Raw genomic sequence first — 140076 nt, forward strand, 5'->3', positions numbered from 1 at the left:
GGATAGTAATATCATAAATCAAAAGCAAGTAATTATTTTAATGAAATTAAAAAAATGAAAATAACTATATTAAAAGATAAAATATCTTCCACTATAAGTTAATTTGTTTTATCGCCTGGCCCAACTCGTCCAATAACTCATTGATAGTTGACATTGAAAAATGGTCTTTGATAGTGATGACGTTGAGAGCACGGTAGTCAACACAGCAATGCCAACTCCCATCATTTTTATCGACTACCAAGACAAGAGATGAAAAAGGGCTATGACTCTGTTGGATAAGGCCAACGTCGAGCATGGTGGAAACCTATTTCTCTAGCTTCGCCTTCTGGTAATAAGGATACCAATAAGGCTTAACGTTCATCGGGAAAGTGTTTGGAAGAATGTGCATGTGATGGGTAATGGTGCGAATGGGTGGTAATTGATGTGGTTTTGCAAATATGTTAGCAAAATTATCAATGATGGCGGTGATGAAAGGTGGTGTAGTTAGAGGTGGTGCGGGTGATGGTGTATGGAAAGGCTGGGTTGGGTTTGGCACTGGGATTAGTTGGTATAAGGCTAAAATGTTATTGGTATGAGCAAAATGCCTAAGCTGCTGGGCTGAAGCCTAAGCTGGGAATAAGGAGGCAACAGTGTGAAGGATAATGAGCTGACCCAAGTGGGTAAATGACATATGCAGTGTGGTATAGTCTATAGTTATGGGCCCTAGTAATTTTAGCCATTGGACCCCGAGGACGATATCGGCACCACATAGGGGTAAGTGGTAAGGTCAAGGTCGAATGAGTGGCCTTGGATGTTGAGGGTAACACCGAGAGAAATGGTGTCGCACACCAAAGTGTTATCATTACTAATCATTCTACTTATTTGATCCTTATAATTTCATCATTTGTACCTTTTAATTCTTATAGTTTTAAATTGGTTTTTTTAAGTCTCTTAATTTATATTTTATTTATCTTTTAGTTCTTGTAATTTGAAAGTAGGTTTTTAGTCCTTATAATTTGCCTTTTAAATATCATTTAGTCCTTTTAGTTTAAAAGTGATCTTTTTAATTCCTATACTTTATATTTTAATTCATTTTTAGTCATTATTATCAAAATATGAGTAATACTATCAATTATAATTAACTACAAAAATTAGCAAGTAATTCATAGCTAATTTATCGCAAGATAATTTGTAATAAAAAATAGTTGATAATTTATAACTAATTTGTAGTTAATTATTTTTATATATTTTTTTATAATAAGAACTAAAAGGTAATTAAAATATAAATTATAGGACTAAAAAAAAATTAAAATCTAAATTATAAGAACTAAAAAAATCAATTCCAAACTCTAAAAACTAAAAGATATAAATCATGAAACTATAAACATCAAATCTCTCGTTTAACCAAATATTAATTACTCCTTTTAATAATATCCATAAGAAATAGTAATTACATTGGTAAATATATAGTCATAACTGTTTAATGCAGTGGAGTGGATGAAGGTATTTTAGTCAAATAAAATTATTCTGTTATGAAAACAATATATTTAATAAATAATATTACTTTTTTTATAAATATTTAAATATTTTATAAAAATAAAAATAAAAAACTAGTAAAAAAACACTTTTCATTCTAGAAATATTGTAAAAGTTTAAAAACTATTAATCATAATGAATTAGGTGTGTGGATTATTTAAAAGAAAGATATGAAATGAGATTGGGAGAGAGGGAGTAATTAGGCATTTGTGAGGGGGAAGGTGGCGTGGATGAAGTAGTAGAAGAAAGGAGGGTGGAGGGGCCATTGAGCTCCACGTAGATAGTGGCCACGCGTCCCGTAAGCATATTGGCGCAAGCGACAATCACCTTTGACATGCCATCCTACACGTCTTCTAATCCCCACTCTTACGTACGTCCTTTTCATTGGACAATCGGAACCAGCAGGTAGCCAGCACTAGTAGACCCAACAGCGCTCTTTCTCTCTCTCTCACCCCTTCAAACTTTCAAACCCAACCCTCTACACACCACACACATTCACCACTTTTGTCCCTTCTTCTCACGCTCTTCAATGAGTTTCATGAAAAGAATAAATTCAAATAATGTCATAGAAACAAAATTATCAGATTCATATTATCTTCTGAAATTTTATCTCTAAATAGTAATATCTTCTTTACAACCAAACCAAGACTTAACTCATCTTTTTGTTACAATTGTAACTCCTTAATTTATCAAGGGTATTATTTATCAAGATATTATTAATTAGTGGTGTATAAATACTGGTTAAAGAATTAAAAGAGAGAAGTTTATATTATAAATTATTTGGGAGTATATTTAAACAAGATAGGAGAGTGTATTAAAAAATTACCAATATTAACTTGTTTTAAGTTTTTAAGTTTTAAGAGTTTTATTATGATTTTTTTTATTAAAAATTATGCATACTATTGAGTTAAAGCTCTAATTCTAATCAAATAACAACACATAAACTTGTAAAATATTTTGTCATATTATATCCATATGAAAGGAAATGAGGTTAAATATTTTAAGAAAGATTTTGAATTTAAATTTTGTATCATTGATTGTCATGGTAGTAAGAATTTTCAAGTTTAATCAAAAGTTTTGAATTAATTTTTAGATACATAACTATGTCAAATATTTGATGAGAAAATTTTATCACTTATTTTGCTCCTACATGCTAGAGTGAGATTATTTTTAATGAAAATACCTATAGTCTATATTAGAAAAAATAATTTAGATTTTATGATTGAAAAAATATGATTAAAAGAATTTTTTTTGTTAAGATTTATTTGGTAGAATAGAAAAAGTAAATAAAAGATGAGATGGTAAAAATAGAAAATGTATTAGTTTAAGAGATATTTATTTTCATCTTCTAGAAATAAAAGACAAAGAAAGTAGTGAAATATTTTTTTTATAATAATTTTCTCTTTCAATTTATATTCAATGAAAAGTAAAACTTACTCAAATTAATAATTTTTAATTAACGATAAATAAAATATTAAAAAAAAGTGTCAGATAAATAAAGTGTCGCTAACCTTCCTAATAATATCATTGAATGCGGTAGACATGTTTCATAATAAAAATTCCAAATAAAAAGGATTTGAAAAGAAAATCCACGTATTGCCTTTTGGCTTAAAAACGAGATTGATATTTGAGTCTTTTTGTTTGCGAGCCGTCAACGATGGGAGATCAGAATCAGACAAGAATCTCGTATTCTACGATGTCGCCACGTGCTAGAATCCTCCGGTTGGTGTCAGAGTGAAAAGATAAAAAAATAAAATAAAAACGCGAAGGAAAAAATATTGAGCGGGTGAGAGAGAGAGAGTGTTGGTAAAGGACCACATGCGTGTCAGAAAAGGAACAAGTTTCGACCTACCGTGCGTCCTTCCGATTGGTCCACGTGTTGGATCAGAAAAGAAGGTACCCACGTGCCAGAATCATAGGTTGGGAGCGGTACGATGAAGGGCTGGGATTGCATCTGGGTATTAAATGGTTCGACGTCATTCCAACTGTATATGTCGGGTGGTGCCCGTGACGGTGACGGGCAGGTTGTGTGGCCCCCAGGTGACTGCCCCGTTGCCCCTCTTCAAAAGCTTCTCCTCCAACGCCATTTCAACCGATCCTGCGTTTCATCTCATATACTACTAACACCCTCAGAACCGTTCCCCACTTGCTTTTCAATTTTCTTTTTTTGCCCTTTTCGCCGCCCTCAAAGAGTTCAAGGATTTATACAATTAATAGTTTTTTAATTTGGAATGGCTGGAATTTGCTGTGGAGTTGTTGGAGAATCCGGAGAGACTTCTTCCTCTTCAATCGAACCCACCTCGCGCCCCTCCGCTCGCCGGAGTTTGGACCTTTTGCCTTTGAGATACATAGCTGCTGACGTGTCAGTCCCGGCGCCGGAGAACAGCCGGAAGCGCCAGAAGCTGGATCGGTGCGTTTCTTCCGCAAGGGAGTGCGAAAACGCGGTTCAGAGTTCCAAATCGAAGGTAGCTAAGGCTGTTCGGAATCGTTCTTCCAAGATTCTTACGTTGGACTCGACAAGTCCAACAGTTTACGAGGGGTGTCTGAGGTATGGGGTAACGTCCGTTTGTGGAAGGCGGAGAGACATGGAAGACGCCGTTTCGGTCCGTCCATCGTTTTGCCAGGAAAATTTATCTCAAGATGATAAGAAAGAGTTTCATTTCTTCGCTGTCTTCGACGGCCACGGATGCTCACATGTAAATAAATTGAATTATAAATTCAAATTACTAATCCTTTTATTTTACTCCGATCTGGTTTTTTAATTAGTTTTTTTTTTCTTCTTTCTATAGGTGGCGACTATGTGTAAGGAGAGGTTACACGAAATAGTGAAGGAAGAGATTCACAAAGCGAAGGAGAATTTGGAATGGGAATCAACGATGAAGAAGTGTTTCGCGCGCATGGACGAAGAGGTTCTCAGGTGGAGCCAGAACAACGAGACTCCAAATTGCAGGTGCGAGCTTCAAACCCCGCACTGCGACGCCGTAGGCTCCACCGCTGTCGTCGCCGTCGTCACGCCAGAGAAAATCATCGTCGCCAACTGCGGCGATTCACGCGCCGTGCTTTGTCGCAACAAGGTAGCCGTCCCACTCTCCGACGATCACAAGGTAATAATAATAATTAAGAGTTTTCTTATTTCTTTTGTTTATAGGTTTGGGATCTGAATTGATATGGTTGGCGCGTTCTTGACACGCGCGAATGATTTGGGTTGATTGTGGTGGCTCCACTAACGGGTAGTGGAGGATAAAAAGTTGGTTCGTTTGTGTGGTCATGTGCACTAACTTTTTTGGTTCGGTTTTTGGTTTTGAGCAGCCGGACCGGCCCGACGAGTTGCTTCGGATCCAAGCCGCGGGAGGGCGCGTGATATATTGGGACCGGCCTAGAGTGCTTGGAGTGTTGGCTATGTCCAGAGCCATAGGTGAGTAATCCACAAACTTTTTTTTTTCTTTTAAAATACACGCGCGGCGTATTATAGCAGAGTGGACGGTTCTGGATTATTAATGTTGTGGTCGTGTTGTGCAGGGGACAATTATCTGAAACCGTATGTAATTTCGGAACCGGAGGTAACGGTAACGGAGCGGAGTGACAAGGATGAGTGTTTGATACTAGGGAGCGATGGGCTTTGGGACACGGTGCAGAACGACACCGCATGTAAGGTGGTGCGGATGTGTCTGAACGCGCAGAAGCCGGCGTCTCCGGTGAAGGAGATGGCGGTGGACTGCTCCGACAAGTCGTGCTCCGACGCCTCCATTCTTCTGACCAAATTGGCGTTGGTGAGGCAAAGCTCCGACAATGTTAGCGTGGTGGTGGTTGATTTGTGGAGAGACCAATCAATGGCAACAACAAAAGGAATTAATTAATTAAATTTTTAAAAAATGCTAATCAACCGCCCCAAACCTAAAATGGGAACTGTGCGTGGACACCCTTTGATTTTGTGGAATTTTGTTATTGACAAAAAAAGGGAAGAAAAATGAAGGGTGTTTACGTAGTGCTGATTCCATGTGATTGTAATTAAAATAGTAGGGTGAAATTTGTAATTTTCAGGATATTATCAACGAACCTTGGGAAATTTTAAGAGTAGTGTGTGAACCAAGAGGTAAATCAGGCTCTTGAGGCATCGTTGTTTTGGTTGTAATTAGATATATAATTGAAATTGAAATCAGCTTGGATCTATAATGTCGCCAATTTTGTTGTTTGGTTTCCATTTAAGAGGGAGGGGATGGACGTTTTTACTGTGGGGGGATCATTCAAGGGGATGAGAAAATATGAAATATGGGGCTTTACCCGAATGTTAAGAACCTAACACTTCTATTACGGTTTGTCTGTCATCCATGGTTATAAAAAATACGTCTATTGATACTTATAAAAGTAATTACATATAACATAGTGATGGGTTCAATTTGCGTTTTTATTTGGCAAGATTTATATAAAATTTCAGTTACTTTTAATTTAACAAAGAAAAATTAACGTTGTTTGGTATATAAAAAAGGCATTTTACTCTTATACTACTACCAGAATAGTTTAATAATATTACGTTTTGACACTCAACATCAATCAATTGATATTTTGAAAATAACAATTTCAGTACTCATAAAGCTGTTGGCAATGGTTGTGCTTTGTAGAATGTTGAAAAATCAAGCCATACATACGAAATTACGATTTACGAATGATTGACATGGAATAAAAAACATTCATCTCTCATCGTTCTGCACAAATATAACTAACTGTGATGCTTCTATAATCTGAACTTGCCTCTGCATTTATTATCTGCTTACAAGTAGAGATGTAGATTTTAATAGCAGTCTTGTTGATCCAGTTACATTTTGTATTTTGACTGACTTTGGTACCTCGTCAGTTCTAACCACAAGACTATCACTTGGATTAAGAAAGAAGTTGAGATCTTCAAACTATGATTATAGTTGGTCTTTTGGTTCTTTTTTTAGAGTTATGCATTGAGAATCACCACTTGCAGTTCATAAAAATTGTGAGCAATTGGGCTAGAGCACAACGAGTAGGATGAAAACGATTGTATTAATATGATGGCTTTTTTTTTTATAACAGATTTCAAGTAGTAGACCAATTTCAATGTGGTACCTTTGAAATCCATGTGAAGGACCTAGCGATTTTATAGTACTGTGACTCTGAGCATATTTAACATAGAAACCAAACTATTCAAACGGGCAGTTACAGATATTGATGCTGAACTTGTCCATGTTTATATAAATCATCTTCCTGCTATTATATTCTATTGCTGGAATTTATACGGTTGCTCAAAATGCCCCGTGCATAGCGAAGATGTTATAACAATTAAACAGAAACGTTTGAGGAAAACTGAATGAAAGGAGTACATGAGAAAGATCTTTAAAAGAAAATTGGAAAATGCTTCAAGAAAGTCACATGGCATTTCGTTTGGATCAGATGAAATTGCTAAACGACTCAGTTAAGGGACAAGTTAGCCTTCAAGTCACAACTTGGGAATGTTGGTGCCCATCTAACCGTGCCAGTCTGAAGTGTTTTCTGCGCTTTCATTGTACTTATGCATTGAAAATTGAGGTTAACCTAAACACAAGTACAAATAAATAGAAATAGTTTTTCAAGTAATCCAAAATTGATGTTGTATACTTCATTCTTTTCAGCAACTAGGTAAGCATAAAGAAAAGTCACTGAAAATATTTCAGTCTACTCTATTTTCTCAACTTTAACAACATGATGGGAATTGAATAATGCTGAACCATCTAAAGACTTGTCAAAATCACTCATACAAAAGTACACAATACTATGGCCTCAACGGAAAAGGAAGATGTCTCAAACTCATGCACCAATTTCACCATCCAAAATTGCATGCCTAGTTAAAACAATCTCTTTAACAAGATTTCTGTAAGTGAATGGTCTAACAACCGCTCGCAAAAATAGCTCTGGAGGAATTTTGCTCTTCTTATTCCTTTTTCTCCATGGACCAACCCCAATATACTTCCACTCTTCTTGACTGACCTTTGCTTGCTTGCCTCTCAAGTCAGTTTCATCTCCATCTACTGAGTGCGCTGTTTCTTCCTCTTCTTTGTTCATCATAAATTGCTTCTTACTCAACTTCTTATTGAACTCAAGAGTCTTCTTTGCCAGATTTTCCATTGCTTCTCCACTACTTAATGCCTTTTGAAACTCCTCGTTCCAGTTAAAGTCCTTCTCATCCTCATCTGAAAGTGTATCCTCTTCCATGGCATGAAATTTTCCGTCTTTGCTTTCTTCCATGTCCATGACTAGATCTTGGTCTTCGTCACCATAATCATCAATCAAATCCTCTTCATCCTCATCCTCATCAGTAATGTTAGCATCACCATCACTGCCTTCATCCTCAATCCAATCTAGAATCTCAGTTTCGTCGGGATCATCAAAAGTAGCATCATCTTCTTCATCAGGAGCATCACAACCCAGCTCCATCTCATCCAACTTAGCCTTCCACTCTTTAGTATATGGATGTAACAATTCCACTGGATGATTCAACAGAAACTCCAAGCATTTTGACATTTTCTCATCACTCAATTTCTGATATGCATTCACCACATCATTGACAAGTGCCTTTTGATTTACCTTCACAATCTTACACAATCCACCAAAATAAGTACACAACTCAACACTACCATCATCATTCTCTAACTCAAAAAGAAAATCCTGTTCTGTTTTAGGATTAAGAAATGGAATTATTGGCTTGAAAAAGTCATCCTGTGGCTCAAACCTACACTGGAAGACTGGCTTCTTCACATATACAATATCAGGTCTCATCCATGCAGCACATTGCCCTATCGATGACCTAGCCTTGTTCCCAAGTCTGCCCATCAAATTCCACTAATCTAATCTCTGCTTGCCAGCTTCAAGTACTACTTCGCTAACTAACGTCCATTGCTGCCAAGGAAGCTCTGAAATTTTCCATCTTGGGTGCCTTACAAATACACAAAAATACTTTAATTTACTTTGATCCGGCCGCTTCAATTTTTCCCCATACTCTTCAGCCATTTCACCTTGTTCAATCTGCTCCCACTCCTCATGGTCCTTCACTTCACTGATTATTGTCACACACTCATCGGAGAACCGACCCCGAACTGGCTCGCCAACAACAACTCCACGCCAAGAGTAGGTCCATATTGACCATACTTGTACCAATCATACGGATGACGTAAATTTGGATCATCCTTCTCCATGAACCGGACCATTCGATCATAGCCAAGGCCAATTTGTTGGAGCTCATCCTCAGTGAAGTTATCGGGATAGTTTCCACCTCCCTTCGGGTTTTTCAGCATACTTCTTGCTTCTTGCCCTGTCATTGCGCTTCAACCGTCTCCAGAACTCGGCATTGCCTTCAATTCGACCGCTGGGTGAGCCATCACCACCGGACTTCTTGCTACGAGCAGCGTAAGACCTGAGGTCCCTTGTGCACCGTGAATTCCGCCCCAAAATTGAGAATTCACTAATTGGTTTATGGCTTTGGGAGAATGAAACAACTGCAAAGCGTTTCTGTGATCGGAATTTTAGGTTTAGGGTTTTTTGAAAAGGTTTAAGAGGAGAAAATTGAAGGTAAGTTGAAGATGGATTGAGTGTTGTTGGCAAGAATTCACTTCTAAAATGCATGAGGTCCATCTCAAAAAGCATTCGCTACCATCAACTAAACACCTAAACAATATCAACACAAATTAGTGTTTCACACTTGAAAAAGCGATAAATGTTACTCATCCAAACAATATCAGCACAAATTCAGTGTTTCAAGCTTAAAAAACTAAAATCATTACTCCTGGGTTGGCACATAAAGTATGAAAAATTGGCAAATTTAATCAACAAACTTAAATTAAAAAGAAGAAGGAAGAAATGTAATCAGAAAAAGGATCGTCTCCCCCAGCCGTTCAATTCTACTGCTATATGTAAACAAATGGATAAAACTCAGAAAATTCAACCCGTACCGTACTACACAGTGAAATTAAGTAAAAAGAGATTTTTTTTTTTGCAAAAACAAAAATGAAAAGTGGGGGTCAGCGGCGTAGAAGAAGTAGTACAGAGAGTGTACCATAATGTATAAGATTAAACTCACTGAGCGAGAGAAAGATAGTGAAAAACGAAGAAGGCGGCGTCGAAGTGTTTTGTTGCTACTAAACTAGAATGCTGAACAGGGCATCGGAACATGAAAAATTTTAAAAGATAAATAATAATAATAATTGTAAAAAATGATTTTTTTTATCAATTATAACATAATTTATTTTAAAGAATTGTTGTAGTTAAAATAAATAATTTATTATCTAAAACAGTTCTAATCAAAACAAACTTATACTAAATAAATTGTAGTTCTGCCACAACAGTTTGCTTTTGGTATTCCAGTCTTAAATAAATGCCTTTTATTCTTTTATTAAGTAAATAGTCAAAATTCTCAAATTATTCTAAAAAATACAGACGAGATTGTATTATATAAAACACATGATTATTTTAAACTAAAAATGTGATAAATAAATAAATAAATATGATAAATAGTTTTTGGTTCATGTCAAATATAAAACATAATACAATAATATCATCTAATTTGTTGTCTGAGATGTACTTAAAATTGAATAGAATTAAAATATATATTACTCTTATCTTACTAATACATCTTATCTTAGTCTAACATCTTAGTCACCAGAAGAGTCTTACCATATGAGTAATTATTCAAATCATTTATTTATAACTTCAACTAATGTTTAGCCGATCCTTTAAAAAAATAAAAAACTATTGTCCAACACACGTTTGTCTATAATTTATTAAATACAATAACGACACTTAGTTAGGTGCATGTAAATAGTAAGGGAAAACATAATGATCCAAAATCACTTGATAATTTCTTCTTAATTGTATTAAGCCTTTTCATGTACCTTTAATTTTTTCTCTATTGTATAAGTCATAATTGTAAAATATTCACGATGATTAATCTTCATAAAAAAAAATATAATTGATCATTTTTAATGAAATCTTTCTTCTTAATCATTTTTTTTCCATTTCCATTCACAAGAAATAGTCAATTTAAATACAAAAATGTTTATATTACACTGAACAATATTTTTTTCTTTTAAATTCTATTTAAATTTATTAAATTATACCTCTTTCATGATTTTAAATATTTCTAGTATTTTTTTTTACTTTCTAGTATACTCCTTATTTTTAAAAAACTTAAAAGCAACCCGCCCACCTTTGGTAATAAATGAAAATCGTGAAGCCTTGCCACACTTACTCTGTAAATAGCGTATTTTTCAACAAAAAGGAATAAATGCCCATCTTTTTGGTGTTACATTAGGATATTTAAAAAAAAAAAAAAAAACTTTTTCAGAAGATTTTAAATTAGGCCTTAAAATTCTTTTTTAGAACATGAAATAAAATCTTTTGTTGTCTAGAAAAAGAAAAAACATATCATGAAGTTGCATCACTTGCATGTCTGAGTTTAGCCAACGCAACTAGTTGCTTTGACGTCTGGAAGCATCGGAACTAGTACTAACAGAAAATCAAACATGTACATAGTATGCAATTCGATGAGGATGTGAGTAATGCATGAAACAAATTACGATTGGTTACAACAAACTAGTAAATAAGAAGCCATGGATTTATGATTATCCACGCTTATTTTCATAGCAAGTTTTCATAAAGTTAAAAAAACACTCAACAGATCTAGGAGTGAAATGGAGAAATCCCCAGTCACGAGAGATGGTGAGAAACAGAGTAGTTACCCGTTTTGATAATAATATCAAAATCCAGAGAAAGCCCGTTTAACTTAAATATGCCAGATGTTCGGCCTAAAAACTTTGTGATATGCAAATAAATTGATTTTATAAACAAGTTAAATGATGCACCCTCTATACCTACCCCATCTGCTCTGGCGATCTGATGTCAAGAACCAGCAGACAAAAACAAGAAAGTGTGATATTTACACTTGCATCGTCCTCCTATTCTTCTCTTCTAAAATGAGTGTGACCCTATTCTGTTGATTTCCCCATTGAAGAGATAAAAAACAAGTGAGCGAGTTTGCATTAACGAAGGCGCTTATCACAAACCAAGACCCTATAACTTGCACGAGGACCCTCAGCTGTATCTTGCAGTGACATTTGCCAGCCCATAGCCTTGCCAATCTCCATAAGCTCATCCATGATGGCAAGAGTATCACGGATGTATGCCCGTCCACCAGGCCTTAGTATTCGATCCATCTCAAGCATAATTGATGACAAATTGCATCTGACAAGAAAAAAAAATGCAACAATAGTATAATTTTCCGCAAAAGCACCAACAAGTTACAACATACAAAACCAAACACACAGTAAGCTTGAACAAGTTAGTTATGTGCAATAAGCATAGATGGAGTCATAATACATGGTCTAAACGAACAATGAAGTATGAAAATACAAATATAACTTATTTGTAGATGGACAAATTTTAGATGTATATTACTAAGGCATAACTGCATAAGTGTCTGAATTTAATGGCATCAGTATCTGCTTAATAGATTACTATGGCAAGGAAGGATGAGTAACAGATCGGATATTCAATCCATTTTACTCTGCTTAAGAGAAATAATATGTAGAGTAGAGGTATGCTTCCTATTCCTATGGACAACAGATCAAAAACAAAAATGAACGAACAGAAAAAGAGGTAAAAATCTGTCGAGCCATCTCACAGGTCAACCTGACATATTTTAAATATACCACTCATTTTTCATTTTTATCAATGCAAACACAAAATTACCCAGAAAAAGATAGAAGAGAGACAAGTGGAGAAAGTGTACCTTTTCTTCTCAACAGAAAGCAGATTTGCAGCATGCAGTAAATCATAGGTTCTCGGGTAGGTGTCAAATGGTTCACACCTGAATTAGAAATCATAGAGAAATATTACAACATTCTGACACGTTCACAAAATATTGGTACAGGTCATTTAGTATGTGTTTAATAAAATAAGCTCAATAAAATACCAGTCATGCATAACTCCAATCAGCCCACGGTCATATATGACAGGCAAGGTATTTGGACCACTAACAGGAACCACATTCATAACCCAACTGTCCATACTCTGATCAATCAATGCAGCTGCAAATCTGCAAAGCACTCAAATATATTAAAAATACTAATCAGAAAATCCCAAATTCATATTATAACAAGAAAGGGAATAGGATAAAGACAATACCCTCCAAAACCAGCTCTCATGTCCATAACATTTCTTAATCTCATCTTCTTCCAGCGTAAAACACGTACATAGCCTCCTATTATCTCACCCCAATATTTTGATTCTGCCCTAAAAAGCTCATTTCTGGATATGAAAGCATCAAATTTTATGCTTTGAAGCCTATCAGGTGGTGTATGCAAGCGTGCCGGCCATCGAGCAACATTTGCTCCATATCCATTCTCAGGCAATTGAGAGATGCATGATTTTAGATTAACATACCTAAATCAATCAAGCAAATAATGAAATCACCAATATTGGGGCTTGTAATTTTTTGATAAAACACTGATGCATGATAAGCTATCATGATTCCTGAAGCTTGACCCAAATTGTTCAATTATTAAAAATGATATAACTTATCATTAGGTTTTATTTTTCAATGGTGGGCAAAATGTTAAGGGTCCCTAATTTCAGTGCATGCTTTGGTAATTCACCTAAAAGGTAAACATTTTAAAGGAAATATATATTGAAAATAAATAAAAAATATTCATATAAATGCCTCAGTGAATTGTTGATCATGAACTTCTAGCTAGTGCAAAGTCTTCTCTATATTTAGTTTACCATCAAAACAAAATTTCAATTTATTTCCCTATAACCCAAAATAAAAATTGTAGTTCCTAATCTGAGAAGCTTTACCGCATAAGATGATGATAGTATGGAAATTTACATATGATCAATCTGTCATGGCATTAATCATATAATCATCTGTAAATCAGGAAGGCCAGAACACAATACCAAACATTGTCGAGGTCATCACTTGGGTCACACAGTGGTGGTTGAGTTCCTGCCTCACGGTTTAGATAGCAGCTATTGTCAGAAGGTTTCTGCCATATTGCGACATACCCATCTTTTTTCAATAACTTCCAGCATAGACGATTAGTAAGATTAAGCATCTCTGAAGATAACAAACAATTTGAAGGGTACACCATGTTAGAAAATGTTAACATTAATACCAAGGTACAAAACTAAGCGCAATCCTATTAACTACAGCTGAAAACTTAAATTAATTTATGAATGGAAATCAAGTTGAATGATACCTTTCCATTGTTCTTCTAAAACTTCCTCGTGTTTATAAACCGGTTGGGCAGCCCAAACAAAGTACCCTCCCGCCCTCAGCATCCTATTAACTTCAAGCAGCAAAATACCATCTGCACCACAAGTAAAAAACATACACAATAACTAGCTATTATTTTTCTCAGTAGGGAGAAAACTTATAACTAAATTCAACATGCACTCCCACTGGTCAATTAGCTGCTAGAGATCATACCATCTCGAGTCCAATTAATTCTACAGCGTGAACAATGTATCAAGTCAAAAGCTTGACTTGGATATAATAAACACCTAGTTGAAAATGCAGCCACCATTGCCGGCACACCACGCTCAAGAGCAAACTGGATCTGATTCTCATGAACATCCTTGGGAGCAACAGACATGGTTATGACATTTCGAGACAACAAGTATGCGCCAAAACTAGCTACACCACAGCCAACATCAAGAGCAACTCTTATATTTTGCCCAAACTTAATATCAGGAACCATCTACAAAACCATGACATAAAAACACCAGAATCATCAAAGAAGATGCACCTACACTTTCCTTAAAAGCAAAACCAAAGCATATAATATATACCAACCTCAGAAATATGGTCCAAGTATTGATCTGCTCCATGTATAAATTGCGTACCACCCCCAGGAAACCTAAACTTATCCTTGCCTCTGGTAATCCAGTTTTGACCCCCTTTATCTTCAACAAGACGAGGGTGAGGAACATTATTGTACCAAACCTACAAGAGCAAAACATAACAATAATAACATTACATTGAGAAACCAATGTACTAGCATCCCCACCCCACCAAAACAGAAAATCGAGTAAATTCTAAAATTTAGTCATAAAAATGTTACTTATTTAAGTGCATGCCTAGGAACCACTCTTTTTTTTTTTTTTAATAGAAAATAATCCTTTTAGTTTTTTCAAAAACTTTCTCAAAAAATCGAATATAAAATAAGAGTTTAATTTATATAGTGCCAATAAAAAATATTTGTATGGAGAGTGCCCTTGATACATTATTTAAGGAACTAAGAAAAGAAAGTGTTAATTGTGCAGATCATTGGAGAGCATTAAAAAAGTAATGGAAAGTGCAATCCCAATAAAAAGCTTTCTGATTGATTGACATTAGAATCCAATTAAAATAAGATAAGTGGTGATTTAAATGATGGTTTAAAGTTTATAGGATGACAATGCATGGAAATTAAACACGTAAAATTAAAAACAGTAAAGCATTGGCAGTAGTAGCAGTAGTTAATACATAAAGTGATTCAAACAAAGACGCACTAAATTAGTAGTAGTAGTTAGTTCCCAATGGATGAAATTGGTACCTCATCGCGGCTTCTGGGCCACGGAATAGGGGGACGGTATCCTTTAGGCCGCGGAACCAAGCAATTGAGTCGTTTCCCCTGTTCCGGACAATGCCTCTCGAAATTCTCCCCTCTCTGCGTCGACTTGAGTTTCCGAATGGCGTCGGCGTTGTCCAAACACGGTATATGCTCGCTCATGCTCCGCGGACAGATCCCGAACTTACTCACAGCGATTCTGGGAGAAGAGACGGAATCCTCGACGACGGTGTCGTTTCCCCAGTCTTCCGGTACTCCTTCCTCGAAGTGCCCGATCTCGAAGTCGTCGGACATGGTGCCGTTGTCGTTGAGGATCCCGAAGCGCTTGATCGTGTCGAGAAGCTCCGGCGGAGGGGGAGGTTGTTGGGAGGGGTTTGTTTTGGGGGTCTGGGCTTCGATTAGGGCGTTGACGTTGAAGAATTGGTTGAAGTTGGGGGATATGGTGACCTCGGCGGACGTGGTGGTGGTGGCGGCGGTGGTGGCGGAGAAGAAGATGAGCTGCTGGGAGGAGCTGTCGGAGAAGTGTTTGCCCACGAAAAAGAAAGTGACGAAGAGGAAGAAGAGTCCCATCTTGAGGAAATCGGCATTGCTGGAGACGGAGGCCTTCATGGTGGTTCGATTCGAATAAACTGAAACGCTATGGTTTCGAAGAAGAAAGTGATGAAATTGTGTGGTAGACTGATAGTGATGATAAACAATAAGAGTACCAATAATAAATGGGCGGCTGGGAACGAAAAAAGGTGAAATTTGTTTATGGTGAAAGAGTTGTAGTCAATTTAAATATAGATTCTCACTATGAAAATATCATTTATTCAACTATCACATTATTTATAATTTTTTTATTATACAGTTTATAGTGTTTTATACTCATATTTTTTTTAATTTATCATTTTTAATCTTTATCTTTAAAATAATTTTTAAAAATTTTATCTTTAAATTATCAATAATTTAATTTATTATCTTTTATCCTTATCTTTAAATTAAATTTCAATAATTTTATCCTTAAATTACCAATAACTAAAAATTATGATATATCATAATTTAAATTATTTATTATAAATTTAATATATAATTTATATATTCAAAAATATTATCATCAATTTTAATTATATAAAATTAAATACTTATCATATATCATGATTCATACATAGACTTAAAATCCTAATATGAATATGTTATTATCTTCAAAATCAAAGTATATTCTATTTTATTTTAAGATCAAATTTTATTATTTTAGAGTATTATTTTTATAACATCATTGTAATCTTTAAATTCAAATCAAATTCAATATTAATTTTAAATTTTTAAATGATTTTGATTTAATTTAAGTCCAATTTATTTTTATAATATTTTTGTACAATAAAGTGATTTTAATTTATATAATTAAATAATTGTGTATAAAAATATTTTTTTACAGTACATTTGTCAAAATTAAAATACTTAGTTATGAAATTGCTTTAATAAAATAACATTTACATGACAATATTTATTACATCACTTTTATTTCTTTTGACACATTTTCTTTTGTGTTTGTTTCCTAATAATTTTTTATTTGTGATTTGTTGGAACTAAAATAAAATTTTTTAATTTATTAAAAAACAAACACAAAATTTATTAATTTATTAGAGAGTAAAATAAAATATCAAGGACCAAAGATAAAATTATTATTTTACTAGAGACTCAAAATAAAGTAAAAATTTATTAGGGAGCAAAAACATAAATTGAGTATTTATTGATAATAAAAAATATATTTAAGCCTTGTTCTTTTATCAATTATATCCTTACTTGTTCTCTTATCTTCAATTAATTTATACATATATTGTGGAGTGGAAAGAGAAAGAAGTGAAATAGGAAACTTCACCACTATTTTATTATATGAAGAAAAAAAATAAATTGTATTTATTGGTTTCATGCACGCAGAAACACATATGAATGCACATCTATAATTTTCATAGTTGCCTGGTGATTTTAAATTCAACATAACCTTATGCCATCATTTAAATTATGTATCATAAATATAAATAGGCTCTCATCAATGTGGTACTTAGGTTCTTCTTAAATTTTTTAGACATTCAAAATAAAGAATCAACTTTTTGATAAATTTAGGAGGTTAAAATCCATCAAGTTTTAATCAACCAAGTAGCATCTCTAGCCTGGTATCTATCCAAATGAAAAGGAAGTTAGATAAGTGGGAAAATCTTTCACATTATTCGTCCAATTATGATATCATAAAAGGTTTTAATTAGGCATCGTTGCTCAATGTTTTTTCCATCTCTAATTAACTTGACTTCGTACAACATAAATTCAAGTATGATTATAAATCTCATCTAAAGAATACCCAAGATGACTTGGATTGACATAACAATGTTCTTTTGTCTCCAAATTATAGACATCATAATGTGTTCGAAATTCAACAGTCATCCTACACAATCCCTTGTGAAAAAAACAAGAGATGTTCAATAACAATATTTGTTTGTTTATGGCATTAGTATTGACATTGGTGGTGGATGCTTAGCTTTTGGCATCAGTATGGCAACAAGTATCAACATGGGGTGTAATGATGAACAACAACATCAATTGAAAAAACATTGTAAGGGCACGAAAGCGAAACTCCATATAAATAAAAGATATCTCTCAATTCATCTTAAACCAATTATTATTCATCTATCATTATACTTGCAGGCACTCGCACACACATGCACATCTATAACTTTATTAGTTGTCTTACGTCATACAACATGAACAACTATAAGTGGGTTCTTGAATTTTATGTCATTTTAAAAAAATGTATTATTTATTGATTTCCTCAGAGAGCGGCATCATTTATTCATACTTGATTTTAAAGAACATTTTTTCTTTATGAATAAATTCATCAATAATAAATGTTAAAAATTATAGAATTTGATCGAAATTATCACATTTTTTCTATTTTCATTTCTATTTAAATTTAATTTTCTATAATCAATTAATTCCTTCTCTCATTTTTTTTAGTTTTTCACAAGTACTCTCTTTAAAAGAAATTAGGTTGAGAAAAACAATCAAACACTAAATATAAACATCTTTTTTGTGATATAATCCTCTGTTTGATAAAAGTGTTACACATTTAATTATTATGAAGATGTGGATTCTGATATAAAATTGATGAAGGGAAAAAAGATTTAGACTAGAGTATATATTTTAGTAAAGGAGTTGGTGTGGACACAAATAGATCCCCTCACACAAAATAAATCAAAATTGAAATGTTTGGTTATTATAATGAAAATTGATAAGGACAAAGAAAAAACAACTGATATAGAATTCCAATCTATAAACACTATAATTTAAATGTAAAAGTAACATCTGATAAAAGGACCAAAGGTTAATACAACTTGAAGTAGAGGAGGAAGGAAAACCTTTCAAAATGCATGTTTTCTTATAAGACTGCAAAGTTAAACTAACAAAGGTTATGACAGTTATATCTGGAGTCGGCTTACAAAAAAACTAGGCCTAACCTTGATGCTTTAATGACATCACTTAATTTCTACTATTTTTTCTTTGGTTAAGTAGGAAAAAAATAACAAATGAATTACTTTTTACTTTGTTTATATATTTTGTTAAATAGGAAAAGATTGGTGTTTATTAGTGTTTAAAAGTCATTTGGCAAGGAATTACACAATAAAAAAATTTAAATGTTACCTTTTCTATTTAATATTTTTTATAATATGAAGTTATTATAATTTAAAAACATTCAATATAGAATTTAATCAAAAGATGAAAAAAGACAATGTAGCTCTTTATTTGTAATAACTCGTTCATATTTAATTTTGGTATTCGGTATTTAAAAGAGCTACAAAGGGAAAAAAGTGACGGAGACACTATCAACTATCAGCATAAGGTAAGATGATTTTATAAGAGACATGCATGAGTTTTGATTGGTGCATTGGATAGATCCACCCGTGTTTAATATTGAATTGAAAGTGAAAAGACAAAATACAATAAATAAAAAGATGAGTAACTTGTGAGTGTCCAACAAAACATCTCTTATTCTTTATTGTGTTTTCCTTGTGTGAGGGCCACATATCCCTTCTTGTATACCCCACTAGAATTTGTCTCACTGAATTAAATAAAATGTTTTTTGTTAATAAACTTATCATGTACACGTCAAAGTCATTGATTAAGTCAAACCTTAACGTTTGATTCTTCACAAAAAAATATGAATCAAATTCCTAACAATACCTCGGTGTGATTCTTGTTGAAGCATATGCTCGGGAGGGTGCAGGGCGGATGATTTCAAAATAGATTACCCATTCATTCGATAGAGTAGATCACCAAGATTTCGTAATTCATTATCGAACTTATTCCAATTCAATAAGAGATGTTAATATTATGTCTTGAATAGGACTTGAACCTCCACGCTCTCTAGCACGGGATTTTGAGTCTCGCATGTCTATCATTTCACCACCAAGACATCTTGAAAGTCAATTGTATTCTCTGAATATGATATCTATAGTGTGATGTATGGAATATATGACAAAGGTAGAATGTTAAAGTATTTTTGTTGATTGATAATGTCATATAGGCCCGAGGTTATTTCTACAAGAGAGAGATAACATCTATGAAAAGTCAATCCCGACCCCTTTTAGTTATATATACATTTTATTACAAGCTTTATAACTAAATAAGAACAAAATTTACTATCTTTCGAATTTTGATTTTTTTGAAACCCATTTAGATGAAAGAAGTAAATAATAAATTAATAAAATTATTTCTATCATATTATATTAAATACAATATTGATTATTTAAGTAATATATACTCATCAAGGTGAAACATTTGATGAATTTAAAGTTGAATATGTCTTTATTAGGTTCAATTTTTCTCATACTAAATATAGATCAAGAAAAAAAAAGTTAACATCATCAAATATAGATAATTGATGAAATAAATTTATTTCCAAAATAAATTAAAATAATATATATATATATATATATATATATATATATATATATATATATTATTTGAGTTCTTAACAAAATAAATTCATATGATCCTTTTTATAATAAGCAAATAACTAATTCATTAAAACCAATAAAAATAATTAAATGTTAATTTTAATTAATGATGTCTTAAATTTTATTTTTATGTTAGGATTATTATGGACCAAATACTCTTTTCAGACTCAATCATTAGCTACAAAATAAATAAATGAATTAGTAGAATCAAATATAAGTAAATTAAAATCACTTTATTATACAAAAATATTATAAAAATAAAGTAGACTTAAATTAAATCAAAGTTATTTAAAAATGTAAATTAATATTAATTTGATTTAAATTTAAAGATTACAGTGATGTTATAAAAATAATATTCTAAAAATAATAAAATTTGATAGAACTTAAAATAAAATAGAATATACTGAGTTTGAAGATAATAACATATTCATAATTAGTATTTTAAGCCTATGCATGAATCATGATACATGATAAGTATTTAATTTTATATAATTAAAATTGATGATAATATTTTTGAATATATAAATTATTTTAAACTTATAATCAATAATTTAAAGTAGGACATATCATATTTTTTAGTTATTGGTAATTTAAGGGGAAAATTATTGAAATTTAGTTGAAAGATAAAAGATGATAAACTAAAGTATTGATAATTTAAGGATAAAATTTTTAAAATTTATTTTAAAAATAAAGATTAAAAAGATAAAAAAATATATAATATATGAAATATGAAGATAAAATACTATAAGCGACATAATAAAAAAACTATGAATAATATGATAGTTCAAACATTGTAGTTGGATAGGGATAATTTATATTTACATTCACTACTACAGTGTCTTCAAATTGTAGACATCATAATATACACAAACTTCAAAGTTCATCCTACACAATCACTTTATTATATCACATTGGTTCATAGATAAATTCATTGTGAATCAAAGTAAAACCTTCACCATCCTTTGATGAAAGTTTGCTTGAGAAGTTTTTATGGAGACTAGATCTTTGAGCTTCAATAAGGTCTTTCAATGGTGATTTTCAGTCATGGAGTTACAGTGGAAGATAAAGGAGAAGAGGTGAGAGGAGGCGTCATCCACTAGAGAATAAGTCATGGAAAGAGAAGCTTCACCACCAAGAGAGTGTATTGGATAAGAAGCTTGGAGAGGAAACTTCAATGAAAGAAGAGAATGAGAGAGAAAAAAGAAAGTGGTGTGAGAATGAAGGAAAGAGAGGGAGAGAAGTTAACTTTGAAGTGAAAAAATTAAGAGATGCTCAATAACAATATTTGTTTTTGGCATCAGTATTGACCACGGTGGTGGATGCTTCACTTTTGGCATCAGTCTGACAACATGTAGCAACGATATATAAATAAAAGATATCTCTCAATTCATCTTAAACCAATCACTATTCATTTATCATTGTAGGTGCACACACTCGCACACACATGTACATTTATAATTTTATTAGTTGTCTTATGTCATACAACATCATTCATAAACCGTCTTCGTTTAGGCATGACATACAACATCGTTCATTTTAAGCATGCTGATTTAGTAAAATTTCTTAGTGAGAAATGTCAGGAATATTACTTTTATGGATATACTTATTTTAATTGAGTGTAATTAAAAAAAAAAGGAATTCTAATTAACCAATAAAAAATATCCACAAGATTGAGTGTTTTTAACACTTTTTTTTCCTATTATGAAGGCAATGCTTCCCTTCATTTTCATGGATAAACTTCATGTAGGCCAATGTACCAAAAAGGCTCAAAAAAGTACTTGTTGAAAATCAACTTATGTGCAAAAGGTGGAGTAGTGAGGAAATAATTTATTGAATTAACCAATTTAGACCTCACAAGTAATAATATACCTTACTAGTTGAATAAAGTAGTATTTATAAACTACATTGAAATTTCTTGTTTATAGATAAGCCTTCAAACACCTTATTGCATTATATGCAGCAAGCTGGCTCAATACTTAGGCCAAAGAAAAGCACCCATAGCAAACTCTCTTTTGTAGGCCAAATCACCATGTGTAGGCAAGCCATATTCCTTGAGGAGTCGATCAAGCTTCCACTCGGGCATGTCCTGATAATCTTTTTGTGTGTATCTTGGGTAGTGTAGAGGCATCTGAAAGAATCCAACACTATTATTCTTTTGTGGGGTTTCCATATTCCTCTGTGCTTTCTCAATAGTTTTTCAAGTAGTTACTTATTGTTAACTACAATTTTTTTTATATATGTACTCAATGCTTTGAGGGAGTGTTAATAAATTAATGTCAGGTTCTATTGGCATGAGGGGTATCACATGAATGGGTTGGTGTACCTTCTCTCATGCATTAAGTTAGCAGCTTTAGTGTTTCATGACAAGTGTGCCCGTGTGCATGGGAGTGAATGAAAAGTTAACAGAAATAATAGAATAAAAGTTGTGTGTAACACTAAACAATTAAGCATTGCATTACAAATGCAACCAAAGGTCTTAACGAATGTTCATAATACAAATAGTGAATATTGGATCATCAATTAGAAGAAGTATGTATTGAGACTAACAATCTATTCTAGTGTGTAGTTGCTGAATTGCATAAAGATTGATGTAGAAATTAAAATGATTTTTATGTATTTCTAAGTAAATTTAATGATTAAAAATAATTATAATTTATGTATATAAAATTATATTGGTGTTTTTTTTCCGGAGTATTGTGCAATATTATATGTACATAAAATTATATAATTATAGAGAAAGATGAAATTAATCAATATTATTAGAATAATAACAAAGTTAATTATTGAACTTTTTTTCTAATTTTATAGTATATTCCAACCATTCACATATGAACAATTAAGATTTGAGAAGAAAAAAAAAAATTTAGTCAATAATAATAAGTGATACAATAAGAAGAAGAAAAATAATAATAATATTATAGTATTTAATATACAAAGATGTCTATATTTCATGATTGAATAAGTAATTTATCACTAATTTTCAAGGCTTTGTGCCTTCCCGTTTGGTCATTCTCACTAGAATTTAAGGCCCATGTCAAGTACATTATATCAATGGATGCTGCTATTTCCACACATTCTTTTGCTCTTCATATCACCTACTATTTTTTTGAGTAATTGCTATTTGGAAAAAAAATATCATTTCTGAAAATTATTTTTTGTTGCATATTCTCTCCGGTCTTAAATATAAACAACAAAAGACTCTTGTATTTTTGTATCAAATATAAATAATTCTTAATTATCAATGTCTTATTCAGTGAGACTATTTTTAAAATATCTTTCATTCATTTTTTTATACTTAATATTAAGTTCTAACGAATAATAATTCTAAAAAATATTTAATTTTTAATTGGAACTCACACTTTTAACGAAGGTAATTAATTTCTTAATAAATGAAATATGTTTTCTTCTTATAATTAACACGGCTGGGAACATGTGAAATTGCGAACAAATACTGTATTATTATAAAATATTTTTTAATTAAGGCTTAAACTTTATAAAAACTATTTTAATACATTATCATCCCCACTCCTTTAACAATGGAATTAAAACATTGAAAATTGAAGGATTGTGTGGCTTTCTGTGGGAATAGTATCTAAAAAAATGTGTGTCAATGGAATTTATTTCTTGTTGAAAAGAGAGAGCTAATGCAATGATCAGGATTGACCATTTCATATATTGACGCCTCCTTATCAATAATGATTGTAACTTTTCGTTGCAGTTCAATTTCTTTTTTATCCAAAAAAAAATATATTAATGAAGCTGTAGCCCAACTCATTTACATATTGACCTGTCATGTCCCAGCCATCTCTTATGTATCCAGTTCTACTGTTATATCATATATGACCTAATATTATCATACAAATAAAATTTAATTCAGTTGATTAAATATAAAGTATAATTTATTGTAAATGTTTTGATATTTATCTTTATAGGAGAAAAAATATGACCCAGAACTTACAAAGACTATATGAAAACCTGTCAGTCACTTTTTTACCATACATCTAGCTAGTGACCTAAAAACATAGTAATTGACATCAAATATACATATTTGCAGCCCGTGCTTCGTAGCCCTTTGGACACTCAAAAGGGAGTAAAGACCAATCATAGAAAGATTAATGTTTAATTATAATTTGTTATTTTAAATGATTAAGTTATGTCTGATTTGGGATTAATTATGCACTTCATCTCTAACAAGGTACACAATCGTCTCTTCTATCTCATCCCCAACATATATTATATATATACTTGATAAAACTAAAAATTGTCAAAAATATTACACGGTTCCATGCATGAACATAAGCAGGGCTTGGCAAGGGATTGTGGCCCCCTCCAGAAACTTCAGCAGCAAAATCATAAGGTAGAAATATATATGTGTAAAAAAACGAAGAAGAAAAAAATTCTATTCACTTTCTATTGAAAGGTATAGAGGAATATCTTTGGGGTTTCAGATATGTTGTAACATGATTAATTGTGGGCTATCTTTGGTGAATATGTATTCGTTTTATGCATTTCTTGTTCATTAATGAAATTGCAATTTCTGATAAAAAAAACTTTATATTAAAACTTAAAAGGCATGAGAAGATATAAAATCGAATAAGTTCCAAATACGGATTGACAGACCACTAATTCTGTGGAACAAATAATCATTGACTTTGAAAATTATAAATTGATTGCACATTGCTTATCAATCAAATCAAATTTATATGCGTCAATTATTCTTGATTAAGGACATGTACTCCAAATATTTATTAAGTCCAAACTTCTTATAATAGTGTCATTAGTGTGTGTGTGTTCGTGCTCCATGCCTTCTATATATTATCCGGTCATCACTGATTAGCAGCTTTATTTATTAATTTATTCTAAAAAGTTTTCTACGGTAAAGTTTATTAAATTAATTAAGTGTTTATAAACTATTATGAAATATGTCCTTCGTTATTATGGACAATTTATAGGTCCTTAAGTCACGTGGATGTGTTGATTTTGTTGGCATTCTTGTGTGTTGAGTTTTTCGCGAGTAAGATAATATATTGTTATCACAAGGAAATAAATATATTCTATTTTTTTTATTTGACGAAACCATTGTTAAAGAATCATATATTACAAAATACCTTTTCAATCATTGTCTTATGATTGTTCCACTGAGATTATGAGCTCTTCTATACATTTAGGAAAACAATAAATATTGCTCTCTAAATCAGTGGTAAACATGGATGCTTCTTCAACAACTCTATACCCCTAAATCTAAGTATTATTTTATTGATATACATTTCATATATAGATTAAAGTTCTTCTAGAAAAAAATATAGATTTAAGTTAGAGATGGATCATTGGATCAATGAATCTTACTGCCCTGACTTATGAAATATTCTAGCACATGAGAGAGGATATAGATAAATTAAAAAAAATACTAACGTGTTTGGAAACACGTTACAACTGCATTCAACAGAAAAATTTGGCATTCCGATGAAAAAAAGCCAAAGCAACGGGGTGTTGCTTCTGTTTTGCATTTACATCTACGCAATGACAAACACACATTAAGCATTTATGACTTTCATACAGCAAGCAATTACTAATAGTAGTATAGTTTTTCTATTAATTCTGAAACCAGTATAAGCAGTTAGTTATATCATCCTTTACCTTTCTTGATGTTGTTTATCATAAAGAATATATATGTCCTCCAAAAGAAAAGAAGGGTTTATAGAACTTTACAAAGAGAAGAAGAGAGATAAATGTAGCCAAGAACAACTCGTCGAAATCATACAATACACCTTGGTACCTAATAAATGCATGCATTCCGGCAAGTCATTCTTGGCTACCAATCGCTCCCTGCCTCTTCTTGCAAACACTCTAAAACCAAATGGGGGGAGGTGGTTAAGGCATGGAAATCCATATTTCTGTATGAACAATAGTTAGTGTCCAAATTTTTATGGTTCAAAATGAAGCCTTACTTGCGACCTTATATAGAGGGGAATGGTTAATGCAGGGAAATGGGAGCAATCATTCCAATTCAGTGGCATTGTATTTTATTATTCTCTTGTGTTTAGTCCTATCTAGCTAGATAACTTTCCATTAGAAAGTGTTTGCATGCAACCAAGAGAAACTTGACACATAAAGAATAATGCCTTTATTTAAGGGCGGTTGATACGACTTTGATAGCTCACAATATATAGAATAAAGCTGTCTGCAAATTGATTTGTTTTCATATGTATTCAAATTTAAAATGGAATAGAATCTTTGTGTCTCAAGGAGAGAGATATTGAGCAAAGGGGTATGGTATGGTGGAATTGCTGATGAAAAAAAAATGATATGGTGGAATTAAAATATATGTATTTAACTTCATTTATTTTACGTGTTATTAGACTATCTTATGAGATATTTTCATCTCATTTAAAATATTATAAAATAATAATAATAAAATTAAATAAGAGTTAATGATTAGTTATGCACTGTTAATATAAAATAATTTTATATATTGTCATTTAATTATAAATAATTATTTATATAACTTTTAAAATATAATTATAATAAAAATTAACAATTTATCATATATGTTAGTTTATGATTAGATAATTGTGTATAACTATTTTATTATTAGTGTATGATTTTTTTTTTATAAAATTATATTAATAAAGAAAAAAAAAGAAAAAATTGCATTTTTCATTACAGCCCTTTCACCTCACCAGAGAAGCTATTGATGCTCCAAGAAAATTATTATTCCCTACTCATCTATTCGGCAGCATACTCAGGACTTGAGTAAGTGGAAATAACTTATAAAAACTAAAGTAAATGGATTTAAATATATAAAATAGAAAATACAAAAATATAAGATTTTTTTTTATAATTTTTTGTCAAAAAAATTAATCATCATTTTTTAAATGATAGGGTATACTTGCACCCCTCACTAATGTAAGATTGTGTTTGATTTAAAGTTGAATTACGTTTGGCACCAAAGTTTTCTCTCACAAAAATCACATTCAAAATGTTTTGGAACGTGTGATTCATGTAAACAAACACACTCTAAGTCAATTAATGCATCCATTGTTCATTTTGTCTCGGTTCATGAAGAGATGAAAGCATTACAATGACTAGTATAATTAAATGATAATAAATATAATCTTTTGGTCTTTGATTCAATATAATGACATTTTAATTTAATATCAACTGGGATTTTTGAACACATTTATTTCTATCTCTCTTTTACTATCATATTATACTAACACTTATAATACCTATTTTTTTTTCTCTTTCACTAAATTTCACTTTGCATTTTAGGTGTCTAATTATTAATTTCCTTTTAATATTGTTATTATTTAATGGTATGGCAATATCTCATGGTCTAATAGCTAATTTTTATAGGATAAAAAATTTAGTTCAACTGATTAAACGAATACATGAATTATTATAAAGTTTCTGATATTTTATTTGATTCGTATAAATAAAAATAAAAAACAAAATTATATTGTGCTTCCGAGTCTTGGTCATTGAAAAAGTGTAGTACTACAAAGACATCGTAACTAACATAAGAAAGTAACAGAGGGAGTGAGTGAGGTAGCTGATGATGGTTGTCCGGCGGCACCTGGCGTTTGAAAATGTAGCAGTTGGCGGCAAGTGCAAGTACTACCACACAGCGGAATGTCTAGTTTTCTTAGCGAAGCAATGTTCATCAACGAAGACGCTCCAACAAGTTCACACCCAAATGGTGGTGAACTCCTCCATCCACACCCCCAACAACCACCTTCTCTCCAAAGCCATACACCTCAAGAACTTCCCCTACTCCTCCCTTCTCTTCTCCCACATCGCTCCCCACCCCAACGACTACGCCTTCAACATCATGATCCGCGCCCTCACCACCACGTGGCACAACTACCCTCTCGCCCTCTCCCTCTTCCATCGCATGATGTCCCTCTCCCTCACACCAGACAACTTCACCTTCCCCTTCTTCTTCCTCTCCTGCGCCAACCTCGCTTCCCTCTCCCACGCCTGCGCCGCCCACTCCCTCCTCTTCAAGCTCGCCCTCCACTCCGACCCCCACACCGCCCACTCCCTCATCACCGCGTACGCGCGATGCGGCCTCGTCGCGTCCGCGCGCAAGGTGTTCGATGAAATTCCCCACCGGGACTCGGTGTCGTGGAACTCCATGATCGCCGGGTACGCCAAGGCGGGTTGTGCCAGGGAGGCTGTGGAGGTGTTTCGGGAGATGGGGAGGCGGGACGGGTTTGAGCCGGACGAGATGAGTCTGGTGAGTTTGCTCGGGGCTTGCGGGGAGTTGGGGGACTTGGAGTTGGGGAGGTGGGTGGAGGGGTTTGTTGTGGAACGTGGCATGACTCTTAACTCCTATATAGGTTCTGCTTTGATTAGTATGTATGCTAAATGTGGGGAATTGGAGTCTGCTAGAAGGATCTTTGATGGCATGGCTGCAAGAGATGTTATCACGTGGAATGCTGTTATATCAGGGTGAGTCAGTATGTTGTTAAAATTTAACTCTTACCAAAGATTAATCTGTTTAGTTAAAACTTCTTCGTAAGCACTTGGGAAAAGAAAATAAGAAAGAAAAATGAAGTAAGCTTCTCCCGTGAACTAAACTTAGCTTATGCATAAGCTAATTTGTAAAAGTTCTCCCATTTAATTTGTGCTTATGAGAGAAATTTATTTAATTTTTCTTTCTTATTTTCTTCTCTTAAGTTTTTATAGATAAATTTATCCAAACAAGCCCCAATTTAATTGATTCTATTATATGACTTGTATGAGCATCATCATATGTTTGGATGTTCATGTTGTGTTAGATTGTAGTGTTGAGTTAGATAGTAGGTTTGTGTATGCTTTGTTCGTGTCAAAGTAGTGCAGACACTTCAAAATAGTACCTGCGTCTTGTCAAATACTTCATGGAGATATGGGCAATTTGAATTGTCCTAGTTGCATTTTACTTGTTTTTAAAAAAATTAAAGTTTAATACCAAAATTGACTTGAATAATACAATAACTAGATAAATTCTATCCATGTCCATGTTATGCTTTTTCCATGTCACGGATCTATCTATACTTTATAGATTCATGTTCCAATCACTTTTGCAATTATGGGTCTATCTTGATTTTCCTACAAACTCAATTTATTTTTATTTTTAATATATCCTGTGATTTTCACATCTTGACAGATATGCTCAGAACGGGATGGCGGATGAAGCAATCTTGTTATTCCATGGTATGAAGGAGGACTGTGTTACTGCAAATAAAATTACCTTGACTGCAGTGCTCTCTGCATGTGCCACCATTGGCGCTCTGGATTTGGGGAAACAGATTGATGAATATGCATCACAAAGAGGATTTCAGCATGATATTTTTGTGGCTACTGCATTAATTGATATGTATGCTAAGTCTGGGAGTTTGGACAATGCACAGAGAGTTTTCAAAGATATGCCCCAAAAAAATGAAGCTTCTTGGAATGCAATGATATCAGCACTTGCTGCTCATGGAAAAGCCAAGGAGGCACTATCACTATTTCAGCACATGTCAGATGAGGGTGGAGGTGCCCGCCCTAATGATATAACATTTGTAGGGTTGCTTTCTGCTTGTGTGCATGCAGGCCTCGTTGATGAAGGATATAGATTGTTCGATATGATGAGCACATTGTTCGGATTGGTACCTAAAATTGAGCACTACTCTTGTATGGTTGATCTTTTGGCTCGTGCTGGTCATTTATACGAGGCATGGGATCTAATTCGGAAAATGCCCGAAAAACCAGACAAGGTTACATTAGGTGCTTTGCTTGGTGCCTGTCGAAGTAAAAAAAATGTAGATATAGGTGAGCGGGTTATGCGGATGATTCTGGAGGTGGATCCTTCAAATTCTGGTAACTATATTATCTCATCAAAAATATATGCTAATCTGAACATGTGGGAAGATTCAGCAAGGATGAGATTGTTGATGAGACAAAAGGGTATTACTAAAACTCCTGGTTGTAGCTGGATTGAGGTTGAGAATCACTTGCATGAATTTCATGCTGGTGATGGTTTATGCCTTGACTCTATAGATCTAAGTAACATAATTGATTTGCTCTATGAGGAACTCAAAAGGGAAGGGTATGTCCCAAAAGTTGTTGAATAGCTTTGTCAGTTGTGTGGAGCTAAAGATTGTTTAATTGGAAGTTTCCGAAGTGAGGAAAATCGGATCAAGGGGAACTCAGTTGTCTCAGCTCAACTATTTCATATTAATGTTAATAGGATTGGTTTTATCGGGTAAGTGTGCTCAGACAGCACAATTAATGTACCGTGGGAACCATATTTGTTTTTCTACTGATGTTTGTATTCTTTTGTGCATGAAGCTCGGATATGGATCATTTTTTGAGGATGAGTCTCTGGCGTTTACACCAGCTTAAATGTCATATAGAAATGAAATGGGGTATTATGAAAACATGTGCCGCACTGCAACTGTCTTTTGGAGTATCCATAGGCATATCTGCTCCAAGTTTTGACACTCTAAGAAATTTTTCACTTAGTTGATTTGGAGAAAATATGAGATCATATTTTACTTCAGAAGAACTAGATTTTGCATTTATAAGCAACATTTGTGGCCAGTGGGGTCCAGCAGTTGATCTTGCTTTTATGGAAGCAACAGTAGCTCTTCTGTATATCATATTAGCAAGAACATAAAAGAGTAATTGAAAATTTCGATACTCCATATTTATATTTGATATTCACCAGTGGAGGTTTAGCTAGGTAATTATATTATAGCAACAAAAATTATTTTACATATAAGATGGAATGATGAATTTTCTTTGGCCATCAATACAGATTCAGTGGAGAATGCTGATAAAGAGTTGATGAGGTACTGGGAGGTGATACAAGTGTAAGCTAACAATTTGTCACTTTCATTTCTTTTCTACTTTCATTTTCTTGTTCTATAATGAGATAAAATTATTCAAAATCATGAGATTTTCATAATGAACTTCCATTCTACTTTTATGAGATTATTGGGCTTTCATTTTATGACCAAGTTGTTAACAAATAGAAATGCTAAATGTTATGAAAGCAAATTGTAAAATTTACACTAAATAGACTGTTTTTCTTTCAATATGGAGTTTTTCACTTATTCCTACCATGATTTTGTTTTCATTCTGTTCTATTATTGTCACGTATATTCGGTATGTATGACTTTGGTGAAATAGTTTAGGTTTAATGTTCATGCATCTTTGATTTAAAAACTTTTACACTATTGAACCAATAAAAAAATACTATAAAAATTAATTAACTTACTATTTACAGTGGTTTATAATTAGATGGAAATACACGACCGCTCATCCTAAAATTGACCCTGTCCAATGATTGACGTGGGAAACATCCAATGGTTCAAACTTAATGGGCCCAAATATGATACTTCACTGTTACCATGCTTTTTCTAATGGTACCAAATACGCCGTTGTTGTCAAGAGGCACAAAATTCAAACGTGGAATCACGTGTAAAGGGGCCATGTTGAATGCGATTTCACGAGATTGTTCTTGATAAACGACGTTGAAGCAATTACCCACCGCCTTGTCATGGGTCCAACTGCAGCTAATTATTAGCAAACCCATCTTAACCACAGGATTCCTTATCTAAATTGTAACGCCCGATCTTTTTTTATTTATTTATTGTTAGTGAGACTTGTCGAGACACGATCATGGTAACCCCACGAAAATAACAGAAATTAGAAAAGTTTAAATATATTTTTATTCCTTACAAATATGTGTTTTTTAATTTTTCATTTTATTAATTTTATTTTTTACTTTTACTTCTTATAAATTATGTTTATTTTGATTTTAATTCTTAAAACACTTTAGATAATACTTTGAATAATGAAAAAATATTATTTAAAACATTATAAAGACAAAAAATAAGCAAACATAATTTATCAAGACTAAAAATGTAAAAAATATTTTACAAAGACGAAAAGTAATAGAAAAACACTAAATTAAAAAGAGTAGAAAGGTATTTAAGTCAATTAAAAATGATAACTTTTTGTTAAAAAAAATAGAGGAAAATGTTTAATTTTCTTGCTAAAATATATGTATCATCACCTAACTTATTTTTTAATTTTAAATTGGTGTTTATATTTTAAAAGTTCTAAAATATTCCCTAAAAAATTATTTTAGTAACACATTTGTTCTACTGTTAGTTTTAATTCAAACACCATTAATGTATATATTGATAAAAAGAACTAATGTATAATTCTCTTATTTAAAAGAATAAATTTCTTAAAATTTATTTTAGATCTCATTGTTAGATAGACATTGAGTGAGACACGTGTCCATGTTAAATATAATCAGGTGGTTCGGTGATATGGTATAACAAACCAATTTTGCATTGGAAGCAAGCGAAAAGAATAGGCGAAAAGTTAGAAATGAATTCTATGAAGATATGGACAGTCATTTGAGAAATAAATGATTGAAAGTAATGAAAGATACATATTAATGGCAAAATAGAATTTAGAAAGTGACAACACTTGAAGAGCAAATGAAAAATAGCATATTCACACATTCATGTACCTGGTTGAAATGAGTAGTTAAAGCACAAGTTTGAGAATTAGGAAGTATTTAAAAGAGTTTATTTGATCAAATTTATGAAAGTGGCTTATGAGTATGGAGGTGGAAACGAAGAAGCTTTTATGAAGATAAGTTTTTAAAAATAAAACGCATACCTACTAAACCAGGAGCTATGTTATCGTCGACCAACGATTCATTAGCTTGATATCTTGATTAAGTGAATGGCTCGTTCGATTTTAAGAACATTATCAATTACATTTTGCAACCAATAGAATATGAACATTAACCAAAATGTTGACATAACAACGTGTCAATATTTGAGATGGACAACAGAGCAAGAAGTGTCAATCGCTAGCATACCAATGCAGGCACATTTCCCTGTTTGGGATTCTTTTAGAAAGAATTTCCCAAACTAGGGTTCTTCTGAAAGTATTTCCCAGGGGGTGTCCTTTTTCACGTAACTGGCCATGCATGGCGCCAATTCTGATGGCGCCTTCAAGCTGGACGAGGCACGTGGCCACGGAAACGCCATTGTCAGCAGCGTTTTCGCTTTTGCTGAGCTGTCTATGGAAGCGCCAGCAGCAGTGGCGACTAGGCCCTAGGTCCTTTGGAAGCGCCAGCAGCAGTGGCGACTGCTGTGCAGACCCTAGGTCCTTGTTGCAGTTGCAGTTGCAGAGGCTTGCAGGGAAGCGCCAGTCCTTGTTGCGTTTTCACTTTTGATGCTTGGAAGCGCCATTGGTACCTGCGATTTGCATGGAAACGTCAATGGTGATGGCGTTTGAAGGTGTTTAAATACCTTCGTTTCTCAGAGGCTTCTACATTTGTTCTGAGCTTTCCTTTTTTAATATCCTACTTTCGTTTTCGTAGCTTAAGCATTTTGAAGATCTTGTGGTATGAAGCACTTTCGTTTAAACATTTTGGTTTCGTTGCGGCAGCTGTAGCATTTTAGTTGGTTTGAAAATTGCTATGGGATGAAGCAATTTTTTTTAAAAAAAAATTATATTAGCTTTTATATTTTTTCTTCAGCGCTTTCCCTTTGAATTTTGTTTTCGTTTTTGTAGCTTTGGTATTTTGGTGACTTTAGAAATTTATGTTGTATGAAGCATTTTATTTTTAAAAAATTATATTAGGTTTTATGTTTAAAAGGCTTGTTAGTGTGTGTTTAAATTTCAAAAATAAACAGAAAAATTGTGTAACGATGTTTATTTGAAGAAAATATTTGGAATATGAAATTTGTATTATTTTTTTAATTAAATTAGGTTGGTGTTGATGGACGTATGAAGTTTGAATAAAAAAAAAATTATAGATGATATTTATTTGAAGTAAGTATTTGTAGTATATTTTTAAATAAATTAGGTTGGTAACGTTGAATTTGAAAGTGTTATTTGATGCTTTATTTTTCCTCGTACTACAAGTATTTTATTATATTTGTAGTAATTTTGTAATTACCTTTTTTCATTTTAAAGTTATTAATGGTTAAAATTAATTATTTATACTACTAACTTTGTTAATGAATTATTAAATTTTCTGTTAAAAATGACTATGTTGAAATTGTTCATTTTTTATAAGTTTGTCCCATAAAATTAATTTGAAGTTAATTAAATATTTTTAAAAGAAAAATTGAATGTGAAGTTCCAATAAAGAGATCTTTTGTGATTAAATTTTTTTAGTTTTGGTTAAAAAATTAAGTTTTATAAAATCGTTTGTGTTATTTAAGTGTGTTGATGTGAAATTTATTTAAAGTTAATAATTTTAATTACATCTTGATTAGTTTAAAATTACTACATTGAAATTGTTAATTTTTTTAAAGTGTCTTAATGTGAAATTGATTTTAAGTTAATTTATTTTTAAAATTGTTTTTTTTTTTAAGTTTCAGTAATGATTTTTTGTGATACCCATTTTGTAATTTATTTGATGTGTTCAAATATTATTTTTGTAGGTACACGATGAATTCGGTTATAACACTGTTGTATTTCAATGGAAGGGTATATGAAGACAATGATGGTGTAATATTTGAAGGCAGTAAAAAAGCGATTCAGATTAAACGTGGAATTAGTTTCAATGTTTTGAAGAAAAAAATTGGAGATAAGGTAAAGTTATAAAATAATGAAATTATTTCTGCTATTAGCTGTAGATTTTTAGTGTCAGGAAAATATATTGCCTTGCAAATTTGTGACGACGAAGACATTGAAACAATGTTGGAAAGTTTTAAACAACAAGACCAAATGTCAGTTCTGAAATTGTACATAGAAAAGGATGTGGCTGGTGGTTCAATGTTTCATTCTGCCAATTCGCTTACATCATGTGGAAATTACTTATCTAATGATGAGACACAATCGGCAACAAATATGAGTAATTTACATATTGACGAAGACGATGATGATGATGATGATTATCTTGTGTCTAACTCATACGTTGAAGAGTCTTTAGACGAAGATGACAGTGTTGACGGTATATCTGACACAGACGATGAAGTCACCAACATTCCTCAATCAGTAAGAATTGTTCACCCAGCAGAAGGTATAATGTGTTGTATAAAAAAATTAGACAATACATTTATTATTTGATGACAATTGTATTCAATGCTAAATAAGTATTATTTGGTTTTTTATTTTGAACTGTTAGGTGCACAACGAATTGAAAATCCATTTTGGAATGATGCCTCACATTATAACAATATCAACTGGACTTATCCTGATGAGGAGGACATTTGCGGTTTGGAGATGCCGTCAACCTTTAATGTTGGCCAAGAATTATATGTTGGCATGGAATTTGATAGTAAAGATGCGGTAAAAAATGCAGTCAAACAATATGTTATGAAGGTGCATCAAAGCTTCAAAGTTGTTGAAAGCAAAACGAACAAGTATGTGGTTTGTTGTGTGAATAAAAATGCAGAGTATCCTTGCCCTTTCTATATGAGGGCAATTATATCTAAAAAAACAGATACGTGGAAAGTCACACAATGGGGTGGACCACACACATGTCTGAATATGACCATGACACAAGATCACGAGAAACTTGATTCAGATTTAATTGCCACTTGTGTAGTAGGTACGTATTTTATGTTCATATTATGTTCATTTTTTAAATTATCATTTAAATTTTGTTATGTTATTGACAGGCATGATCAGAGAAGATCCATCAATAAAAATTTCTTTGATTCAAGAGAGGATTAACAGTGAATTTGCGTACAAGGTGTCGTACAAAAAAGCTTGGTTGGCGAAACAGAAAGCCATTGCAATTGAATATGGCGATTGGGATGAGTCATATGCGAAACTTTCGTCGTGGCTAACACACATGCAAAATCATTCTCCTGGATCATATTTTCAAGTACTACATGACGATTTTATCGTTGGGAATACGGTTAGTCGCGAACACCGTCAGTTTCATAGAGTTTTTTGGACTTTTGGGCAATGTAAAGAAGCTTTCAAGTACTGTAAGCCAATCATACAAGTTGACGGCACACATTTGTACGGCAAATACCGGGGGACCCTCTTAATGGCCACATCACAAGATGGAAATGGTGGCGTCCTTCCTCTAGCATTCGCGGTGGTTGAAGGTGAGACGTTGACAGCGTGGTCATGGTTTTTGGCACACTTGCGTGAACACGTCACTGATAAGAATGATATTTGTCTCATATCTGATCGACACGCGAGTATCAAGTCCGCTGTCGCTAACGAAGCACTTGGTTGGCAACCTCCCCACGGTTATCATGTCTATTGCGTGCGACACATAGCAAGCAACTTCAATCGAAAATTCAATAACGTCAAACAAAAAGAAATGTTGAAGAAGTTGGGTAAGATTTCATATTTGATGGTCACGTTTATTTAACTTCCCTATATACTTAAAATTGTTATTGATAACAAATTTTATGCAGCTTACACTCCTTGCAAACACATTTTTGATCAAAATTTAGAAAAATTTCGTGAACTAAGTCCAGCCATAGCTACATGGATTGATCGCATTTCAAAGGAAAAATGGACGATGGCTTATGATAGAGAAGGACGTCGATATGGCCACATGACAACCAACCTCTCAGAATGTATCAATAAGGTTTTGAAGGATTGTCGCAACATTCCCATAACAGCCTTGGTCAAATCAACGTACAGTAGGTGTCGAAAGTACTTTGTTGAGCGTGGCCGCCAAGCCCAGAGACAGTTAAATGAAGGCCAAGTATATTGTTCAAAGCTTGTTAAAGAACTTAGAAAAAATCAAGAACAAGCTTGTTCGCACATCGTTCGCGTGTATGACATCCACTCCACAAGGTTTGAAGTAGAGGAGACCTTCAATCCTATTACGCAACGTGGCGGACAAAAGTGGGCAGTTAACTTGAACGGTCATTATTGTCAATGCGGAAGGTATTCTGTGCTTCACTATCCATGTTCACATATTATTGCAGCTTGTGGTTACGTGAGCCTGAACTACTACCAATATATAGATGTTGTTTATACAAATGAGCACATCTTAAAAGCTTACTCCGCACAATGGTGGCCTATTGGGAATGAAGCGGCTATTCCTCCTTCTAATGATGCATGGACACTTATCCCTGACCCAACCACAATTCGTGCGAAAGGTCGGCCAAAATCAACAAGGATAAGGAATGAGATGGATTGGGTCGAACCGTCTGAGCACCGAATAAAATGCAGTAGATGTGGAGCTGAAGGGCATAACAGGCGTCGCTGTCCAATGCAATCTGAGCGTGGGAGTTGTTCAAATCATTGATTTATGTATGTTAGCCGAGTGACTTGTATTTGTTTAAGTTCTCTTCAATGTATTGAATTTGTGGAGTTGAATACATTTGTTAGTTAAAAACATTACTTATTTTGGTTTGTGTGCAGTAGCTATTTGTGGGTTTCAATGAATTCGTTACTTAAAAACACATCCATACACCCTAACACTAAACCCTAATCCTCAAACCTAACCCTAAGCCCAACACACTAAGCTCCAACCGCAACCCACCTAAACCCTAAGCCCAATTCACTAAACCCCTAATCCAAACCCTAAACCCTTAAACCACTAAACTCTAAACATAACCCATAAACCCTTAAACCACTAACCTCTAAACCTAACCCATCCTCCAAACCCTAAACCCATAAACCACTAACCTCTAACCCTTACCGTAACCCTAACCCTAATCCAATTTATTTTTCCTTTGTCTACTTTAGTTTTAGTTGTAAACTTGGTTAATTATTATAGTTTGATGCGCCACATAAACTCTATACATTAGTAAGGCATTAGTAAGGCATAATAAATGAGATGCGATAGATTAATTGTCAAAATCAAATGTGTAACAAACAACAACCAAATTACACAGATACATCAAAATCAGTCATTATGGTGTCCGTGATGTCGTGAAGATGTGTCACATGGTCGATCCCATCTTCGCGCTTGACGATCAGGATTTCTTCTGCCGCCGCGTTGTCTCCCCGCTTCTGCTTGCTCAGCCTCTGCAGAAAACTCCTGACGCAAATCAACACCTAATAAGTCGCCCATATCAGGTATTGCTCCGGGTACATTCCATTGTGGACCAAATGGGGCGTTGGGTGTTGCAATGGGGGCATCGTGTTGCTGTGAAGGAGTAATAGTGGGCCATGAAAAATGAGGCTGTGTTTCCGCAACACCACCGAACGAATGTGAGGTCTCAGAAGTATCAGTATGATGACCTGCAAAAGGATACTGATACATCTGTGAAGGATATTCGGAAAATGTTGCAGGCGTGTAATACATTCCGTGTTGACGCTCCATCATTTGTTGGGAATATTGTTCCGCTTGAACAGGCTCCCTTCGTCTGCCTATGCCCTGAGTTTCAACACTTGACTGAAGAATGGGAAACTCTTGGGCTGGGAATTCATGCTCTGATGCTGGACCATGTGACACTGGTTCAGTGATTCTCTCTTGCTCTTCAGATATAATTGCTAACTTATCCACGTAAGGCACAAGATCATCGACCGTCCACGTGTTCCTCCCTTGTGGTGACACCATATATTGTAAAGTCTCCACAACTTCACCCTGCAATTAGTAGCGTCAACAAATTAATGCTCATGCTTAAGAAATTAATTAGAAGTTAAACATTGAAAAACAGATACATACCAATGCAGCTGTGTTTGCATTGTTTGGGTCGACAAACATCTTTGTTTTACGCCTATACCACACCATGTAGTCCGAGTTATAACCCAGTAGGCCCTCCTGTCGAGGATAAACGTCGACCCTAAACTCTGCTCGATTGTTCCACTGACCAATGATTGGGGCCAACAGGTGGAACCAATTCTCATCTTGTTTGCCTTTGAGCGTTATGCCATGGAGATTTTGCGGTTGCGAAGGACACCCGGGAATGGGTTGTTGCAATCCAAATTGTCGTAAAACTCTATCGGGTTGGTGCCACTCAACAACATGGAAACAAATCAGTGGCACCACCGCAAACCAGGCTACTCCTCCAACCACACAAATTGGAGGCAACGCTGCCATCACAGTTGCTGTGTATGGCTCCCAGACAAACTGCATATAACAATACACTTGTCAATTTTCAGTCAAACATAACATATTAAAATTCCATTTAAGCATTACATTACGATGTTCTTACCTCATGTCGTTTCATCAAATCCAATTTGCGACGGAAAAGTCTAAGATCATCATTGCCAATATGCTGATTTCCACGTCGCAACCACCTACAATAAAAATGAAATCATCATTGTCAACACGTTCCATCATTAAATATTTTATCATTCAAACCTAATTTTTTAAACAACAAACCTGTGTCCGAGTGGTTTATTTTCTATGATGGGAGGCGTCCTCTTTGGAGCTAAGGTCGTGCATCGTTCCCATGCCCACATTTGGATTAAGATGCACATACCTCCGATTGATTTAACTTTGTAATCGGTGGCGCTGCACATCTCTCTATATAAATACGCAAGCACGGCAGGTCCCCACGCATACGTGCTGCACTGTTCAAAGTCACGTAGAAATTTTAGGTACCTTAAGGAAACTCTGCTACTACTTTTGTTAACAAAGAGGACACCTCCTATGAATCGAAGGATCCACGCACGGGTAAACATTTGTAATTGCTCAACGTTACCCTCATCAATATTTATGTGAGAAAAATGGTGAGCCAACCAACTTAATTTGACGACACTGCCTTCAATTTCCCCTTCCTGTGGTCTGACTCCTAATAATTCTTCACACAAGTCGGCCCAAACAAGATTAGTTGAACCAATTAATGGTGCTCCGTCACTACGCAGACCTAGTAAAACTGACACATCTTGGAGAGTAATGGTAGCCTCTCCGCATCTCAGGTGAAACGTGTGGGTTTCGGGCCTCCATCTTTCAATGAACGCACTAATTAAGGCCGCATTTATCTTTAGGTATCCCATCCTCATGATCCAATAAAACCCACATTGCCGAAGCAAAGGAACAATTTCCTCCGGTATTTGTTCTTCACCTTGATACGTCGGGACTGCTCGCCTGATGTGTAGTTTTCTGTCTGGTTCCCCATTCCAAACATGTTCTGAAACATGCTTGGGTTGCATCCACAACACGTCACTATCAATTGGACCAGACCTAGTTTGTATACTTGATGAGCATGACGACGAAGAAGCCATTGAGCCTACAAAATAAAATATAATACAATTAATTGACAATAAAATTTATACATTAATTATACATACACAAATTAAGTATATTTACACAAAATTAATTAAAATAAATAAGAAATTATATGTTTTAAATTTCAATAACAAAATATATTATACAAATAACCTAATTCATATATATTCTATAAATAAATTAAATTACAAACAAATATAAATTTAAATATATAAATTAATGACTACAAATAATTACGCGTTAAATAATTTAACATACAAAATCAATAATTTAAAATACGTAAAACTATTTTAATTTAAACATAACATATGAAACTGATAATAATAACTAAAAGTAACGTAATATAAAAAATTTAATTCTAACCTAATTTAAAATTACTAATTTACACTACATAAAATTATTCTTAATCTATCATAACAAATATATACAAAATTAATGACTTCAAATAATTATGAGAAAAATAATTTAACATACAACATCACTAATTTAAAATACCTAAAATTATTCTAATTTAAACATAACAAATGAAACTAATAATAATTAAAATTAAAATTAACATAATATAAAAAATTTAATTCAAACCTATTTTTTAATTAATAATTTAGAATACATAAAATTATTTCTAATCTATCATTAAATATTTAAACTAAATGTAATCTACCATATAAAAAATTTAAACTAAAGCTAATCTAAACTTAATACGTTATGGTACCTAAAATTATTCCTAATCTAAAATTATTAAATTATGATACCTAAACCTATATAAAAAATTTCAACTAAACTTAATCTAGCATAAAAAATTATTCCTAATTTATCATATAAAAAATTATTCCTAATTTATCATATAAAAAATTTAAACTAAATCTATTATATCCTATAACATTAAGAATTCAAACTAAATTATACAAAATTATTATCTTACACTACCTAAACTATACAAAATTATTATTATTATCTTACACTGCCTACCTAAATTATACAAAATTATTATCATCTTACACTATTTAAACTATACAAAATTATTATCTTATACTACCTAAACAATACAAAATTATTATTATTATCTTACACTACCTACCTAAATTATATAAAATTATTATCATCTTACACTATCTACCTAAATTATACAAAATTATTATCTTACACTACCTAAATTATACAACCATTATATTATCAGAATATAAACATCAATATAAATAAAAATATACAAAAGATTCCATATATAACTTACAATTTTTTTAGAAAAATGGAAGAACACAAGCAAATAGCACCAACCAAGCAAGAAAAACACCAACCAAGGACTCTCTCTTCACACAATATCACTCTGCAAACTCAACAAAAACGCAGCTACAATGAAGGCCAAACGAATTTTATAGAAGAAGAACGACGCGCCAATGGAAGCAGCGCCTTCAGGAGGCAGGAAACGCCAATGGCAATGGCGTTTTCCTGCACCTATGGCTAGGCCCTGCACTGCTGCTGCTGCTGCTGCCTGACGGTGCTGCTGTTGCCTGACCCTGCTGCAGTCAACGCGCTAACGGGAATTGCGATTTGCAATTCAAACATGAAATCGCCAACCATGTTTGCGCTTTCGTCCAGAGCTTGCCACTTGTCGCACATGCATCAAGTCGCCAGTTCAACTGGCGCTTCCCATGTAGGGTACGTGCAAAAAAAGCACCCCCTGGGAAATATCTCCATAACAGCCCTATTTTGAGAATTTGTTTCTAAAAAGACCCTAAACAGGGAAAATTGCCTACCAATGCATGAAGATAGGAAACCAACTAGATATAGAGAATAATTAGGGATATAACTATTTGTTACCAATTATGTTAGGAAATACAATGTACAAAACTCTGTTGGGATATGGAGTGTAAAAACTAAATAGTATAATAAGTACGAAGACTTGAAGGAAGAGTTATTGGAATTAAACAATAAATTTTCATATATACTACCTACTATTCTATTTCTTCTCGTTCTTTATCATATGAAATCTCAATACAACATTAATAATTGATAAAAGTCAATTTAGTGATCGATGTTCTTTATACTAGTGATCGATGTTTTTGGTTGCTAAAATATCAAATGTAGTAACTAATTTATAAATTTAGTTGCAAAATCAGTTATTAATGGTAACTTTAGTGACCTATGTTTGTAGGTTGCTATCATATTTGATAACAGAATTTTTTTTATAACTTTTATTTATTATGTAAATATACACATTTTTTTTAACTCTTAAGTAGGTACTTAAGTTTGTAGAAAACTTATGGTGGTCATTAAAAAAAAAAAACTTACGATACCGTATAGAGTAGTCAAATGTGCAATTTTGTTTTAGAGAGTAATTTTTATTGTAAAAGGCTTGTGTGGACATTGACAGGGGAGATATTGAATTACCTAAATTCTAGATAGTGTGTGTTTTCACGCTCAATTCTTATCAGTTGCCCATTTATTTTATTTTATTTTTTCTCCAGCATATACTCCCAACAACAAAGAAAAGCGATAACATTATTTCACGTGATAAGATTGTATACTATTCATGGATTGAAGAAATGACACAAAATCACACAAAACAGTAGCTTAATCGTTATGTAACAAAATCTTCTTTATGGCTGTGGTTGGTGATTGAAACCTTTAACAGGACACAAACTGTCGGTCAAACAATTATTATTATATGTAACCGAATCTTATTTGTGGCCATAGACAGATAGAGCATGGCTGTAACGAAATTCAAATACATACACAAAATTAATGCATATATGTTTTGTACTCGTGTGCACATATATGGCATATCAGTGATTCTTAACTGTGGTGTGCTACAAAAATCTTATTGTATCTCTCACAAAATCTTGGTAACAGAGAGTTTTGGAGGATACCCTCCAACAAATAAAATCAGATTTCTGAATTGTGGTCACTATTTGTACTGTGTACACACAGGAGCACAGTGAAAAAGGGAAATTGGGAGAGAAAAGAGAAAGCTCATGAAGGCACAGGCTGAAAGTAGCTTAACATGCAAAAGGAAGGAGAAAAGGACAAGAAGAAAAGGAAATCTGGCTCTATAGAAAGTGCATGTTTTCTGTTTTTTCTTTAAATTTTTTCTTGAAGAAAACCATGCGGCATAATATTTGTATGACAATGTTTCCTATATATACCAAAAACACATTGGAATCGTTTGTTTTGGTACATGAGAATCAAATGAGAATTTTTTTTGCCCGCAACTAAATACTAATTCAATAAAATGAGAAAAAAAAACTAGCAATTAAGATATAGAATATTATTTATAAGTTTTTCATTTTACCAAATTGTTACTATTCGTTTTTTTTTACAAATGTTATTATTCATTTTTATAAACTAAAATAAATATACAGAACAATATCTTTGAATCTAAGTAAATAAATGATATCCAACCTTGGTAATTAGTCTCACATATATGACTGAGAAGATAATCAAAGACACACACCAAATTGCTGCTTTTTTTTTTTTTTATAAAAAAAAGACACACCAAAACCAACAAAAACTAGTCTTGAGAAAAACTTTAAAATAGGCTTTTTTTTAAGAAGCAAATAGAATTTGCCTTAATAATAGAAATAATTCAGACAAGCACACTAAAAAAATAAAAATTACTTATTTTATTAAAATAAGTGTTTATTTCAACAAATAATTTTAAATGAACTGATCCAATATAAGTTCACGATTAAATGCACCAACTTGTGGAATAGCCTGCATTTTTTTTCTTTTTTAATTTGAAAAAATGGGTTAGTCTAATAATTGGCTTATGAACCAATTTAAAATGGATTTTTTTGTAAACTTTAAAATCAGTATTTTTTTTCCTTAGAAAAAAGGGAATTAATGCAGTAAACAAGTACAAATTTGTATACAAAAATAAGTTTTTATTATATAAATTTTATCATGTTTTAAGGAAATAAATAAATTGTAATAATTGTATATACCAAATTAAGTTAGTTTCGCATATTAACCTATGTAAACTTAAAATTGAACGAGACAACTTTTATCTAATATAAACCTACACGAATTGCAGATTTCATAATCGGCAGCTAGAATACCCTATTTAGGCATAGAGTTTTATAATCTAGAGAACCAAAAAATAGAAGATATTTTTTTTTTAATTTAACAGAGTTATATAATGTTTATAAAATACTGTAAATAAAACACTAGGTTCTTATATTAATATCTCATTTATTTCTTAAAATTATTAAATTAGGAATAATTATTAGAATGGAATTAAAACATTATTTTCCCTTCTCCTTTTCTCTAAAACTCTATTTCCCAATCCTTCATGAAATAGTCACATGCATTAGATGATGAGAATAAAGTTTTTCAGGTTTAGTATAAATAAACCAAAATAATTTCCAGAAAAAATATATTCTTGAAATATTGGTTTCTAAATAAGTAGAAATGAAATTTTCTTATGATAATTGACCGTTAAAATACTAAAAAATTTTATGGTCATTGTCAATAAACATTGTTCTTTAAAAATAAAACAATAAAGAGATACATTTTTTTATAATTTTAAAAAATATTTCTAAAAACTTATTTTGATGAAAATAATTTAATGAAAAATAAACAAATTCAATCATACATCACTTGAAGTTGAAGAAAATATACTATTTCTTTCCGACATATTTGGTCGATGCTGACCTTAGACTGCACGGTCTAATTTCACTTTCGGTGCATGCATGCTTTCACTTTTACAGTTGATATCGGACTAATTTATTTAAACTTTTATATATATATATATATATATATATATATATATATATATATATATATATATATCATAAATAGAATAAATTTGTTAATTAAAAAACAAAAAAATTTAGAGTAAAAATAATTTAAACAAGTGCATTAGAAAATCATAATTTGTTTATTTTGTTTTTTAAAAAATAGTTATTTTAAATAATATGCTTAAACAAACTAACTCAATTATGTCCCTCTCCCCGTAAGCTGGACAGATCTACTTGTTGGAAGAAGGCAGTTGTGTTTACTAAATTTTTTTTCTTAATATAACATATATGTAGTTATAAATTATTTTTATAATTTAATTTTAATTAAAAAAATAATTTATAATATAAATCTTGTTCCACTAATTTATATATGTGACCTTTGTCCCCACAACTAAAATATTCTAGATCTGTCTCTGCTGTAAATCGCAATTGTGTCTGATTTCATCTTTTATTATATAGTTTTTGTTTAACCCTTCAATATTTAATCCTTTAAAATTAATAAATCAATTCAAAACTATAGTGAATTAAAAATCTATTTAAAAGTGAATTGGCTAAAAATATTTTTTATTTTAAAAATTATATAATATTTCCTTTTACATTTATTAACTAATTCTACAATTAATTTTAGCCAACACTTCTCACTTAATAAATTAACTTTAAAAATAACATAAAAGTGTTTAACTAACGGTTTATAACTTTTAAGTGTTTACTTTTTTACTACTTTTGCTAAACATTAACGTATAAGATCAAATAAATTACAAGCTACTTGTAGTAAATTTGCCACACCCTCCTCGGCAGTGTTTTGAACTTATAAATGTAAACGTTTAACTTTTTCTTTTCTTTTCTTTTTTTACCCCCATTTTATCCTTAACAGTATCTTATTAGAATTTATTCTTTGCCTTTGTTATGTTTAAAATTCTTTTTAGTCTCCCCTCCCTCTCCCTCTTTCTTAATAAGAGTGGTAATCAAGATGAAACTTAAATTTTCCATGTATTTATTGCAATTCTTAACTTTTATCATTAAGTTAATCTTATTGGTCCAATCTTTCCCTCATCATATGTTATTTTTTTATGATATGGAATTAACAAAAGTATAAAATACGTCTTTTTATGTTATTTCATTTCATTAATAAATACACTTATAAATTATGAGAATGAAATTAAAAAAGTTATAATTCTTATTTTTAAAGTGAATTAAGACAAATTAAAAAATGAAATTTCAAAGTCATTATTCTTCCTTTTAAAAATGTTAAAATCAACCTTTTGTAATTATTTCATAAACTTATATGGTTATTATAATTTATGTTTATTTATTTTTGACCCGATTGTTATTATAACTTCAAAACATATACCTTTTAATTAATTTTTTTCTTGAAAAAATAGTCAAATAAACTCGTCGTATAGTTCTTTCAAAATTTGCAATGGTCCAAGAAAAAGGTCACACGAAGCAACCATTCATTTATTGCTATATTTCTACGTCAAGCTTTTAATGTTTTTTTTTTTTCAATAAAATGTTACCGATCAATTTACTTGCCTATAGTATAAATTCTATTCCAATTATTTTAATGTATTTATACATGACATTCTTACAAACCTCATTTATAAAGTTCAGTAAATAAAAACTCATCGATTTTTTTTTTTTAAATATAATTCATTCAAGTTCAACTACAACCTTTTTTTTTAAGTTCAACTATAACTTTAAACCTACTCTTCCCATCAAATAAAAAATTTATTTACCTCAAGTACAAAAGACTCATGAGAACATATAACTTAATTAATAATACATGTTAAATTTGTGAGAATTTTTTTTTTAATTTGATATAATATATTCTTAAAAGTGATAAATTTAAGTATAATTAAATTAAACAAAAATTAATTTCATATTTCTGAAGTTTGTGACAATACCTTAAAATGTTACCAGAGAACTTAAGTATTAACTAAGGTGGTATCAAATAAAAGATAAAAGGGTTCAAGAGTTAAGAGTTTCACTAGGGTAAATGATGATGTGTTTTCCGTTTGGGTCTGCAAAATGCCACGTGGCGACACAATGATTGGACTTTTTATGCATATCAAACACGTGGCGACGAATGGAGTGAACAGGTATCACAGAACGCGCGTGACCTTCCAGAAACTTCGGCGGGAACTGGTGGCTAGAAATGGCGGAGGCATCTAGCGGCCAGCATGAGGCCACATGGAAGCGCAACCACGTGGGCGTCCGACGTGGCACCCTCGTTCCGCTGAAAATGATTCGTTCATTTTATGCGTTGGCCACTCCAAAGTCCAAAGTAACAAACAGACGCACTTTCTCTCTCTTCAGCGAGAAGAAACCGCCAGAAAATAAAGTGTGTGTGTGTAAGTGTTTGTGTGGTGTTGTTGACCTTTGGAATTGAATGTGGGAATGGCCATGAATAATGGCGATGGAACCGACGGAGGGGCATTGCAGAGGGTGCTTTACATGTGGGGTTACCTTCCCGGAGCTCTGCCGCAAAGGACGCCGCTCTTGACGCCGGTTGCCGTTAGGGTTCCGCCGTGTGATTATTCTTGGAATGATGTTTGCGGCGGTGGCTGTGGATTCGCTATTGCTATATCAGGTGCCTTACCTTTTTCACCGGTCTTTTTGATTTTGTTGCGGTTTTTGTTTTCAGTTTAAGAATTGGAGGCTTTGTTTGACCTGTGGTCTGGTCCCTTTGATTTCTTCAAAAATGGTTTGGATTTGAAAATTAAGCAGGTTTAGGGGAAGTTCTTGAGCTCCGTTGAAGCAGAAAATCAACTCAGCTCAGCAGCTTCAGCTTCATTCTCTGATTTTATTCTCATTGGAGTTTTTTTTTTGTATCAATTTTCGGTCAAAATTGACCTTACTCCCTATATTTGACAAATTAATGATTTTGGTGTTCGTATTATTGATAATAATTAATGAATTTCATCTCTCATCCTACTATTCTAAGTTTTAAAGAAAGATGAAATTTATATATTGGGATTAAGACCAATTTTGACCGAAAATTGTAGCATCTAAATCACATTTTACCCAAGGTTTTTAGGGGGCTCTTTCTCTTAAGTTGTGTCTGACTGAACAGTATTTTTTTTAATAATTTGAATTTGATTAAATAAAGTATTGCTTTTGAACTTTGATGGGGTCGTATTTTGTTAGGATGGTTAAATACTCAAATCCAAGGAGATGAGTTTGAGAGGTTGTTTGGAATTTTGCGAGGTTTTCACTACTGTTTCACTTTGAGACTACTTTTTGCCAATCTCTTGCCCCTCATTTTCATGGAATGCATTGTGTACTTCCTTGTGTTGATGTTGTTGTAAATAATTTAAATGATTGTATTTGGGAATCATGCCATGTTTTTTACTTTCAATGCTCGTGTTTACATCTTTGCATCCCTCTATCTCTCTATTAGCTGCTTTTCTTTTACCATTTTATTTGTATAAAGGGTTCATCATTGCTCACGTGTTCGTCCTTAATCAGAATCAGGGAAGCTCATCACATGGGGCTCAACAGATGATCTAGGCCAAAGCTATGTGACTTCTGGCAAGCATGGGGTAATGCATAACTATGTATAAAATAGAATGACCTGTTGTCTCTCTTTTTTTCTTTGTCAACAAACTAACTTTTCTGGTTTGTTTGTAAAGGAAACTCCAGAGCCTTTCCCTCTTCCAACCGAAACCTCTATTGTAAAAGCTGCAGCAGGATGGGCTCATTGTGTTGCTGTAACAGGTAAGGTGGATTTCCTTACCTTGCAACCTTGAAAGAAATAGAAGAAGAAACGAGATGATGAGACTGAAAGGAGAAGTCCTGAACTAAAATAGAACCTATAGTTTTGTTTTTCTAAAAGTGTTTTACATGTATCTATTTCTTTAATAAGTAACATCCAAAATGAATTCAATAATATCATCCAATTGGGCAAGAGTTTTTTTTTTTTTTTTTTTCTTGTCCAATAAGCAAAGTTTTCTTTCGAGTATCACCCTACAAATATATTTTTGTTTTTCCTTCGCAGAACATGGAGAAGTTTATACATGGGGATGGAAAGAATGCATTCCCTCTGGGAAGGTATTTGGTGAATCATCAACAGGGGTAAGTCTTGAAAAAGATGTGCCAGGAAGGCATACTCCATTGTTCACAGAGCAAGGTATGTTTGACCTCTTTACGATGACCGCTTATGTACAACTAGTTGTCCCTCCCAAGGAGTGGTCTAAGCAAGCCAAGGTGCACCAAAAAAGGAGTGGGGGATATATGATAGAATCATTGGAATCTGAAAAGAAAGAAGAAAAAATGTTTTATGGTTTACCCCTCTATGATGAACCCTCATTCCCCACCTGGATGTACTGCCTCCAATGATCCCTCCCTGGGGGGGACCATGAGCCCTTGTTCTTGGTGACTGATTTGGAGTTGTTTTGCAATAGTGAGCCCTCGTTCTCAAGGCTCAAGATCTACTGGAGGTACTGCCTCCAGTAACAGTGGAGAAGAAAGTACAAAGCGAAGGAGAGTGTCTTCAGCAAAGCAAACAGCTGAAAGCTCGTCATCCAGTGATGATAGTCTGACAGCATTCCCATGTCTTGTCACACTAAATCCAGGGATAAGGATAGCTAGTGTTGCAGCTGGTGGACGTCATACACTAGCATTGTCAGGTACGGAACCTTTTTATGGAGTATTTTTACACCTAAATCTAAGATTTTATCTGTTATTTTCTTCCCATTGTGTAGCGTGGTTTGGTTGAAGTATCACAACTATGACTTCTAAGACTTACCATTGATTCTGGTTTTCTGAGAGTTTCAGATACAGGACTGGTGTGGGCTTGGGGCTATGGAGGTGAAGGGCAGCTTGGTCTGGGTTCCAGAATACGTATGGTTTCCACTCCTCATCTTGTTCCTTGCATTGATTCCTCTTATTATGTTAAAGATAGATCTGCTACACTGGCTCGAGGAAACATGGGTTCAGAGGGACAGACTTTTAGAATTCCTGGAAGTTACATAAAGAGAATTGCTTGTGGAGGTCGACATAGTGCAGTAATTACAGGTACATACGTGTCAGTCTATTCAGTAACTCAACTGGACTGCCTTCATTTTAGTTACTTTGAAGAACCTAAAATGAAAATATCCATATGCTTTGTTTATAATGTTGCACTTTGCCTACCTGGTGTTAAATGTTGCGCTTGGTGGTGTTTACTGTTTAGAAGGAGAAAACTAGTTTCTTAATGGATGTAATGGACTGGCCAGGAATAGTGTTATTGGCAAGAAGAAATAATATCTTAACAAAAGATCCAAACACTTAATGAAAAAATTATCTATAAATAGTGTTGTGTTTCTAGATACCATATTAGGAGTTAATTATTACTAGCATAGAAACTTGCTTAGTAAGCTTATTTTGTTTCCAATATCTCTTGTATGTTATCTTTAGTAAATTCATATGTACTAATATTGGAATATCTATCTGTTGAGCTGACAGATGCTGGAGCCTTGCTTACTTTTGGTTGGGGACTTTATGGACAGGTAAAGTTTAAAGTGAACTAGAATATTGTTTTGTACTACTGCAAGTTCATATTCTATTTGACAATGAAACTTGCTGAATTAGTAATTATATACTGTCACAAGCATATTCCGAAATCCCAATTTATTTTCATGGCTCTGTAAAAAAGGCTTTTGATGTATCAGCCTATCTTGTATGTTATAACAGATCAAACTTCCAGAGCTTTTCCATTTTAGCAATTTTGTCAGTATCTATTGTAAATAAAATCTTCTGATGTGTGCAAGCCTGTAGTTTGCTCGCATGGTTCCTAAATCCTATTATTAGAAAATCCCATTCTAATGCGGTATTCTTGTAAGCCACTGAACTTAAACCCTCTCTTGTCCAGCTCCTCTTTGGCGTTGAATTTATTTTCATGAGAAGTTAGTTTTGCTTTTCAGCCCTTTTATCATTTAGATCTTATCAGATAATAGGGTGACCCTTTATAATGAGGAGCACAACATGCTCAGAATTACTTCACTTTGCATGTCATGTCACCAACATACTGTTGTTTATTCTTCAATCTAATACTTCCTTGGTACTGTGAAAAATATGAAGTGCAACTCGTACCTGATTAAAATTTTGCTTTGACTTGCCTGAGATTATGGGAGTATTTATCATATACATGAACCCAACTAAATTATACTATACCTGGTCGAAATATATTCATCTACAGAACTGCTTGGATACTGTCATCCCTTAACCACTCTTAAGGATCAATCTGTAGGTAAAGTAGAATATGGTGGACAAAAGCAATGTTGATGTTGAAGATGTGGTTCACTCTAACGAGGGATTATCTATTCTATTCCTTTACAATATTTCATCTTTCTTGTCACCTGTTGGTCAATGCATGCTTTTGCTCATTATACTTTATTTATGTCATCTTGTTTTTTATCAAGTGTGGGCAAGGAATTACCGATGATGAACTAAGCCCAACTTGTGTATCTTCCCTATTGGGTATCCACATAGAGGGAATTGCTGCAGGACTGTGGCATACAGTCTGTACATCTGCTGATGGTGATGTGTATGCATTTGGTGGGAATCAGTTTGGGCAGTTGGGAACTGGTGCTGATCAAGCCGAGGTATGATGTAATTAGTGCCATTCCATAGATTCACCACTCATTTTGTCGCTAAAACAAAACATAATTACTAGATTATATCAATCACCAGTGTACTGTGATTGTGCATTCATCATAAATATTGGTGTCACTGAAAGAGCTGTTAAGCATGTGGTATTGACAATTCTATTATAGTTATAGGCAATCTGTAATTTCAGTTTTTTAATTGTTAACTTCAATTTCGAAGCAGACTCTACCAAGACTAGTGGATTCACCGAGTTTGAAAAATTTGCATGCTAAGAATATATCTTGCGGTGCTCGCCACACTGCTTTAGTAACAGGTATACCATCCTATAGACCTGCTTATGTCATTTTCAGAGCTGCCTTGTCAATTTAGGCTTCCATTATTGAAGACATTTAATGACAACGGTGCTAGTAAAATTGAACAATCCTTGATGAGGGTTTGCAATGAATGGGTTAGATATAGTCTTTGTATTAGCCAAAGCGCACCTGATCCAAAACTTAATATCATACCGAATTAGATTTCTGGCAAAACGTCAAATTCATATTGTACATTACTGTTTTTAGTTTTACTTTTGCAATAGTCATCATGGACTTTTGCACAATTGATGTTGAATTTTTTATTTTATTGGCAATTTAAAACACAAATTGGCACGTCTATTTTTTTTGTATATTATAATTAGTTTTCTTTCTTTTGTTTCTGTTCTTCAAGAGGGCGGAAAAGTTTTCTGCTGGGGATGGAACAAATATGGACAGGTTCTTATATCACACTACCCTTATACAAATACTTTTTTATTTCATGTTTTAAACTACGAACATTATTGGAATTTTCTATCTGACCACATTTATTTTAAGTGAGGAGTAGTGTTGGGTATTACTATTAGTAACATTGTTGTGGAATCATACTCTTCTAAATTGTGCTTTCTGGGTGTGGCAGCTGGGCCTTGGGGACGTGATTGACCGTAACATTCCTTCTGAAGTCACCATTGAAGGTTGTGTCCCTAAAAATGTTGCTTGTGGTTGGTGGCATACTCTTCTTCTGGCCGAGTCCCACACTTGATGCCATGGTGCTCCTGACCCAATTTTGTTAGTTAGCGGTTCTTTTGGAAGGCAATGTATATGTGTACATACAGTAGTGGTATACAAATACATACTTGTTTGTATTGTTTCATGGTGTGTGAATGACCATGACTAGCTCTAGTATTTAACACCACAGAAGAGCGATATTTGGCTTGGAAGGAAGTATTGGTTCCTTTCCACATATGTATACATTCTTAACCATTATGTATATTTTATTTTATATAGTATAAACTGTCAAGTATAATTATGTATACTGGAGATTAGTATGATGGCATGTAATTGTTAGTTAGGTGTAAATGTAATCCTTTTAATTAGTGTATATAACTGTAGATCACCCGACCCAACTTCCTTTTGTTTGTTATGGATTATTGGTTTCTTATTGGTCTCAGCTTGTTCCATCTGTTGGTGAAAGTAGAGTGATTACACTCACTACTAAGGTGGTTAGCAGTATGTTTGAGACTCAACAATATTCTGAGGATTTGATTCGAATTTATTAAGGTTTCTTTGTTTGGTAGGTCCAATGAGTATTTTTCTTATTGGATTGGGCTTTACCTATGACACTGGATCATATAGTTTAAAACCTACCGCAATCCAGGTTATTGTTTCCTGCACTCCCTTTCCTTTTCGGCTTCTAGATTCATCCATCCGACAGGTAAAAAAATGTTCCAGAAAAGTGCAGGAAGCAACAACAGCTCGCAATCCAGCTCAACTCCTTTATTTTTTGTACTGAATTCCTTTTCATCATTTAGCATTTTGACCATAAAATCATTAAACTTTTGTTAATACACGATTTGATATCAGTCATAACATTGTGCTTTCGCTAAATTGCTATTCACTATTGATCCTTTGAATATAAGTTAACCTAGTAAGATTTGATAAGACGCGGAACTAAATTCTGTTGGTAACCTTATTATTTTCTTCTTTTTCTTTCCTAGCTAGTTTATTAACATAGCATTATTGAAAAGAACTTGGTTGTTATAAAATTTAAAATTTAATTCTTGTGTCCTAAATCCTAATACAATCAATATTGTAAGAGATTAATGTCTATAAGCCAGTATTTTACACGGATATCAATCACATTCCTTTATTTTGCCACTTCATTTAATAGTTTTTTTAATTAAATAAAAATAGATAAATACATTGCTCCACATCTTGCACATTCTAAGTCTTGCTTTCACTGGACTAACACCGCTGCCTCCACCATTCTGAATCAAGCAATTTCCTTTGCCTTTCTGTTTGACACGCATATGTTATAAAGAGATATAATTCGCTCACTTTTAGAACGAGAGAGTGCATCAACATTAATATTATACTGTAAAGGATATACGATTGACCGGATAAACAAGCCTTTACTACCACTACACATTTACCCGAAACTATATCAGAATCATTCAACCGGAGAAATTAATTGAACAAAACAAGTTTGTCTTGGACCAAATTCTTTTCTTTTCTTTTTCTTTAGAATCATGGGATCAAATTCAAATATTCCATGTCTACAAAATTAACGTTTTTCTTCCCTTTTTGTCATGGACTCTTTCAACTTCCATAGGCCCCCAAGATTGACAATGACTACACAAAGAAAGACTATGAAGGATTTCCTCTTACATCATTTTCAGCCAGTAGTTTTTTTTTTTTAGACGAAAGTGTGAAGGATTTTCAACAAAACTAGAACGTAGAACAAAAATTGGGATAGTATGGTTAACTTTTTCTTATATATTTTCAAAATTTGCCATCCGCTTTATGTAAGTAAAAGTGGTTTTTTCTTTTCTTGTTGGAGGAAAACAAAACATAACAAGTAGGAATCATTCCATGAAAGCGAAGCTGGGCCTAACAGTCGTCAGTCAATTAGCTCTCAGAGAAGATGCTCTCGGATCCATATTTCTGGTGCTTCTCCAATTTCACAGTCAATGGCTTTAATAAGGCTATCTTAGACCATAAATTGGGCTCTCCTTATCACATCATCGTTTGAGAGTGATATATTAAATCGTGTAAGCTTATTATAAGACAAAATTGTGGTTTCCAATTCGCAACTGGTCATTAATCACTAATCAGCATTTATATAATAATATTTAAAAAATGGAACTATCAATTTGTGGAGACTATTAAAAAATCGGTAGCCAAATAAATTGCCCTGAATAGTGAATTTTATTGTTCCAACTTCCCTTCAAGGTTGATAGACCTTAACAGTTATGGAATATTCCCCTCATTTATTCAACCTGGTATTTATGCTAATCTTGTGGTTGACATCACATTAGTTGGATCTTAATCTTGCCGCACACTAGTACTATTAGCAACGGCCTCTTAATCAAAATCAAATAACTTTTGTTGGACAGTGTCTGTCAAAGGGTCAAAACCTTTTCTTTCATATATAAAAAAGCTTGTTAATAAATGTTCTTAAAGAATTTATTAAAAATTAAAAACTATATATAAGAAAATATAATGATTGATGTTATTAATATACTTCTACCTTAATTTTTAGTGGAAATGTTTAATTAATTGATTCTTTAGTCAACAATTTTTAAAAAAATTGTTCGTAAGATCCAATCAAGAAAAATAGTCATATAAATGTGGTGTGCATAGTGTTTAAATTATATAATTTTCCACGTCATTGCATGCAAATTTAATAATATAGAAAGATAATATAAAATTATAGTATTCTTTAAAAAAGTATAAATAGAAAGATTCATTATATTCTGAACAGTAGCAAAATATATCCTTGACACCCAACCATTTTCTATACACGTGATATGCAATGTTTACATTTGTTTGGATTAGAAGGCTTAGGAGAAGTAACATTATAAGTTATAACGTAGGAGTTACATAACATCAAGCAATTGGAGTGTCCAGTTTTGGAAGTGAATGCCCTGGCACTGAATTCATTGCTGGCATATGGATCAAGTTAATTACTTCATTTTAATAAGAGTAATGTTGGCTTTGCAACAGAAGCATTTTAATAATACTCCATGACAGCGTATCTGCGCCACGTGTAAGTTGGGAGGCTGTAATTGTCTACAGTGGTACAATTTTACATACTTAAAAATTTTAATTTCTACCAAAATCCACAATATTCTATCGAAAAAAATTATGCAGCATAGTTTATCTGATGTGTTTCAATTAAAGTTGTTTACATATAATTATACTTTTAAGGTTGTCTTGGTTGAAGAAAAAAATATTATAAATTAGAATCCCTTTCACTAACAAATTACAATAAGAATTACTATTTGATAATACAAAAAAATTGCTCACGTAACAAGAACATATTGAATTTTATGTTCAGAATTTCAAGCTCACGTGCCAATAATTAATGGTGATTTTTATATTTAAATAAATAATTATCAATATACTAGTACATTAATTTAATATAGTACGTTAAAACTCAAATTTACAGAATTCAAATAAATAAATATTAAAATTTTTGTATTAATAACATAAATTGAGATTGATCAAATTTAAATAATAATATTTGAAAATGAATAAACAAAGAAAAATATTTCTTTTTATTTTCATTTGTGTTTTTATTTTATGCAAATAAATCATGTATAATAATAAAAATTATATCATTTGTACAAGTTTTTCAATAACTAGAAGGGTATTGTTAAAATGTAGTAATTCATTTTAACCATAATTGGAACAAAATGACTTTGATCCTGAGCTTATCCGATCATCAGTTTTCTCATACTTAGCAGAAGATTTGAATAAGTTTATAATGTACAAAAATGAAAATTATTATATTCAATGTATGATTTTTCATATTTTCTCATGCATCATCGCACATGCATTAATCAAATATAGTAGTAAAGAATAAGACCAAGGCGCTCAATGTCCCAAAAGAGCAACATGACCAGATCTGACCTATTATAATGTCAAAGGGAATTCAAAATTCAACACGTATAGTTAGGTCATTTACACGAAATCACCCCTTTGAAGAATTTGACTCCAATTTGAAGAAAAATTAAAATAACATAAATCACCATCAAAATCCAACACATTTAATAAATTAGTCAATTTCTTAAATATGCTGATACGAGATTTGATTTTTCTAATCATGTGTGTAAAAAAAAAAAACCTTGTTAAGAAAGATAAAACACACTTTAATAATTTGCACACCTCAAAAATTAGTTTCATAACTTTTAATTAAAAGAATACTTTGATTTCAGAAGAAAAAAAAAACATTGTCACACATAAAATGTGTCTCACATTGTCACACAATCCCTAATATTCTAGTTCTAAACCCACTATAGTTATTTTAAATAGCATGCCAACATTTTATTTAAAGGCGGACAGGAAAAAAATATTACTTAATAAGAACATCTAAAATATCACGTGTTTAATGCATGTTAAAATTTTAATATTATATATATAATATTGTCTTAAGTATAAGAATAATGTATATAAGAAAGGAGAATAATTAGATTAAAAAATTATACTTTTTTTGAGATAGGAGAGGAGTAGCAAAAATAATTTTGTAACAATTTAAATAAACTTAAAAAATTTGATGTTGAATATGTCACCCCCTTCCTCTGATCCAAGCAAAATCTGTCGTTAATTTCTACTCCTTTGGTGAGGAATTTTATTGCCCACGAAAATATACAAACAAAAAAGTCAGGTTTTTAGAGTATTTTTTTTTTTATAGATTTTTCATTTTATTTTATTTACTTATTTAATAGAAAAATATAGGAAACAACACAAATGAACCAAAAATTCTTAAGAAACAAATCAACCATTTCAAATTACTTTCATTTTATCTTTATCTGTATATTTTATTTTCTCAATTACTTATCTCTTTAATTTATTATTCCTATCTTTATGTTCAAATATTTTAGAAAAAAAACAAAAAAAAACTGATTTTGTATTTATCAAATCAAAGCACGAGGATAAAAAAATCAACCATTTCAGACTACTCTCCTTTTATCTTAATTCATCTGTATATTTAATTTTCCTAACTACTTATCTCTTTTTTTTTTATCTTTATGTTCAAAAAAAAGAAAAGAAGAAATGTAGAGTATAACACAGGAATATGCCGTTTTGGCCACAATTGATCCTACCGCCACGATTGGGAAATGCCAATTGTGAATTTATTTAAATAGTTAAATTAAACCTACCGTCATAACATGGTGAATTAATAATATTCGAATTATTGTTAAAAGATCTATTTCGAATAGAATTATATTTAAAGGAGGATATTTAAAAAATAAAAAAAAATGAAAACTAGTATAAATTTCAAAAGTTTGAATTTGCATGTACAATCTATCTTAAATAGATATTAACAGAAAGCTTTTGCACATTATTATTTAAATAATACTATAAAGTCATTAAATTGTGATGAAATCTTTCACCAAATTATTTTATTATTGTGATAAGGTGTGATAAGAATAAGATAAAATTTTAAATAAACACTATACATTTAATTTACATCCAGATTAAATAAAAAGAAGGTAAATGAAGAATTGAACAGGAAAGGAAATTTCGATCACATGGTAGTACAATCACAATCATACTAGAGGACAGAGAGGTGAAGAAGGCACAAATTTTGGTAGCTTGTAAAGTACAAATATAATAATAAGCAAGTAAAGAGGTTACAAAATTATGATTTACGAAAACAGAAGAATATTGAAATTAACATAAAACAGAACAACTGGCCAAAATCCGAAACTACGGAGGAAGCCACCGACACCCAAATCAAGGGAAACTACGCGCACGCCCATTGGGTAATTTATTTATTTTTTATAAATATTATCAACAGTACACACTTTTTGAAACGGGTTTTATATTATTTTAATTAAATTTTTTTTCTATAGATTTGACTTTTTATTTAATGAGTTTCTCATCTTGACTTTCTATTTTTAATGATAAATTTTAAAAATAGTATATTATTAACATTCCTTTTATTTTAAAACAAGCTCGTAGTAATAACTAAAATATAAAGAGTAGATATATTTGTTGGGCTTTATTGTAATTATTCTAGCAATTATTTCTGATTGGTGAGTTAAGCATAAAAGAAAATTTTATGAAGAAGCAAAATGAATAATAATATTATTAAATGAAACAGTATTGATTGAACTGTAGTCATTGACTAATTAAATGATACTAGTAAATAATGAGAAATATTTTTTTTTTAAAAGAGTAAACGAGAAAGAAAATTTATTCAAATATAAAACTATTTAATTAAAGAAATTTGATGAAGAAGGAAAATGAATAATATTAAAAGAAATAGTATTAATCAATTAATTAATTAAATTATAAATGATAAATGAGAAAAAGTTTTTTTCTTCTTTTTTTTTTTTTGTTGAAGAGAGAGTTAAATAAATAAAAGATAAAAGATAAAAGATAAATGATAAATGATAAAGATTGGTTAGAATTATCGTTGGTGCGTGCGGGTTATTATATATAGGGGAAGATCAACGAGACGTATGTGGCAGGTGTGGGTTCTTCAATTCATTCTAGTTCTGGATTCCGACTAGCCGCGTTGACTCGGTTCCGTTTTTCATTCTCGCGGATCTAATATTAAGGTAATTCTCATTCTAACAATGTCATTGCTATTGCCAGTGCCGTTTCGCTTTGCTCTCTTCTTAATTCTAATCAATCAGTGCATGCACCTTCTTTCCGAATTCCGATTATTTAATCGCAATGTTCATGTTCCTGATTCTTTTTTTGGTTTGGAATTTTTGCTCTGATTTTGATTTCTGATAGATATTACAGTGTGCTACTCAGATCTGGTGCTGCGTGTTGTGATTTTTTTTCTTCCTTTTTTTGTGTTTAATTGATTTCTCTGTTCAGTAATTTCACTTAAATTTTCATGGATTTGTGAAATTTCTGATTGAACCTGATACCGAGGAATTGAATTTTATGTGAAGAAAAAAATAGACTAATGCGGAGGAGTAAGGGTTTTTCACTTGCAAAAACGTTGGATAAACTATTCAGTTGCAAATATATCATATATGTCATGCAATAATGCTTGTTTTGCTCAATTCATGTTATCTCACTGCATCCTTTGTTTCATTTATGTCACGAATTCTAACTCTTTTGTTTCATTTATTGTTGGCTTCAAATGTTGTTGACAGAGTAGCCAAATACCCCTATTTTACCATGCACCTTGATTTGAGTGTATATTTGATGCCATTTATAGAGAAGCTTGTACCAGACTTCAACCATTTTGTCATTCTCATTAGAAACATTAGTTGTGTATCAGTGGATTGTGTCGTTGTTTTTCATATATGGTTAAAACTTTCATGTGCTTTTACGTTCAAGTTCTAGCTTATTGTTCACGTTGTGACACGTAAAGGATCCGTGCCACACTCAAGATTACTTGTTAGCTCAGGTTCAACTTACATGCCAGTTGTTCATTAGGTGTTATGTGCAAGTTCTTTCCTGGCATTGATATTTACAGGACACATTGGTATCTATCTGCTCATATTTAAGATTGTATTCTCTGTCCACTTATCTTGATCTGCTTCTAATATATAAATTTACAGGAATAGCTTAAGGGCACATTACAATGAAGGCATTGATTCTGGTTGGGGGATTTGGAACAAGGCTGAGGCCACTGACACTCAGTTTCCCTAAGCCTCTTGTTGATTTTGCTAACAAGCCTATGATTTTGCATCAGGTAAAGCTATTTCAATCTAAGCCATTTCTTTTTTGTAGAAGGTTTACTGTTTACATCTGTTATTTATATAAATGATTTAGGGATTTTCTTTCTTGTAGAATCCCTTTTCCATGCAGCATTTGATGCCCTCCATTCTAGATAACAGAGATCTATCAAACTTTTAATGAAAAAAAAATCTGATTTATAAATTCTAGATATATGATAAAAAAAAGGAACTAGTTTTTGTGTGTGCATATAGCATGAGTATGTATCCTTTATGTCTATTTCCTTAATATGACATAATTGAGTATCCTACTGATTTACCTTTTAATTTGGCTTGTTTTTCAGATAGAAGCCCTTAAGGCCATTGGAGTGACTGAGGTAGTGCTAGCCATCAATTACCAACCAGAGGTAAAGATGTCTCGTTACAACATTGTTCTAGTCAATGCTTAAAGAAATTTATGTGGCTAAAGTATATTTATTTTTAATATGGTGTATACTTCCTACTGCAGGTTATGTTGAATTTCTTGAAGGATTTTGAATCAAAGCTCGGCATCAAGATCACATGTTCTCAGGAAACTGAACCACTGGGAACAGCAGGTCCCCTGGCTCTTGCTAGGGATAAGCTGATAGATGATTCTGGAGAACCCTTTTTTGTTCTCAACAGTGATGTTATCAGTGAGTATCCACTTAAAGAAATGATTGAATTCCATAAAAGCCATGGAGGAGAGGCTTCCATAATGGTAACAAAGGTAATCCATTTGATAGAAAAATAAAACCCCATTGCTGACATTTAAGACTATACATACAAGTTGGAGAATCCAATATCATTTTTCATCTACTTGTGTAGGTTGATGAGCCATCAAAGTACGGCGTGGTTGTGATGGAAGAGAGCACAGGGCAGGTTGATAAATTTGTTGAAAAACCGAAGTTGTTTGTTGGTAACAAAATCAATGCTGGAATTTACCTGCTGAACCCCTCTGTTTTGGATCGAATTGAACTGAGGCCCACTTCTATTGAGAAAGAGGTGTTTCCAAAGATTGCTGCAGAGAAAAAGCTATTTGCAATGGTCCTGCCAGGATTTTGGATGGACATTGGACAACCGAGGGACTATATTTCTGGCCTGAGGCTTTACCTGGACTCATTGAAGAAGAAGTCATCATCTAAGTTGGCCAGTGGCTCTCAATTTGTAGGGAATGTCATTGTGGATGAGACAGCCAAAATTGGTGAGGGATGTCTCATTGGACCTGATGTTGCTATTGGTCCTGGCTGCATTATTGAGCAAGGTGTTAGACTCAAAAGCTGCACAATAATGCGTGGAGTCCGGGTTAAGAAGCATGCTTGTGTATCCAGCAGTATTGTTGGGTGGCATTCCACTGTTGGGCAATGGGCTCGAGTGGATAATATGACCATCCTTGGAGAAGATGTCCATGTATGTGATGAAATTTACAGCAATGGTGGTGTTGTTTTGCCACACAAGGAGATCAAGTCAAATATTCTGAAGCCGGAGATTGTCATGTGAGTGAGGTCAATGATGTTCAAAATGGTAGCATGTGGTGAGGAGGTAGAAAAATTATTGAGTCTGAAATGTTTGTCCGTTTCATTTTGTTTTTCTTTTTACTTCATGGCGTTTCTTTTCTTTTTATAGGTCAGTTTTTTGGATTAGAATGAGTGATGCCATTGCATTGATGAAAAGGTCAGCATCTTTGTAAATGGCGTTAAGTTTGGTCTGTGCAAAAGTTGTGTATTTTGAGTGTGTATAGAAATAAATTATTGGTTAGTGGTTTCTCTCCAGCCATTGCACCTCTCACGAACATTAAACTAAGGACGTATCTTACTGGGGTAATCTAATATTACTACAAATTTGACAATTAGGTTAGTTGTTAGGTCGTTATCATATACAGGTAGATTTCCATATTATGAATTGATAAAAAAAGAATTCTATATTATGGGCTCGAGCCAGTGAGGCCTACTTCTCCTGGCAGAACATGTGACGTTGGGGTCATAACACAACAAACCAAATATTTTTCAACACTACGAAAATATCGATGGAAATAATTGTAAACATGGTGTATTAATGAATTCGTCGGAAATTTGTAGATAGACTCATCTTAACCATTGCAAAAAAAATAAAATTATTTGAAGTTTCGATTTTAATCCATTAGCTCGATTGGGAATGCAGGAGTGTTTTGTCGAAGAATAAAGTTAAAGGAAAAAAACGGTGATAGTATCAAATTTTATAAAAAAATAAACAAACATAATTTATCAAGACTAAAAATGTAAAAAATATTTTACAAAAGACGAAAAGTAATAAAAAAAATACTAAATTACAAAAGAGTAAAAATTTATTTAAGTCAATTAAAAATAATTTTTTGTTAAAAAAATAGAGGAAAATGTTTAATTTTCTTGCTAAAATATATGTATCATCACCTAACTTATTTTTTATTCTTAAATTGATCTCTTATATTTTAAAAGTTCTAAAATGATTCCCTAAAAAATTATTTTAGTAACACATTTATTCTACTGTTAGTTTTAATTCAAACGCGATTAATGTATATATTCGGTGATGATATAACAAATCAATTTTGCATTGGAAGCAAGCGAAAAGAATAGGCGAAAAGTTAGAAATGAATTCTATAAAGATATGGACATAAATTGAAGGAACCAAATTAAAGAATTAGAGGACGAAATTAAATCAAAATATTAAATTATAGGAAAAAAAATCCTAATTTAACAAGGAAAAAAAATAATGGGTGATAATTTAACTCAGGTGAGTACGTGACGCTTTGGGTGAATAGTGAATTTATTTTTCTAAAGGCTAATCATATAGTCAGTAATAGCGTTTAATTAATGGGTGTCTCGAGAACAATACCAAATCCAGATCCGCCAAGATTTGATTACGACATTACAAGGATAATCGGGACAAACCAAAACTCTTTCAACATCCGTCACAGTACTTCATCTTGTATTATTAGATTTTATATATATATATATATATTGGCATCTATAGTTCTAAATTGTGTATACTGCCACGGTACTTGGATGTATATTTAGACCAATTTATATTATACCCAACAGTATACAATCAAAATATCTTAAAATAATAAAAAGTTGGGGTAAACATTCTAAAATGACATTGAAGCTAAATGATATTCAACGTTCCAGGTTGGGTACTCACTTAAGAATAAAACTCAAGAGGAAGGACTGTGAAACCGGAACCCACATTTCTTGGATGCATCATACTAGTGCACGGAAGTAAAAGAAAAGGTACGAGCAAGACGTATTAGAATGGACAATAACCACTGAATGTCACTCAATCAACTTTGTTGTGGTTAATCTCAGTAATTACAGCTTAACAGATCACTGGTTCCTTCACAGACTACTATAAGAGAATCTTAAAACATCCTAGAAGGAAGAACCCAAATACACTACTGAGTGATTGTCCAGAAAAACAAACTCTAATTGGTCCACAGGAAAAAAATCACACAATATCATAGATGCATGACCTTTTCATCCCATGCCATCTTGGGAAGGACAAATCTAATTAACCACCAACCCTGAGCTCCCAAGATGCAGGGTTACCTTTTCCGCAATCAACTGAATTTCTTTCACCCTTTCCTGAACTAACTTCTGGAGTTGCTCTTCTTGATTAGCCTGATTGTCATCCATTTGCACAGTACTAGCTTCGTTAGCTTCTGATCTGAACATGACAAATGACATCTCCTGGTCAACATCACTTGGTACTTCAATAAGTTGCTTCCCAGACGTCCCAGAATCTTTCCCTAAGATATCATACTTAACACGGTTCAAAATAATACTAACAAAGTTCTCCATGTTCTTGTCAACAGGATTAAGGCCAATGTAGATCAAAACCTCCCAACACTGGAGAAACTGTTGCTTATTAATTTTCAGACTTTTCCTTACATCCTCAATAGCACTGGGAGGTGGTAAAAGTCGAGGACAATGTGCTTTCTTTGATAACTTTTCTTGCTTCAGAAGTGAAACGGCTTTAGTAACTATATTCTGAATTGGGCCAAAACGAAGCAGGCGAAGTGCGTCAACACATGTGCGGACACGTTGGAAGTGATCTAATGGCTCTTCTACTGTGAAGTCAAAAACATTTTCAGATATAGCAACATCGTATAGCACCTCTAGAAGGAATCGACCATAACCCTTGTGCTGGTAAGGAGGTAATACCAGTATCTGCCATCAATAGAAGTTCCAGTCAAAAGGTAGCAATAAGAAGCACTTCATCGAATTTTAAGAAAGCATGTTAAAAGTTAAAGCCGATTTCAAGAGTACAGCAGCATTTACTGAATGTCCAGTATATTACAAACCTGGCTTAGTCGCAATCGGGAATCATCAGGATAGTGATAAAATCGATAAACAGCAGTAAAACCAGTCAACCTATATTGGATCTCTCCCTGCTGATCAGTTTTCTTCTGACACACAATATACAGCTCCCACTGTGAATCGGTAACATCAATTGGACTGCTACCTACAAGGGCAAACAAGAAAGGTAAAACAGCAATAAACTACAGCAGCATGCAATCTAAACATTGTTTAATAAGGCAAGTAGGGTACATAAAGTAGTATAATAAGTGAAAATTACCATCAACAAGAAGTAGTGTGAGGGGTATTAGATGACTGTAAAGTTGTCCAGTAGCCATGTTGCCAGCCACCAAACGGACAACCTGGCAAAGAAGTTACATGTAAAAAAGGCATTCATTTTCACAATCTGCCCCTAAAATATGCATATCAAGTGTCACATACAAAGCACATTAGGTCACAGGCTGACAAGAAAATGTAACACCATACACAAATGTCACATACATGATTTCTCAGATAAACTTTCACAAAAGAACAATCTAAATTTAACAGATGAAGATTTAGTGAAAATTACCAATAAAAATAACAATACAGCAGGTGTGTAAAGTTCACCTAACCAAAAACATTCTAGCCTAATCTATTCATGCCAAGAAGGGAGACGGTTTTAATGACCAGACCAACAGGTTTTCCAGAAGAATGGCAGTATTATAAATCATCATCATCAATTCAACATCACATAACATAAACATGAATACAGATTACAGAGGATAGCAAGTCAATTGAAAATTCCTCTCCTTCAATGCAGAGGGAAACAGAATATCACTGGAAAATTCACAAGACTGCACTAGAAAATTGGAAAAAGACAGTTGATAATAAAATGCTTGTTTTCAGATAGTCATGTAGATGCATCCAACTAGCACAGTGGACATCTGATCATTAACAGAGAAATGCTAAGTATGGTTTATAACAGAGCTATTCTAACAGTTACTCTCTTTCGGTCATCCAATGTCTCAAAACAGTAATTTAATTAAATAATAGCACAAAACACAGACAAATTTGAGATGCAACATGTATGATAGGATGTATTTTTCATAGAAAAACAAAAATTAAACTGGGCATTCACAGTCAAACAACCTAACTTTTATCTACAGTGCAATACATTGAGCCTAAATGTAAATTACAACCTCAACAGTAGAAGTAGAAGAATCTGTAAGCTGGTTAGAATCACAAATGTTCTCCTTAAAAGCTTTGTGCTTCAAAGTTTCTCCATTTGAGATGTTTGTTCTGCAAATCAATTAAAATAGTCATCCACAGTTGTTACAACTTACAACTTTATAAATTGAATTTCAAATAACATATTAAAATGGAAAGAAACTGTGCATGTTTAGAATGAAAACAATAATAAACACTTAATACCTGACAAAGTCATTATCTGCCAAATATTTCTGAAGGAATTCATCCTTGCTATCAACAAGAGTCTCAGCGAAAATTGTCTGCACAAAATAATAAACCAAGTTCTAATTTTGTGAGTACAAGGTGCCAACATATGTTCATCCAGTAGATATTGATGCATACCTGAAGAGCAGATTTCAGATCTGTGACCCCTTTGCCTCGCTTAAACAATTAAGCAACACATTCAGAAAAGTGTCAAAGTCATAATGAGTGAAGCAAAACAAAAGAAAACTCTGAACTAATCAACAAGGTAAAAGAATAACATGCCTATTACTTTTTCCATTAGTCTAAAGTCTAAATGAATTTGGAACTTACATCAGATGAACTCTGGAATGTAATATCAGCATACGCATAAAATGATATGCTGCTAATCCAGATGGTAATCTGCAAAAGAAATAAATGCAAAACAAGCTGAAAAAATAAGACATCATACACCATTAAAAATTCAAATACAGTTATTTTTAAACAAATGAATCCAACCTTCAAACCCTCATAACCATAAATTTTCCCATCATCATCAAAAAAGCTATTCAGATCCACAGGATGAATGACAAAACTCTCTGGAGCATCGAATTCCTCCTTGCTTGAAACTGTACATAATAGCAGATATTAAAATTAAAGTATGCATGCCAATTGCAAAAATGCAACATACTGACAAGCAACTCAAAGAAATGAGCAAGAAAACTAAATAGCAGTAAAGAACACTTAAACGAACTTGACCAGAAACTGATTAGCAAGACCATGTCCTTAGCAAACTAAGCTCAAGAAAGCCTATTGCTAGGCAAAGAGCTGGAACATACTAGCTACAACTGCCAATGAAATATTGCTCAATGACACAGTCCAATCTACGAGCTACATTAAAAAAGTGTCTACAGAACCCAATAAATCAAATATGAATTAAGTGGTCTTTACTAGTTACTAGTATAAACAAACAAACATCAAGATAAGCTGGCATTACCATTACCATCATTATTTACATATCATATGGCTCAGACCATGTTCTTATCTAACAACTAATATCTTTCGGGTTACCTACAATGCAGACTAACAACACCACTCTCAACTCATAAATTACAGATAAGGATTCACAGGACTCCAAAAGATAGCAAAAGTAAAAAATATAATTTAATTAAGTCATAGTTAGCAAAATTACAAGGTCGGAAACCCATTTCCAAAAGAAACCACCTTCCCCCATCCCATAATCGAGTTACACTGAAACCATCTAAATCCAGAACTACCAAATAACATGACAAAATTATAGCATATTTTAAGCATACCTAGATAGATTGTGATGCAGTCTTTGGCCTCAACTCCAGAATCTAGAAAACACGACCAAAATGTTCATACACGTCGCAGCACCATGAATTGAAGAATTCAATACAAAAAAAAAAAAAAAAAAAATCACTGCAGAACAGGTGAAAACTTACCAACGCCTGAGAAACCAACACGGCGTCGTTTCTTGACTTCGTTGTCGGCTTCGGAACTTGAACGCTGCTTCTGCCCCATTCGCTCTTCCTTCTCTTCTCCGCTCAACTCAGTCTCAGTGGTAGTTAGGGTTTTCAGAGCGGGAAATCAAATTACGCGGAGAATAGAGGGGTTTTAAATAGGGCAAATTCCCGGTACCCCTTATTGGGCCGGACTATTAACAATGGGCCCAAATGTGAATATGGGCCCAGATTAACAGCTGGGCCTTAACCAGGTTATATAAACTTGATGTTTGGAACAATTTCCCAATCCTCAGACATCGTAAAACCCTAGTAAAACCCTTGCGTGCTTGGAAATGGCGCTCAACTCAATTCTTCGCAAGTCGGGTTCTTTCGCGAGGGCTCTTGCTGTCTCGGGTCAATTGACGAAGAATAACCACCTGGGTCATCGCACTTTACTCTCCACCGCCATCAGCCAGCACCAGCACCAGGATTCGCTTGTTCCAAGGTTCCACTTTTCTTCTGTAGCTTCCAAGAAGAAACCAACCTCCGATGAGAACCTTCTCCGGCTCATCGAATCCGAAATCGAATGCGCCCAAGAGACCGACGATCATAACGCAGTAAGTTCCATATTTTGTTTTTTCTTCAATTCATATAATAATGACAATGTTGGTTACTTACTGAAAATTGAATTGGTTGATAGGCTGAAGAGGTTCCGGGTAATTTTCCGTTTAAAATAATCGATAGTCCCGGACAACAGACAATAACGCTTGAGAGAATGTACCAAGACGAGGAAATTAAGGTAGAGGTTCACATGCCGGATTTGGTCACTGGGGAAGAAAATGACGATGATAATGATAATGATAGTGAAAGAGTTACTCAGTCGAGTATTCCACTTTCAATCAGTGTTCTTAAGAAGGGCGGACCCTATCTAGAGTTTAACTGTGTGGGTTACCCTGATGAGATTGTTATTGACGGCTTGTCAGTTAAGAATCCTGATCTCACTGAGGATCAAGTTGCTTATGAGGGACCAGACTTCCAGTATGTTCTTTTTTCTGCAACTCTTTGAATTTTTTTACAATGTGGTAACTGGTAAGGTCTTGTTTGTTTGGCTGAACTTCGTCTGTTTCAATGTCTTCTGCAGGGGCTTGGATGAGAATCTGCAGAAGTCTTTCCATAGGTATTTAGAAATCAGAGGAATCAAGCCTAGCACAATCAATTTCTTGCATGAGTACATGATCAACAAGGACAGTAAAGAGTACTTAGTGTGGTTGAACAAGCTCAAGAGCTTCGTTCAAGCATGAGCCTTTGAAGAAAGCATGAATGTTACTGAATTTTTGTTTAATCACATGCTATACATTCGAAGGAAAAGATACAAAGGAGATTTTACCATCGTGGTTTAGCTGTATCTCCTATTGGTCATGGAGGGTAGATTATGCCTGAAAATGTTTGGTTAACTTGATGGACAAAATTTAGATACAATAGTTTAAAATTGCTTTTACCAAAATTATCCTAATTTATCTATTCGCCTTCCCAGGGATGCTTTGTTAAGAAAACTTTTAGCTGGGATTTTCGTGTTTGGTATTTGGCTAAAAGTATGTATTGGATGTATGTCTTAAACCTCTCTTATTTTCCATTCCATTTTGAGTAAATTGCTGTCTTCATTTAGAAACGTGTCAATTCTCAGTTCCTCACTTTTCAGGTTGGTAAATAACTGAATTTTCCTTTAATTTTGCAATTTATGTATATTGTTGAAATCCTTTGGATTTTCTTCTCGTGTTAGCATTAAGGCTTTCTGTTTTCCCCTATACAAAGATAAAGGTTTTCTGATAGTCTAGTCCACATGGTTAAGATCGGCAATTCTGCAATTCCTATAACAAAAAATAGTAATATCTTCCTGTACTTTTACCTCAGTGTAGGTATTTAATCCATTCCAACCTGGAATGGTAGGGGCAACCTCTTCCCTTTCTGTGGGAAAAATACAACGTTGTATATAAAGAAAAATAACATCTCAAAAACTGAAACTATAAATATCCAATTGTCGTTAACAAAGCAATAAATGGATTCCATTGCGGAGACTTCATATTCTCTGTTTTCCTAGAGGTGGTGCTTTATTCGTATGCCATAACAGAAACGGATGCGTTAAATAACAAATTCAACAACAAACTGTAATTGCTGACAAAATTCTTGAAGGAAAGGAACCATCAGATGATACAAATGACCCTATTTTATTTAATTGCCCAATTTTATACCGTTCTCAACTGTCAAAATAAATGAAAAGGCTACAAAAGGAAGTATAGCAATTAGACCATTCAAATTAAGTTGCAATGTCTTTGTGGGTATAGACAATCCCTTTATCACCATCCACTACTTGTCCACTTCCTTTTAGTATCCTGCATACGCAAAAGGGACAATAAAACACAAAGGAAATACCACATACAACTCGGGGGTTTTACTATAAAATGTCAATATGATTATATTATAAATCATAAATGGTTAGGACAGTGATGTAGACTCTAGAGTAGTCTTGCGAAATAGTTCCATTAAAATAAAACAGTGTCTTAGTTTGGCTACTTTCCGTGATTGTGTAGCAGCAAGTTATTGATATTTAAGGTGTACAGTGTACACTATCAGTGACAACGGACAAATGAAGGACTGAAATATTTAATTTAGTAACTTATCAGCATAATGACCATATTAGTTCATACCATCTTGTTGTTAACAATCCCTCAACTCCTACTGGACCTCGAGCATGAATCCTGCTCGTACTAATTCCAACCTATTCAACCAGAAGGGAATTACATAATAAATCAACAACCTTAATGCAATAGATTGATTACAAATAAAATGCAAACAATATTATACCTCTGCGCCTAGTCCAAATCTTGCCCCATCACTGAATCTGGTGCTTGCATTGTGAAAAACAGCAGCACTGCCAATACAAGATGAACAATATTTACATAAATGTCATTGTACTTGTGCGTTGATATCTTTTAGGAAAGCAGTTAATAGTTTAAAGGAAATGTTTGTTTTGTGTTTACTAATTAGCAACTTTGTCAAAGACCACCTAAATTACACACAATAATGAGACGCTACAAAGTAGAGAATTGAGTGAAACATCTTTTTTATTTTATTTCCCGGGATTTTTTTTTTCATTAAATAAAAAGAAGCATGATATTTCAAATATTACCTGTCTACTTGGCGTAGAAACACATTAGCAACTTCTTTATCTTCTGCAACGATGGAGTCAGTATGTGCACTGCCATAAAAGAAAGAGAATATATGACACTTTTCCATCTAAGTTCACTACACTAACATAGATGTCAATTGAAATGGACAAGAGCAAAGAAGACAAATGAAACCAAAATATATTTCAACATGTTTCCTATCAAGAAGAAAACAGTGACATGCCTTCCATAAAGATTTATATGATCAATAGCTGCATACACGTCATCCACAATTTCAACAGTGCAAGCCAGCGAACTGTACTCATGATGAAATGTTTGTGCTTGTGGAATATTTAACAGAGAACTTGCCCTTGGTCCTCCATATAATTTAACGCCTGCATAATTTAGTCATTCCAAAAAACTTTAAAAGATAATGCCTATGTAGTTGAAAAAATACAGAATAAGAGGAAATGATGGCTATAAATCATACCTTCAGTTCGTAGGTCAACAACAATATCATTTAACCAACCTTTCTCTATCAAATCCTTGTGGACAAGAAGTGTTTCCTGAATGTTGGAATTTGAAAACAGAGAAGTTATGTACATCAGACATTGCTGGCTTTACCAATCTTGTAGGGTCATTGAGTACATTTAGTTTACCATGGCGTTGCAGGCTGCTGGATAATCTATTTTTGCATCAAGTACAATCCGCCTTGCCATCTCCACATTAGCAGACTTATCAACATAGACATGACAAACTCCATCTGGATTAGTAATAGCGCAGATTATTAATCCAAAAAAAAAGAAATACAGTAATATCAAGCGCGGCTTCTATATTATATTAAAGGTTTAATTGCATTTTTGGTCCATTTAGTTTGGAACGTTTTCGATTTTGATCTGTCAAACTTTGTTCAAACCAATTATGTCCAGATTTTGAAATTAAGCAAAAATAAAATTGCCTTGTCATAAAAAAAATCATCTCAAACCTTCAAGTTATTATTTTATATCCAAATATTAGGGATTTATGATGGATTTGAGGTTGATAGTTTTAAAAGTTTAAAAGTCAGAAATTTATATAAAAAAAATTGATATAATTTGAAGGATTTTATAGGATATAAGATTATGGTTGGAACTGAAAATTTTGAGAATTTTCTATTTTATATGAAATTTGATGCTTTGAATAATGAGTTTTGAGTAGAAGATGATTTAAAACAATTTAACCGATTTAATTTGAGAAGATTTTAAGTAGAAAATGAGAATTTGATGGTCTTAGGTAAAAAAAATTTAGCAGCAGGACCAAATTTGCTTAATTTCAAAAATAGAGGGACTTAATCAACTTGAAAAAACTTGAGGGACCAAAATCACACAGTCCAAAGTAAAAGTGCCATTAAGCATAATAGTCTTACCAGCATGACCTAAAACAGGAATTTTAGTGGAACTCTTGATCTGAGAAACAAGTTTGTTGCTGCCTCTTGGAATCACCAGATCGATTACATCATCCAGCTGAAATTTAAATAGAAAGGTGCCAATGCTTAAGGTGAACAGGGTTATGAAACTGAAATTAAGCTCCACTGATTAGTTCACCTTAAGTAGCTCAGGGATTTCTTCCCTTGAGGTCACAAGTCCTATAAGTTTTCCACCAACAGTATCTGGTATGGCCTCAGTAATTACCTGCATCTCAGAGATACAAAATCACCCCCATAAATATTTTATTAATGGCGACTATGAAACAAAATAAAATTGAAAAAGGAAATAGTTCAGAAATTAATTTATTTGAAACCAAACTTTGTGCAAAATTGCATTTGACCGCCTAGCTTCTTTGCCACCTTTCAAGAGAAGTCCATTCCCACTTCGGATTGCCAGTGAAGCTATCTGTTCAGATGATAAGAAGCTACCACTTAAAATGTAGATACAGATAACCAATCAAACTGCTTTAAGCTCATAAAGTTCATTCATACCATAACATTAATCCATTTACAGATCAATAGTGATTAGCAGTACAACTTTATATTCACTTAATAAATTACGAACATATGCATACCATTCTAACAGGTTCATGCACAAATTTAGAAAAGGAAAAGGAAAACATAAGTAAAAAAATGATGCTCCTCAAGGATGTGAACAAAATGAAATGAGAAATATATGACACCAGCATATCACCATGTCACAATACATTGGCATAGAAAAACAACAGCATCAGCGACGTGGAAGTATTGGCTATCAAAAATTATATTCAATAGGTTAAAAAAAATCAGCACAGTCAATGAGACAACATTTTCAAGATTATGGAAAATTCCATGCCAGAAAAAAAATTAACTGGTTAATAGGAAGCAAAACAAAATTCAAAAAAGTTCATGTGTCTATACAATAAAATATTCCACTTTTTTGCTTGCATGGCCCAAGTGGAGGAACACAGGGTTCTTTCAACTCTTACTTTTACTGCTAAGGACCATATAAATCAGAGTTAAATTTCCATACCCATGATATCATCTAGCTCATTTGAAAACCCACTCATCTGGTAGCCTTTAAACAGATCTTCCCTAACATCTTTAGAGGTTGATACTTCAAACAGCAGTAAACAAGGATAAAATGAATATAAATGCTGAACACTGAGTACAAATTTAAACGAAGAGAGCTTGTTTTCCCTTTGGGGAAAAAATTCTGCAGTACTCAACAAAGTTTAAACAAAGGGTGAAAAGAGAAAGAGAAAATACGAAAAAAGGCTTTCACCTGTACAAGAGCATCAGGGCGTGACTCAAAAACAATAAGGAGCACTCCCAAAGGAGATGATGTCTTCTCTAAAATTAGCCCATCTGATAGCTAAATAAAAGGGTAGCTGTCAGAAACACTACAGATCAATATTTTGTAAAACAAATTGGGTGCAATTATGACTGTCAACGAGAAATTTGTTCATGCTTAAAAACACCCAAAAAAAAAAATGCAAGTTACACTAAATTAATTTGCCTTCAACAAGATCAAGAAAAATGCAAGTCTATCTTATCTACTATTAAGATGTAAAATTGGAATATGATGTTAATACTATGCAGAAAGGAAGCTGATTATACTCAGAAAGTGGGCTCAGCAACTGTTGTTTTGAAACTACCATGATCCAAAATATATATTTCCAGATCAACTTCCCATTACCTCAGTTCTTTTTAATACTTGACCAATTGGATCTTCCATGTTGGCAATAATTCGCATGTTGTTTGCAAGGCTTGCAATCTGTCAGTTATCATAGTTTAGCATCATAAACTCTTCAGTTTGTTAAAATATGGACAATTTCTTCTAGAAGTTAACTTTCTTGCCTTCCCAGGTTTTATAGCTAGCCTTGCCACCAAGGATTTTTCATATCCTGCTTCTTGTGCCACAGCAATATCAGCTTCATTTTCAGTCCTGATTATTTTTTCATTTGCTTCCAGGGCATCAGCTATTTTATGTAAAATTTGATTCCTTTCTTCAGAAGATATGGCCTGCATAGTAAAATTAAGATATTAGGATTGCTTCACTAACATCTCAGTAATATATCTATGATTTGTCAGACATATTGTAAATGTGAAGATAGAAAAGATACCTGGAGCCTTCTGGAACATTCCCTGGCTGCAACTGCCATCTCACGAGCATCAACCTCTTTTACTTGGACCCACTCATGTGCATCTTTATGGAAGAGAGTTCCTATGCGTTGTCCTTGGAGAACATTGATAATATTCTCAGCTGCAAAACCACTGTAAGGAGAAAAAAATGAGACAGAAACAAGGATAAACCAACAACTTGTAAAGATGATCATCCAATAACACACTTGATTTCATAGGGTTCTTGGGGTAGAAAAAAAAATCAAAAAGAAAAGGAGGGGGTTTCACAAGTGATTCTCTCATTCTCTATGTGGACATGTACACACATTTTCATTTAAATTTATGAACTTGAAACATGTGGCGGACAAAAAGGCAAACAAAAGAAATTGGAAGAACAAGGAATAAAGAAACAGGTAAGTGCAAACAATTTAAACAATTTTTCAAGTTTCCAAAATTGCTTGTGGTTTAACAAAACAGTGTTTAGATGTCAAGGCCTAACTAACCTATTTCTAATTGAAAACAACACTGATAAGAAATGCTTTGATTAAAACCTAAACACAGCAGAGTAATAATCTTTCACTGCAATATGGTATAAAAGTGCACCTGGTAATAACAACAGGAATGCCAGCATCAGCTGCATGAACAGCAGCTTTTACTTTGGCAGTCATTCCACCTCTTCCCACTCTAGATTTGTCACCAAAAGTAATTTCATTCTGATGCTTCTCCTTAATATACGTATGAATAAGCTTTGAATGTGGATCACTTGGAGGGCCACTATAAAGACCTTCTACATCACTCAACAAAACAAGAAGATCGGCTTTTAACTCCAAGGCCAACAGAGCAGATAAACTATCATTATCCCAAAATATACCAGAAGAATCCTGCACAAAAAAAACGTTAATGACACTTGATGTACTTAAATATATAGAACTGGAAAGAATGCAGCAACTTCAAACTAAACTTTCAATCTGGAAAAGAAAAAGTTCAAATGAAAAATGTTGACCTCCAAACAACCAAATAAAATCCGTTGAAGAATGGAAGAAAAAATGAGTCTTATTTTCCTTACAGAAATTGCTACTCCCTCTCTTGTAATACACACATCTAGAAAAGCAATTCATTATACCTATTATCGTGATTAAAAATAATCTTATCTGATTAACAGATACTCTTATTTCATAAATGGTTAACTAAACTGTACAATTGCACCAATACATCTACTAGTATATTTATCATTTCATTGAGAGTGAACAAATAATTTGGGACAAACAAAAAAGTGTCAAAATAAAATGAGGCCGATGGAATATATGCTTTACGGTTGCAAAAAGGCAGACAAAACCTCGGATACAGAATCAACATCATTTGGATCATATCATGTGACCTACAAAGAACACATTGGTAGGTTCCACGAACAAAATTACGGAAGTGGAGTAACAAACCTCATAGGGAGCCTTCCTAGTGCTGACAGCATCGTTCTCATTGAACACCGGAATAACCTTAAGCGATAACAACGATTTCACGGTCTCAGTAAGTTGCTTCCTGAAATCCTTATCTCGAAAATCGTTATCCGTCACAAGAAGCTGAGCAGACGTCACATCGAGCTGAAACCGCGAAATGAAAAATTAAAATTACAGCACGTGCAGTTCAAGGAAAATGAATATAGCACAAAACCTAGAAGACTTTAGCGTTATTCTGACATTAGAATTGAAATGCAAATCACCAACGCAAAACTCTAATTCCGATTCGAAAACATTATCTAAAAAACTGAATCTAAATTTTGTTCATGAATGTAATAGTAATAACAATTTATAAAGTGGTTTCTTACTTGAGTGAAGAGAGTATCGTAGAGAGCCATGAGACTGTTCTGTCCGACGGCGGCGCAGGCCTTGCCGTCGAGTTCGTGTTGGGGTTTCTGGAGGTCGGCGAAGCTGCTGTTGATCAATTTGCGGTAGCGGAGTCGTTGGCGGCCGATGCCGACGGCGCCGGAGGAGACGAGAATAATGTCGTATCCGAGGGAGTTGAGTTGCTTAATCTGCTCGCAGAGAGCGCCTAATCTTCCGACAGCTAACCTTCCCTCCTCGCGAGTGACCACGGCGGTGCCGACCTTGATGATCACGCGCTTCACGTCCTTCATGAAACTCCGAGAAGGATCCGCCATGGCTGCGTGCTGATACTGGAGCGGAGCAGAGAAGACCTTCGAATGCAAATGGAATCAAAGTGGATAGCGCCGCCGAATCACAACCTGCCGCGTTACTTTCTTTCACCTTCGTGGCAAATCGCTCCTTAATACTACAAAATTATATATGTACAAAAAAATACTGCAAAGTTATAAGAGTAGTTTAATCATCAGACACCATAAAATACTTTTACACTCATAGGATAAAATACTTCAATCACAAATTCATCTTTTTTAAATACTTTTACACTCATAGGATAAAATACTTCAATCACAAATTCATCTTTTTTAAATAATTATTATAAAATTAACAAATTTATTATGATAAATTATATAATTAAATGATGATGTAAAAAAAATTATATTATGAGTGAATAACTTTTTTTTATTAAATTATAATTATAATAATATATATTTTTTAATGAAATTTAGATTGTGTTTTCATTTACCATGTAGAATTTATTTAATAATGAGAAAATTGCATACACATAAGTGTGCAGCTATAATTTTTGTCCTGTAACAATCGAATTTAGATCAATTGGTTAAATATTGTGTGGTTTAGTTATTGAGCAATGTGAAAGAATTATTGTAAAAAGAAAATTTTCATTCTATTAACCATAGACTTAACCTAGAAGAATTTAATGTTATTATTTTAGTTTATGTCACTATGATAGTGTTTAAAACAACAGTTTAACTTGCCAAAAAAAACTTACTCATTAGCGTCAGCTTAGAGCGCTGAGAAAATTTAGATAATTTATATAATATTTTTTTCAAATCTTATTGATGCTATTGTACACAAGAAAAATTAATATAAATTTTTACATGTTATGGTTCAATAAGAAAATATTATTAGTATAACTTTTAAAATAATAGTTTTAAGAATCAATAAACTTACTTAAATTAACTATTTCCTCTTAAAATAACATTATTTTAAAAATAACAAATTGTTTTTGTTAATTTTGTAAATCATAACAAATAAAAACCTTGTGGAACACGCGATACGTCATTTGAAAATTTGAATGCATGTGGATTTTCTGCAACTGTCTAACGTCGTCAGCAAAAATATTCACCATTCAATATTTATAAAAAGCTAGGGTGGCTGTAAACAACCTAAACTCCATTTAAATAGTTTGTAGCCCTCACGTTGTCTTGTCCTGCAACCAAAATTGGAAAACTCAAGGCAACAAAATTTTAAAAAATGATTAATTAATTAAATATACACTCCAGCTGGTTTATCCTGTATTCCTAATTTTTTATGAGCCTATCACCTGTGTCTATAGCTGGGTATGATGAGTTGACTTGCATGATTGCATGTTCTTGGATAAATTACAAATACATTTTTTTCTAAAAGTTAATTTAGTTTAACTATTTGTAAAAAGTTTAGTATAATCACCAACATTGAAAACCGATTCTTATACTCCTAAATGTAAAAGGAGTAATTTATATGTCAAATATAATAATTCCTATTATTATTATTATTATTATTGCACTCAAATAACAAAAATCAAACTAATATGAAATATTTTATATTATTTCTAAAATTATACAAACATTTTCAAAGTATTCTTTTTTTTTTCTAAAACAAAAGAACATGCAAACATTTTCAAAGTGTATCGAGTTGTCAAAGATAATTAAATTTCGGAATGAAAACCTAAAGTCAAATAAGTAATTTAACCCAAATTATTTGAAAAATGCTAATTGTTGCGATTATTTTTTAAAATATATTTTACGAATGAAATGATTTCTTGTGATATACTACCAGCTGCTTTAATCGCTTTATTTCAAGACTTTAATTGTAGGAGTAACAATAATTGAAGTTACTTTTTGTGAGCAACCATTCTTTATTTCTTTATAAGAAAATATGACAAAAGTCCATATCCATTATCCAAAGTGGCTTTTGTTAGAATGGTTTTCGTTTCCGGAGTAATTTTAAGTTATTGTGTTTGTACTATTAAAGTTGCTCTAAGAGCTCCCATTTCCATGATTCATTTTCGTACTTTTTTTTTTCAATATAACGTTTGTTTTGAATAGGCAAGTGTATTCATTTTTGTGGAGATTGATCCAAATCTATCTCGATTTTAATGGAAAAAGTTGAATTGATCGAGTTTGGGAATGAGATCAATTTTGATGGAAAAAATTTTTGTTCCAATTTTACTGTTATTTTGATATAATAAATATTTTAAATTATTATTATAACCTTACAATTTTAATGGATTAGTGTTTATTTTATATATGAAATTATTGTTTTCTTTATAATTGTGTATAATTTTTATTTAATTTTATGTTGAGCTCAAAAAATAAATGAGAGTAAACAATTTTTATTTAATTTGTTATTGAACACTTGAAATTTCAACATTGATAAACAAGATGTCATAATTACTATTTTTTTTAACTATCCAAAAATAAATGAGATCACTTGAAATTTTAATTTAGCATGTTGTAATAGATTTAATCCAATTACAACAAAAAAAATGTCCTATTTTCTTCATTTTGTATAAATAAAAAAACAAGATTGGATCAAAAGTGAGGTGAAAAAACCTAATCCTCAAATAAGAACAAAAATGAGTCTAATTTTTGAACCCAAAAAAAATTGATGACAAGAAGGGCTTAGAGAGTCCAAGACGGGGGAGGTGAGGAGACTAAACCCGCCTCCACCCGTTGTCATGCCCTAGTCTTGCAACAATCCGTAACGGGTAGTAAGTTAGTTGACTTACAAACTTTTATTATTAGTAGGATATTGAAAGGAATTTTCATGCTGTCATGATTTTACACCTAATTATAATACACTAGTTCATTATAGTATTACAGTCTATTTAGTTTTAATATTGGGTCACCACGAATCTTGATTAATGAAAATTATTTTAATGACAATAAAAAAAGTTATCTACTAAACTCTTCAAATGATATTTTTATTTATAATTAGATGATACTAAAAACTGAGCATGTAAATCAAGATTAAACTCAATGTTAGGATACCCAATTACACGCTACCTAGTACTTATACTTATTCAACTAAAAATAACATGCAAGCGTGTTACAAGAGGAGTCACATTACATTGTCACTTTCAAACAGGAGATGAAAAGAGCAAAATTTGATTCACCAGCATAGGAAATTGCCTTGGCTTCACGCAAAACAGCTACTTTTAAAAAAAATCGATTAAAAAAAGATTAACTTGACGCAGTATATTTACAGAAATATGCAAGAAGCTCAAACATAGGCAGATACTACAAATCATGATTGTTCATCCCCTTCCAAAGTATTGGGTCTTCCACAAGACTTTAGGCAGAAATCATACGGAAACTCAGACCCAGCTGATACAGAAATCGCACTACTCTCTCTGCAATTCTTTCTCATCATTCCATTATAGTAAATACACAAACCAATTCTGCTTCAGACGATTCCACTCGCGTCTTGAACAAAGTTAGCCAATGAAGTGAGCTCATAATGATAGTGTTTGGGTCTTACTCTTCACACTGCAGTGCATTTTAGCTACGGAAAGAACCAAACCTTGATGAAGATTGCCAAAGCCATTTGCAAGAAAAATGCTGCAATAATCGCCACTGAAAGTTCATTGCCTTCTATATAAGATCTCAGGTTTAAGGCAACAAAGCTTGCCGAGGCAACGCCCGTAAGGAGTATTATAACCCACCGAAGAAACTCAACAGGAATTATCAACAGGAACTGAAAATATCCCAAGAAATACGAATTAGATAACAGTTTGAAAGACTCCAAAAAATTAAAGCATAATTAGCAAACTACTGACGTAATTTCCTACCACAATTTATAAAAATTCAGCTTCAACTTAAATCGAACTTTATGATAACAACAAACATGTGAAAAGAAGCCGTGTATCCAATCCGGATATTGAGATATATTATAATTATGCTGCACAGACTCGGGGAAAAAAATCATTGTACACTGCTATCCAGTCACTGCAATATATTACCACCCAAACCTTGGTTTCTAACTGATATTTTCATGCTGAGGACTGAGGAGGGATGATGAGCTCAAAGTCCATTGATCTTTAAAGGAGGAGGGCCTCACTTTGTTGAGGCACTGTCTATTCCAATTTTCCCCTTCAGGCCCACATCCCCCACACTGAACATGTGTGGTACTGGTATAAATAATTGTGCAACATTATTTGTAGTATAAGTAATTGCATAATACAATTTAACACATTGGAGAAAGCAGAAACTTACAGAAGACATGATGAAAATGGTGAGGGAATACCCCCACAAGCACCAAAACCTTATAAGGCTAGCATTTGAACCCATATACTGAAGGAAGAAGTAGTATGCCAATGGAACCACAATTGCATAGCCATAGATAGAGCATGCAGCCACATTCACATAGCTGACATCAAAGCTCCAAGAGGTACTGTTATCTGCATGTTTTTGCATAAGGAACGTGGCCAGATTTCCAAGTGAGGCAAGCACAAAAACCAATGTTGTTGAGATCCATATAAGCCCATATCTATACAACAGAAAAGACTCACCATTAGAATTAGATATCCATTTATATGCACTATTTATTGTTTTTGGGCAAGGGTGCTGAAAATCTGGTTATGTTTTGAAAAATGTCTCCTTTAACTCAAATATCTACAGAAAAAAAAAAAGAGAGAGAAAAGGGGCAGAAAGTAAAATAACAGGCATTTTCCCCAAAATCTTATGGTAACAGTTTAATTGAATTAAAATTTCCCCCAATTACCACATTTCAATAGTAATCCAAATCAATATCTCTATTTTGATAATTGGAAGTATAAAAGCACAAGGGCACAAAAAAATAACGCACAAATCAGGGTTAGCATCTATCTTGCTGAAAAAGTCTGCAGCAACTGGATTCAAGGAACTTATCAATCTGATTAAGACAACATCTGTGTCTACATTGAAATACTCTGAATATGATGACATGCTAAAGATTCCCCTCCAGTTGTTTGCTGGCTGTTGTTCAAAAGCTTCTGCATGGATGAACAAACAAGAGAAAAATAAACGGCATTATTATATCAGCAAGTGACAAAGAAAAATGAAAATACAAATGGCCTCTACTCACAAATCTGACCATAGAATCAATCAACGGTGTGAATCTTGGTCAATGATGAAACTAAAATCTATAGATAATTGAAAATTCAGAAAAAACAATTGGTTTAATGCAGAGAACCACACTTAAGATATGCAATTATTAATTGTGTAAAACCATAATTAGAATTTAGAAATAATGCTTGGTGATGCTTGGGCATGGTGATCTATTTATTTATACAGATACTAGCAGAGTAACATCATTAAAATAAGCTTAAATAAAATTTATGGCAGTTAACATCATTAAAATAAAATTATATAACTATATTTCAGATATATGAAAGTCCATAAGATAATGCACACAGGAACTTTCTTTTCTTGGTTTCAGGTGATTGGTCCTCACTATTGACAATTTGATTAAAAAGTTCATATAAAGTATAAAATATAATAAGAATTAAAAAATAGCTAAAATATTTGCAAAATTTAATTTGTTTTTTAACAAGAAGCAATTGATGACTAAGATGTAATAACTAATAAGATAAAAAATCATAACTTTGTCATAGTGAATAACATAAGAAAATATAAAATAAACAAAAACTCAAATCCATATGTATGATTAATTAGTCAATAAAATTCCTTTCAACCAAAAGAGGCACTTGGGATGCAGGTATAAAGAAAACATTAAATTTTATTTATTTAAGAACAGCATAATAGTTTTCTCATTAAGTAGCATAAGGCAAAAGGGGTCAAAATATAACTTAAGTAGAATATTGGGTTGAGAATGGAAATAAAATAACTACTTAGTTTGAAAAGGGAAAAACAGGAACTAAGTGTCAGCAACCATACTTGGGAGTATGAAAATGACTTTAAGCAAATGTAAAATTACAGCAGTGACACATTAAAGAAATCATAGAATATGCTAACTCTCCCCCAAAATAGCTGAGTAAAGGTCTAGGATTATAATTGGTGTTTTCTAATTCTACAATATCAGAAGTGTTACGAATGGATGTAATTGACAAGTAATTTAGAACATATAACACATAAATTAGTAGACAATATGACGTGAATAAGCAAAAAAAGTTTAAAAACTGCTAGAAAGCTCTAGTTGCATTGGTCAGTTCTAAGATAACTACAACTAAAAGAAAAAACAAATCTCCTCCAGCCAGCCATGAATTCACTATACAATATACTGATTAGTCTCTCACTGTCCTGTACTCACGTCACGGGAAAAGGCCAATATATTGTTAAATCATTTAAACTGAGAGAGAAGAGAGAGAAATCAGAAGAAAAAAAAAACAAATATCTCAATTCTGAAAGTCACAAAAATTGGAGAACATACCAGTAGGACTGCCAAGAGTTTGATGTCCTGGTCCTCTGTCTCCTCCATTGTTGGGAGGGAATGTTTGCATATTTGCACCGGTGGCTACATGCATCATATATGTTCATAAGCCATTTGTTTTAGAGGCACTTAAACATTAGAATTAAGAAATGTAAGAAACAAAAAAATTGATATAACTCCATACCCACATGTTTCGTGGCATTATTTTCTTCAGTTATGACAGCCTGAGCACCAAACAGGTAAAAGCACAGAACCAAAAATATTGAAATAAGTTAGAAAAAATAGTATTTTAGATCACACAAGTTCAACAAAAAAAACTTTTACAGCGCCAGAACCATAAAATTCAAAAATCAAAGCGGCTTTGAAAGAGAAATAACCATAAAGACATAAGTTAACAAAATCAAATTAATGCCAAAAACTTAAAATCACAGGCATATTCAACACCGGCCACAGTTCTCTTGCTAAATTTAGAAATGACTTCACAGTTCTTGCTATTTTGTCAGTGTACAATCAAACAATTACACTTCTATTTCCATAATTTCACTTCATTTCATTCCATTTCGCTAAATTTCCGCACAATCAACTTAATTCCTAAAGAAAATAAAAAATGAGAACAATTTTCTGAACACGATCGAGCATGCAGAGAGTGAATTGAAGCAGTAATGGCATACAAATAGCACAAATTGAAATAAAAAAGGGGGAAAAAAACGAAAGCTGCTCGCTCACAGGAACTGAACCGAGCAAGTGGCTAGTGGGAAGACCGGTGTACGAAGACTCCTCCATGGAATTCGAAACAATGCAGAGAAAACAAGGTGCGTGAAGAAAACCTCGTTAGTTCAATAAAGCATTGAAAGGGTTATGAGTATGAATCGGAATCGGAATCGGAATTGAGCCCTAGATAGATAGATAGCAGAAGAAGAAAACGTTGTTTTTCTTTTTCGTCGTTTGGAAGGAACGTGCTGCAAACAAAATAGCGTGGTCTCTGATACACAGGATTGGACCCCACCTTCAAATTCAATTCGTCGGGCCACACACGTTCCTGATACATTTTTTTTTTAATTTAATAATTGTTATTCTTATTTTCCATGTTTCAGGGGCTTCTATTTCCAACGAGGCTCGTGTGATTGGGCTACGAGAATGGGCCCGCTCTATGGGCTCGGCAACTTTCGGTTCAGCTTTTCAAGAGTAGGGCACGTGCCTGCATGTGTGTTAAGATATTAAATTATGAAGTTTTTTTTTTGAGAAAAAAGGATCAATGACAATGCAACATAATTTTACACAATCATCTAAACATAAATTACTATATTATGATAAGTTTATTCATTTTTATAATAATTATCTTAAAGATTATTAAAAAATAATTTATAATTAAATGAAAATATAAACTATTTTATACAATTCATAAGCATTAAAATTTGTTATTTTTGTTTTTCTAAACTATGTCCTAAAAGTAGGATCAAGATTCCTAGTAGTTAAAAAATTCTCATATTCCCGCATTCAATTGATTGCAACCATTAAATATAAATTAAACCACTCATAATTTATCTTGATAAATTTATTCAATGGTTTCAATTCAGGAATACAGATAATCCATTTCTCAAAAGGCATTAATTATGAAATCAATAAATATTTTATTATTATTATTAGAATTGTAACGAGAATCACAAATGAGTATTTTGTTATTCTTTTCAATAAAAAAAAAATCATTTTTTATTGTTTAACCATTACATTTAGGGCATTTATTAACATTTTTTCCCACCCTTTTTTTTCTCATAATTTCACAACACTTTTTTTTTTAATTTTAAAATACTCCCACTCTTCCCCTTCTCCATCACAAACACCCGTCCATCTTGTCTCTATCCTGCCTTTCCTTTTACCCATTTCCTCTCTACTCTCCTTCCTCCTGGTAGTCTTCTCTTTCACGGATGTCGTTTTCTTTATTGAATTTTAACTTTTTTTCCCCTGCCAATGGAAAGTGTTTGAAAACTAGTTTTTAGAAAAATGTTATTGAAAATTAATTTCAAGAATATTATTAGAAGATTTCCAGAAACTAGTTTCTTTTTTTCAATAACATTTCAGAAACAATTTTTTGTAAGTATATTTTTTTATAAAAAAAAAAAAGATTACAAAAAAGAAAAGAGGGTACAAAGAAAAAAGAGAGTGTAAATAGAGTCTCGATGTTATGAATAAAAATTGGGCTTAACCAGGGACCAATTTGTGAGGCCCATGCATTCACCAAAACTAAAATTACTAAAGTTCATACTCATGAAATGTCTGAGCCCGGGTTCGAACCGGGGACCTCTAGTGTGTGAGACTAGCGTGATAACCAACTACACCACCCAGACAAGTTGTTATTCAACCTTTCATTTTTGGGTATACAATTATATAGTTCTCTCCCCTAGAATCCTCCTTTAGTTAATAAAATGTTTAAGATCAACGTAGGATACATGCATGTAAGTGAAATGAAACACTGAAACTCACGTTTGACTATTATGCTTGATTTCATCCTCAACCTCACAATTCCCAAAGTAAGTCATTTTCCCCCTTAAATTTCACAAACTGAAGCTTCAATCTGTAGTACTAGAATGTTTCGGTTACTGTTATTGTCACTATGCAGCTTCGGTTGTGATGTCACAAACACAAACGCAACACAATTACAATTCATCATCTCCTTACATCTCAACCGCCACGGTGTTTCTCAATTACGAGAAAATGGTTAAGAATTTCAAAGTGTTCATGTACAAGCCAAACAACCCCCAAATCAAATTCGCGACCACGGTGGAGTCTCTGTTCTATTCTTCACTATAGAACAGCACCTACCTCACCCAAGATCCCGAGGAAGCGCACCTTTTCTTCGACCCTTTCTCCCCAGACTTCTCCACGCGTGTCCTTACACGCATCCGCAACGACCTCCCGTACTGGAACCGCACCCTCGGCGCCGACCACCTCTACCTTTCCTGCGACGGAATCCCCCTCCAACCGGACCGGAACCTGGTAGAATTGAAGAAAAACGCCGTTCAAATCTCGTGCTTCCCCACACAAGGACGTCACGCTGCCCCCGCTCCCTAGTCCCCACGCGTGGGCGAGGCGAGTGCGTGCAGGCGCCTTGGTCATTGATAATACTGAGACGGAGGTAGTGTTTGATTGAAAATTTAAAAAATTGATATAGGTTTCGAGTATTTATATTCTATTTTAATTCAAATATTTTATTTTCTTTTATACTACTTTTTTTTATTCCTTTAAATAAAAAACACAGGCTGAGATTTGGCGTGGTGAAGTACGGGAACGTGTCGTGGATAGGGGAAGCGCTGCGTGCAGGGTGTGTGCCAAGGGACACATAAACGACATGCCGTTTATGGATGTGCTGAGTGTGGATGCGAGTAAGCACTTCCAGTGGAACCAACCTCCTTTGCCCTTTGATGCCTTCAATACTATCATGTATCAGTTGTGACTCAGACGCCATACCGTTCGATACGTGAGAATGCAATAAAATTAATTATTTGTTGAATAATAATTGATTTGTTTTTTTTTGGTGTTTGCACTAACAATTCAATAATGCTTTAGGTTCGATTGATTTTTTTTTGGAAGTGGATCCCTTACACTTGCTTTTTTTTCAACTGTACAGAATATTTACACTTGATTTGTATTTTATGAATACATTTTTATTAAACAAATGAGATAATAATCATGCAAAATGATTATTTTTTGCATTTTGAAATATTATAAACTGAATTTTGAAAGTTTGAACTACTAAATCATTGAATATGGGGAAATTGTTACGTAAGAAACAAATATAAAAACGTGAGAATGAACCAATGGGCCGGATGTATCAAACTGGATGTACATTTCTTGAATATAGGATGTATCAAATGAATGTCCAATGGTGTTGGATTTTCAGAACAAAGTGCACAACTACCCCTGCAATGGACTGTGTCAATGCCAGAGAAAACTCATCAAATTATGGACTGTTTTAGCTTTAGAATGGAAATCTCTATCTCGAAGGAATCTTCAAATTTGTCCAACGAATCACTTCTTGACCAAGTTCAACACGTCACCAACAAGATGTAAAGAGCCAGTCACAAGGACCTGATGCATCAGCCACACAAATTTGCAGTCAGAATTCTATACTGATGTAAAAAAAAATATGTATATATTTCAAGAGCAATTTGTAGATAGCCATATTCTCTATTCTATAACCACACTGTTTGTTGGGCATTGAGAGAGAACATATCAAATCTAATAAGTGGGAACATTGAGCCAAATGTTCAAAGTATACAATCGTGTACAAAGTCTTTCAAGTACAACATAAATTAGAGAGAAGAAAAATGTGAGCAAAACATGCAACAATGCGAACTGACAGAAAGCTGTGATTATGTGAGATTACATTATATATTTGCAACTAATGAGTGGACATTATATTAGATATTTAGTTACATTGATTAAATTTCTTATCCTGTGATACCAAATATTTGCAATTCTTAAGTGTAATTTATGTTACCTGAAAACGAACTGATTGATTTTGTTGCACTCTGTCCCTGAGCCATTTGATTGCCAATGGCAATGACAAAAACACTGCACTATGATCACAATTACTGACACTCATTTCCATATCATCTTTTAGTTCTTCAGAAACAATGTCAGTACTTCTACCTGCTAAGCCAAGTGATCACAAACAAATTATTTTAAGTAAAAAAATATTCTAAAGCCTCTAACTTAAAAGACACTACCGGTGAAGGAAAACAAGGAAAAGGATGGGTAGAGAACAGACATGGCAATTCTCCCATCATACAGTAAATCTCAATGAACTCACAAAAGAAGATAAGATTGGGACTGAAGGTCTTTAGGAGAAAGTTCTCCGATCATGTGAAAAGGTTGTCTGATTAAAAGGGGTAGAAAACCATCGAAGCAGAACTTCCAAGAGAATCATTAAACTAACCAGACTATAAATGGTTTATTGAAATTTGGTTCAGATAAAACTATTAACATTATTACGTCATTTGATCCATGTAACCAATCCCATCTAGTGGGAAAAGGCTTGAGAGTAGTATGACTTTTTGATAAACCCCAGTGCCATTAATTGATCATTTGGCCAACCCCATCTAGTAAAATAAGACAAATTTAGGCAACCAACTGCAAGGCTAGAGCCGGGCTTAATTATAGAAACTACCATGATGATGAAAGTATCAAAAAGTAATAGCATGCAACCAAGGTAAATAAGGGATGAATGTAATGTAATAGTTCCCCTTATCTCTACACAAGAAGATTTCATTGGTATTCTTGAGTCTTTCTGCCCAATAGTTCAACCTAACCAGTTCAAACTTAAATGAATAAATGGGGCAAGAGTTAGTTAGTACATCTTAAATCGGCAGTATGACACAGACTAGTATCTGCACTTGGTAGTTGCCATCAACAGTTATGGTTCTAACTATATTCCATACCTACAAAACAATCTTGAATAATCACTACCTTTGCTGCCTTGCATGAGATTTTCCCACACTCTTTGAAGATTGAACTGCCATGACAGATCAACTTTGGAATCAGCCGGTGTAAAAGCCTGGGGTCCAACTTTATTAAACACAGATAAACTTGGTACAAAGAGCGCCTTCTTGAAGTAGACACCTACAATTTCAATTTAACTGTTCCTTTATTCCATTGAGAAAAAAAATACTTTCTTCAGGGAAAGCAATGTCATTGGAAAAATGAATTGAATTACTTTTTCCACCTAATAATTATAAATAATCGCAGAACTACTAAAGAAGAAAGCCAATTAAATGCCAAATATTAAGCTTTACTTAGTTTTTAAAATATCTTGGATTAGGTCATTATTGGGTAATTATATTCTAGCATAATCCAGAAACTACTGACCATGATCAGCACATGTTTTCATCAGCTGAGGAAGAAGCAACTGTGGATCTCGTACAGTCAAACAATTGAACAGCAATATCTGCAAGTAATTCAATTACTTCAACTAAAAAAGTCTCATGAAAAAAAGACCATTGTTTATTAAAAAGAAATTGTAGTGTTAGCGTTTCCACTCTTATCTCATGAGCTTATAGGTTTTTTTTTTAAAAAAATTAAAAGACAGCTGAATGCATATGATCATCCCAATATCTGATACACCGGGTTCATTTGAGAAAAGACCCCTGAATCAGTAGATATCAAGCAAAACCATGAAACATAACCATAAAAACAGGGTGTTTCGTGTCCAAACTTGACAGTTGACACACATTTGCATCTCATTTCTCATTTCTTCTAACAATGGAACCTAGTTTAATGGTCAACATTTCTCACCTCCCATATGTTGAAGTCAAATAGCAGCCAGTACAGTGTACAAACTTATAAAATTCACAACAAACATGGATAACAAAGGTACAACTATAACTCTTGTATAAGAGTAAAGTGTTCAGATACATAACATCCCATGGGCGATTTAGTTATTATAATGCTTTGAACTGATATCTAAATAGAAGATTGGGGTAAGCTTACCAAGACGATTATTAGCCTGTCTCAAGTAATATACTTCAAAAAGATAAGGTCTAGGAAGCCTGAAGAAATTGATAATCTGTATCTTTATGGTTCTTATTAAGAGTAATTTACATGCCCAAGGATAAGGTTAAAACACATGACAAGCTCCCTATATGATGAATTTCTAACTAAGGGCATTAGATATTACTAAACATTAGTTATTCTTAGTTAAAACATATGTGGATGGAATCTCCTCAACAGAACAGACATTGAATAACTTTATTTTACAATGATATGTGCTTAAATTTTAACAAATCTACTTAAAATAAGATTTTAAATCTATATTCTACCGGAGTGGAATTTCTCTGGGATCCTCTTTCGCCGTGGTGTGTGCTCTTCACTACTTCATGTGGCAATTTAGAATTATTAAGTTGCTGATGAAACAAGGTTTGGTCCGGGTTGTATTCTTTAATGGCTAGAGAAAACCACCTTGCACACACTTCCATGCTTTCAGGACTATGAGCCCCATCTAAAAAGAAAACAAGTTCATTTGACCTTTCACTCTTGATGTGTTGGTCAGGAACAATCTGAGCCCTTCCTTGCAAACTTGCACTTGTTAACCCTTTTATGAACTGCTCTGGCAAAGTGTCCTTCATGCAGGTAGATAGATCACTTCAGCAATAAGGCGCAAAAGAAGAAGAAGATGTAAAAAGATCTAATTTTAAAACTTACAGTTTGTTCCAAATTAATATCTCCAACATGCCCAGTCCTTTTCAGCCATGTAAAGCACAGTGCAATGGCAAGACCAGCATTTAAATATTGGTGCTCGCCTTCAAGACCAAGTCTCAAACCATTTAGCAATTTGGCATCTAATGGAGTTAGCACTTGAAGAGGTACCTGGAATTAGCAAGGTTTAGTTAGCTGATTGAATGCAAGGACCAAAGAGTCAAATATTTTTCAATAAAGGCAGTTAGAAAAGCTACTTGGAATAAGTGTTATGTATAGCCTGGCTTTCAGAAGATCACTGACAAATAGAAAAGTACATAAAGCATAAAGACAAATGAAATGCAGCAAGAGAATGACAAGCCATGCTGAATCACATTGAAGACATTTTTCTCTTTCCAAGATAATACAAAAATCTTAATAACGAACCTGTAAATATATAACATCATTTGACAGAATAAATAAACGTCAAGACACTATGTTTAATTGCTATTCAAGTCATCACATGTATAGTGAATTTTCACTTTTATTCCTAAACAAATACATTGCCAAATTGTACCCCTTTACTTAATATTGACAAGCCAATATTATATTTATACAGTTACACCAAGTGATGAGTCATTCAAACTTGTTTTTGAAGCAAAACAACTTCATAAAAGAACATACTTACATTTAATTGAGAAGCCTTCTCTTCAAGTACATGCATTGCTTCATCAGGTTGAGGCACTGTAAAAGCTGGAATCCGATTCTAAAAACAAATTGTTGTAAATAACAGAAATATATTAGGGGTCCAACATTATCTTATTTGATTTTTTATCATCTTTTTCCTATTTATAGTCAGGAATTTGTTTCCTTATCTTAGGGGTAGTTGTTCCCCTATAAAAGCATGATTAGAGAATGTAATTCTTGTGACAAATTAATAAAAGAAGTTTCTTTTTCAACTCAAATGAATAAATAAATAAAAGGAGTTTATCAGGAATAAAGTGCACATTGCAGATAGGCATCAAAAAGTTTTTCTATTCTTGAAAAGAAGATAATATTATACTCCAAAACAATACCTTGAAGATACCAGCCTTCTCACCGGCAATTTCTCCCAGAGTATTCCCTGTTAATAAAATCCAGCATGAGTATACTCAAATCATTGAACAAATTAGTGGCATTGCAACACTATGTTCAACCATATTCAGAAAAATAATTGTATAAAAATATATGAAATTTCAAAATGCAAATTTTCATACACAATAGCCATGGCATCCATTAAATTAGTGATTACCTAGAATTCTAAAATAGAAAACTAACCAAGAATCTCCATGTGGTCATACCCAAGAGAAGTTATTCCACATACAATAGGTGCCTGAACCTGAAATATCAACACAGCTGCATGAACTTGTTCCTAGATTAACTTCATAGAAAATATTAATACAAATAAAAGGATTCAAAGCTCGTTATTCAATCAGTTTTGTAATGCTAGAGACAAACATATTTCTGATGAAATGAAAATGAACATACCACATTTGTTGCATCGTATTTTCCACCTAATCCTACCTCCATTATAGCAACATCTACCTACATAAAATTTCAGAAAGAAAAGCTTTTATCCATTCATAACAACATACACAAAAAGATAGTATATAATTGAACAATTTTTCGTAGAAATTAAAGCACGGGGATCAAACCTGCTCTGCTGCAAATATCTTAAAGGCAAGTAAAGCAAGGAAACGAAAATAGGTAGGCATTGGAATATTGTCATCAGTTTTTTCCTGTACACCATCAAAATGAGAAACCAGTTATGTTAATACTATGAGCAAGAACATCAAGTTACATTGTAAAAGAGAATGTAACATGATCACTTTGACAATATAAACTTAACTATATGGTATTATCGCTATACTACACCATAATTGTGATTATCATCAATGTCCTGGTATAAAAATATGTTGGTTTACAGAACAGAAGGTGATTCTTATAGACTCACCATATTGTTAAGTAAAGCCATGTTTTGTTTTTCTTCTTTTTTCCATTTTATCTTGTTTCATATGACATTCAAATTGATAGGGTCTTAACACCAACCACCTTGAGTTCAATGCTTACAACCTTTTGTTCCTTTTCTCAAATTATACAACACTTAAGACCCCTTTCTGCTATATGCTTTACCAGTTCACACAAACTTGTCAAAGGTACCAAACAGGATCAATTAGGTGCTCTTCCATTACTATTTTCTTCTGAAATCAATGCAATAACTCCAAAGAGAACAGTTGAATAGCTTCAGAACTTTTCTGACATAGTTGGCAGAAAAATATTCTTTTTTGTCGCTATAAGAGTAACTGGTCGACTAATTTATTTATTTATTTTTAAAATGTAGAGCTAAAATTGGAGTCAATAACCAGTAATACAAATACAGTAGCAAGGCAAGTTGGCTCTGGCTCAAAATAAAAAATTGAGAAAAGGTTGACTTGGTTTTCCATCCTGTCAAAACCTCTGCCCGTATATATCCAAATGAAATTTATGCTCAGAAACATACCTTTAGTCTATCATAACACCACCAGAAGTATGCTAAAAATTTCTCTTCACAAATTTCCATACTGCAGAATCAAAGAACTGTAATTATGTGGCAACTAAAGACGCAATACAATGTGTTTTCCTTGGTCTGTAAAATTCAGTGAAATAACAAAAGTGCAAATACTAAAGAATAATTTCGTAGCAGAACAAATCAATTAAGAAAATTATCAGAATTCATATGCTCAATTAGTATGCACCCTCCACAAAACAGATGACAGACACAATGAAGATCAAAATTCAATATTCCCATTTGAAATATCAAATTAACTCAAAATGAAAAATGACACGAGTAGATGAATACATAGGAAAACACACAAAAAATCAACATAAGAATATGAAGCACTCACCCATCTAAACGAAATCTCTCTCGGATATCAATGAGGTGAGGAGATGTGAAGAGACCAGTGCGAAAACCACAGTTACGCAATATAGATTCCGTGAAGGTGCAGGTAGATCCCTATCAAACCACAGTTGAAAAAAACACAATTTCCATCATTAAAATAAGCACATAATTACTAACAATGACATAAGCATAGAATCAGAAATCCAAAGCCACTTAAGCCGGACTTATATCTAACTATAAGAGGCCACAAAGCACTATCCACATAGTAATCAGTATTGCGATAACCAAATTGTACTTCCAATGATGTTTTCATTTCCAAATTCCAAGCAACCACCAAAATTAAAGTGAAAGTACCTTCCCTTTGGTCCCAGCCACATGGATAACCTTCATATTTGCAATTGGCTCCTCCAACTCTAGCATCTATAGAATTACACAATGCATTATGCATACCATTGTTAGTATCTCATCAAAAATGGCCCAATTCACAAACTTTTTTACCTTCAGGTAATCATATAACAGGCTGAACTGATCCCCCACGTTGCTATCATCAGCACGAGTGCGTCTAGTGATCAAAGACGACAAGGCCTCCATTGCTTCTTCATAGGGACTCAAAGACGAAGATTTGGGAGACCCTTTGCCACCTTCTGCAAAAAAAGAAAAAACCCCACAACAGAAAAATAAATAATAATCATCAAAATAAAAAAATTTAACACGAGTGGAAGCATTCCAGAAGGAAAGAAGAATGAACATGTTACAGATGGAGATGAATAGGGAATACCTTGGTCAGACATGGTGATTGAGATTTGAATTGTGAATGAAACAGAGAGTGTGCTGTTTGAATGTAGATAGGAGTGTGTGTGAAAAAATGGAAGGATTGAAAAGAGATAGAAGAAGTTGTCGTTTGTGGTAAGCGTCTTGAGTTAAATTTCATTTACTATTTATTTTTGTTTTGTTTTGGCCAACTGTTGTCGTTGGAGAGAACTACAGAAGGGTACCTTCATCATTCATCAGCTAAGTACGCTAACTCTACACTGTGGCAGAGTGTATTGTTGTTGTCACAGTTGGAGTTGCATACCGAAGGAGAGATGTGGATGTTTTCAATTCACTAGGTCAAAAAGGATGTGATCCTTCTTCTTGATTTAGAATTCTCCAAAAACTAATATTGAATTATTAAATAAGATTGAGATTAATATTTTGGTTTCCTTTCAAGATAATTTTATCCTAAATACGTTTCAGTACTAAGTATATGGACACAAAAAATCTTAAATTTGTATTAAAAATTCTATTTTTTAATAGAAAATGTAAGAATTGAATTTTTAACTTTGTCATAAATAAATATTAAGTGAAGTTAAAATTCCGAGTTTTTTTATTATATTAAATTAATTCTTAAAAAATACTACTTATTAACTTAATTTGAATATATTATTTTTTTACATTGTTATCAAATATAAATTATAAATTATCGTATATAATAAGATGATATTTAATTAGTTTACGGTGCTTTTTTTTTAATATGCGATCATAAAATTATTCAATATCAAAATTAAATATGCAATGGCATTCTTTTCCTTGGCACTGAAGTTACCATAACTCAAATCCAATTATGGTCTTCGACATCATAATTAGGCAATTCTAGGTGAAAGAACTCAAGTCAAACCAAAATAATATATTTATTATGGTGTCATACTATATATTAGTTATGGAATGCTTTCATGTCATAATATATGTGTATGGGTGTAATGTGTAATACTAATATAAAATTAGTAATTCTCATATAAGCTAAACATTTTTCATAATAGTCGTCATAAGATAAGTATATTTATGTGTATGATAAACTAATGTGAGAATACACTTATAACTTAAAATTTATATCAAAACAAAAAGGAAATGTATGCGAAATAAATACATAAAAAGTCATAATAGTGGTTAAGACATTACAATGCGAATATATTTGCAGTAAAAGAAAAAGACATTACAATGCGGGATAAAATATCATGCAACGGAACACAAAATTTTGATTTTGATTATAATAATAATTTTGATTTTTTACATAAATAATTTTGATTTATTATCAGCTCAACTCTTATAAGTTTTTTATTTACTAATGAACAATTATAGTGTTACTTATTTTTTTTATTCATTGGAGTAATAAACAAGAACAAAGAAACTACCCTAAACTATCCCATATGAGGAGGTTGTTTAGAGTAGGAAAGGGACCATTCCAAGCACAAAGATGTTGGGATTGTCACACCCTAATATTAGAATGTTACTTAGTTTAAAGCTTTTATTGAAAATTCAAAATTTTAATTTGCATGTTAATATTTAAAATTTAAATTTATGTAGTAATTGACAAAGGGACTCATCATTTAAAGTTGTGTATAAATTGACTACTAATGACAGTTACCAAAAAGGACATGATGTCACTTATGGCCTAACTCCTTTATCCGAAGGAAACACGAACAACAACCAATGTCTCCTTTTCAGGACAGCAAAATAATAACAAAGATGGAAAAAGTAACTTCGATGCAAAGTAACAACTCAGATACTGGATGTGTTTTAGTGTAATTCAAACAATAACGGTTCTTTCCCCCCCCCCCCCCCCCCCCCCCCCAATTTTCTAAAAAATTTGAGAAAAAGGTAACAATATAGTTCACGAGAATGAAGAGGTTTTTTTTAAACATGAAATAGATCACTCAACAAAGCTTCTGTAATTGGAAGAATCATCATCCTGTACATTTTCAAAGCCCTATTCTAATACAAAGCAATTCTCTCATGATATTTTTTCTGCAATCACCACCGACTAAAAGCTAAGAGACGCAATCAAGATTGACACAGCAGGCCATACACCAATTGTTAGTTTGTAAAAGAAACAAAAAGATCCCACAAGATAGGACAAAGGCACCCTCCCAAAAAAATTTGTTGCAGAGCTTATTCACACCCATCAAAGCATTTGTCTGAGCTGCTGGTTTTCCTGACGAAGAGACTTCACTTCTTTCATCAACTCAGCTTGGTTTTCGAGAATAGAGTTCATTACAGCTGACATTTCTGTCTGTTGCATGAGACAATTAATTAGAGAGGAATTACAAAAATGAAAATCACCATCAATAATTCCAGATACACACCTCTTGCATATGAAACTGTCTCAAAATTTCAATATGAAGGTTTCTCATATCCTCGTGTATGGATTTCTGAAAGGAATCCAGAGTTTCTTCAAGGGTCCGTTGAAAAAGCTGAAGTGTAAATGAAGATCCTTGTGCATCTGGCTGAGATGCTTTCGGCTGTGAGATTACTCCCTGTAATAAATTTGACAGATGAATAAGATAAGAACACTAGAGCAAATAAAATAAACATGTTATATAACTAGCATGGTTTATAACATCAAAACAAACACAGTCTATATCAATGAAACCCACACCCCTGTACTTTAAGTCTGAAGCACGGAAATGAAAAATTCTAGGATGAAGAATCAGAGATAACAGATCTACTCTTCCAAACACATACATCAATATATGCAATGCAACCAAAGATCTAATTAATTTGTAAATATTAGCATACACTTGTCAGTGGTAATGAGCCAGATTCTATTGGAGCAGATATATCAGACTTCAACAGCAAGCTATTTAGAAGTTCTTCTCTGGTTTCTGCTCCTGATTTCTTAATCTTAGGTGAGCCAACTGAAAGCGACACTCCATCGCTCAAGGTAGATGTAGTGCTTATTCTTTCTGCATAAGTAGAAAATCTTCGATTAAAAGATGACATTCTTGGGGAATCAAGGATTTTTGGGGAATCAATTGCTTGTCCAAGGCTGGTTTTTGTATTGATGGACATCGGCAAAGAAGTAGAGAACATGTGATCAGTAAACCCCAAGGAAGTTTCCTGGCTTGAAGAGGCATCCTTGGCACGTAAATTAGCAAAACTTAGGCTTGAACTGGTATAGGAACTAACACCCACGGATGAGGATGTATCCTGCAATCCAGATAACATTGATCCTGCTGTCTGACCAGCAGAAGCCAACATCCCAAAACGAGATGGTGCATTGACAGGCTGACGTGTATAAGCATATTTATCACTTAACCGCTCACCACCCCAAGCTTCTGGAGGAGTGATAGAAGAATCTTCATTCTTTGAAGATGGAGGAGGAGTTGACCCCACAAGTGGAAAGGAAGACTGAGCAATATCCTACAATTATATTGTAATATAATCAGCCAAAATTTTCCTGGTCAAATATAAAATATCAAAGTGTGTTTGGAATGCAAAAAGAGAGGATTTAATTTATATTATGTTTGAAATATTAATAAATAGAAAATGATTTGATTTTTAAATCTCATGTATTTCATTAATTTTATAAATTATGTCAAATGTGATGGGATTTGTTAGCGTTTGATTTGATTTTAAATAAATAATTTTACCCTTACTAACTTACTCATTTTACCTTGCAGAAAAGAAAAAATGAAAAATATTTAAAATCAAATCAAAACCGTTCCATTTTTAACGGGTTCCAAACATAAGAATAGATTTCCAAATCAATTCATATCCCATTTTTCCAATAACAAATTCCTTTTTTATTTCACTTTGAATTGAAAGTTTATAGATCAGTATTTCACAGAGCAGTTAAATTCAAACCCAGGACCATGTGAGACAATAACCTGCTTGGCAGTTGAGCCAGATTTCCAATCAGATACTGGATGATCACTGGTTACATCCTCAGAATTTGAAAATCTTCGACTAGATGACGGAAACAACAAAGGTTTCCTATCGGCAAATAAATTATCCTTCTTTATCCCATTTTCATCCCATAGTGAGGGGGCTAATGGTTGAACATCCACAAGAGGGGAGAAGACCTCCATGTCATCCTTGAAGTTATAACTAGCACGGGGAGCATGCAACCTGGACAGGGTTCCACCTGGCCATAAATGGTTTCGTTGTGGAGTTTCTTCGGCAGTAGATACATTTAGTATGTTGGATGTAAAACCACTGCCAGATGCCGTAAGTGAAGAACCATCAAAGGAGGCACCCAGCCGACCAGAGTTCCTAGTACTTGACACTGATGTAGAAAGAGAATTGTTTGATGAAGTTGCAGAAGGTAAAGGATCAGGCATTAGTATTGAATCTTCAACTGTATCTCCCACAAGAGCAGTCTCTGCAGAGCAATTTCTTTCATCAACAACAACTGGTTTAGACCTTTGCCAGCATAAGCTTGTAACAGCCTGTTGCATGCTATAAAAATTTAGAATAAAAAGGACATTAATTTTACAAACATAAATCAGTGACTAACATTGGGAGATTAATGCTTCATTTAAAAATGCCATTATTTTATATTGTGTTAAAGGTAGAATTCTTTATTATTGAACGACTTTAGGAGCACCTTTTCTCAGCGTAGAAAGACTCTTGGAGTTTAGCTTTTGCATTTGCATAATCATCCACAACAGAGAAAACAACTCATGTTTCAATCTATATTTAATTAAATATCATAATTCTTCTGCTATTATATGTTACGATAGGTTTAAAAACCTCACTGTTCCAAAATTATCACTAATCACAGTACTCAATATATATACTCGCATGTCATCAAGCACCATCTCCTTCAATGGATTAAACTGCGCTGGCTAGACAAAAACATAGCAGATATTAGATAAGGCTAAAATTACCTCAGAACTACCATAAGCGTGAAGAACAGCCACAGGTTGTGGTTTTCCACGAACATCATAGAATGCCACACGGCCATTGCTAGTTCCAGCAGCCAGCATCCAACCATCATCTCTAAATGCCAACGAAGAGAAAGGTGCTTCATAAGAAATGTAAGATGATGGTCTTCTAGATCCAGAATCATAAATGTACATTTTTTTATCAAGGCCAACACTAGCAATGATCTGTTAATTGCAGACAGAAATTAGAAAGCAAAATTATTGTAACACAAAGAATGGGTCAAAAATTCATAGCAGGATGAAACAGTCTGACTATGTATATTATAAAATTTAAACTAGCAATGAAAAATGAAACCTTATCATTGGATGGAGAGAAGCTAATACCAGCAGTTGGAGCAGAATGCTGCTTTATCCATGAAACCTATTTTTTTCAAAAACAATAAAAGAAAAAGAATAAAGAAAATATATACTGTCAACTAAAAATTATCCATTTGAAATAAAATTAAAAAAAAAACAAAAAACAAAAGGAGAAACCTACTACAGAAAGAGATAATTCATTAAACTCTAATAATACCAAACTGATTACTGAGACGTATGATGATGAAGGTTGTATAAGAGAAAGATGTTACAAATACAAGCATTCTTTATTATTATTTTGAGTGGAGAAGATCGATTCATGGTTTCAAATATAAACCAAGTTCGTTTTTCATAGAACTTTGCAGCATATGCTATTTATACTTGTAAAGTGAGCATATTGCATACCTTAGGGCTGCGACCAGTTGTATCCCACAAATGTACTGTCCCATCGTCACCAGCAGTCAAAAGAAGGTGACGACTAACTCGAGAATAATCAAGAACTCTCAACATCTGGTCTTACAATTTCAAAGATGGGAGATTAGTCCATACACACATGCAAAGCCAAGCACCAACAAGCAGAAGGTTCAAGTTCAACAAATCAGAAAAACCTGTTGATTGGGGTCTTTGAGCTCCGCAGCCTTTTGCCCAGAAGCAAGGTTATGAAGCATTAGGTCACCACTAAGGCTGATAGATGCCAAATGTTCATCCTTACAATTGTACATTACACCTGTGACAGTATTAGTATGACCCTTTAGCCATTTAATACAGCGTTTCCTTTGCAAATCCCATATCCTTACAACTTGACCAGTTCCTCCTGAACACACATATCTGGATGCCTTGTTGCTGAAGCTGATGGCCAATATAGATTCCTGCCAGGAAAAAAAACTGAATGAAGCCACGAATGAAGTAAAACAGAAGGAACAAAAAAGAAACAGATTGTCTGACTGATTGTGCCAAAACTATGACCTATAAGGATCACCAAAGAAGAAATAGAAGCATTACACAAAGGGGTCTTCCTGTCTTTGTTGCTTCTTCTGAAAAAGCCAAAAAGAGCCAACTTTGACAGGACAGTCTCTCCCCTCATGTACAATCAAAGTTCAATTCTCTGTTAATTGAATCAAAGGCCGTAGGAGATTCATTGATTTCATTTTTACGCTTAAAAATATCATTTAATTTATCCCAATAATTTCACACACAAGTTTGTGTTGATAGTAAGTTAGTAACACTACATCTAACATGTCTGAAATTCTTAATATAGCCACTACAAACAAGTGCAAAGATGACAATGTTCAGGCAAAATAGAACCAAGACAAGGGTTTAAAATTTGGGCGCAATGTTGATGGGAACTGATAACTAACATTTGCAGTCAAGTATTATTGGATTAGACTCCTCTAAAGCAAGGCCTGTCCACTGGTAATGTAAGTGGATTATGCTTACAAAATGCTTTAATTCAAATCAACCCTGAACACATTGTCGCTCTTTCACTCTATGCATCTCACTTTAGAAGAGCTAAATCTTGTAGTATTAGATATATAACTCTAGTAACTAGTCTTCGACCATGTCTCTCAGACGCAAATCAGCAACGCAAGTGGTAACAACAGCATTACAGTGTTTGCCCGGAACTAGCGAAAAGAGCTAGTGCATAGCCAGCCCCGCATGGGGCCCGGCCCCCGGGCTATAGAGTGTGGTGAGATGTTAGGATTCAATTGCAAGGTGTGGAACTTGAGTCACAAATTGGAAGTATGGGATTCTAGTGTGGGGCTTATAGGGCCTTGGGCTCTCCAGCTATGACAGCTAACTTTTGTGATGCGGTTCTTATCGCTGTCACATTGGTGGTTATGGGTAGAGTTAGGAGTAGTAATGTATTAATAGAGTACGTGATAGAAAATAACTCATCCTGCTTCCTGCATTACCTAGTTAGTTCTATTCTACGCTATAGAATCAGAAACTCCCTTGAAGACAGGTGTGTAATGAAGTAAAAGCCGTTGTCGTTTTAAGTTTGTAGAATGTAAAAAGACTTCTGAGCTTTGTCTCATGGAGAGAGAGCAAGTGTATTGCTACATTGTGTCAATTTATTTCAAATTCTCAATCAAATGTTCTGAAAACAAAACATCAAATAATTAAGCATTTTCCGAAAATGACCTCAATGCTGTCTCCACTATCAGTGCCGGCAACCGGAATGGTCCCCATGCTATTTCCATTCTTCCGCCAAAGAGAGATCTTCTTATCATCTCCAGCACTGGCCACGACCAAATCTGCGAAAACCCCAAATTCAGCGCAATCGACGACAATTTTGGGGAAATGCAAACTCTAGAAAGCGAAAAAAAGGGAGAGATAGAGATGAACTCACTGGTGTGGTTCCACTTGACTGAATTGACCTGGGAACCGGGAGAGGGGGTGAAGCTGAGGGCGCAGGGATCGCCGGCGGGAGTGTATACGCCGGGCTTGACGGCAGAGGCGTCGAAGAGTTTGACGGTGTCGCCGCCACTGGCCGCCAGCAACGCCATTGATGAATCGCAAAACGGAGGGAATTTGAATTGGAAATGGGGGTTTTAGGAGAAGCGCTTTGGCGAGGGTGGTAGCATTCCCGATTTGGATTTCAAATATGCGGATTTTGAAACCCTACAAAATAAACACACTACTCTACCAGAGAGAGAGAAAGAGTGAAAAATTTGAACGTAGAAAAAGTGAAGAGTGGGCGCCTTTATATGCTCTTCATCATCTCCTCCGGTTCCCACCTTCTCTCTCTCTCAATGACTCTAGTCTTGTCCTAGTAATTAATTACCTCTTGCTTCTTCTTTTTATTTTATTAAAACTAATTAATGATTATTATTTTCTTTTCCTTTGCTTGTTTTTTACACTACCTGGGTTGCAATTGCAAGTTTGCAACTGCAAGTTTCATATAGAATGATACTATAAATAAATTCTATTAAAAAAAGATTTAGGACAAACTTTTCAATAAATAGGAAGTAAAATGAATTTAAACTTTTTTTTAAAGTTAAAACTAATTTGTATATTTCAAGTTTTAAAGATATTTTTCATACATAATAATCAAATGGCATATTACCTTGAAAAATTACGACATGTTAAAAATTTAAAGATCGAGAATGTGTTTTGTTTTTAGAGGTGTTTGATAGGGAAGGAATCTTAGGTAGGAATATTAATTTTCTATATTTAGTATGAAAATCATAAAAAATATATAATATTTACAAGAATAATTTTTAGTTATATTTTATTATAAGAAAATCCATGAAAAAGGGTGAGAATTCAAATTTCTCATAATGAGACAAAGTTTTTTATAATGCAAAAATGTAATTATGTCTCTTATTTTCAAGAACATTTTGGATATACAGTAAAAATATATATATTTATGACATTCCAAACAACATTATTTTTATGAAATATAATTCTCAGTGAACATGATTCTAAAAAATGAAAAAAGATTTTACACACCAAACACTCTCATTTATAAAAATAGGAAACAAATATAACAATTTTATAGAAAAATCAGAAATAATTTTTTTTAAGAACTAAAACAAACTTTTATATATATTTACATGGTATAAAAAGATATTTACCCCCCAAATTTATTCATCCTAATGCCCCGCGAGAGAGCTGTGACTGTAGTTAGAATTTTACTAACTTTATTGGTTGTATTTATTTTTTTATTGAAATTCATACAAACAATCATACATTTGTTTTTAATGTAACCAAATAGAATGAATAAGATGGCATAAAATATATAATTAACACTTGTAAAAAAAAACCATTTCATTTCTATTCCAATTCCTTTTACAAGTCTGCAAAAAAAAAAAAAATTGACAAACCAAGAAGTAGTCAGAATTCCTATAATCCCTTGTGATTAGAAAGGTGATTACAATCTCTAACATTATAGGACCCAATAATATAATTATGTTTTCATTACTTTTTTTTTATGATCAGTTTTTTTATTATTATTTCCAGATTTCTCTAGACAAATAAGCAAACTAACACAATCTAATGCCAGTGAAAAACCCTTTAAATCCAAGCAAACAAATCAACATAGGTGTTCCCCAACAAGGTTGGATCAGCAAGCAATAGTACTGAATTCTAACGAGTGACATGAGATCTTGATCAAACAGTACAAAAACAGACCAATATCAAACCATAAAATCCATCAATTGCACCTTTACTAACTGGATAAAATTGGCCACAATCATCAACACAAACTGCTCTATCAGTGTAAATCGATAGTCTAAGAGGACCTTTCAGAGCAAAGAAGGTCATTTCCAGAGCATCTACAACACATATATGTACATATTGTGTTGCAGAATAATTATAAAACAAGAAAAGAAAAAAAAAGATAAAAGCCTTTGCTTTTATGGCCATCCAACAGTGCTTAATATCTCTTGTAGTACCTCATGCTCACTGCCTGACTGGATGTTATAGCAGTAAACTTGTTTGTTCATCATCATCACCTCAGAATAGATAGAACTTAAGACCATGCAATCTAAATCTTCAGGATTTAATTTAGCTCCACGAATACATCTGTACCGGAGTAGATAAAAAAGAGGAAAGAACAAGTTAATAATTAACACACAACAGCTGAGTGATGAAGCGAAACTTTAGTTTTGATTGGAGAATAACACCAAAAGCATTTAAAAAAACAGTACTTAAGCTTTGCTCTTAGACTTATTATTTTTCAGTTTCTTGCATACAAGGGGGGTTGGTTTTGTTTCAAAGTAGTGCACGTTTGGTATAGATTATTATTATTGAAGAAATAATCACTTATTCTCCAAAACTCTCGTGAAGTTGGAAAAATAAATTACTATTCCTCCAAAATAAGCTGAACCAGACATGCACTTAAAAGTGTAAAATAGTAACCAATGTATATAACTCATAATAACTAGTAACAAGAGAAAACAAACCTCACAAATACATTTACAAGAATATTTCACATATTGGTAGTCATCATGCAGCAAAAGGAATATAGTCATTTTAAACTACCCTTTTGTTTGCCCTTTTGTTTGTGTTGCCTTTATGAAAAAATGCTTTTTAATCAAAATATATGCTTGATAAAATTTATAATTATTAAGTTTTCAGAAAAGAAAAAAAACTCAAAAATAAAAAGTGTTTCAGTGTTTTTCTTAAAAACTTCTGAGAAAAAAGGGGTCTTAAAAACAAGCTATATCCTATAATCAATTTTTTCTTTTTTTAAGATTAAACAAATGGCCATCGCAAAGATTTGAGTCATTTAACTGGATTTTCTTAATATAAACTTGATCCCAAAATCATAAGATAAAAATCTTTGACCCAGACAATATGCAGCAATAACAGTAACATGATTTGCTTTTAAAATGATATTTGTTACTTGATAAATCAAATTCAGAAATACAGCTAGACTTTATATAATTAGGCTGAGCTTTCAACTTTCTTATAGTTCGATGCTTGTTCAATACTTGGATTAAAAAGATATGGGTTTTAAGTAAATCAATGCAACCCCATTATAAAAAACTATTAAAATATCCTTTCTCTTATTTTGTTTCGAAAAGTAACTGACCAATTTTTATAAAATATAAGAATCACTCCTCCTTTCAGCAAGAAAAGCAGAATAACAATATAAAAACAAGAAATCTCACATAAACAATATTGTGCAGTTTGTAATGTATGCCCAGTCAGCACACCTATACCATAAGAAATAAAAGCAATAGTAACAAAACCTTGGTTAATTACTTGACAGTGATGTGCCAACCATCACATCTTGTTTGACATCACAAACTTTGATTTTTTCTCTGCAGGCTTAAGAATCTGAAATGAGCACATCAAGTTTTCGTCCACACTCATCATCGCACCAGCATTGTCAAATTCACCACAATAGTTTGGAGCTGAAAATATCGTAACAAGTTGCCTATCAGCAAAGAATTCATACCCATCCTCTACAACCTACATAAAAGTTATAATGTCAGTGTCCAGTAAAGCATCATAAGTTTAACCTTTTTACTAGAGAAGCTGAATGAGTATTGTAAAAAAACCAAGAGTGACCTGATGAGCACGACAAATGAGGTCCAAGTCATGCTTTGTCAAGAACTCAGCGACCTTATCAGGGCCAAAGGTGTAGGACACTCCTCTGTCATTCATACCCCAACCCTTCACATCCCTACCAGGATCAGACCAAAGCAAATCACAAAGCAAGCCGGTGTCGGGAATCGCAGTAGGACGAGGTAGATTCCTGATTTCATCCAAGTTTGTGAGTTCAGGGGAAAGACCACCATGCATGCACAATATTTTATCATCTATAAGGGCTGCCACAGGAAGGAAGTTAAAACAGTCGGTAAAGGCTTTCCAAAGCCTCACGTTAAACCTTCGCTTACATTCATCATAAAACCCATAAATCCTATTAATGGAAGCACACTCATGATTCCCCCTTAACAGGAAAAAGTTTTCTGGATATTTGATTTTATACGCAAGCAAAAGACATATGGTTTCTAAGCTCTGCTTCCCACGGTCCACGTAGTCCCCCAAAAAGAGATAATTCGCAGTAGGAGGCAAACCCCCATACTCAAATAGCCTTAACAAATCACTGTACTGCCCATGAATGTCACCTGAAAAAGCAAAGAGAGATCTCAACCATGCCATAAAATAACACTACAGCCAATGTTAAATAGAAAAGCTAACAAACAATTCAACAACATTAAAACAATAACAAAAATCTTATCCCACTAAGTGAGGTCGGCCACATGGATTCCTCAACACCATGTTGTTCAGTTAAAGACCAAACTTTGCTCATGATTTGATAAAGAGAAATGTTGTGTTAGTCTGTGAGGCCCTCAGCATGCAATGTAAAACTTGTCAATATATCAAAAGCTAACAAACAACAATTCAACAAGCAACAACAACAAAGTCTTATCAGTTGAAGATCCCATATTGACAAACAATATGACCAAAAAATGTATTTAAACGGAGAGCAATCCCCATTTCACTCGCTAGCTTTCAGGATCGAGTTAAACCCAAACCCAAATTCTAAAACAGCATCAAAGTCTATCTATCTCTAGTCAATGTAAGACTTGGATTTTTCCCAATATTATCCCACAAAGGAGCTCAGCCATTGTTCAATGCCATTGTGTTCGATTAAAAACCAAACTCCCAGTATGGTTTCATAGCCGGTCCCAAGCCCGAGTAAAGGAAGAGGATGCTGCTAAAACCCTAGGCAGCAGCCAGCACAACATATCAAACATGAATGGCTCACACAGAAAAGCTAGCAAACAAATTCACATGCCCTAACAACAAAAAGTGTAACCCACATTTCCTTTGAATCAACCCATGACACCCAAAAACCAAAAGGTTCGAACTTGCAACAAACAAAGGACACCCAGAAGCATTTCTAAACCCTAAACACAAAAGAGGGAGCAAATTGAGGGGAGTAAAGGAGAAGAAAGCAAAAGGGGTACCACAAATCTTGATGGGGGCTTCGAGTTCAAGCAAATTGGGCTGGTTAATGAAGATGTCTCTGGAAGCGACGCAGAGTTGCTTGATCTCAGACTCGGAGAGCTGAACCTGCTTGCCGGGTCGGGCCAGTCGGACCTCCGTTAAGCGCCGGATTATGTCATCCAGAACCGCCTCATCAATAATCACTTGCCCCTGTGTGCTCATCGCATCCGATCAAAACCTCTTCTTCTTTTCTTTGTGCTTTCTCAACAACAACAAATAAGCACAAGGGGTGAACCAACCAAGAGCTTAGTACTTGGTTTGGTTCTCTTTCTCTCGCTTTCTGTGTTACTGTTTTGTGTTCCCTTTCTTTCATCATCCAATATATATTTATAATTTTTTTAAAAATTATTATTTTTTATTTAGGCTTGTATGAATATCTTAAATATGTTTTTCATAACTGCAAACATATGTCATTGTAGGCTTAGTATTTTAAATTCATTTTGATGATTTATGTACTTAAACAAATCTTATGTTTCAATTTAGTATTCATTGTTAATTTCATTTTGTGAAGTGATGACATAAAAGAAGAATTAATCTTAATCACTTAATAAGTGGGCAAATTAAGCCATGTCAATATTTATTATTTTAAAAGAATCAACTCTTGAATCACATATTTGATCCTCATATTCTGGTTCTTAGGTAGAAGGTACCTTTGTACTAAAAATTTTGAGATTCTCGACCTTTCCTATTTTTCTTCACCTAAGGTCGTGGCTTAACCCGAGCCACCTTCACTTTGCCATTTTGATGATTTAGCAAGAGATCCAGCAAACTCTTCCCTGCTTGAAACAACGACGTTGAACTCTGCCCCTACCAAAATTCTCCAAGCTCACTAAAAACAGTTCCTTCGTCGTTGCAACAACGACGTCGCTTGCGACTTTCACCTTAAGGATTTCGAAATTGAAGGTGAACACGCTCTTACTTTTGACAATCGAACTTGCTAGAAAAGGAGTGTGCTTTGCGCACCTTTGTCAGAGATCTGTTGACCATTTGATGTGTTTCTTCTTCGACGAGTGTGCACACGCTCTCACTTACACTACAAACTTTAAAAACCTCAAAAATCAAATTGGGTTTGACGAACAACTTCTCCTTTTGGTTCTCAACATTGCTCTCTATTGGCTTCTCCGCTTTGAATTTTGGCTTCCATTTGGGTGTTTCAAACAACACTTCCTTCATCGTTTCTTCCTCTGGTCGGTGGTGGTGGCTCTGAGTTGGACAATGGTGGTGGTGTGGGATTGTTTTTTGTTGGAGAAAGGGAAGAAGGGTAGAAGGAGAAAGAGAAAGGGTTGTTTTCTGTTGACAGCATAGTCAGCAGTGGGTTGGACGGCGGTGGTGGTGCATTGGTGGTGATTTTCGTTGGAGAAGAAAAAAAATGAGAGAGGAAAGAAAAGATAATTGATTTCTTTAAATAATAAAAAATAGTGTAACACTTATGTGTTAATGATTAAACTTACACTTCGTCTATCACGTCATTATTTACTAAAATAAGATGAATGACATGTATTATGTTAAAATATATATATTTTTTTCAATACCTAATTGATCAAAAGTAAATTTTAGAGACTAATATAAAAACAATATATTTTGCATGTATAAAAAACATATTTAAATTTTTATGATTTTATAAATTGAACTGATATTTATGACTATATATTATCAATTTTTTGGGTCAAAATTTATTAAAAAAATAGTTTTATAATTAAAGTGTTATGACTTTTATATATTTAAAAAAGTGATTTATTTTCAATAAACAATGATGACGATAAAGTTTCAACTTAAAATCTTGTATAAATTATTCAAACCTCCTCCTATTAGATATAGTTAATTGTATACTGCTTTGATATATATAAAAATTTACAGAAATTATTAAATAATATAATGACTTGATGGAACTTGTTGAATAACTTATTTCTATTAAATAAATTATTCAAAGCTGAATTTTATTATTTCAAAGCCTCGAAAACATGTTTATAAGTCATCTTTAGTTAAAAAAAATATATAGATCAAAGGTTAGTTTTTTTTTTCTTTCAAAAATCTCAAGAACATCAAGTGTCGCTCAAGAATACTTATTCAAAACCATAATTTGACTCAACTAAAATCGTGTTCCAATAATTTGAAATTTTTTAAGGATATGAAACCCGCCATATCCAGAATTCAAGCAATGTTTTAGTGTGATTAAAAATCTCCTAAAATTCTAGATTTTTTTTTTAAAAAAAGATCTGACATCATCTGCATGTTCACGCGTGTTAATTCAATTTTTTTTTCTTTCTAAAATGCCAAATTCCCTACAAGAAAAAAGTTCCGAAATTTAAACATTATGTTACTCTTCTACTCGCAAGTTTTTATTCCTAAAAAAATCATTATAATTTTTTCTACAAAAATTATGGACAATGACAATTCGTGCATGGGCATAGGAATGTATATATATAGTCTTTTAAGTAGGTCTGTCTTATTCTGGTGATCTAAATCACATAAATTTTTCTTTATTAAAAAAATGCAGCCAAGCCATATTTCAACCACTAAATCAACTTTGTTTCGCGCTAAAAAATTAAGAGTACCATTCCAACACATTATGAGGCCAGGGAACAACCAACCATTATTACTTCAACAAAAAAATCATGCTCAAAATTGTCAGGAAAAGGAAAACAACACCAAAGAATTGGATAAATACAACATGCAAGGGATCAAAATTCAAATGACCATTTTTAGTTAGGCACACCTAAAGATCACATTTTCCCTAACTTGACCGAGTTGTGCAGCACCAAAACCCTCACAAGTTTAATTTTCTTTATTCCCATTTCCCACACACCAAAATTTGCTTCAATTCAATGTTCTCCCTTTCCTTCACCTTAGTCTAGCAAACTCGAACTTGGTGGTGGAAGAAGTTTAGGAGGTGAGACTACTTCTCCTCCTTCTTTATACTCATCATGTTGTTGTTCCACCAACATAAGGAGGAATTTTTTTTAGTTGCAAGCAAAGAAGAAAATGAGAAAATAGTGGTGCATGGAGTAGAGAGAACGGTGTAGGAAACAAAGTGAGATGAAATGGGAAAATGGTGATTGAGAGATGACCGAATTGGGACTTAAAAGCTCACCTAATTTGTGTGAGAAGATGAAAGCAAATGATGAGTGAGAGTAAAGGTTTGGCTACCCTTCTCCTAAAGACATAGATATCGTGCAGCTGAACAATTAAAAGTGAATTGACCATTATTATTAAATGAATATAAATACTCTTATAGATGTTTTAATTTGATTACATTTTTAATTAAATATTAAATACAATATAAAAATATATATTATTTTAACCAGCCTGCGGTGTATCACACTGATGGTTAAAATTTAGTATAACATATTAGCATATATATATAATGTATGTGTTGCTATGTTATTTGTGCAATTTCATATACATGAATATAAAATATTATTTATCATTCCATTCAAGTCTTGAGACAATATTATCTTATTGTTTAAGAAATAGAGAAAATATTGCTGTTTTTTATTTTTAAGAAATTCGATAAGCCAACTCGTCTAACCCATCCATTTTCGTAATAGATTGCGTTGGATTAATTAATTTGTAGCTCACCAAAAAAGAAGCGGCCTCCCATTCAAACACAATCCAGGATGAGCCAATTTAATAAGTCAAGTTGGTTTATTTTGATGCCTTTACATGAAAGTTCAGGATGAAAGACCCAAACAACAAGCTTTTTTTAAGAGAACCCAAACAACAAACAAATTGTACTTGTAACCTAACCAATGAAATTATAAAAATAAAAAAAGAATGAAAAACAAATGAAACCTTCACTGCCATATGCTTTCACAAAATAATATGATCACTGCAACTCAGGGTAAAAAAAGTAGAGCAAAACATGATCTGGTATTTAAAATATGTGTATAGGTTTGTTTGTACGTGTTTACACTAATCTCTTTTTGGATGAAGATAAATATAAGTGTTTTTATTTATTATTCTTATTTATTATATTTGGAGAGAGTTATGACTTGAACATTAAAATGTTGTTATAAGTATTTATCTTTCGTCACGTCAGTTTAGAATTTACATAGGATAAAACAAACTAGACATCACATTAAAGATAAGAAAATTATCCCAGTGTAAGTACAAAACCTATTCTTTAACTACATAATATTTATTGATTAAAATTTAATAAAAATTATAAAATTAGAAGAAAAAAAATATTAAATAAGAAGTAAAATCTACAAAAAAAATTATAATTTCCACTAAATTTCAACGAATAAATAAAAATATGTTTAATAATTTAATAATTATGGATTGACAACCTCATTTAATTATAAATTATCATTAATATATCTTTTAAAATAATTATCATAAAAATTATTCATGATGCATAATAAGTTATGGGATATAACCCTTTTCTCTTAAAATATTAGGTAAAAAGTGTTTCAATAAATAATGCATGCACCATACAGAAACCGTACATACATTAGATTCAATGGGTTTTGGAATCTTTTTATTGAATCGGATCGATTTTTTCGGCCCGACCCGTATCCGTGTCAATAACGAAAACAGCGCTTTACATTCTATAGCCGTAAATCAAACAGCTCTTAAACCCTTTCTGCGTCATCCTAGGGTTTTTGTTTTTCTGCTCTCCAATTCGGAGACCGAAGAACCAAAACAGACTGAGTAATTGGTCTCTCTTCCTCCGCTGCTTCTACACACAATGAAGGTCAAAGTTATATCACGCTCCGTGGATGAGTTCACCCGAGAGCGAAGTCAAGACCTTCAGGTGATTCAATGCACACCACCCTTCATCACTAGCGTTCTTCTAATTGCTCAATTCGATTAAATTTTCAATCTTTTGCTTTTTCTAACGTTGCTCTTTTGATTTCGGAAAGAGGGTGTTCCGGAATTACGATCCCAGCCTTCGTCCTCAAGAGAAGGCGGTGGAGTATGTGCGTGCTGTTAATGCGGTGAAGTTGGACAAGGTCAGGTTTTCCCCCTTTTTTCTGTGTTTTTTTTTTTAATGTTTAGTAATCAGTATGTTTATATTGCATGTGAAGTTTTATCGGTTCCTTATTATGTTTTGTTTTTTTTAATCTGAGGATTTAGATATTTGCAAGACCATTTATTGGAGCATTGGATGGGCATGTAGATGCTGTTTCGTGTATGACGAGGAACCCTAGCCAGTTGAAAGGGATATTCTCCAGTTCGATGGATGGAGGTACTTCATTTTTCCTTATATAGTTATGCCCCTGCAGCTATATGTGTACTTGTAGTTGTAGGAAGTAATGGTTGAATTATAGTATTGGTTTGGAGATGGGAAGATTGGAAGAGAAGAGGAGGAAATTTGTTTTGCTATGTGGTGGATTTCCAAAATATGGTGGGTTGGATTCTGAATTTTAAATTCAGGAAGTACTAGAAATGTTCCGGATAAGGGGAGACTGTTATTCAAGGGTGCAGATATTTTTATACATGAAAGTATGAAACTCATAATCCAATACTAGACAACCAGAATTCTTCTGCCAGAATGAGTTAGTAACTTGACAGTTGACATCATTATTGAATATTGACTCTTGGATATATGTGTACTGAGTACTCAACACTACTGTGACTTATCTATCCAACAACCACCCTTTAATATTGGAAAATTTGGCCTACCTCTCTATCAAATTTTTCTAGGCTGTGTAGACAGTTACTCTTTTAGTTGTCTTGACTTTTTGAAGCCTTCTAGTTATTTGTGGCAAGAATTTAAGTAAATGTTTTCATGCTGGCTGCATTACCATTGCTGATTAGGAAACACACTCACATAGTTGTTTAAACTAGTATGGTTCTCTTTGCATATTGCATAATACATTATATAGAAGAATCAACCATAAAATATTTCCAAGCTAAAGAGATTAGAAATAGCTGTATGGGAAATGTCTTATATATTCATTCACTTTTACTATTCATCCATCTTGTAACTTAATCATCGTTTTTTTGTCATTTTGGTTCACTTTTTCATTGATTTTCCTTCTATATGGTGTTAGGTATTATGCATTATTGCATTATCCTTCTGTTGCACATTAGGCTCTATCCCCTTTACATTGTTATCTCCATACAATGCTGGGTGAGTTGAGTTGCATTCAATATAAAAAAACCTGTAACATTTGTCTTTGCTGTTTTACAGATATTCGTCTCTGGGATTTAGCTGCAAGGTAATAAATTTATTTCTCAATTTTTTTTCTTTCAAAAAGGTAAAAAAATTCTATTAGGAACTTGAATCAGGCACATATGTTTACTTGTTTCTTTGAAATGAAGAACATTTCTATGTGTTACTCCATTCGTTTCTTTTTATCTGTTCACTTAGGGGAAACACACATTTTTCTATGTATTTTTAACTTCTTAGTATGACCTTCACTGGTATTTCTCTCTCATTTATGATAAGTGTAAAGTATTAAAGAATTAGTTAGAGGGCATATCTGTAAAGATAATAATTAATATTGTCTTGAATTTCTAAGTGGAAAAATAAAAGAAATAGAATTTAACAATGCCTGAGCAGAGCTGCCTCTTCTTTCTTTCATTTCTGTTTACATTTTAGGGACTATCATAGATAATAAGTGTATCTCAAAAGAAGTAATAATTTCTGTCTTATTAGTTATGAAGAACCCTAGTTTGCTGTATCAAATATGACTTGAGATTTTCTTATTATTTCTCTGGTTGATGGTATGTTGGCTTTCTGAAGAGTTGTAGTTATTATATGCTAAAATTATTTCTAATGCATCAGAATTATATATATGGATAAACATTGGTTGTTTATTTGCTTATGCATCAACTTATTTATCTAATATTGTTGCTTGTTATATTTGAAAAAAATAGACGGACAGTTTGTCAGTTTCCTGGTCACCGAGGTGCTGTACGAGGCTTGACAGCATCTACAGATGGACGCATTCTTGTGTCATGTGGAACTGATTGCACGTAAGAATCAACCTTTTCAATTTCCCCCTTTTTATATCTAGCTCCCATATTTAGTCTTCAATAGCTAATTTTTCTGTTGTAACCTGGAATTTGTGCTCAGTATCAGACTCTGGAGTGTTCCTATTACTACTCTTATGGAGTCAGATGACTCAACTAAGAGCACTGTTGAGGTGAAATATTGTGCTGGCATTTTTTTACTTTTTTTTTTTTAATTTCAGTGGGTATACTACTAACTCACAATTTTATAAACTATTTTTGCTTTTCTGCAGCCAGCAAGTGTTTATGTTTGGAAGAATGCATTTTGGTAAGTTTTGGAGTAAATTATCCCAAAGGAAGATATTGAAGCTTGTTATTTTGTTTGATTTTTATGTTTACTGAACTTTTTTTACTTTCTTTTTTAGGGGTGCTGATCACCAGTGGGATGGCGAGCATTTTGCCACAGCTGGTGCTCAAGTAGATATATGGAATCACAACAGGTGTTAATATCAATTTCTATTTGCTCTACTTATTTCACTAAAATCACAGTTGACTCTTCTAAATTTTATGTTTATTTCATGTAATTGTTACTTCCCTTCTGCAGGTCTCAGCCAATAAACAGTTTTGAATGGGGGTCAGATACTGTAATTTCTGTCCGGTTTAATCCTGGAGAACCAAATCTGTTGGCCACCTCAGCTAGGTATGTGAGATTGCCTGTAGGTCAAGCACTACAATATTGATTATGATACAATTCAGTTTCCCCCCCATAGATATCCTGATCTTTTTTGTATTGTTGCTTGTTTAGTGTTTTGCTAATCTCACTGAATTTTGTATTATTTTCTCAATTATTGATTATTTGTTATTTCTACTGTTTTAAAAAGTTGATACTCATGCTTGTTTTAGACTAGTATCGCATTTCAATGTTCCATTTCCAAGATTAAAGCCCTAGTACTGTCAATATGATTGAATCTGTAATATAAATAGGTTCCTAAGTATGAGAAAATACCATTTTATATTTTTGTTGTTGGATGGTAGACATTGGTCTTAAGGGATGTTCCTATTAGTATCACCATAAGGGATCATTTGTGATACTCTAAACTATTCTCTGATATTTTCATGATATTGAGATATCTGCTATATATTCCAATAGTTGTTATAAATCTGGAGAAAAATGCTATTCATCTCATTCATTGAAAGGAAAGAAATATATTATAAGAGGACTAGTTTATGTTTCTTTTGGTATGCATTTTTTTGTTGAAGTTTTACTTATATAGATTTTGAATAATGTTTAGTTGTTTACTTTAATCTACTATATAAATCAGGAAAAATATTGGTTGGCTTAATGTACTTATCTCTCATTCGCAAATTACCTGTTTTTAACTTGTTTTCTTCTTATTTTAGTGACCGGAGCATAATTCTGTATGATTTACGTATGTCTTCCCCAGTGAGGAAAATGATAATGATGGTAATTACTTTGTATCATTAGTTTAAATGTTGACATATGGCTGCAGTTTTTGATTTTGTTATTTTATTATCATCAATTTTATTGTTGGACTGTTAAATGAAGTCCCTATTATGCTTTTGCTTTTTAATTGCAGTCATATCATTGGCACGTTTCTCAACAACATTTTTAGTGTTTAGTTTTTTCTCCTTATCATTTGGTTTTATTCCAAATGTTCATAATTATACTAACTTTTACTTCATTGTGGCAGACCAAAACAAATTCTATATGTTGGAACCCAATGGAACCCATAAATTTTACGGCTGTAAGTTTGTCAGATGAATTTATTTGATGGTTCTGAAGCTATTAGGGTTTTGGGTTATGGCTAACAGGAGATATTGTTGGGTTGAAACATCTTTTTTTGTAGTTCTATCACAGTATCAATATTCAATAGTGATATTTTTATATTCTATCGTCAAAATTCATTACCATGCTGCAGGCAAATGAAGATGGTAACTGCTATAGCTATGATGCTAGGAAGTTAGATGAAGCTAAATGTGTTCACAGAGATCATGTTTCTGCAGTGTAAGAAGATTTTTCTATAAATATTGTGTTTTTGGTAATTCTATAATTTAGCATACCAGCATGTTTTTATTTCTTTCTACAGGATGGATGTTGACTACTCACCAACCGGACGGGAGTTTGTCACTGGATCTTATGATAGAACAGTTAGTTCCTTGAATTTTGTTTTTAATCTCTTAGCATTTGGTCATACTAAGAATGATTTCATATGGTAAGGATTTCTCATTTGTAGGTGAGAATTTTCCAGTATAATGGTGGTCACAGCAAGGAGATTTATCATACTAAGAGAATGCAAAGGTTCACTTAATTTATATATGAAACCGGACATTCTATTGTCTTTGATTACTCCACTTTTTAACCAGTGTACACCTTGGATGTGTAGCAAATTACTATTGCTGTTTTTGCTGAGTTTACTTACTACTGAGATTTATATTTTCTTGTGACAGGCTGATCTCTATCTTTGTTATGCAGGGTATTTGCTGTCAAGTTCAGTGGTGATGGAAGTTATGTGATTTCAGGAAGTGATGACACTAACCTTAGGCTTTGGAAGGCAAAAGCATCGGAGCAACTTGGAGTAGTAAGATAGCTTCCTTTCCTCTTGTATTGCTGAAATTTGAGTCAAATAATTAATGTGTCAAAACATATCCGCAGCATCATTTGGGCAATGCTTATGTCATTGGTAGATGAATCTCAATTATGTTTGTTTATTTTATTTTTCTGTTAATTTTTTTTTTGAATTTGGATCTAATCGTTGTAGCCCGTAACATGGCTGTCATTTATCATTTTAGTAGAGAGAGACACAATCTAGTGTAAGGGATGGCCTAAATTTTCTGTTGATGGCTCCAATTTAATGACAAGGTCATACTAGGAGTAGAATTGTGAGGATCCAGATACATCTAATTTAGTTTACTTGTTTTTCATTTTTGTGGATCATCTATGTTTAAGACCCTTAAATTATCATAATTGGGATGATTGTTTGTCTCCCAATTGGTTATCTGTTAGTTATCCTAATCTTTATTTCTATTCCAAGAGACCTTAACCGAGGATTACTTCTGTGATCGTGCTACAGATTCTCCCAAGGGAACGGAAGAAGCATGAGTATCATGAAGCCATAAAAAAACGCTATAAGCACCTCCCTGAAGTTAACCGTATCGCAAGGTAAGAAGATATGATCAAGCACTTTTTTTTTTGGAACCATACCCGACAGACAAACTTCTATGCTAAATTTATATATTTTCACAAAACAGTTCATGTCTTGTGCTTATTGCTCCTTTGTTTTTGTTTTGCTCAACAGACATAGACACTTGCCAAGACCAATATTCAAAGCTTCTGCTTTAATGCGCGTTATGGCGGATGCTAAGAGAAGGAAGGAAGAGAAGAGGAAAGCTCACAGTGCTCCAGGGAGTATTACAACACAGCCATTACGAAGACGAAGAATTATCAAAGAAGTCGAGTGAGGTTTTTCTGAGCCGGTACCTAAAAAAAATCAAGCAAATATTTATCAGCTATTACGGAGACGAAGAATTATCAAATATACTGATGTCAGCATGCTTCTCTTGGGACGTTCCATCTCTGGAGGTGCTTCCAGGTTGATTTCTTAGGCAAATGGATGTACCGTGCCTACAATTTTATGCCTAGTTGGCTCAGTTGCATGTTTAGATTGGTAAAACAAGGTTATATTTTTGTGATTCTTCTTCTGGGTTCAGTTCACTCCCAATTCAAGAATTTTTTTTTCTTGAATGTAGTTTCTCCTTTTCCTTAAAAGCCCTTAGAGAGCTAATTGTTATATTTTTAATTCAATTCAGTGCAGTGATTATGACAAAATCAGTGACAGATTTCAGTTTTAGTATTTATAAAAAAAAAATCATTGTTTAGTATTTGATGTTTTGATTTCAATACGATCTTTAACTGAAAATATTGTTTAGTTGACAAAAAAATAGAAGTAAATGTTGATAACTTGATCACTCATAGAAGCTAAACTTAAGAGAAAGAGAGAAATGGGGAGAGTAAGAACAGAAACACATCATAACTAAGATGTTTTGATTTTGGTAGACTGGAATAGAATGTAATGAAATAGAATAAAAAAGAAATATTTAAATTAAAGTTAAAATATGTTTTTTCATTTCTGTAGATATTGAAATGTTGGACATTTATTCCTTTAAAGTTTTTATATGCTTTTTGTCCTCTCAAAATTTACATTTACATTTGTTACTTTTGGTTTGGTTTGGACACAGGTTCAGTACAAAACTTAGAATTTTTAATTTAAACTTAAAAAAATAATTTTTGGGGTTAAAAACCGTTACAAAGTTTGGAACCACCCTCATCTTCGAACTCCATTAAATCACAAACAACACAGTACCATTAGCCAACCCCAACACCGCCATGGACTCAATGCCATAAAACCAAAGCCACACCAGAATTTTTGTACCCACTACTTCATTGGCTTCAAACCTGAACCTAAGTCATCCACGGTCCACCCCCAAATCCCAAACCCGAAAACCCCTAATCAATTCTGCTGCAAAACCCAACCAAAAAGCACCGGAAACAACTAAGAAGCCAACAATCAACCCCGACACGGCATCTCCTACTTCCGCAACCACAACCACCACCGCGTCTCCCGCCTCGTCCTCGAAGACCTCAACCTCACCGGCTCCATTCTCCCCCTCACCACCCTCATCCAGCTCCGCATCCTCTGCCTTAAACGCAATCGTTTCGAAGTTTTGCATAAGACTGAAACCCACGGGGCAGCGCCGAGAATGGGGGTGATGGTTTTGATTATTATTGTTCTCGGCGACGTGTTGGTGTTGGATTATGAGTTGAGAAAGGAACGAAGGGCTTTTGATTTGTTTTTTTCTTGAATTGGATTATGAATTGGAATTGCAGGTTTCTTATGGCTATGATGGTTGAAAATTCGGAAGAGGGTTCTTAAATTTGTGACGGTTTTTCTGTAATTTGTAGGGTTTCTTTTACCCCCAGATATAGTAAGAAGAGAGTAGTAACTAAGTGCAGCAACTGAGGAAGTGGCAAGTAGGTAGAAAGGAAAAAAAAAAGTAATATATTTAAATTTTGTGAGAATGAAAAATAGATAAAATTTTGTGGATAAATTCTAAATATTCGAATATTTATAGGAATGAAGAATATATTTTAATTTTAAATTAAATTAATGTAATTGAAGTGTGCATCCACACATTTTTTTTAAATTTCCTCTTCAAAATCAAATCCACGTTCACCTCGAGACCACGAAAAATGAAGAATTTTCAAATTCTTTCCTTTTAACTTTGAAGTGTTATCTAAGATTCTTTAACTATGCTTAAAAAATCTCTTATAAAATTCTCATTATTTTAAAAATTAATTGTACGTATTTGACATTCAAGCAAATTATTTTTATATATGATATTTCAAATTTACGTAGAAAATAAATTTCTCTCTTAAAATTACCTATTTTATGTCCAAGCACAGCATAATATATATAGAATTTAATTTACATTTTATCACGTTATTTTGTTAATTAATATAATGTAATAATAAAGTTAAATATTATTAAATGTCTTTTGACACTGATAAGATTTATAAATTACACTCATTTGGAGATATAAATTAAACTTTTGAAATACCGCCCAAATTAAGAAAGGGATTCTGGCAAAATGATTGGCTTTAACAAATTTGAATTTGCAAATTGCAACCCTTTATGATTCTTCAAACAAAACCAGCTCAGCAGCTTTGGTCCATATGCTTTGTTTTGCTTTGCTTTCCGTCTTTCTTTAATTTTTAATTTTTATTCTCCCTTCCCTATTGTTGTGATGAATTTATTATCTGCTCCTTTTTCATCAGTTGTGTGCTCCATTGACAAAGCAAAATTCTGTTAACACTGACATATGTCATTGACTTCTAATTTTTTTAAATTTGTGTTTGTGTCGGTCCTATGTTAATATTAATCAATTACAAAAGAAAGGAAAAGGAAACTCTAGTTAGTATGGTACGTCATAAAGGTATCTTGTTTATTTTCTTTATGCCAATAAGTTGAAAAGGTGATTTGTATTTGATTGTGATTTTGTACTGTGGTGAACAATAAGTTGATTTTTCTTCTGATTCGATTAGCATTTCTTACTTAATGATTTTTATTGTATATCATTATTTCATGCGACGAGTGGCTAAATCTGTGTTTGAATGTGTCTTCCAACGTGAGCATCATAGGTACTATAAGTCTATAAGCAAATCATGGCATGCTTACCTTACCTTCCACATCAAATTAAAATTATTCAACAATGACTTTTGATTAACACAATGTATCACAATTAATTAAACTCGTAAGAACATGTATGTGGCATTAGGCATGAATCAGCATCGTTTTCTGCTCATTGCTTTATTTGCAATTGCTTGTCTTAAATTCATTACGTCAGTGTGCATGTTTAATTAGCTCAAAGTTTTCAATCACGGATCCATGTCCAATTTGAAGCAAGATTCACAGCTTTTGCAATTTTTGTATAATTATTTGATGTGAAAATTAAAAAATATGTGCTTTCAGAACTGGAATACAAACATACTAAGAGGTTGACTAATATAAATATCAATCACATCTTAGTATGTTTGTATTCCAGTTTTGGAAGCACATATTTTTTAATTTTCAAAACGAAGAAATAAGCTGAGATTTTCATTAACAATCCACCCCTTCCCTGTTTGCCTGTTTGGGATGCCAAGGTTGACTAATAAGCTACTTCATTGTATGCCTCTTGTAGGATGTGTTTGTTTTGAAGGAGAGAAATAATATACAAGATAAATTTTATAATTTATTCGGTGGATCCATATCTCTTACACTCCACTTTAAATAAAAAATTTATCTTCTATTTTTCTTTTTTCTCTTTCTCTCTTCTGTACCAAACAAACTCCTAATCATTCTAACATATAACATATAGGAATCATAGATGTTGTGGAAGGGATATAATATTTAAAATAAAAGATATATCCATGGAAAAATCAACTTATTTATACGACTATAACTCACCAATGTTTATCTATTTAATAACTTTTTATTCGATAATCATATTTAATTACCATTAAATTCAAAGTTCTTATCATATATACAAATCTTATATGGATCCAAAATTATTTAAGACTCTATTAATAAATATCAAAATTAACTTAACAAATAGATTAGCTAGCATGTGGTTGATCCAGCTTAACATGTAGTATGGGTATGCAACTGTCATAATCCAGACTTTTTGCTGGAATTTTGCTGCTGCTCATAGTGATCCTACTTGCTCGAGTAGGATTGCCTTTAGTAGTGGACAGCTTTGATCTCTACCAAAAAATATTCTGAAGGTTGAAAATTGACACACAATCCTGTAGCACTACTTTCAGTTATGCAACATTAAGTGTCTTTTTCATGATGCCTAGGATTACTTGTAAATTAATTATGATTTATTCAAAATTCCCAAATGATCCTGTTTTTATCAGGGAAAGCCAAAATGCTCCGGATAGGAATGAAAACTTACACGAAACCAGCACAATCAAATTTGTTTCTATGTTGAAAAAATTTTCATTTTGCAAAGAGTAAAAATCTGCTCGGACAATAATAGACAATTCTGTGGAAAGAGGTCCTTTGCTTATTGTCTGCTGCCAATTTGAAAATTACTAGTTAGTAATGGGTACTTGGCAAAAGCTGCCAAGACTAAAAGCATGTTTTGTGAAAACAATATTTTGAGATTTTATATTTTTGATTTGATGGACATTGGATTATGACATTCCAAATCAAAAATAAAAAAGACTGAGGAGCATATAGCTTCATCAACTTTCTCAACTTTCATCATCAAACTAGGTACGACCTCTTAAGTTTCAAGATGCTGCTACCATTTTAAGTAGAAAAAAAAGTGGAAAAAGCGTATCTTCAAGGTGCTCCCCAACATGTGGTCTGACTCGAATATTATGTGTTTCTAGTACAGAAAATCTAAAGATGAGATTTGAGGGTGAAATAGCTTTCCTTTCCTCCTTTTGCTTCCATTTTAATATTAATCAGCACTTTTTTGTCTTGCTAGTAGCTACATAAAGCTTTTAAGGCTGCCATTCTGCCAAATAAGATGTTTCAGCTTATATGCTTCAAAACTCTAGGTCATAGCCCTAATTTATAGGCCCCGAGACTGTTTGAAGAGGACGGGCAATCCCCTTTTGAGATTAAAAACAGATATCCACTTTATTCTGATGAAACAGGTGGTTCAAAAGAGAAAAAATTCCAAGTGTCAAGGTTCTTGAAGCTGAAGTGGCACATGTCCAAGTTTAGACTTGGATGTCATCTTAATTAATGTCACATATTTTGATCTTCCACAAAACCATGTTTCTCCATGCCTTATATAGATGCTTGCACCTACTACGTTGTAAACAAAGGGAGAAAAAAAAAGAGAGTAAAGCATTAGCTACTTACTTTTGTTTCTTTATTATACCAATGAAAACAACACTTGGAAAAAAGATCTATATACTCTTAAGAATCATGTAAATTTAAGAAATAGAACTAAGCTAGGTGTGAAGACATTTCACCAATTAATCCATTTGCCGGAAAGTAATTTTCTATGTTGTGTAGGGCATATATATTGGTCCCAACTTTATGGCTATATTGCTGGCTAAGAGAAATGTCTCAGTATTGTTGGTGATCAAAAGCTAGGTTCATATATGATATATAGAACCAGAAAAAGAAGGAGGCATGGTTGTAAAATGCTTTTTTCTTTAGTCATAGCTTTTGAAGTTCCTAATTTTCAGTTTCTACAAGTTTACAATGATGATCACACTTCTAATGACAGAGAAGGCCTTTTTCTTTTCTACTTTTGTCTTCTTTTTATGTGGTGACAGATGAAACTAGCAGATCGATTTGCTTTTCATGCAAATGTTTATGGATAGCATGCAAAGATTCTTTTCTGAAAAATTGGAAATCAGTTCGGAACAAAACTACATCTTAGTATTATGATTTTTTTTCTCCCTATCCTTTTAGCATTGTTTGCTTGGATGTAAAACTAAAATATCAGCTACAGCATGAAGAATATCTTCACTCATATATGCATTTCTTGGCCGTCCAAACTTTGGAATAAAATGATTTTTTTGGTTGGCCAACATGAGCATTTTACTTTGGCATTGCTCTATTAATTTCCCAGATATTATTTAGTAGAGAAACAATTATTTTTACATCAAAATAACGAGTAAACCATCATTTTATTACCTGAAAGTATAAAGTCTTACTACATTAGTTCATGAAAATAAGAAAATTCCAAATAAGTTCTTAAAAGTACAATCCGTCAATCACATTAGTCCAAAATTCAAAAAAATATATGACTTAAAGTAATAATATTAACATAAGTTTAGAGATAAAAAACATAATAGTAGTTAAGTCTAGACACTTGAATGAAATAACTAAAAATTTCAAGAACTTATTTGGAAACTTTGTTTTTTCAGAGACTAATATAACATGTTACATTTTTAGGGATCAAAATGGTGGTTGATTCTCAAAATAATACAATACTCTGCAACACCTCAATTTACACCTCCTTGTCAATCTTTGAGAAATTATCCCATCTTTTTTGATGTATTTCTTAACAAAGTTCAGGCTGTCTTTCTATAACAACTGAGAGATGTACAATTTGTAAGTTATTGAATAGGGATGATTCCTGAGTGTGAAGATTGTGTGACTCTTTTTTGATTTTTTGGCTTATTGAATGTCATGTCAATTAGAAGACAAACAGAACAAAAGTGTTTGCTTTGATAGAAGGAATAAAAAGGACAACGATTTATATTCGCAGTGTATGAATGGAATTTGAAAACAAAAAAGATAGATAGATAAAAGTGAGTCAAGTTGCGATTTAAGTGAACTGTCAAGAACCATTAGCGGATAACTAGATTATTTGCAGATGTATTGTCTTATTTATTTATTTAAGGAAAGACTCCTTATAATTTTTCATAAGAAAAGAGAGGTGGAGCTAAATAAATAAACAAACAAATAAATATGAAAGAAGGGAGAGAGGATAACTTGATAAGATAAGAGGATAGAAAATGGTGAAACATTTTTTTTATGAGAAAAAGGAGCTAAGCCCAAAATGGTGAAACATCTAAAAGAAGTAACCTGCACACTCAAAAGTCAAGTAAAAAAAATACAGGAAAAAGATCATTAAGTTTCCCTAAATTTAATTCCTTTTGCAAATAAATGTCTTAAACTTTAATTTTCTCTCAATTAATGCAGTTCACCAACGGGAAATCATCAATTTAATAAAAAGTAATAATAAATACAGTGTTTGTGGAGAATTGTGAAGGAACGTTATAAAAAATTGTAATTTTAAAATACAAGAAATTTTTTAATGAGTAGTTTTTCTTTGAAATTCTTTCTTCCTGCCATAAAATTTTGTCAATCATACCAGTTAACGCCTTTAAAACATATCTAACAAACGCAATTTAGAAAGAAAAAAAATAAATTATCCACATGTTTGGTTTTACCTTTGTGAGGGAGACTTATGTTTCTTTACCTGATTTCTGAACGAAATTAGCTTTGCTGTTCAACAGAGATGTGACACGGTAATACCATCAATATCTTTGGCAACTTGCTAAGAAGGAGGAATCACGTTTGGGATGTGGTTCATGTGAAAGCTATAATTATTAATTTCTAAAAATGATATTTAAGATGTGAAAAATTACGTCAAAAATGTAAAAATAAACAAGTTATATGTTTCATCGTAGAATATATATATATATATATATATTAAAAAAAATACTATTAATACTATCGGATAAAAGGTAAAAGACATTTTAGAATCTAAATATAATACGATATGATTACAGTCGCACAAATGACAACTACAAGCAGGGAATACTTCCTCTGTTACTCATTATATTTATAGGACCAAATTTAAAATAATATTAATTTTTTTTATAAGATTCAATCTATAATATTTGTTGTATTAATTATTTTTAAATTAAAAATATATATAATTAAAAAAAGAGAAAAATATATTGACATATAATTAGGAAAAGAAAAATATTAATGAAAAGAAAGTATCTAAAAACAAAGTTATTATTATTATGAAGTAAATTAATTATTTTTTTAATTTTAATTAATTAGGTAATTAAGTCTTATATATAAAAATAAAAAGAATATTTAATGTAAAAATTATAGAAAAACATAAAAAAATCATAAATAATTTTACGTATTTTAATTTTTGTTTTCTTTTTTGTTAATTCCTTCACAGCTACTCTAAGATTATTGATTATTGGTTACCAGCTAGGATGAAAGAATAGCTTCCTAAAGTTGACAGTTACCAACTAGAATGAAAACTGAAACTGTGTGTGTCTGTCCTTTTACCCGGCAAAATACTTCCGAATTCAAACAAGAAAGGCAACAAAGAGAAAATCTTGCATACACACTCTCTAACTTGAGCTGAGCTTCTTCAACTCCATGCGTGCAAACACAGCACTTGTTTTTTTTTTTTTTTTTCTCTCTCTCTAAATCCTCTTTGATTCTCTCTCTCCAATCCACCCCTTACTTAATATTCTGCTCTTGAGCAGATTCCCTCCTCTCGCCCACCCCACAACCCATCTTTCTGCCTTTCTCTTCATTGCTTTCCAAGCCAAGAATCTCTACTTTTGATTCGTCTCTTCCTCTCTTTTTCAACCACTATTAACTCTTCTCCAATGCCCCTTCTTCTTCTCATTTCATCTCTCTGTCACTTTCATTCCTCTTCCTCCCTTTTCCCTTCTTCCCTCTCACACAACATCATTATTGCCTTTTCATCCTTAATTATGGCTTCTTCTTCAGATGTTAACCATCTTTCACATCCTTGCATCTATGGTATCACTATTCTCTCTCTCTCTCTCTTTCTGTACTAGTCATCAAAATCTGAGCTGAGCTTCATGTACACCCCTGATTCAAAGTGATTCCTTCATAGATTTTTACTTTAGTCCATGAAAGAAAGAAAAAAAAATGATTTTTCAAAAAATTATTTGAAGTTTAAGTTTCTTCAGTTGATTTTACTAAATGGGTATCCTCAAAGTTCCGTAATTTACTTTTCATATGGTTTCAAAAAAGTTATCTAGATCATGGTGTTTTTATAGGTTTGGAACTTGAAAAATTTGAACTTCTAGTGGTTCTAATCTAACTTGATAAATCGTGAAAATTTTTTGTGGAAAACAGGGGATTATAGTTCTTCTCGCTCAGAGAGAAAGTCCGGTTTCATGAAATGGCTTAGTAAGCTTTTCAGAGGTGGGTCCAATAGAGGAAGGGGCTGTCGTCACCTGCATGAGCCAGCAGAGGAAAGCATAGTTCGGGGTGCTCCATCTAGAGCTTTGGTAAAGTGAAGCTCTGGCTTCTAGTTTTATTCAATAATGTCTACACAAGATGTTATGAATTTTAATTAAAATGCACTCATAGCATAAAAGTTTTTTTTTTCACCATCATTTAATAACATATTCACGTATATAATAAATTTTTGTTAACTTTTTATAATAATTAGTTTAAAAGTCTAAGACTAAGTTGATTTTTTATTGACTAATGGTGTAAAAATCATTACATTAACAATATATGAAACTTGCACTCTATTATTATTTTTTGCATAAATTAAAAAATGCAACTAGTTACTCAATGTAGTATTATACTTCTGGACCAATACATGGTGATCCTAAGTTCCTAACTTAGTAAAAAAAAGTCGAAACTTAGTCAAAATCATGTAAGTTGGTAATGATAACTTAATTTCACATGTTGCATTCCCTTGGTACTTACTGACTTCTTCATTTTCTGCCAATACAAAAGTTATTCAGTCAATTTGAGTTTTATTGGTTATTGCAATGAGTGTGCACGTTTAACAACAGAACATTTTCATTAACTTCCTGATTTCAATTAAATAATGATTTGAATTATACAGAGAAGGGAAACCAATATACAAATCTCGGACAGGAAAATTTTAGTATGATCTTGCTTCGTTGCAAATATAGCTATATCTGTCTATCTTTGTTGTGCACCAACAAATTACACCATATATTATGCATTGTGCTGCATTATATATTGATAAGTGATAGCATCATATTTTGACTATTTTTTTTAGCATACATCACATCATTATGTTTCTGTAGATTATTCAGCTTCTAAAAGCAGAATTTTTTTATTTACTTCCAACGTTTTATAGAATCCCTTTACTCCTTATATTGTAGAGTGTCCACTTCAATGTGTTCTTCTACACTTAGATGGCAGCGAAAGCAAAAATTCATAACTAGATATTCAATAATTATTTTGGATTTATTTACTAAGGGCAAGATTTTTTAATAATACTCCTGATGTAATAATTAGGATGATCGTGGTAGAGCTCAGAAGGAGAAAGAGGATTTAGGCCATGCAATGGCACTTTCTTCAGCCGAAGATTTAAAGAGACCAAACGGTTGGTACTTGATTTTCAAAAAGGTGCTTGTTATCAAGTTATCTAGATCTTTCTGATAAAAAATTAAACTTGTGTTTCCATTTGCTCATCAAGGATATAATTGGGGAGAAGACACCGGTGATGATTACTCAAAGGCACCTCACGATACCCTTAACTCATCTGCACACCCTCCATTTGCCCCTACACCATTTTATCCCCATCCCCACAAATATAGGTAAAAATTTCGCTCTCGTAAATCTTGTATTATGTGAATGTCAAAGATCAAGTGTTTCCCATTTGGTCCATAGTGAGGTGGTTGAGGTTTGTTATATATGCCACTATTCTCAACAGTTATGTTATATATATATATATACCGGGTTAAACTGAATCAACTACTGGCCCACTAGTTCGACTACTAATCCATTGACAGCCTCTACCGGATCAGTGACCAGGCTGGTTTTCAGAACATTGTATGCCAGCATTAATGGAAATTCACTTTTTTTGTTCCTTATTCCTCATGCTCAAAAGTCGAGATATTTTGACAGTGTGCATCAATGTCTGTCTGCATTATGTAATTAATTGTTTTATTGTTGACTAAATACTTTCATGTTTACAAACAATTCTATGAAGATATAGGGTATCGCATGATCATATCAATATATGAATAAATGATGGTCCTGCAGCGTCATTCCTTACTTGCTTCAATGAATCAAGTTGCACAAGGAATCGGAATCTTTTCCTCCTAAACAAATTTGAAAAGTGAAAAAAGAAACTTGCAGCATGTGCAGACATGTAGTTTTGACTTTTGAGGGGGAGGGGTAGAGTTCTATGTAAAAATATCTAAGCAAGTGGAAAAGAAGGATATTTTGGTACCATTTATAACTAATGATGTGTAGTTTCCCATTGAACAGAAGAGTATGTGGTGGCTGCAACCAAGAGATAATGTATGGAAATTGTTTGGGCTGCATGGATACTTATTTTCACCCAAATTGTTTTCGCTGTCACTCTTGTGGTTACCCCATTACCGAGCGCGAGGTAGTTTGGCCCTCTTTGATATTTTTAGGGGATGTTAAGATCATCACTTACCTTTTTGACCATCTCTTACTGTTTTCTTTTTTTCTGTTGATCCAAGTTTTCCTTGTCAGGGAAGCATCCATATCACAAGTCCTGTTTTAAAGAGCTGACTCATCCTAAATGTGAAGTTTGCTTCCAATTTGTAAGATTAGTTTGCCTTTCCTTAATCAAACTGTTCTTCTTTATTATTGATTTTCTCTATTTAAGGTTGTTAAATTTCAGTTTGTTTCATATACCTTAAATAGGACGGGCATTAGATTGTTTTTGATGGAGGAACCAAATATTCTAGTTTCTCATAAGATGACATTTGATAGAAATTGTTAGAACTTGCCTATCATAGAACCAGTCTAGTAAAATGATTACCTCTGGTCTTTCATTTAACCTATCATCTTCATTCTTCACAGTTAAGAAGGATCTTTATTAACACAAATGACTTTTTATTTGAATTTCAGATTCCTATAAATGCTGCTGGTTTGATTGAGTATAGGTGCCACCCCTTTTGGTCGCAAAAGTATTGTCCATCTCATGAGTATGATAATACAGCTCGCTGCTGTAGTTGTGAAAGATTGGAGGTATTAATTTAAGCACTCCAGACTATTTAATGATTCGTATTTTCAGAACAGGTATTTATCTGAATCTTTTTTGTTACTGTTGTGTTTCGCTTGAAGCCTCTGAACATAAAATACTATAGACTAGAAGATGGACGGAGTTTGTGTTTAGAGTGCATGGAATCTGCTATAATGGATACCGGTGATTGCCAACCCCTATACCATTCTATCAGAGACTACTATGAAGGAATGCAGATGAGAATAGATCAACAAGTTCCCATGCTTCTAGTTGAGAGGGAAGCACTGAATGAAGCTATTGTAGGGGAGAAAAATGTATGAAAAACTATCTTCTTTGTTTTAGTGAAATAATTAGTCCAATTCTTCTTATTCTCAGTGGTTTCTGCCAGGGTTTTCATCACTTACCGGAAACAAGAGGTTTATGCCTTTCAGAAGAGCAGACTGTCACCAGTGTATGATATTAAAATTGGTTACTTTTTGTTTGATTAGAATGTGGTAATGAAATTACCACTGTTTCAGATAAATTCACTACTTTATGATTTATATGTTGATTCAGATACATAGAAGACCAAGAATTGGAGGCCATCGACTAATAGGGATGAGAACTCAACCTCAAAAACTGACTAGAAAATGTGAAGTCACAGCAATTCTTGTTCTATATGGTCTTCCTAGGTAACCAGTGGACAATGGAAACTTTACTTTTTGTACCCTTCGAATTACAGCTGATTGATTCCCTTTAGAATATAGTTGTGGGTTCAGATATTTTTCAAATACTAATAAGACAGTACCGATGACAGACTATAATGTTGTTACTTTCTTCTTATTGATGATGTTCAAACTTCATTATAGGAGTTCTCATATTTTAATGGGATGCAGGTTACTCACAGGTGCAATACTTGCCCATGAGTTGATGCATGCATGGCTACGCCTTCATGGTATAGTATACTTTTATGTTTTGATCCTTATGATATTCAACATCTCAGTAGTATTCATGACCTTTCATCTCATTTATTCACTTTGAACTACGAAGGTTATCGCAACCTTACTCCCGAAGTAGAGGAAGGCATTTGTCAGGTTCTTTCGTATATGTGGCTTGAGTCAGAAGTAATGCCTAGCTTTCAAAACATGCCATCAACATCCACAAGTGCTGGTTCTTCCTACTCTTCTTCCTCCTCCTCCTCCTCCTCGTCGTCCTCCTCCTCCTCAAAGAAGGGTGCAAAATCTCATGTTGAAAATAAATTGGGTGAATTTTTCAAGAATCAGATTGCCAATGATTCTTCCCCAGCTTATGGTGGTGGCTTTAGAGCTGCTAATGAAGCTGTCAATAAATATGGTTTGCGTAGAACACTTGACCATATTCATTGGACTGGTTTTTTCCCAGTGGAAAAAGAACGCAAGTTCTCTAAGTATGGATAGAAGAAGTGCTTTGTTTTCATTTTCTTTGGTTCCACAAGTGGATAGACCAGGACCGGTTCAAAGTAAAGACAGAAGCTTGGACAACTTCTGATATTTGGGTCCTATGAGGAAGTCCAAAGTCTAATTTGACAAAACAATAAATATATGCATGACAAGTTAGTATTCAACGATAGTTTATTTCCCTTGACCAAAGAATAAGTAACTGTTATTTCTTTATGCATTTAGCAATTATTTTGGTAAATGAAGTTAACAAGGCTGAGCAATATTGCTTTTGCAAATATTCTAAAATAAAGCATCCCTTCCTCCCCAATTAAAATTTAAACTAAATAACAAATGAGTTCCTTCAATAATTCCAATAGAAGTGACTGCAGTAATTCTAATAGAAGTGATATTACATATTTAAACGACATTTTGAAGATAATATTTGCAGAAAATGACAACCTATTTAATAAATATCAAAATGATCCTATTGAAAGATAAATGAGAGGTGAAATCTCTTATCAAATAAGAATGAGAAGACTGAACAACATATAAGTGAATACAAGATCCATAAATGTAAGCCTTAAGATTTTGAATTAAAGTATAACGTCAAATTCACTTATGTAATTATTCATGGCATATTAGTGTAAATCTCTCTAATGTTTACTCTTTCTTCAATGGTTTTCGATTGCACAACAAACCCTTTAACAAACTCAAAAGTCATAGGAGATATTATAATTTGATAAGCACAATAGATTCCAATTCTTAATCGTCTTAACTTGACAAAAAAAATAATAATGGGAAAGTAGGTGTTCATGTAGCCATTCATTAGGAAGCTGGGTCACTTATAACACTGCTACACAGCAGGATACCTCTTCACTTGCTGATAATCACGTGAGCAATTCACCCTTAAGTCTTAAAAAGTTTTTTTTTTATTTGCTTTTCTTTTGAAAAAGAGAAGACCAAACATAATTTTATAAAAACTGAAAAAATAAAGGACAGTTTTTTACTGAACTAAAATAAATCTCCAAGTTGATTAAAAGAGCTTTTACGTCTCTATTCTTAGTCTCCCCCCTTTAATTTAAAGGTAATTTTAAACTAAAACAATAATAAAATTAACATTTGAGTCCAACTTCGTTACAAGTAATTTATCATTTAACTTTGTTAGAATCCAACATGCACACAGGATTTGAGTCCAATATTAAACGTATGAAATTCAAATGTGAGATTTATAAGGCATAACCTCTCCAACTACAACTGACTAGCTTTTGTAGTATAGTTCTCCCACGTTCTTATCAAACTTTAATTCTGAAAGTATTATTTTTAACTTTAAAGATAAAGAATAAGTCCGGCCATCAGAAACCAGTTGCAGTCTTGCAGATTAATAGATATTGCTCACTTCACTTCCTCTTTTTTCTTCGAGTGCAAAGATAAGCAAAGACCAAATGAGAATACATGCGATAACAGCTTAATATTAAATGTTATGCAAGTCTCTGTACATGCAAAAATGCAATCCCCACGGGAACATTAAAAAATTGCCCAGGTGAGGCTCGAGAAATAAATTGAACTTACAATTGTTAAATCGTAAATGTAACTTAACATTTTTTGTATGGGTAAATAACCTCATACATTTACTTCTTGTATATCAGACTCCAAGGTTGATGGGTGTAGTTATGCAGTACCAATATCTGCTAAAAGCATCTTCAACGTCTCATAAGTCATAAAACAAATACCTACACCGGGCACCACCTTGTAATATTCGGGCAGAATTCCTCTGTAGAGACCACGAACCCCTTCTGTCTGAATTATGTGCCTAAACACACCATAGAGGCCTGTTGTATACACACGGGCTCGCCCACCAGCCCCCTCAAGTTGCTTCCTCCGCCTCACAAGATCCAACGGAAACGTTGCTGAAAATAGTATAACAGATGAATTGAATTCAACTATACCCATTCTACTCAACAGAAATTCAATTTTAGATCAGACCGTTAATCTGTGAGATGACAGTGCATCATCAAAGGTGGTAAGATGATTAATCGACTGAAGTGCAAACCAATTCCAAAACAAGAAATGAAATCAAAATCAACTATATTTGAAATCAATAACCTATGAATTGTAGACAAAATAGGAGTTTCTTATTGTAGTGATCGTGTCTGAGAAAGTTGCAAACCTGCACCTAAACATCATAGGCTATTCTAAAGAATAACTGTGGGAAACATATTATTGATGCCATGTGGCTCTACTGAATTTGTGATCAATTAAAAAAAAACTTCGTACCCCATTGCCCAAAGGCTCTTCGCTATGCGAAGGTATGGGGGAGGGATGTGGTACGCAGCCTTACCCTTGCATATGCAAAGAGGCTGTTTCCGGATTCGAACCCATGACCAACAAGTCACCAAGGCACAACTTTACCGCTGCACCAGGGCTCGCCCTCTGAATTTGTGATCAATTAACAAGAAGAAATTTATGGATGCACAAGTCTATCTTAATATGGTAGCTGCAGCATACAAATCCAAACATGTAAAAGCATTACCTGTAAAATTGGCAAGAAGAGGCAAGGGTTGAAGTAAAACACATCCTTACCTGAACATACATTTGTTGTAGCGAAGGGGCAGAGAACCTTTATTAACACAATTGATAAAAGGGCACTACTAAAGTTTTTTATGCGTGAATATTTTGGATGCATGTGGTTAGTATCTCTGTATAATATACAGTTTGACACAAAATATCCATACCCCAATAAGTAAGATTTAGTGTTTTTCCCATGTAAAGAACAGTCGTTCCTTGTTGACAATTTCATTTATAAATTTTTCTTTTATATTGTAATTTTTTGCCATAATTTCCATAATTTAGATTATGCTGAAAGCAATACTATTAAAGCAACAAGAACAGATTCTTCAGAAACACTTAGGGCTGAAAAGGATTCTGGTACCCATCCAAACATCAGGTGAAGGTAGCCTAAGTGAGAAGCATAGCTCAAAGAGGACACCTCTCACATTTGGTAACTGAGGGAATCATATAGTTTCATCCAAGTAATGCCACCACATGATGGAATCCCCTGCATAGCTTGGGGAGACATGTCATAGAACAAAACTTGGGAAGATGATTACTTGAGCAAGATCTTTAGATAAAAAATAAAGTTACAGAAAGACGAGAAAAATGTTTTTTGTCATTTTCCTTACTAAATTGTCATATGCCACAGATACAATAACAACTCCAACCTGGTCTCTGGTTCTATGGGTCAGTCTGGTTAGATACTTGGTGCAGTTCCTGCACCAAACTCTCTTTCTCTGCATCAAAAGCATAGTAAACCACTACAGACATTAACTTCTTTGATGTTCTTGGGTTGAGCAAATTCAATAGTTTGACTAAAGGATTCTTAACTGTAATTTAACATTTGATACAACAAAACTAAATTGAGTGCCCTGATGCCACACAGATAGAAAATGGTAAAATACCAAAAGAATGTGCATAACCGCATTTGGAAGGAACATCAAAAAGCAAATTATCAACACTACTTATCTGAGAAGGAACATCAGAAATTCACAAGTTACCAAGAATATTTATATGATAAGGAACACCAAAAATACAAGTTACAATTCCATTTTGACTGCTCACCTGTTGATGATGCAATGCCTGAAAGACTGCCGCAAGCCAGACTAACGACAGCAGGTGAATCATCCGATCTGATGTGTACAGATAAGTAATATTAATAATATAATATAATACTAACTGTAATATACATAAATTAAAGGGAATATTAGAGGTTACATCAAACTGATGAATTAATTTGTGGACTGATTACCTATTTGACTGCCAATAAGATCTCAAGGTTTCATACACAGAGAAGCTGATAGCTATACTTGGCCCTACAGTCTGCATTAGCACCAGAGAGATGTGACTAATTAGACACACAAGAATATAGTCTTCAAGTAATGTTAAATTCATAATGACACCATACCAAGAGTGTAGTTCCAAGTCCCTTATAAAGGCCAAATATTCCCTCTTCCTTGCTAATTGTGTGTAAAGCATGCCAGATACCTCTGTAGTAGGTAAAATTTGTCTGCGAAATTTTAACAATGCTAATTGTTAAGAATTAAAATAAAAATGCAAGGATCTTTAACCACCAGCTGTACATGAATCAAATTTAAGCAGACATCTGTAGTGGATGATCTGATTTCAAAATAAGTAAATTTCAAGGTCAGGATCATCATTCATGCAAGGTTCCAAGCAAAGATACTAAAGACCACATAGAAGACAAATACAACAACAAGAACAAAAGTCTTATCCATTAGGTGAAGCCGGTTACATGGATTGCACAACGCTATTGAGCAATGCAACTAATTATAATGGGGGTGGGGGTGGGGGTGGAGTCAAAATTACATTGACCTGGATGACAACTTGGGAACATATCATTGATCGATAATACTCATCAAAGCTAGAACATAAATGGAGGTCAAATGCGTAGGGCCATAGGGGAAAGGGCTACTACCCACAACACAAAAATCTAACACATTTGATCTTACCTGTGCAGCCAGCCGTGTTCTTACAAGATCCAATGGATAAGTAGTTGTGGCAGCAGTGACTCCTGCCAGGCCACCACCAACAAAATGTACGCAAAGGTCTGCACTAACATTATCCCTATGACTTTGAAGTCCCGGAACCATCTTTAGCAACTGCTCATACAAAATACCATCAAACACAAATCAATCCATGAACAAGCAACCACTCATAAAATCACAAATTCAAATTTCTTACTTCTCAACAACATAATCAAAAGAAAACAAACACATGCATCACAACATCAATAACCATACCTTCTTGTAGTGCTCGTACGAATAAAAGTTAACCGAAGAATAAGGTAACCGGTGAGCAATGGTGACCAGATTCCCTTTCCAGAAAGCTCCAAACCCCTCTTCATGGATAATCCGTGAAGCCTCATTCCATATACTGGCTTTTCTCAAAGTTGCAACATTGGAATGCATTCCTTGAATCTGAAAAAATTTACAAAAAGTAAGGTTTAACATCATCATAACCTAAACTCCTTCCCTCACTCTTTATTTTTTGAAATTTTAATTTCAATATTCCACTAGCTTACATCGAACTCAGATAAACGCAGAAAGATAAATAAAAAATAAATTTTTTTTTTATAAAACTGAGATGAAATTAAAAAAATTGGAACCTGAAAGAGGATGGTGAGTCTCGCAAGCGGCGCCGTACAGGATTTGCTGAACGCGCCGGCGACTCCTCCGGCAAGAAGCTGAGAAACAGTCCCAATATGTTTCGGCGGCGGCGGCTGCACCAACTTCCGTACACCACCACCATCCACCGCCACACCAACCCTAGCTTCCATTTGCATCTCCGAGCTTCAATTTTTCACCTTTTCTATTTTCTTTTATCTCTCCGCACTTTTCTCTAACCGAATTAAATTAAATTAAAATAAACCTCAAGCTACCTTCACTATCAGAAGAACAAGGATTCGCAACTATGCATCGAGCATTTTCTTCACTTTGTTACTTTTCGCTCTGCGCAGTTTCAAACGAGGAGGTCGGCGACGTCGTTTTTGCGACCCGGCTCGAGCAAAACGGTGACGTATATTGTTGGGGCGGTTCACCGGAAAAGTTAAAGCAGCGTGGGTTTTATTCGCTGCAGTGGGTTGCAGGGTAGTTTTGCGTTGAAAGGAGGGTTTACGATGGAAGCGGGTATAGGGGATATGGTCCCATTTGCGAATATGAGTTGCTTTTATGGGGAATATGCGTTGTCTGCAAATTAAGTTCAGAAGGCACATTAGATTCATTAGACAGCTGTATATTAAGGTTAGGGCAACGTCGGTTAAACCAAACCTCCTATCAAAAAATGACATTTGTATTTCTTGAATTATTCTTTAATCTCAAATATAAAAGAAAAAGTCTATTCACACTAGTTAAAAAAATTAGTTAATAATATTTAATTTTAATTATATTAATCTTAATTAAAAATAATTTTTTTCTTAATTAAATAAATAATACCTTAAAAATAATATCGTTAAATAATAAAATTGATTAAAAAATTATATTTGAAATCAAAAAATATAATTGAACTGTATAAATAGTAAAAGAAACCATGAAATATCTCCTTGCCTATTCTCTTTGTTCGAAATTTTCACTTGATTTTCTCTTGGAAAAAAAAACACTTATATGGTTATTTTGTTAAGATTTGAAGGTGATCAAAAAATTAAATTGAACTGTTTAAATTATGTGAACTTTTATTCAATTTTAACATAAACGCGTTATGGTGTTTTTCCTCTTTGTTTGCTAGGAACGTGCCATTAAATTCTAATCATTCGCCATCTTTTACGCTTAAAACGTTGAACACATGAAAGTTGAAACAAACGCATGGTTGATTTTTATGGACAAAAGATTTGATTTAGTAAATAAAACAATAACAACAATAATGTTCTTTTTAAATGTAACCTAAAATCTTTTATAAACTACTCAAACATGCCATTACTAACAAATAGCAACAATAACATGACCAATAGATTAAAATAAAAATTAAAAATAAAGCGTACGGACGAGGAAACTTCACGTTTTATTAATTACGAAACAGTACATGTCCGTGCTGATAATTCCTTGACGAAGACATTTACTTGTGAGTTACTATAAGAGATTTAATAATCAATGATGAAATAAGCTTTTAGTAGGGACTAACTAAACTAATGCATTTAGTAGTAAAAAGCGACATTTTGATTATTTAATATTCATTGGCTTTTCGTTGGCTTTGTAGTTGCACCGATTGATACGTATTGGTTTACCGTCATGCAGCTTTTCCTAACCACTGCGTTACTCGGATAAGAATTTCTGATAAATTTCGAATTGAAAGAAAGTGAAAAGGAAATGGGTACTATAGATATCGTAGAAGTTTAGGGGTTGTTTGGAGGAAAGAGGAGAGGAGAAAAAATAAATATGTAAAATATATGAGAAAAATAAAGATTTTGTTGAAGAGAAATAAATGAGAATAAAATGTAAGTTTTTGAATTATAGTTAGTTGGTAAATGATAAAATAATAGAAAGGAAATATTGGAGATGAGTAAATGACATTTTTATTCTTTTTAAAATCAAATTTATGTTATAAAAAATATTACAACAGTAAAGTCTCACATCATTTAAGAGTTAAAGTCATATGTTATTTATAAATATTTTTTCTTCTCAACCCATTAATACACCTTTTATAAGTACAAAGTCATGATTGTAATTAAATATCTAAGTGGATAATACCTTGGATACGGGACTCAATCGATGTTAAATTGGTGCATGCTTGATTTTGTTGTTCGACGTTGCATTCCTCTTGTGTAAAAATAAGGAGAATCCAAGTATACACCCAAAATATCATTTGTCTATTTTTCTTTATTATAAAATTATATTATATTACTATAACTATATGTTTTAGATCATGGTGTGCTTTGGTTCAGGATTTTTTTACTACACTTGATTATATTAACCGATTGTCATATTTTGAGAGGGGAGTGTATACATATTAATTTATCCTACAAGGGCATTAAGACCTTTTCTTTCTAAGGATAACACTTATATATTTCGATTCAGATTTTTTAAAATTTCTCTACTATTATTTTTTATGTTTTGTATTAATTGATTAGTAAAAACTTTGTATGTGTTATGATTCTATTTGAACTTATTTAAATGTTATATTGTTGTTTCTTACTTCCTAATTATTTATCTTACAATCTTAAAAAAGAAAAACCTTATCTTTTGAATTTGAGTTTCCAAGCAAAACTCACGTATAAGCAATCTTCACCTTTTAAAAAATGTTGTGATTGATATATAAGTTTACTTGAGACTTATAATTTCTTTGTTTGTACCTGTCATATTGAGTTATAATTATTTGCTGATATTTTTTATGCTTGACTAATTATTTGCTAGCATTTTTTCTTGTAGTATATAAGCAGAATTAAAGTTCTTCTTTATCACTCAGTTTCCATCATCAATATGTTGTTATAGATTTTAATTGGTTGAAACATGTTCTCCAATTTAATTATTGCTATGTTTTAGTATTCCTTGTGCATTAGCTTTAGGTATTGGTTTTGTGTTGCTATACGTTTTGTATGACGTGATTATTTTAATTTGGTTAATCATGTTAACGAATTATGGCTTTGAGTTCTTGAGTTAAAAATATTGTACATTCTTTTCTTTAATTATGGTTATGGCTTTGAGTTGGGAAAGGAGATGCACAATGACAATTTCTCCTCAAATCTGCTCATACGAGAGAAGAAGAAAAAAAACACACACGTGGGTTCCACTCCTTTTTGTTCCATCCAACCGAATCACTCCAATATTCCTAATTTTTTGCTCTTCTTCCCCATTATTTCCCCCTCTTACTAATTTAGGTGCACAACTAGACTGAAACTTAGTTTTCTTGTATTTTTTTTTATCATATTCACACACAAAAAAAAGTGAAAATGAAATTGTAACATAAAAAGTACTACACTTTTAATTTGGACTGTAAGTAATTTTAATCTTTAATTAATTTTTTTAGTCAGTTAAGTTACTTTATTTCTAAGTAAATTAAATTTAATTGTGCCGCCAATATTTTATTTTAAAGTCTTTAAAATTATCACTTTCTATTTAAATATTTGAAAATTATGATGAATTTGAGATATAAAATAATTTTAAATTTTTAAAAAAATGAAAATTCAATAGAATTCGGATGATTTTAAAAAATGTAAAATCAATGAAATTTGATATTATATTTATTTTAGGCGAAATTTGATTTATATTGCTTTACAATTATACAACTTTTAGTATCTTATTTGGACCAGCTTTTTCAAGCATACTGCATTCTATTGTCGTCACTTAAGATGAAAAATATGAGCAAAACTAGAATATATATACATTTGTTGAAATTATTGTGTGAGTTTATATATGCATCTAAGTATCTAACTACCGTAGTTTGAAAATTAGAATTTGTGATTTCTAGGTGTCACCAAACTGAACAGATGTGTAAGGGACCCCAAACACCTATGGAAGGGTCTGTCAGTACATGAATCAGACAGAACATTTTTGGTTGGCAAAAGCTAAAGCAGTTAAGTGGTCATACATAGCTGCTTGGCGGATACACCACATTTCGATGCACATAATGTTACACTTCACAATCCGTTTGACAACTCATGATGTTTGGTGAATCTAACGCTATAAAAAAAAGACAGCTCCCAAATTATTATGGTGATTTAGTGCTAAGTATTATCCATTACTTCCACGTGCTCTAATTCCCCTAGCTCTCGTGTCAAGTCAGAATTGGTTGAAGGAAAACTTAATGCGATGCAAGAACCCCATTTGTTGTCTCTTTGATTTTAATTTTTTTTTCACGGGTTTCTTACTCTGAAAACAATCATATTCCAGATACGATTGAATATTATATGTGATATTTTTTCTAATAAAGATTGGAACCTTAATTTATCATATTTTGAGAAACTAATTCCTTCTAATAGAGCCATTTCCATTGGTTTGATTTTGAATCTTTTCATCTTGGGGTCCTTCTTGTTTAAGATATTTCCTTGTTGGTTGGGGCCGGATTTTCACATGGGTCTGTGTTATCTAGAAATTGGGCCAATAGCAGGCTTTCTCACCTTATGGTTCACTTCTACTGATTGAGCCTGGGTAATTGCTTCCTGTACTTCCATAATTCCTTCTTACACTTTTTTACTTTTCAGAAAGTATAATCCAGAATAAAATTTTACCTTTTGGATTAGCTTTTCCAAAATTTAATTTGGAGCTCAAATTTTTACATTTCAGAATAGCTAATACGCAAATTATATTCTGTAATGGGGTGCAAGAAGCAAATTCGGGTGTGTAGGAAACAATTGCCTTGAGCCTGCGGTCCCTAATGCACGATGGGCTTCCTTATTCTCATTCTTGCCTTGATGAACCAGTTTCAAACCTGGCCTAATATAAATGTTTATTTTCATGTTATATCCTTCCAAAGCAACTTCATTTGAGACAACCAAATATTAAATGTGAATATATATTCTGATAAGATTTCAAACCTTAGTTGCAAAAAAGTAGTTATCATAAACCATCAACGGGATTGAGTTTAACGGATGAAACTAGTTTTTATAACGTGATGAACAGTAGTTTGAATTTTTGTTTGGGCAAGTGCATTTAGAGTGCCAAAAAAAGATTGACTCCAAAAAATATGAGAAAACAATATCTAAGTAAATAGATGTAGATTAAGTTAATTTGATAGGGGCAATGCTAATTTTTTGTAGATGTATTATACTAGAGCTTCTCAACTTTAAGTATGATGACCCTTTTACAACTAAAATTGTAGGATAATGTCTTACAATTTAAAATTGTATGATGACCCTTTTCTGCCTATTATGAACCTAATTTTAATGTTTTGTTGAGAGGCAAGTCAAGCACTTTTTAATTTGACGTTCATTATTATTTTTATTAAGTTGAAAACTAGAAAGTTTTGAAATGAGGAAACTGAATTATTTTTATTTCTAATTTGATGAATAC

At 33.0% G+C, this 140076-nt stretch overlaps 16 protein-coding genes, 1 non-coding gene and 1 pseudogene across 29 annotated transcripts; 7 read left to right on the forward strand and 11 right to left on the reverse strand.

Annotated features, from left to right (window-relative positions):
* Nucleotides 1–3589: 3589 nt before the first annotated feature.
* On the forward strand, nt 3590–5688 carry LOC114398573 (protein phosphatase 2C 37-like). The gene is made up of 4 exons (XM_028360758.1): nt 3590–4211; nt 4305–4619; nt 4825–4930; nt 5035–5688. The coding sequence occupies exons 1-4, from the start codon at nt 3747–3749 to the stop codon at nt 5370–5372; spliced, it is 1224 nt and encodes a 407-aa protein (XP_028216559.1). The 5' UTR covers nt 3590–3746; the 3' UTR covers nt 5373–5688.
* Nucleotides 5689–7101: 1413 nt separating this feature from the next.
* On the reverse strand, nt 7102–9657 carry LOC114398567 (annotated as a pseudogene).
* Nucleotides 9658–11064: 1407 nt separating this feature from the next.
* Nucleotides 11065–15850, reverse strand: LOC114398558 (probable methyltransferase PMT11). Its single transcript, XM_028360746.1, has 9 exons — nt 15102–15850; nt 14360–14509; nt 13994–14264; nt 13764–13874; nt 13462–13621; nt 12691–12948; nt 12479–12601; nt 12296–12373; nt 11065–11748 (listed from the first exon to the last, which is right to left on the reverse strand). The coding sequence occupies exons 1-9, from the start codon at nt 15723–15725 to the stop codon at nt 11547–11549; spliced, it is 1977 nt and encodes a 658-aa protein (XP_028216547.1). The 5' UTR covers nt 15726–15850; the 3' UTR covers nt 11065–11546.
* An 11741-nt stretch (nt 15851–27591) lies between these two features.
* On the forward strand, nt 27592–30780 carry LOC114398581 (pentatricopeptide repeat-containing protein At2g34400-like). Of its 2 annotated transcripts, XR_003663609.1 has the most exons (3): nt 27592–28561; nt 29259–30338; nt 30425–30780. XR_003663609.1 is itself a non-coding variant. In XM_028360764.1 (2 exons), the coding sequence occupies exons 1-2, from the start codon at nt 27663–27665 to the stop codon at nt 30205–30207; spliced, it is 1848 nt and encodes a 615-aa protein (XP_028216565.1). In that variant the 5' UTR covers nt 27592–27662; the 3' UTR covers nt 30208–30780. The 2 variants fall into 2 exon arrangements, 1 of the variants encoding a protein (XP_028216565.1); XM_028360764.1 differs by having other exon boundaries at nt 29259–30780.
* A 6841-nt stretch (nt 30781–37621) lies between these two features.
* Nucleotides 37622–39239, reverse strand: LOC114376829. Its single transcript, XM_028335125.1, has 4 exons — nt 39202–39239; nt 38712–39116; nt 38015–38630; nt 37622–37644 (listed from the first exon to the last, which is right to left on the reverse strand). Exons 1-4 carry the CDS (start codon nt 39214–39216, stop codon nt 37622–37624), a joined length of 1059 nt encoding a protein of 352 aa, XP_028190926.1. The 5' UTR covers nt 39217–39239.
* Nucleotides 39240–47225: 7986 nt separating this feature from the next.
* Nucleotides 47226–52978, forward strand: LOC114398590 (ultraviolet-B receptor UVR8-like). Of its 3 annotated transcripts, XM_028360772.1 has the most exons (11): nt 47228–47546; nt 48425–48498; nt 48589–48673; nt 48954–49085; nt 49360–49584; nt 49733–49972; nt 50402–50445; nt 51358–51540; nt 51767–51857; nt 52250–52293; nt 52475–52978. In XM_028360772.1, exons 1-11 carry the CDS (start codon nt 47354–47356, stop codon nt 52595–52597), a joined length of 1434 nt encoding a protein of 477 aa, XP_028216573.1. In that variant the 5' UTR covers nt 47228–47353; the 3' UTR covers nt 52598–52978. The 3 variants fall into 3 exon arrangements, with proteins under 3 accessions (XP_028216582.1, XP_028216578.1, XP_028216573.1); XM_028360781.1 differs by lacking the exon at nt 51767–51857 and having other exon boundaries at nt 47226–47546; nt 52475–52642; XM_028360777.1 differs by lacking the exon at nt 52250–52293 and having other exon boundaries at nt 47227–47546.
* Nucleotides 52979–58975: 5997 nt separating this feature from the next.
* LOC114398607 (mannose-1-phosphate guanylyltransferase 1-like) lies at nt 58976–61996 on the forward strand. Its single transcript, XM_028360788.1, has 5 exons — nt 58976–59126; nt 60090–60223; nt 60551–60613; nt 60715–60954; nt 61053–61996. Exons 2-5 carry the CDS (start codon nt 60113–60115, stop codon nt 61722–61724), a joined length of 1086 nt encoding a protein of 361 aa, XP_028216589.1. The 5' UTR covers nt 58976–59126; nt 60090–60112; the 3' UTR covers nt 61725–61996.
* A 1489-nt stretch (nt 61997–63485) lies between these two features.
* LOC114398625 (histone acetyltransferase type B catalytic subunit-like) lies at nt 63486–67579 on the reverse strand. The gene is made up of 10 exons (XM_028360801.1): nt 67411–67579; nt 67261–67302; nt 66464–66573; nt 66299–66367; nt 66107–66145; nt 65948–66024; nt 65716–65815; nt 64815–64896; nt 64540–64700; nt 63486–64405 (listed from the first exon to the last, which is right to left on the reverse strand). Exons 1-10 carry the CDS (start codon nt 67487–67489, stop codon nt 63743–63745), a joined length of 1422 nt encoding a protein of 473 aa, XP_028216602.1. The 5' UTR covers nt 67490–67579; the 3' UTR covers nt 63486–63742.
* A 125-nt stretch (nt 67580–67704) lies between these two features.
* On the forward strand, nt 67705–69087 carry LOC114398631 (uncharacterized protein At2g39795, mitochondrial-like). Its single transcript, XM_028360806.1, has 3 exons — nt 67705–68027; nt 68111–68448; nt 68552–69087. Exons 1-3 carry the CDS (start codon nt 67764–67766, stop codon nt 68709–68711), a joined length of 762 nt encoding a protein of 253 aa, XP_028216607.1. The 5' UTR covers nt 67705–67763; the 3' UTR covers nt 68712–69087.
* A 364-nt stretch (nt 69088–69451) lies between these two features.
* Nucleotides 69452–76445, reverse strand: LOC114398618 (delta-1-pyrroline-5-carboxylate synthase). Its single transcript, XM_028360796.1, has 17 exons — nt 75965–76445; nt 75579–75740; nt 74746–75023; nt 74145–74295; nt 73879–74043; nt 73718–73795; nt 73304–73393; nt 72359–72445; nt 72158–72244; nt 71980–72076; nt 71234–71337; nt 71065–71140; nt 70819–70969; nt 70598–70666; nt 70273–70339; nt 70116–70186; nt 69452–69800 (listed from the first exon to the last, which is right to left on the reverse strand). Exons 1-17 carry the CDS (start codon nt 76295–76297, stop codon nt 69725–69727), a joined length of 2142 nt encoding a protein of 713 aa, XP_028216597.1. The 5' UTR covers nt 76298–76445; the 3' UTR covers nt 69452–69724.
* A 2837-nt stretch (nt 76446–79282) lies between these two features.
* LOC114398635 (protein YIPF1 homolog) lies at nt 79283–83659 on the reverse strand. Of its 2 annotated transcripts, none has more exons than XM_028360817.1 (6): nt 83397–83659; nt 82859–82894; nt 82671–82754; nt 81108–81273; nt 80516–80789; nt 79283–79997 (listed from the first exon to the last, which is right to left on the reverse strand). In XM_028360817.1, exons 3-6 carry the CDS (start codon nt 82738–82740, stop codon nt 79806–79808), a joined length of 702 nt encoding a protein of 233 aa, XP_028216618.1. In that variant the 5' UTR covers nt 82741–82754; nt 82859–82894; nt 83397–83659; the 3' UTR covers nt 79283–79805. The 2 variants fall into 2 exon arrangements, with proteins under 2 accessions (XP_028216618.1, XP_028216614.1); XM_028360813.1 differs by having other exon boundaries at nt 82855–82894.
* Nucleotides 83660–84941: 1282 nt separating this feature from the next.
* Nucleotides 84942–85015, reverse strand: TRNAV-CAC. The gene has a single exon. It is a non-coding gene; the product is annotated as a tRNA-Val (tRNA).
* Nucleotides 85016–86402: 1387 nt separating this feature from the next.
* On the reverse strand, nt 86403–93859 carry LOC114398644 (folylpolyglutamate synthase-like). Of its 2 annotated transcripts, none has more exons than XM_028360821.1 (16): nt 93539–93859; nt 93259–93404; nt 93115–93180; nt 92765–92874; nt 92380–92440; nt 91535–91618; nt 91368–91424; nt 91158–91218; nt 90917–90963; nt 90529–90606; nt 89868–90032; nt 89486–89785; nt 88536–88614; nt 88137–88289; nt 87169–87323; nt 86403–86756 (listed from the first exon to the last, which is right to left on the reverse strand). In XM_028360821.1, the coding sequence occupies exons 1-16, from the start codon at nt 93549–93551 to the stop codon at nt 86697–86699; spliced, it is 1635 nt and encodes a 544-aa protein (XP_028216622.1). In that variant the 5' UTR covers nt 93552–93859; the 3' UTR covers nt 86403–86696. The 2 variants fall into 2 exon arrangements, with proteins under 2 accessions (XP_028216622.1, XP_028216626.1); XM_028360825.1 differs by having other exon boundaries at nt 87169–87320; nt 93539–93858.
* A 1550-nt stretch (nt 93860–95409) lies between these two features.
* LOC114398653 (protein NEDD1-like) lies at nt 95410–101542 on the reverse strand. Of its 2 annotated transcripts, XM_028360830.1 has the most exons (10): nt 101113–101542; nt 100905–101017; nt 99371–99631; nt 99168–99272; nt 98761–98826; nt 98409–98630; nt 97407–97967; nt 96316–96939; nt 95883–96053; nt 95410–95809 (listed from the first exon to the last, which is right to left on the reverse strand). In XM_028360830.1, exons 1-10 carry the CDS (start codon nt 101267–101269, stop codon nt 95702–95704), a joined length of 2388 nt encoding a protein of 795 aa, XP_028216631.1. In that variant the 5' UTR covers nt 101270–101542; the 3' UTR covers nt 95410–95701. The 2 variants fall into 2 exon arrangements, with proteins under 2 accessions (XP_028216631.1, XP_028216636.1); XM_028360835.1 differs by lacking the exons at nt 100905–101017; nt 101113–101542 and adding an exon at nt 99765–100849.
* A 1310-nt stretch (nt 101543–102852) lies between these two features.
* On the reverse strand, nt 102853–106530 carry LOC114398666 (serine/threonine-protein phosphatase PP1 isozyme 4). Of its 2 annotated transcripts, none has more exons than XM_028360847.1 (4): nt 106190–106530; nt 104784–105343; nt 104475–104684; nt 102853–103289 (listed from the first exon to the last, which is right to left on the reverse strand). In XM_028360847.1, the coding sequence occupies exons 1-3, from the start codon at nt 106389–106391 to the stop codon at nt 104496–104498; spliced, it is 951 nt and encodes a 316-aa protein (XP_028216648.1). In that variant the 5' UTR covers nt 106392–106530; the 3' UTR covers nt 102853–103289; nt 104475–104495. The 2 variants fall into 2 exon arrangements, with proteins under 2 accessions (XP_028216648.1, XP_028216644.1); XM_028360843.1 differs by having other exon boundaries at nt 104462–104684.
* Nucleotides 106531–110795: 4265 nt separating this feature from the next.
* LOC114398678 (DDB1- and CUL4-associated factor 13-like) lies at nt 110796–117032 on the forward strand. The gene is made up of 17 exons (XM_028360850.1): nt 110796–110985; nt 111095–111184; nt 111309–111420; nt 112369–112396; nt 113058–113156; nt 113257–113326; nt 113426–113460; nt 113558–113632; nt 113737–113832; nt 114534–114597; nt 114845–114898; nt 115073–115158; nt 115241–115301; nt 115388–115452; nt 115627–115732; nt 116225–116313; nt 116450–117032. The coding sequence occupies exons 1-17, from the start codon at nt 110920–110922 to the stop codon at nt 116610–116612; spliced, it is 1359 nt and encodes a 452-aa protein (XP_028216651.1). The 5' UTR covers nt 110796–110919; the 3' UTR covers nt 116613–117032.
* A 7486-nt stretch (nt 117033–124518) lies between these two features.
* LOC114398684 (protein DA1-related 2-like) lies at nt 124519–129799 on the forward strand. Of its 2 annotated transcripts, none has more exons than XM_028360853.1 (12): nt 124519–124969; nt 125312–125466; nt 126461–126548; nt 126642–126762; nt 127424–127562; nt 127660–127743; nt 128054–128173; nt 128270–128482; nt 128557–128619; nt 128724–128839; nt 129044–129102; nt 129198–129799. In XM_028360853.1, the coding sequence occupies exons 1-12, from the start codon at nt 124813–124815 to the stop codon at nt 129581–129583; spliced, it is 1701 nt and encodes a 566-aa protein (XP_028216654.1). In that variant the 5' UTR covers nt 124519–124812; the 3' UTR covers nt 129584–129799. The 2 variants fall into 2 exon arrangements, with proteins under 2 accessions (XP_028216654.1, XP_028216657.1); XM_028360856.1 differs by having other exon boundaries at nt 124522–124969; nt 127439–127562.
* A 1200-nt stretch (nt 129800–130999) lies between these two features.
* Nucleotides 131000–135353, reverse strand: LOC114398691 (mitochondrial substrate carrier family protein B-like). 5 transcript variants are annotated; one of them, XM_028360867.1, is made up of 8 exons: nt 134745–135353; nt 134380–134556; nt 134089–134238; nt 133524–133625; nt 133368–133438; nt 133181–133248; nt 132784–132876; nt 131000–131472 (listed from the first exon to the last, which is right to left on the reverse strand). In XM_028360867.1, exons 1-7 carry the CDS (start codon nt 134919–134921, stop codon nt 132797–132799), a joined length of 825 nt encoding a protein of 274 aa, XP_028216668.1. In that variant the 5' UTR covers nt 134922–135353; the 3' UTR covers nt 131000–131472; nt 132784–132796. The 5 variants fall into 5 exon arrangements, 4 of the variants coding, with proteins under 4 accessions (XP_028216668.1, XP_028216678.1, XP_028216660.1 ...); XM_028360877.1 differs by having other exon boundaries at nt 132784–132852; nt 134745–135352; XR_003663610.1 differs by having other exon boundaries at nt 131348–131472; nt 132745–132876; nt 134745–135352.
* Between the last annotated feature and the right edge of the window lie 4723 nt (nt 135354–140076).

This window comes from Glycine soja, chromosome 2, assembly GCF_004193775.1.
Source record: "Glycine soja cultivar W05 chromosome 2, ASM419377v2, whole genome shotgun sequence".
Lineage (NCBI taxonomy): Eukaryota > Viridiplantae > Streptophyta > Magnoliopsida > Fabales > Fabaceae > Glycine > Glycine soja.

Excerpts from the sequence above, each read along its gene's own strand:
- LOC114398631 (XM_028360806.1), top strand. The coding sequence starts at position 67,764 with ATGGCGCTCAACTCAATTCTTCGCAAGTCGGGTTCTTTCGCGAGGGCT. Across the intron at positions 68,028-68,110 it reads AGACCGACGATCATAACGCA|GCTGAAGAGGTTCCGGGTAA; the intron begins GTAAGTTCCATA and ends ATTGGTTGATAG. Across the intron at positions 68,449-68,551 it reads TATGAGGGACCAGACTTCCA|GGGCTTGGATGAGAATCTGC; the intron begins GTATGTTCTTTT and ends TGTCTTCTGCAG.
- LOC114398653 (XM_028360830.1), bottom strand. The coding sequence starts at position 101,269 with ATGGCGTTGCTGGCGGCCAGTGGCGGCGACACCGTCAAACTCTTCGAC. Across the intron at positions 98,631-98,760 it reads TCTCTCCATCCAATGATAAG|ATCATTGCTAGTGTTGGCCT; the intron begins GTTTCATTTTTC and ends TGCAATTAACAG. Across the intron at positions 95,810-95,882 it reads GACAGTTTCATATGCAAGAG|ACAGAAATGTCAGCTGTAAT; the intron begins GTGTGTATCTGG and ends CTCATGCAACAG.
- LOC114398625 (XM_028360801.1), bottom strand. The coding sequence starts at position 67,489 with ATGGGGCAGAAGCAGCGTTCAAGTTCCGAAGCCGACAACGAAGTCAAG. Across the intron at positions 66,574-67,260 it reads CTGCATCACAATCTATCTAG|TTTCAAGCAAGGAGGAATTC; the intron begins GTATGCTTAAAA and ends TATTATGTACAG. Across the intron at positions 66,368-66,463 it reads ATGGTTATGAGGGTTTGAAG|ATTACCATCTGGATTAGCAG; the intron begins GTTGGATTCATT and ends TTTCTTTTGCAG.
- LOC114398666 (XM_028360847.1), bottom strand. The coding sequence starts at position 106,391 with ATGAGCACACAGGGGCAAGTGATTATTGATGAGGCGGTTCTGGATGAC. Across the intron at positions 105,344-106,189 it reads AGCCCCCATCAAGATTTGTG|GTGACATTCATGGGCAGTAC; the intron begins GTACCCCTTTTG and ends TTGCTTTTTCAG. Across the intron at positions 104,685-104,783 it reads TCATTTGTCGTGCTCATCAG|GTTGTAGAGGATGGGTATGA; the intron begins GTCACTCTTGGT and ends ACTTTTATGTAG.
- LOC114398678 (XM_028360850.1), top strand. The coding sequence starts at position 110,920 with ATGAAGGTCAAAGTTATATCACGCTCCGTGGATGAGTTCACCCGAGAG. Across the intron at positions 113,157-113,256 it reads TCATGTGGAACTGATTGCAC|TATCAGACTCTGGAGTGTTC; the intron begins GTAAGAATCAAC and ends ATTTGTGCTCAG. Across the intron at positions 113,833-114,533 it reads CTGTTGGCCACCTCAGCTAG|TGACCGGAGCATAATTCTGT; the intron begins GTATGTGAGATT and ends TTCTTATTTTAG.
- LOC114398644 (XM_028360821.1), bottom strand. Across the intron at positions 89,786-89,867 it reads ATATTAATTTGGAACAAACT|GACACTTTGCCAGAGCAGTT; the intron begins GTAAGTTTTAAA and ends ACCTGCATGAAG. Across the intron at positions 87,324-88,136 it reads TCTCATGCAAGGCAGCAAAG|CAGGTAGAAGTACTGACATT; the intron begins GTAGTGATTATT and ends CACTTGGCTTAG.
- LOC114398558 (XM_028360746.1), bottom strand. The coding sequence starts at position 15,725 with ATGAAGGCCTCCGTCTCCAGCAATGCCGATTTCCTCAAGATGGGACTC. Across the intron at positions 12,949-13,461 it reads GATGACCTCGACAATGTTTG|GTATGTTAATCTAAAATCAT; the intron begins GTATTGTGTTCT and ends TGATTGATTTAG. Across the intron at positions 11,749-12,295 it reads CTTTCTGTTGAGAAGAAAAG|ATGCAATTTGTCATCAATTA; the intron begins GTACACTTTCTC and ends TTTTCTTGTCAG.
- LOC114398581 (XM_028360764.1), top strand. The coding sequence starts at position 27,663 with ATGATGGTTGTCCGGCGGCACCTGGCGTTTGAAAATGTAGCAGTTGGC. Across the intron at positions 28,562-29,258 it reads TGGAATGCTGTTATATCAGG|ATATGCTCAGAACGGGATGG; the intron begins GTGAGTCAGTAT and ends ACATCTTGACAG.
- LOC114398573 (XM_028360758.1), top strand. The coding sequence starts at position 3,747 with ATGGCTGGAATTTGCTGTGGAGTTGTTGGAGAATCCGGAGAGACTTCT. Across the intron at positions 4,212-4,304 it reads ACGGCCACGGATGCTCACAT|GTGGCGACTATGTGTAAGGA; the intron begins GTAAATAAATTG and ends TTCTTTCTATAG. Across the intron at positions 4,931-5,034 it reads GGCTATGTCCAGAGCCATAG|GGGACAATTATCTGAAACCG; the intron begins GTGAGTAATCCA and ends CGTGTTGTGCAG.
- LOC114398635 (XM_028360813.1), bottom strand. The coding sequence starts at position 83,453 with ATGGAGGAGTCTTCGTACACCGGTCTTCCCACTAGCCACTTGCTCGGT. Across the intron at positions 82,755-82,854 it reads TAATGCCACGAAACATGTGG|CCACCGGTGCAAATATGCAA; the intron begins GTATGGAGTTAT and ends TGATGCATGTAG. Across the intron at positions 79,998-80,515 it reads CCATTTTCATCATGTCTTCT|TTCCTGTTGATAATTCCTGT; the intron begins GTAAGTTTCTGC and ends GGATATTTTCAG.
- LOC114398590 (XM_028360772.1), top strand. The coding sequence starts at position 47,354 with ATGGCCATGAATAATGGCGATGGAACCGACGGAGGGGCATTGCAGAGG. Across the intron at positions 49,086-49,359 it reads TCCATTGTTCACAGAGCAAG|TGAGCCCTCGTTCTCAAGGC; the intron begins GTATGTTTGACC and ends GTTTTGCAATAG. Across the intron at positions 49,973-50,401 it reads ACATAGTGCAGTAATTACAG|ATGCTGGAGCCTTGCTTACT; the intron begins GTACATACGTGT and ends TTGAGCTGACAG.
- LOC114376829 (XM_028335125.1), bottom strand. Across the intron at positions 38,631-38,711 it reads ATGCAAACACAGCTGCATTG|GGTGAAGTTGTGGAGACTTT; the intron begins GTATGTATCTGT and ends TACTAATTGCAG. Across the intron at positions 37,645-38,014 it reads CGGCAGAAGAAATCCTGATC|AGTTTAGTGGTTTAAGGGTT; the intron begins GTCAAGCGCGAA and ends GGTTATGTTTAG.
- LOC114398684 (XM_028360853.1), top strand. The coding sequence starts at position 124,813 with ATGCCCCTTCTTCTTCTCATTTCATCTCTCTGTCACTTTCATTCCTCT. Across the intron at positions 128,620-128,723 it reads AAGAGCAGACTGTCACCAGT|ATACATAGAAGACCAAGAAT; the intron begins GTATGATATTAA and ends ATGTTGATTCAG. Across the intron at positions 128,840-129,043 it reads GTTCTATATGGTCTTCCTAG|GTTACTCACAGGTGCAATAC; the intron begins GTAACCAGTGGA and ends AATGGGATGCAG.
- LOC114398691 (XM_028360859.1), bottom strand. The coding sequence starts at position 134,921 with ATGCAAATGGAAGCTAGGGTTGGTGTGGCGGTGGATGGTGGTGGTGTA. Across the intron at positions 134,557-134,744 it reads GACTCACCATCCTCTTTCAG|ATTCAAGGAATGCATTCCAA; the intron begins GTTCCAATTTTT and ends AAATTTTTTCAG. Across the intron at positions 133,249-133,367 it reads TCTTATTGGCAGTCAAATAG|ATCGGATGATTCACCTGCTG; the intron begins GTAATCAGTCCA and ends TGTACACATCAG.
- LOC114398607 (XM_028360788.1), top strand. The coding sequence starts at position 60,113 with ATGAAGGCATTGATTCTGGTTGGGGGATTTGGAACAAGGCTGAGGCCA. Across the intron at positions 60,614-60,714 it reads CCATCAATTACCAACCAGAG|GTTATGTTGAATTTCTTGAA; the intron begins GTAAAGATGTCT and ends TTCCTACTGCAG. Across the intron at positions 60,955-61,052 it reads CTTCCATAATGGTAACAAAG|GTTGATGAGCCATCAAAGTA; the intron begins GTAATCCATTTG and ends CTACTTGTGTAG.
- LOC114398618 (XM_028360796.1), bottom strand. The coding sequence starts at position 76,297 with ATGGCGGATCCTTCTCGGAGTTTCATGAAGGACGTGAAGCGCGTGATC. Across the intron at positions 74,044-74,144 it reads AATGTTCCAGAAGGCTCCAG|GCCATATCTTCTGAAGAAAG; the intron begins GTATCTTTTCTA and ends TTTACTATGCAG. Across the intron at positions 72,245-72,358 it reads CAAATGCAATTTTGCACAAA|GTAATTACTGAGGCCATACC; the intron begins GTTTGGTTTCAA and ends TCTGAGATGCAG.